This window comes from Augochlora pura, chromosome 10 (assembly GCF_028453695.1).
Source record: "Augochlora pura isolate Apur16 chromosome 10, APUR_v2.2.1, whole genome shotgun sequence".
Lineage (NCBI taxonomy): Eukaryota > Metazoa > Arthropoda > Insecta > Hymenoptera > Halictidae > Augochlora > Augochlora pura.
Window position 1 is genome coordinate 10,215,226 of NC_135781.1, and position 144,179 is coordinate 10,359,404.

The 144,179-nt window shown below is 37.6% G+C and overlaps 10 protein-coding genes, 1 non-coding gene and 1 pseudogene across 16 annotated transcripts; 4 read left to right on the top strand and 8 right to left on the bottom strand.

Moving 5' to 3' along the window:
- Positions 1-30,001: 30,001 nt before the first annotated feature.
- Gkt (tyrosyl-DNA phosphodiesterase glaikit) lies at positions 30,002-33,302 on the top strand. Its single transcript, XM_078192974.1, has 6 exons — positions 30,002-30,198; positions 30,298-30,381; positions 30,461-31,562; positions 31,658-32,200; positions 32,561-32,762; positions 33,037-33,302. The coding sequence occupies exons 1-6, from the start codon at positions 30,171-30,173 to the stop codon at positions 33,160-33,162; spliced, it is 2,085 nt and encodes a 694-aa protein (XP_078049100.1). The 5' UTR covers positions 30,002-30,170; the 3' UTR covers positions 33,163-33,302.
- Positions 33,303-36,434: 3,132 nt separating this feature from the next.
- LOC144476579 (uncharacterized) lies at positions 36,435-37,173 on the bottom strand (annotated as a pseudogene).
- On the top strand, positions 36,925-49,953 carry LOC144476519 (protein THEM6). Of its 2 annotated transcripts, none has more exons than XM_078193591.1 (5): positions 36,925-37,228; positions 38,770-39,574; positions 43,488-43,702; positions 46,066-46,251; positions 46,824-49,953. In XM_078193591.1, exons 2-5 carry the CDS (start codon positions 39,418-39,420, stop codon positions 46,932-46,934), a joined length of 669 nt encoding a protein of 222 aa, XP_078049717.1. In that variant the 5' UTR covers positions 36,925-37,228; positions 38,770-39,417; the 3' UTR covers positions 46,935-49,953. The 2 variants fall into 2 exon arrangements, with proteins under 2 accessions (XP_078049717.1, XP_078049718.1); XM_078193592.1 differs by having other exon boundaries at positions 39,133-39,574.
- Positions 49,954-51,083: 1,130 nt separating this feature from the next.
- On the top strand, positions 51,084-55,032 carry LOC144476522 (protein THEM6). Its single transcript, XM_078193594.1, has 3 exons — positions 51,084-51,569; positions 53,136-53,350; positions 54,155-55,032. Exons 1-3 carry the CDS (start codon positions 51,422-51,424, stop codon positions 54,389-54,391), a joined length of 600 nt encoding a protein of 199 aa, XP_078049720.1. The 5' UTR covers positions 51,084-51,421; the 3' UTR covers positions 54,392-55,032.
- Positions 55,033-55,179: 147 nt separating this feature from the next.
- On the top strand, positions 55,180-85,096 carry Tsp5d (Tetraspanin 5D). Of its 3 annotated transcripts, none has more exons than XM_078193589.1 (5): positions 55,180-56,361; positions 72,121-72,232; positions 79,441-79,632; positions 80,476-80,658; positions 82,066-85,096. In XM_078193589.1, exons 2-5 carry the CDS (start codon positions 72,170-72,172, stop codon positions 82,399-82,401), a joined length of 774 nt encoding a protein of 257 aa, XP_078049715.1. In that variant the 5' UTR covers positions 55,180-56,361; positions 72,121-72,169; the 3' UTR covers positions 82,402-85,096. The 3 variants fall into 3 exon arrangements, with proteins under 3 accessions (XP_078049715.1, XP_078049716.1, XP_078049714.1); XM_078193590.1 differs by lacking the exon at positions 55,180-56,361 and adding an exon at positions 69,798-70,126; XM_078193588.1 differs by lacking the exon at positions 55,180-56,361 and adding an exon at positions 71,811-72,008.
- Positions 85,097-85,148: 52 nt separating this feature from the next.
- On the bottom strand, positions 85,149-89,224 carry LOC144476520 (uncharacterized). The gene is made up of 4 exons (XM_078193593.1): positions 88,930-89,224; positions 88,529-88,740; positions 86,371-86,727; positions 85,149-85,333 (listed from the first exon to the last, which is right to left on the bottom strand). The coding sequence occupies exons 2-4, from the start codon at positions 88,709-88,711 to the stop codon at positions 85,247-85,249; spliced, it is 627 nt and encodes a 208-aa protein (XP_078049719.1). The 5' UTR covers positions 88,712-88,740; positions 88,930-89,224; the 3' UTR covers positions 85,149-85,246.
- A 737-nt stretch (positions 89,225-89,961) lies between these two features.
- LOC144476592 (uncharacterized) lies at positions 89,962-92,905 on the bottom strand. The gene is made up of 4 exons (XM_078193706.1): positions 92,345-92,905; positions 92,164-92,221; positions 90,614-90,861; positions 89,962-90,148 (listed from the first exon to the last, which is right to left on the bottom strand). Exons 1-4 carry the CDS (start codon positions 92,411-92,413, stop codon positions 90,059-90,061), a joined length of 465 nt encoding a protein of 154 aa, XP_078049832.1. The 5' UTR covers positions 92,414-92,905; the 3' UTR covers positions 89,962-90,058.
- Positions 92,906-93,042: 137 nt separating this feature from the next.
- Positions 93,043-100,204, bottom strand: LOC144476591 (uncharacterized). 3 transcript variants are annotated; one of them, XM_078193704.1, is made up of 8 exons: positions 99,908-100,204; positions 99,713-99,771; positions 97,362-97,554; positions 96,482-96,741; positions 95,386-95,448; positions 94,071-94,278; positions 93,765-94,006; positions 93,043-93,244 (listed from the first exon to the last, which is right to left on the bottom strand). In XM_078193704.1, the coding sequence occupies exons 2-8, from the start codon at positions 99,755-99,757 to the stop codon at positions 93,188-93,190; spliced, it is 1,068 nt and encodes a 355-aa protein (XP_078049830.1). In that variant the 5' UTR covers positions 99,758-99,771; positions 99,908-100,204; the 3' UTR covers positions 93,043-93,187. The 3 variants fall into 3 exon arrangements, with proteins under 3 accessions (XP_078049830.1, XP_078049829.1, XP_078049831.1); XM_078193703.1 differs by lacking the exon at positions 99,908-100,204 and having other exon boundaries at positions 99,713-99,891; XM_078193705.1 differs by lacking the exons at positions 95,386-95,448; positions 99,908-100,204 and having other exon boundaries at positions 99,713-99,890.
- A 3,984-nt stretch (positions 100,205-104,188) lies between these two features.
- LOC144475929 (uncharacterized) lies at positions 104,189-108,398 on the bottom strand. Its single transcript, XM_078192362.1, has 5 exons — positions 107,942-108,398; positions 106,787-106,852; positions 106,433-106,519; positions 106,005-106,356; positions 104,189-105,091 (listed from the first exon to the last, which is right to left on the bottom strand). Exons 1-5 carry the CDS (start codon positions 107,996-107,998, stop codon positions 104,763-104,765), a joined length of 891 nt encoding a protein of 296 aa, XP_078048488.1. The 5' UTR covers positions 107,999-108,398; the 3' UTR covers positions 104,189-104,762.
- Positions 108,399-108,538: 140 nt separating this feature from the next.
- Positions 108,539-119,691, bottom strand: LOC144475794 (uncharacterized). The gene is made up of 5 exons (XM_078192063.1): positions 119,558-119,691; positions 117,884-118,091; positions 111,140-111,694; positions 110,124-110,420; positions 108,539-109,810 (listed from the first exon to the last, which is right to left on the bottom strand). Exons 3-5 carry the CDS (start codon positions 111,692-111,694, stop codon positions 109,724-109,726), a joined length of 939 nt encoding a protein of 312 aa, XP_078048189.1. The 5' UTR covers positions 117,884-118,091; positions 119,558-119,691; the 3' UTR covers positions 108,539-109,723.
- Positions 119,692-123,046: 3,355 nt separating this feature from the next.
- On the bottom strand, positions 123,047-133,812 carry LOC144475994 (uncharacterized). The gene is made up of 6 exons (XM_078192485.1): positions 133,674-133,812; positions 131,088-131,210; positions 130,695-131,016; positions 130,130-130,305; positions 124,746-124,883; positions 123,047-123,611 (listed from the first exon to the last, which is right to left on the bottom strand). The coding sequence occupies exons 1-6, from the start codon at positions 133,782-133,784 to the stop codon at positions 123,513-123,515; spliced, it is 969 nt and encodes a 322-aa protein (XP_078048611.1). The 5' UTR covers positions 133,785-133,812; the 3' UTR covers positions 123,047-123,512.
- A 7,513-nt stretch (positions 133,813-141,325) lies between these two features.
- LOC144476639 (5S ribosomal RNA) lies at positions 141,326-141,445 on the bottom strand. Its single transcript, XR_013495057.1, has one exon. It is a non-coding gene; the product is annotated as a 5S ribosomal RNA (ribosomal RNA).
- Positions 141,446-144,179: the final 2,734 nt, after the last annotated feature.

A 144,179-nucleotide genomic window follows, 5' to 3' on the forward strand; every position in this document is an offset into this window, starting at 1 on the left:
AATGAAATTGAATAAAAGTTAAATATTCATTATATTTCCATTCGTATAACTGTATCGATTCTGCGACGGTATAACGGTGTAGCTAGAGAATGATTCGTACAATCAGATGATTCGAAGAACACCGTCGTTTTAAATCTTTCCGTTTTATTAAATAAACCCTTGGCTGGACATTAAAATATCGAAATGTACAAATTGCACGCTTAAATTGCTAGAGAGTTTCCATTTGGTAATATGAAAGATTCATTTCGTTAAAAGCAAACGCAGCAGAATTCCCGATATTTCTTTCGCTTCTAATTAATTATCCTCGTCCGTATACTTTTCTCCGACGTTTCCCCGGCGCCTGTTCATTTATTTCTTTCTCGGAAAGTTTGGCTCAATCCCGAGGTCTGAAAGGTGACATCTTAGAAGAGGATTGGATGATAACAGCGAAAAGTTCATCGACACCGACCACCCCCTCGCGACCAAAACGAGCGATAATTCAATGGCAAGCAATAGCACGCGTTACAACTTTAACGCAACAGATCGCTGGATCGAAATCGTTATACTAAAGTCACCGATCGATCGCGTTTATTTCAATCGATCGTATTCGCCGGCGAATTGTAAATACGTCGATTACAACCACCGTTTAAAAATTCGACATTACAAACACAGAAATCGACAGAGCTATCTCTTGAAACAGGAACTATCTCTAAACACCGCCATTTCACTGAAACTTGCACTTTCACAGTTTGGCTCGCCGAAATAAATAAACCAATTAATTACTTTTTTATTACATGTCAAGAGAGCAACAGTACAAATCGTGTAGAATTAAATCTCAGTGGAAAACAGGCACTCTTCACATGTCCATCAATTTTGTCCTTCTTTGTTCTATTAGTAATTTAGATAGTTTAATCTAACTCATTCAATAATCTATTATTGTTAAATCATTAACTTCTTATTGGTTGGAATTATATAGAAACTCGATGATATTCAGTAATATTCAACAAAGAATATAATAATGTAACGAATTTCGCAGCAAGTTTTTTATAACAATTATCATATTTTCCTATTTCCTTTCTCTAATTATTTACCGTATCGCATATTTCACACAATTTATTTCAATGTGCTTTTCTGTAGAGTTATAAAATTGTGACGTGGGCCCGTTTTCTGCAATGCGCCCGAGTTTGTGGATTCTTTTAATCCGTAAAAAAACCAACAACAAGTGTCTCCGGATTAGCTCAACGTTAACGACAGAACCGTTGAAACTTAGTTGCATGAGGGAACTTCTCTTACGGAACAATCGTATTTTTCGCTGAGCATGTAAATATTAATCCCAAATTAGTTACCACGACTGTTAGGAACGGCACTTTGCGCGCAAAGTAAAACTGCAAGTTGATCCCTCGAAGTTCTTGTAATTAGCTATAGCTTCAACGGGATCACATTTTTCAGAGTAACAATGATGTGCGTTACTTGCACATATATATTTCGATGATGCTAAAAGGCTTAGGGGTTGCAGACAAAAATGATCGATTCTTATAGTTCTCGTTAGCCAGTGAAGCTTCCTGAATCATTATTTAATCGTTTCTTGACAATTGGACACACGAGAAGAGTCTTCGATCTCCATTTTGTATTTGACTGTGTGCGTCACTAGACTGATTTGACCGCGTCAGTTCATAGTGTACACAAAAAACTCGTATTTATTAAAAAGTATAATTTTCTGGTTATTTTAACCGGTGTTGCATTTAGTATCTCCTAATTGAGGTAGCAACTGATTTCCACTATAAGATTCTCGTTCTATTCCTCCCGCGACAAATTAGATCAACGTTGAAACAACAAATGAATACTTAATCTAGAAATAAATGTACAGTCACATGACTTTGAGGTCACACGGCTATACATGTGTACTACTAATCACCGCATAAGTAGACATCGCTCGACGGCATTGCATCGGTACTTTATACTTGAATGTACATCTGATTCGAATCATAGCAGCTTTCCCTAGTTTGACGAGTCGCAATAATTTTCTTCGTGCATTTCCTTAAAGTTGCGTATCTTAACTTTTTCTTAACAATTGTACCAAGAATTGTGCTAGAATACTTATATGCGTTACATAATTTGTAATCGGTGGATTGAGTTTTATTTAGAGCATCATATTTTAGCAAAACATTTTGAAAAGGCGAAAATAATAATTAACAAGTATACAATGTTTCAAATCGTAGTATTCGATTTATTTGTACAGATAAACTGAAAATAATAAACTGTCCAAATGGACTAACAATCGTCAAACTGGTGCGAACATAATGCTATGAATTAGTACCATGATTACATGAAAGTATTTAGTAAGTATCAAGATACACCACGATTAACGAGAGCGATTATTAGAATGTAGAATTGGAGAATAGAATATAAGGCGATCGGTCGATTTAGATGACGCAGTTTATGCTACTGAACCTATGTAAACAAGTTACCAGTGGATGTTTTATTTTATAATAATCGTGTGTGTCTGTAAGTCGACTAACTAGCGGTATGAGTTCATTTTGACAACAATTCGTTACGGTGCAGTATTCCGCGGTCACGTCGGCCTTATATGGAAACTTGCAAAATTTACGATGCAGTTGCAGGGTATTTATTTCAACAGGCGTACATGATATGTACAGCCGCGTACGAATTCGTATTAGTAATATTAAGCTATTACTATATAATATTGATGATATTAAGCTATTATTATATAATATCGATAATATTAATCTACTACTAGGTATTACTGATAATATTAATCTATTATTATATAATACGGATAATATTATTACACTATAAGTAATATCGTGAATTATGAATCCCAGTAATGGCCATAAAGGAGAATAGTAGACTATACGATCCGCTACACAACGTGGATACGTGCATAGCATTCTAGCAATCATTTCCGCGAAGTTCTCGTAAATGTTTATTTTCAATCCTGAGGTTGAAAGATGACATCCTCGAAGGAGACTGGACGTTAACAGTGAAAAGTTTAGCAACACTGAGCTGCCCCTCGCGACCGTAACGAGCGATAATTCAATGGCAGAAAATAGCTCACATTACATCGTTAACGCGACAGATCGCTGGATCGAGATCGTTATAAATCACGGATCCATTTCGTTTGCTCCAATCGAAAATAGTTAATTCGGCGATTAAAACTACCGTTTAAAAATATGGTGTGACAGACATTGAAATAGGCAGAATTATCTCCTAAATATCGAAGTTTTCTCCAAATAACATCCTTTCATGAGAAGTCGTATTTTACACCGAAGCAAATAAATCAATTAATTTCTTCCTCGTTATATGGCAAGAGAGCATCCGTCACATGTGTATCAATTTTGTTCTTCTTTTTAGTTCATTAGTTTTTTTTTAGATAGTTTTATATAATTCGTTCTATAACTTATTACTTTCGAATCATTGACTTGTCGTTGGATGGTATTATATACAAACATTTAGCAACGTTTAACGAAAATTTAATAAGCTGTCATTTGCTTTCTATTTTACATAATATTTAATGCAAATAACGTTTCATACTGCATTTTGTAGTAAAAATCACAATATATTTCAATGTGCTCTTCTGTATAGTTATAAAATTGTGACATGTGCTTGTTTTATGCAGTGCACCTGAGTTTTCGGAATCTTCCGATCCCCATAAAAACCAACGACAAATGTTTCCGACAAAAATCTCTTAACGTTATCGATTGAACCGTCGAAATTTTCTAGCGTTGAGAACTTTTCATACTGAACAATCGCATTTTCCATTCACCAGTTTTATGTCCTAAAATAGTTGCCGCAACTGTTAGGAGCGAAACTTTGTGCGCAAAGTAAAGGTGTAAATTGATCTATCGAGTTTCGTCCGTCTCGAGAAATGTATTATACGATCGGGCTTCGAAGTTCTCGTAATTAGTTGCCCGTTCTACTGGATTGCATCTTTCATACTGGAAAATATCGGGATAGCTGAAAAAAATTGTAGAATCGATTTTTATTGTTCTCGTTAGCCAATGAAGCTTTTTGCGTTTAATTTTATTCGCCATTCGAATGGTTAGACCGTCTTTGTTCTCGGTAAAGAGGTAAAATTCATAGTCATTGAAGAGTATAATTTATGATCTCGCGGTAAATAATTAAGCTAGTATAAACGTATGGACACGTGATTGCAACGTCAAACGGCTATACGTATATTCGGCACATGGTAACCTAAGTAGATATCGCCCGTCGGCATTGCATCTGTACTTTGTACTCGAAGGAGAATGTGATCCGAATCGCATGAGTTTTCCCTAGTCTGACGAATCACAAAAATGATCTTCTTGCACTTCGTTATAATTGTAGGTCTTAATCTTTCCTTAACAGTTTTAGCAGAAATTATAGTATAACATTTGGATATGCTATATAATCCACATTCATTTATGGCATCATATTTTGCTACTTAAAACAGTGTGAAAACAGAGAATTATTATCATTGCTTGCAATAATCTGTTCGCTGAATGTTAGTTTGCAAGCACGCAATGTATTCAAATTATAGCCTTCGATTACTTTCTACGAATAAATTAAGAAATACTGTCTAACGATCGTCAAACTAGTGCGAACAAAATGCAATGTATAAGGACCATGTTTATGAGAAAGTATCTAGTATCAAGATGCACCGACATTAACGAGAGCGATCATTAAAGTGTAGAGTTAGAGAATAACGTATAAGGCGATCAATCGATTCAAATTAAACTCTTTATGCTACTGATCCTATGTATACATCTATACAAGTTACCAATGGATGCTTTTTATTATAGTAATCGTGTGTGTCTATAAATAGTCTAATTAACGTTATTATTTGATTTTTATAACAATGCGTTACAGTGCAGTATTCCGCGGCCACGTTAGCATTTTACGGGAAATTGCGAAATTTACGAGTGACAGGGTTTTATTTAAGCAAGTGTACATGGTGTTTACATCCGCGTGCAGATTAATATTGGTAATAAGCTATTATTACATAATACTGATAATATTAATCTACTACTAAGTATTATTAGTAATATTAATCTGTTATTATATAACACTGATAACATAATCACACGATAAGTAATATCGTTAATTGTAGATCTTGCTAACAGCCATGTGGTATAGTAGTAGACCATTCGATTCGCTACACACCACGAACGCGTAACATAGCAACAATCATTTCCTTCACATTCTCGGAAAGTTTGTATTCAATCCTGAGATTGAAAGATGACATCCTTGAGGGGGACTGGACGATAACAGCGACAAGTTCAGCGATATCGTGCTGCCCCTCGCGACCATAACGAGCGATAATTCTATGACAGGAAATAACTCCCATTTACATCTTTAACACAACGGATCGCTAGATCGAAATCATTATACGTCACCGATCGATCGCGTTTGTTTCGATTAATCATACCCGTTGACAAATACTAAATCTGTCGATTAAAACCACCGTCCACAAATTGGATGTGAGAAACACAGGAATAGACAGAACTACAATGTTTCCTAAATATCAAAACTTTCTCCAAACAGCAACATTTCGTGAAGGTTTGCACTCTCACAGTTTGGTTCACCGAAGTAAATAAACCAATTAATTACTTTTTCATTACATGTCAAGAGAGCAACAGTACAAATCGTGTAGAATTAAAGGCTCACTGGAAAACAGGCACTCTTCACACGTGCATCAATTCTGTTCTTATTTGTTCTATTAGTTTTTTAGATAGTTTAATCTAACTCATTCAATAATTTATTAATGTTGAATCATTAACTTCTTATTGGTTGGAATTCTATAGAAACTCGATGACATTCAGTAATATTCAACAAAGAATATAATTCTGAAACGAATTTCGCAGCAAGTTTTTTATAACAATTATCATATTTTCCTATTTCCTTTCCCTAATTATTTACCGTATCACATATTTCACACAATTTATTTCAATTTGCTTTTCTGTAAAGTTATAAAATTGTGACGTGTGCCCGTTTTCTGCGATGCGCCCGAGTTTGTGGATTCTTTTAATCCGTAAAAAAACCAACAACAAGTGTCTCCGGATTAGTTCAACGTTAACAATTGAACCGTTGAAACTTAGTTGCACGAGGGATCTTCTCATACAGAACAATCGTATTTTCCACTGAGCATGTAAATGTAAATCCCAAATTAGCGACCACGGCTGTTAGATACGACACTTTGCGCTCAAAGTAACACTGTAAGTTAATCCCTCGAAGCTCTCGCAATCAGCTGTATCTTCAACGGGATCACATTTTTCAGAGTAACACTGATGTGCGTTGCTTGCACATGTATGTTGTTAATGCTTGAGGACTTAGGCGAACTCTCGGTAGCCAGTGAAGCTTTCAGAATCGAGGAGCGTCTTTGATCTCCGTTTTGCAGTTGATTTTTCCCGACTTTAGAGTGATTAGACCGCCTCTGTTTTTGCGAACAGAGAAAGCTTATATTTAGTGTAGGGTACCATTTTCTAACAAATCTAGCTGAAGTTACGGTTAGTATCTCTTAATTAAGGAAGCAACTGCTTTTCACTGTGAAGTACTACACTTTTAATTTCCCGTGCGTCATATCAGATTAATATCTAATCGACGTGTAAATAATTAATCTAGACCTAAATGTACAGTCACGTGAATTCGAGGTCACACGGCAATACATATGTACTACTAATCATGGTATAAGTAGACATCGCTCGACGGCATTGTATCTGTACTTTATACTTGAAGGTGCATTTGATCCGAATCGTAGCAGCTTTCCCCAGTTTGACGTGTCACAAAAATTTGCTTTTTGCATTTCGTTAAAGTTATGTATCTTAACCTTTCCTTAACAATTGTTTCAAAAATATAATATAATACTTATGGCAAAAATGTTAGTATAATATTTATGTGTGCTACATAATTTGTAATCGACAGATTGTGTTTCATTTATAGCATCATATTTTAGCAAAATCTTTTGGAAAGAGGAAGTTATTGTCATTGTACGGAATAATATGCGTTCGTTCGCCGAATGTTAATTAACAAGTATAAAATGTTCCATACCATAGTGTTTGATCTATTTGTGCAAATAAATTAAGGATCATCGAACTGGTGCGAATAGAATGCAATGAGTGAGGACCATGGTTACATGAAAGCATTTAGTATCACGATACACCGTGATTAACGAGAGCGATCATTCGAGTTATAAAATAAAATCTAAGGCGATCAATCAATTAAAATGAAGCTATTTCCGCTACTGATCCCGTGTGTACATGTAAACATATTAGCAATCGGTGTTTACTATTCTAGTAATATCGTGTGTGTCTATAAATAGCCTAACCTGGGCAATTATTTCATTTTGAAAACAACTCGTTAAAATGCAGTATTCCCTGGCCACGTTAGTCTCATGCGGGAACTGTGAAATGTCCTCTAAAGAACACTCTACCTAATGTTAAACATTCGTATATATTGATAATATTAACCTATTATTATATAATAGTCATAATACACGTAAGTGATATCGTGAATTGTGGATCAGTCTAATGACTATGTAGCAGACTAGTAGACTATACTGACGTTTGTGCGATTTGTTAGCAACGACCTTGTCGATGGAAGTCGAAGTGAGAACGGTCTCTTCTCTTCGCACAGGTTCCCATAAGGATTCGTGAAATTCGTAGTTAACCGTTACGTATATTATAATATAATATCAATACGATAGTAATGTTAGAATCGTGTTTTAACGGTAGCAGTAAGAGGTTATTTAATCAGCTCATTTAATCGACTTAAGATAGAAAATGTTAGGCAGCCAGCGTGGAAACGGAGAAAACATAAACTGTAATCAAACACCAAATACGTTAATGCTACGACGTCTTGTTGACTGTCCCATGTAATAGCTTAAATATCCCCGTTCGACGTCCTCTTAATTACTCACCCGCGACCCTTCGATCACGGGAACAGTCTCGTTTTGAACAAGTTAGCCGGTTGAGCCGATTCATAGACTTTAATGCGATTGTTTTCGAGAGTTTTCCTAACTCGTAAGGGTAGATTACCATCGCGATGTTGACGACCGCGCACTTCCCGCCTTTCCTTTCATTCGAGCTAATCGAATAGCGGTTTTCGTCGCGTCGCATCAGCGTCCGCAGAAATTAATCGAGCACAAATGCACGTTTGAAATACGCTCGTCGCACCGACGGTATCTCGGAATCGTTTATCGACGCCGTCCTGTTATCTCCATTTGTTTAAATAGAGAACAACCGATATCGGCGTGGATAAAAACTTTCATGGAGATCATCGCGTACCGTATATCGATGCACGAAGCTGCACAAATGCACCTGCTCGAAGAGGTTCGTTTCGTGCTATGGTGGAACGGAATAACTTTTAGTAACGTTCGAGCGTGTTAATAATATTAATGAATGAATTTAAGGCGAGGAGAGAATCGTAAACCATTTGGCACAACACGTAATAGGCGCGAGAAGTCGTTCGAATTAAAGCGAGCTTTATCCACCCATTATTACTTCTGGCACTAAGACAGATTAATTGAAATAGGAGTTAAACTTGTTAAGCTTCGTGCACACCAATGAGAACCGCGTGGGCGCCTGCATAATCTAGCGAAATGCTTCCATGCTAAATCTTAAAAGAACCAACACGATTACATGGAATCCCTGAGCCCTTTCATCGAATAATTTATCCAACATGCCAAGCGTTTATCTCAATCGCGCGCGGTTATAGTCTTTTCAAAGTTGCGGAAAAATAATCAGTTTCTTCGCTTCGTATTTTGCGTGGAACGTGCAAATTTCTCTCCTGGAAGACCTCGTAGAAGAAAACGGGATCAAAAGAAATTTGTTCGACAGGTTTAATGACTTCGAAGAAATTGCAAGAAGCTGCCGCTTGCTTTGCAGATTTAATAGGAACAACGAGCTAATTAGTACCGGGACGAACCTCTGTCGACTATACCTATTACGCACTGCAGAGTTTTATAAGCGGGACGAGAATTGTAACTCATTATTAGGCACGTAAGGATTAATTGTTCGATTTCTTCTTGTCAGTAGATATTAGGCGTGCTCGTCCTTACGGCGATCACGATAACGTGTGTAGATTAGCAATAGTGACTCGGAGTGGCAGGAATGTTTTACTTGGGAAACCTCCTCGTCGAGTCTGAATAACATTTGAGTCGCAGTCATAAACGCTTCGCATCGGGAACCTAATCGCGGAACGAACGGGTTGAAGTATCGTAGTCGCTAGTGATATTGTCGTCGAGAAACGTCGATTTTAGCGAATGTTTTTGCACACCGTTTGCGTTCGTTGAACGTCGTCCGAAGTCGCGTTCCATCAGTGACAACTTGTTGCCAATTGCCAGCCTGAAAAATTATGATTTGACTCTCGGAAATATATTCCCTGAAAAAGGCTCACGATTATCTCCACAATCAATTGTTATTAAATTCATTGTCTATTGCCGCTACATTTTTCCAACGTACTACTAAATGATGGCGGTTCGTTTAAAATGAAAACTTTTTTTTTCACCGCACTACACACAAAAATATTGTAGTCGAATCATTCGGTCCCGGTGTCCGGCTATGATTTCCCCTTGGCGCAATAAAATTTTTTTTCTCTGCCGGCCACCCCTTTCTGTTCGTGCCAGTGAATTTTACACGTCATCGCGATCAAATGCAATTCAATACTGCGTCGAACCGGCTTCAAAAATATTAGAGCCCCTAGCTACTCCACAAATCATTCCCCGGGAGCCAGCGTGCAATTACTTCTCCTGCGCGACTAGCGGTTTAACAATTTACAGTATCGCGTGTCGTTCTAATGCGGTGTCCACTTTTTCCTGCGCTCCGCCGAGCCTGGCGAAAACGGTTCTGCCATTCGATACGCGGCGTGGGCTGTGCGGTTTCACCGTGGATGTTTGTTGAAATCTATGGGCCCAGAATAATTTGGAAATATCGCGTTCGGACCGAGAAAAACACAAACACGATGTTACAGTGGACTGCAGGAAATAGTTGAAATATGGAAAACGAAAGATGCAAGGGAATTTAGACATCCAATCGAAATTTCTACGTTTCAGTCAGAATAAAATCGCAAAATTGAAAATGTCGATTAACCGCCCTTTGTATTTGAAAGAATAATCCAGTGTAAATTGTGTCTTTTTTTTGTTTAACATTCTTTGAGATTTTTTTAACGAAAAAACTGTAACATCTTTTACATTTACATTTATACGGTTTATTTACAATTGTTTCAATACATTAAAAATTGTTTAGTTAAGAAAGTTAAATTTGTTGGCATTGATTACTTTGAAAGGCAGTTGGAAGAAGATCTGAAAGTATAAAACATATAAGATACTTAATTAGAATGAATTTAGTTATAACAATTGCCAGAACATAAAAGTCGATAATTAAAAAAACGGTGATATTTTGAAATGAATCTTTGCTTATTTATTGTATGAATATCATAACCATTATAATTTTGTTAACTTGAAAAATTCAGAATTCAGTTCTGTAGGTGTAATTCAGAATCTCTATTTTTCAAGAAAATTTGAGGAAAAGGTTCACTCTATAATACTCCCTTAAAAAATCGCAAATTTGAGTGCTGTTCAATGTAAATTTTTGTTTACACTGAATTCTAAATAACCCAAACACGAAAACATCTGCAGTCTATTCATAACAAACACTTTACGTTGCCAAGTCGTTACAATAAGATTCTGCAACGCAAGCCGTCTTATGAATGTATATTCTACATTCATAAATAATCTCGGAGCATTTTTACTTAAAAATTCACTTTGAAAATTCTCGGGGAACGATCATAAATTTCGCGCGCTTTGTCGTTCTTGTAAGTGGAGCTACTTCGTCTGAGAGATGGCCCTAATTTTTTTTGATAAACTAGAACAAACGATGGCGGGTGCACGCTTAAGTTTATTTATATACGCTTGACCGAAGATTATATTAATTGTGACAATTTGTTTTGCTATTCGAACAGCACGTAGGTGCTGACAAAATGGAAATTCTGAGAACAATTGGCGCCGTTCCGCGCGCGTTTAATAAAGGAAACAAGTTTGGGATGTTTCAGGCAATAAGTAGTCACTGAAACGTGCTAATACGACTGTTGCTGGAATTGTGTAACAGTATATTAAAACATGGAGAACGCTGACGCGTGTATATCAAAGGAATAGAATAGTAGAGTTGACTATATTTAAAGAAAATTTTAACAAAATGATAAATACAGTAAAGTTTTTTCCAAATGTCTTTCAGCTTGTAAACAAAAATGGATGATTTGGGAAGAGGAGACATGATTATTATTATTTTTGCTGAATGTCAACAACTATAAAAACGAGCCGGAAGGCTCAAATAATCGTCTCTCTTTTTCTTAAATTGTCCATCGTTGTTTCCCAGCTGAGGGAGAATCGGAAAGAATTTACTGTACTCCCGTTTACCTTCCACAGGTGAAATAATCTAACGTTTACTAAAAGCTGATAATTAATGAAATTTTTGTGAGCAGTATTATACGAATCGTTGATCAGTGTGCTTTTCATTTTCTGAACAAGCAAGATGATCGCTGGTGTTCATCGCGGACTGTGGTTTTTATGCATTCGTTGCACACGCAATTATAAGCAGAAGAAAAGTTTGATGGATTTAGTATCGCACGTTCTTCTCGGAAGAAAGCATCTCGACCTACCAATTTACCACCGTTGATTTTGTAATTATTAATCAGTTACGCGCGTTAATCTCGACCGACCGAAACCCCAAGCATCCGTTCCTGTCTTTTTCATTAGAAAAGCAAAGATTACTGTTCAGCCGGCAAGTGGTCAAATATTTTCGTACGGTTATACGAGGAAAGAGTACTTGAAAACGAACTTTCCCACTTTCTACCAGGACTATCTCGCAAACATTGTACGAATACGTTATCAGGGAACCGTTTCGTTTTTACTGACTGCTTGAAATTTGATCACCGGACTGCGGACTTGCTATTGGCTCGCGCTGTTTAATAGAGAACGATGGCCAACGCGAAAATTGATCTTTTCCATTAGAGCTGTCGAAGATGAAACGGAAACTCCATTAAACTTTTGACGGTTTTTTTTCTGTTCCACACATTTGCAGGAACTTCGCACGAATGCGTGAAGTCCGCAGTCTAGTAATAACGATTGCAAGAATATCTTTCCCTACCCTGATTCTCGTTCGAAGCACGATGAAACATCGGTCGAGTTGTCTCTCATCCGGAAGTCATTTCGTACAGAGACTGCGGATCATAGCATTTCCAATTATCAATCTAATTTCTATCACGAAATTATTTAAGGATATCAATTAATAAATGTAGTAAAAGCGTTCATTTTACAAGAATTAATTCGGTGTCTGTTTATTAAATACATTGCGGAACCATTTCAAATTAAATGTATAAAATCATATTAAGAATACAGATAACGTAATTATTTTCTTGCAATCGCATTATGTAGAAATGCAATTTCTTCCGCCTCAGCAACATTTAACTAATCGAAACGATGATTGGAAATTTTAAATATCGAAACATTTGGAAAAGGCAAATTTATTTTCGAAGGAAAGCGAAATGATATCTGCACTTAATAAATTGGTAATTCGTAGCGTTGTGCAAATATGTGCCGTACGTGAATTACTAATTGAACGTTCGATCGGCGGAACACGTACAACTTTTTGCACGACGCATAATATTTTGTTCATTAACTCCTTGGTTCAAAGTTTCTCTCGAGATCGAGATCATCGGAGAAATGAAATCTTAACGCCGGAAACGTGCTATCTTTCGTTTCGGAGAAAACAAATATATAATGATTGACTATTGAACTATATATCTATTAAAATCAGTTTAGAAGCTAATATGACACTATAAGCTAAGAGCTAACAGCATTTCCGTCAGTTTTTAGTCCAACAAATGTGTTGTAATCGGTTCGCGGATGTTTCAGCAAGTACTGATTCCTTTCAACGAAATTCTAAATAAAAAGAACGATTATGTGTTGTTGTGTGCAATGTTCAAGAATAAAATCAGCAGTCCAATCACAATTCTTTGTTTCCTGAATTTCATAAATTTATGATAAAGTTATTCGTCAGAGAAATTTATCGAATGGCGGGGACTTCATTGGGAATCGCAATTCTTCTCGATTCATGTTACTTCCAGTTTATCGAAATCGCCGACGGCACGTAAATATGAGTCCGACGCAAAAACTGTCCTGTATGCTGCGCGAATAATAGCCCGCGTAAAACTTTCATAATGTTTAACAGATTAGATTGTAAACCATTTAAAGCTTCGTTACGAGCCTGCGCGAAGTACGAAAGTATAAATACGAAAGAAAAATAATTGGAAAGAAAGTACCGGGAGAATATATTATCCTTGCACCGAATGAATTCTATGAAGTCTATATACGGATGTTTATAAACGGGCGACGTTTTAATTCCAGTTGAGAGAAATTTTTGATCTCTGTGCGTGTTGAATGGAACAGTATATTCCGCGCGACGTTAGCGCAGTACAAAAAACGCGTTCGATCATCGTTAACATGAAACCAATTTATCCGACGCCAGTTTCGATGGCATCGCGCAGTTGACACACGGTTGTTTACTATAGTTTCTGTTGTTCAAAATGCTGTGAGACTACGATCGGTACTTCTCTCTCGTTGCAGCAGTGCTTAGATCTTAGATGACGTGGAAGCAGTAAAATAAATCCGCCATTTCTGTCTTTATGCAGTCTGTATTTAACGCGGTCGAACAATAATCGTAACAAAGCTTGCACGAAAGAGCCGAAGTTTTCGATAAAAGATTCAATTTTCCGAACTATTGAGAAACGAAAATTCCGCGCACAAATCCACAGTCTACAAGCTGACTTCTATAAATCTGTTGTTCTATTACTTAACTACTTTTCCCAGTATAATAACCACATTATTAACAATTTGACTGTCACGACAAGAGCCTCCAAAATTTCATGAAAGTACATTATTTAACCAAGTTTAAATAGAAAAGTTAAATTGTATGACATCGATTAGGTTCCTTTTTTTTTTTAATTGGAAAGTGGAAATTAGGAGAGATAATAGTCTAGCTTAAAAATTCATTTCGCTGACGTACGTGCGATGCGCGGCAGTCAAAGCGTTAATCTGTTGAAGAGTTAAATACGAGCGAAAAATTAATCTGCGTTGAAGAGTAGAGAAAAATGGCTGGAGCTAACCATTTTCTAGACCCGTTCGAGGCTGATGAATTAAGGAGATTTAATTTCACCTATTCCGATGACACTCCAGAGAACAATGCCGTACACGGTGCCATTCGTTTAACGTTGACGCAGTCGTTGCAAATCGACAGGTTCTGAAATGTTCTTGCAACGCGGGCGAACCGACTAGACACATCGATCTCTCAGCCGCATCGTCGCGTCCAATCATCTTTGATAAAGCGCGGAGACAAATGTCCGCGAAGATCGATGAACGACTGTCCCATTTTCATCGATGCTGACCGAGCAACGTTTACAAAAAAAAAACCGTACCAAGCCTTTTGTTTTCACTAACAAATGGAACCGCTTCCTCGTGGCAACTAGACTCCGATTTTTGGGGAAATATTCACGATTGGGAAACACCTCTCTTTTCGATGTTTCTTTTTTTTTAATTTTTTAATTATTACGATCAGATCGTAGAACTGCTACGGTGAAGATATTAATTGGGGAGGAGGGGGGAACGGCACTGTTAATTTCCAGCATTTGCTTCCAGAATATAAATGCTGGTCAGTTAAACGAACGTTTTCCATTTCCGTATGCCTTGGCATACTTTCTTCGATTTTTTTCGTTAATCGTACTTTCTGTTCGGAACGTTCACTGTCGAAGAAGAATGCAAAATTCAATAACGAGCAGAGTTTACGCAATGGAAAACTGTTTTGGTTCTGCCACGAGATCCGACGGTGTTGCGAATAGTACCAGCGGCGAGCATGCCACACAGCTTTTATCGACTAGACGATCTACTTTCTAATTAATATAAGACTTCTAAATTATGTAACGAAAGGGGGAATGATTAACGCGCAGATACTCTTTACTTCTGAACACATTCTAAATACATTTACTTCTAGAACACACTATCAGCGAATAGAAACTGTCTCGTAATCAATGGTACATTGATCGCCAGTACATTTTGCAAGATAACAAACATGGAAAATTAAAGGGAAAGAATAAAAAAGGAACGCCAAACACTGTGTTTGAATGCGTGCGAGATAGAGAATGAACGAAGTACAGAGAGAGAGAGAGAGAGAGAGAGAGAAAGTGTGAGAGAGAATGATGCACATGTGTGTTAGTGAGTGCGAGATTTTTTTAAGGCAGGACTTAGACATTCCATCGATGAAATGGTGGAAAGGGGAACGAAGGGGAGTATCGACGCAGAGTCGATACGAAAGAACAAAAAAAAATGAAACAAAAAAGAAAAAGAACCATTAACTCTAACTCTATTCTATCTCTATATTCTTCTACCGACTATATTTTTCTAATTGTATTTGTACGTTGAATTGTAAGCTCTAATTGACCAAGCGCTGTTCCGTGCTTGCCGGGGGACAAGACAAAAGGAAACTGAAACCGATAGAAAATGAAAAAGAAGAATAAAGAAGGCGATGATATGTTAACGAGCGAACGAATGCGTAGCGCGTGAACAATTCTCATGAGATACTCGAGACGAAGACGGAAGAAAAAGAAAAACGAGGAGGAAAGAGATAAGCGGAAATTTGGAAGAGAAGGAAGAAGATGGCTCATGTTATTTTTTTGAAGTTGAGATTACGTTGGTCGTTTTTTCTATAAGATATCTAGTCTATTTTTTTTATCGATCCTGATTTACGGACAGTTCTGTGACCGCGCACATACATGTATAGGCTATGTATGCTCATTATTCGAGGGAAATCGCGACGAATAAGGAGAGACAAAGAATTATAAAAATGAAAATTGGAAAAAATAGAGGAGCGTGGAAATTCTGAGGAGAAACCAACAAAAAAAGGAGAGAGAGAGAGAGAGAGCGAGAGAAAGTGGGAGAGAGAGAGAAAGAGAGAGAACGGTCGCTGTATTATATCGATTGCTTAATCAGTCTTATCGTACACTTAACGTTATCGATGTAGTTTTAAATATCTCGTAACCGCGTATGCACAAACTCGAAAGGAAATCAATTAATTAGGTCGTCTCGAGAGTCGGGCGAATACTTTGCTCTCGACGTTACACGCGATTTGTCCGATCCGTTTCTGCGTTTCGCCACTGTACACGGTTTGCTTCTCTACGAGAGCGTCGCTCGGTTTCGTAGCGCTCTTATAGAGAACGGCGAGGTATGCACGTTTCTTTTTTTTTCTATCGCGTCCGAACGATGCGAGTTAACGAAGAGAGCGACGAATGGCCGACGGCTTTCACGGATTTCTTTAGCACGCGCGAGTGCGAAGAACGCGAAAACGTAAAAGTGTAAATAAAGCTTTGATTCTCATTGGATCGGATCCTTGATAATCATCGGACGTTGCATCATCCGCAGTCTTCCGTTGAGCAAACTGCGGGGTTTATGCATATATGACGACACGCGGAAATGTGCCAGGCACCGTGAACCAAAAGTTCGTTTAGTGTTTAACTTAATCTCTCAACAGACTGAACGCATCTGTCTCTGATTTTGTCTTCTGTACAGCAACAGGGGCGGGCAGGATTTTAAACTGAGATTAGATTGTTGCATATCAAAATTCATTCGCGATTTCGATTTCTGAGAACCGCTGTTTTGGCGTGAGTCTATTAGTTAGATATTTGGTATATAAATTAATTCGCGGCCCTCGGTGTTAACCGGTTACGACTTTTATTTAAATTCGGCACTATGACTTTGTAGATTGCAAGTTTCACGTGCTCGCGACAAAAACGAGCGGATCGAATATACAGCAGTGGAGGCATTTAAGGAACTTAGGTATGTAAATATATCGTAGTCATCTGTATAGTCGATACATACTCTAAAAGATAAATGAAATGAAAATCTTACGAATTTGTGACGGCAATGGTCGGATAGAAAGTTAAAGACGTTAGAGGACATGAAAAGTCATCGTTGAGGGGGTTTATTCGACCGATGTATTATACAGTTCTTAATATAAAATTAATCAAAAGCAGGACAAAGGCAAATATACAAGAAACGATAGAAATTGCTAACGAATGGGCCCCCAATTAATTTATACATCGATTGTTTTCTGTAATCAGAGGGAACACGAAATTTGCATAAACATCCGCAGTCTAGCGACGAGCTAGTGAAAGTAAACAACGGCAGCCGTGGTGGGGGAAAGGCGTAATTATAAATGATAATATGAGGAGATTATCAGAGCGCGATCGTACGGAGGGAAGGTCGTGATCTATTTTCAATAGTGGTTCTCAGCAAATGTGTCAACGTTTCTTGCTTGATCTTGTTCGCGCGATTCGTCGTTACCATCGTTACCAGAATTTCGCGATGATAGACTCTGGAAAACTCGCGAACCTGACTCAAACATTTCGCGAGCCATTGACAGCCGCGTGAAGAAAGTTTCTCTACTATAATGCTAAACGTAGTCCGTTCAGATCGGGAAAAGGGGGAAAATGATTTTCGTATTGTTAAACCAGTTTCACCGTAATCTGTTTGAGCGACGCGAGAATGGGGGTTTTGATATAACTGCGAACGTTTACGCGACCTCTCATTCTGGCAGACCAATTTCTAAAATAGAGACTACATCGCTCCGTTGAGGGTTTTTATCAAGTTCGGGGTATATAGCGAACGTTTTAAGGAAACTTCTTCGAAGTTGTTACCATATCGTATTTTCAGTGTTTGTATCTACTATAAATACGTGGAATCCATAGTCTGTTGATAACAATCTATTTCGATAATCCTGCGACTGTGTTAGTAGGAAACACCGACATTACTTTTTTCCAGATGTTTAAGAAAAATTTCGTCGGCGGTGCCGACCAGTAATTCGTTGCGGCTCCGATCAACGACGTCGTCCTTCCCTTTTCTTCTGCGACCGATGAAGAAACAAGCGTTCGATTTCCGAAAGAGAGACAGATCCTGGCGGATTACTCGTCGGTATGACTGACAACTGACGGCGGCTTGAACAAACGACCTTCATTAACCTTCGTCAAGCTGAATCTAGTCGATAAGAGGCTTTTTTTACACGAAGTTTGTCATCGATCATTCTCTAAAAGCACACCCTTGGTCTTTCAGACTTCGACTAATCAACAGATCTTCTAAAATAAACCTAACAAATGATTCGCGCACACCTAACAGCTCATCCAATGAGTCCCTTTATGATGCATAAGACGTTGTTATATATACTATTATTACGATGAAATTTCTCCCGTTTGATTCGACGCATCGCGAAGCCGTCTTCTGCGCAAGTGGATGTTCGAAGTATGCGTCTTTTCCACGATCGACGATCCTGAAAGTTCGCATGTTTAGAATTTCATCGAATGATATATAGCAATAATGAAAAAATGAACAATAAGATTAGAACTCGACGAAGGGAGAAGGGGAGGGAGAAGAGGAAGGAGAATTTGACGATGATAACGATGGAGAAGAAGATGAAGACGAAGATGGAGGAGGAGGAGGAGAAGCAAAAAAAAAAACAGAAAAGCGAAGAAAATGGGGGAAAAAGAGAAAGAGAATCTCATAATGTATTTATCTTGGTCCGATTTGTTTGTAAAAAGATTTTCTATTTTTCTACGCGAAATTCAATGTTCGCACAAAATGTTACGCGTCATACCAGAAAGTTTCAACTGTTACTTGTTGCCGAATCAACTACTTTTCTAAATTCCTCGCCTATTCCTCGTTCGAGGGAAGATATTTTTCAGTTTCGTGAGAGTGTTGAAGAAATAACTTAAGAAGAGAGAGAGGGAGAGAGAGAAAGAGAGAGAGAGAGAGAGAGAACCGTCATCCAGATGATTGACACCTGTTCGAACGGTGCGACGAATAATCAAAACAAAACACAGTAGAAAAACTAAAAAAAAAAGAGAAAGAAAGGAGAGAAAGAGAAAAAGTAGTAGAAGAGATGGAGGAAGAAGAAGAAGAAGAAGAAGGAGAAACGGAAAAAAGCTTTCCATTGCCACTTTAAAAATAAAAGAAAAAGGGAAGAAAATAATTAAATAAAAAGGATTTTAATCTAAAACGCGAGTTCACCGTTCCGGTAGCTGTAGGCAGTCTGGAGATCCGTGATGCACTCGTTACGATTAACATTGCACGAAGGAGAATCATTGCACGCGATAATTCGTCAATTAAGGGGGATGTGGAAAGCAAAGATGGTGCTCGCGTACAGCCGCACCGTAAAACACCAATCGGTTATAACTTACCAATCACGAAAAAAAAAAAGAGAATAAGAGTATAGCTGTAATTATTTGGAAGATTGTCCTCCTCACCAATTTCAACGATCTCGAATGGCGTATCCCTGGGCATCATTCTAAAAATCTGTTTCATCTACTGTCCTGCCACGAGAAGATGGTACAGAGAGGAAGCTTGTTGGGATCTATCCCCCACAACCTGAGATCTCATCTATCCACTATGAACGGACTAAACACAACAGTGGTGTCATCTTTTCGCGGACGAGCAGTACGTGTCACGTTAATTTGTTCGCTATAAATGTGATACATTTTTTACTTACATGATTCACATGAAAGTAGTATAAAAATACACAGTCCAGCAATCGTTTTAAGTCTAACACGTCGACTTAATACCATCCTTTGAACATCTGTTCTTCACAGAGCCAATTTATCGAGTTTCCTCACAATTTATGGAAATTATAAAAAAGGATTAAATGGATCATCGCTGTGATAAACTATAATTCTGCAGTTCGAGTTTCGTTGATTTTATAGAATTTTTCACGATGATCCTTGAACAGCCGACATGTGAAAAATTGGAAATTTTGCCCCGACGACCAACACAAAGATTGGTGGAAGGAATGATGACGACAGACTTCTAAACAATTATTTAAACATTCACCCTACTTAAACGTGAGCGCAGAGATAATATTCCCCGGGTTGTTAGTCCCGTGTGGTGTTTAGTGAAGACAGTACAGCAATTCTTTTATACCGTGTTTATCTGATGTTGTTAAGCCTTAACATTAAAAATCGGCCAAAGGAAATGCACACGACACACATACGCAAACATACGAACACACGAAAACACACGAAACCACACGGTCGCCGCCCACTGGCCGGCGAACCTATTTTATATACACGTGAACGCATAGTAATTAACGACTACAAACACGAACACATGGAACGACCATACACACACACACACACACACACACGTGCGTGCGTACGCTCGCGTACACGCGGCATAGAAGTAACATACACAACAAGCAGGAGAGATACGGAGGAACACGGATACGCAGGAAACAGGGCACACGACACACGCACAAACGTTTCCGTGACTCTATTGGTCTTTCCAAATAGAAGCAAAAGAGAAGAAGAAAGAGACGGGGAAGGGAAACAGAACAGAAAACCAGTTGTTTCTTCGCCGATTACGAATCATTCCACGCGCACCGATTCGAGCCGCGCTAATATTAATCGAGAGAGGTCATCGTCATCGTTCGAGAGTTCAGCGCGGGGAAATGCGGAGAAACAAGCAAGAAAATGAAAAAAAAAAGAAGGAGAAATGAAAGAAAGAGAAAAGAGAAACAATGAAAGGTTACACATACATAATGAACATACATCGATATCTACACGAAGAAAAAAAAAATGTAAATTATTTACATATTATTTACGTACCTATATACATATTCTAAGTGTAAGAAACACGTACACATGTATGCATACCATTCGTACATACATACATACATACATACGTACGTACGTGAACCGCGTGCGTATATAAGTATAAATATGTGTACACATTACATACATATAATATAATGCATATGTTTAGATACGAATATGTATATCATTATATATAATCACGGTATTATATATAATACTATATATATATCACTATCGGAAAAAGGATAAAAACAGATGCAGAAGTAGCGCGTAAGTTGATTATAAACTATTTCAAGGAATCAAATTTGCATGTTACGACGATAAACGGGAATGGGATATTAAGATGGACACGGGATTGCGAGATTACGGGATGGGAATGATAGCGAGTGAGTGACGGAGAGAGAAAGAGTGGGAACGGTGAGAAGAAGAGAGCAACAAGGATGTTAGGAAGTAATAATAGCGAGTTAACAACACTGTAAACGATTAAGGGGTGCGTCAAGGGGGCGCGAATCGACACGCTTGCGGGGCAATTTTTGCGAGAAACGCGGAACGATCGAACAATTTTCTTGGGCGATCACGTCGATGGTGCGCTTCGTTCGCATGCTCGATGTGTCCTGGCGGTCGCGAAACGCAGCCCTCTTGCGCGCGGATTCACGTTTGTTTGGTTTTTATTGTCAGAAGTTTCTATTTTTCCATAATACGATAAGGAACGATAATATTTAATATTAAATATGTGCGTATGTATATGTGTGCAAGTTAATGTACGTAAGAAAAATCGGGTGGAGAGAGAGAGAGAGAGAGGGAGTCGGAGAGAGATTGGGAGAAAAAGAGAACGCGAGAGATAGAGAGAGAGAGAGCGCGCGAATGAGAGAGATTGGGAGATGTGCAGACTTGGATAACAACGGGGATTGAGAATGGAAAACGTTGACGTGAACGGTGAAAGAACGGTGAAAGAACGGTTGAACCGCAGGAAAACGGTGCAAGTGATATCAATATTTATGAATATTATTAATTAGTAACTTTCGATAAGAGGGAAACCAAAGAAATCGAGGGAAAATCAAGAAGCGAATTGATATTTAAAACCGCAAGTCCATGGAATCAATTGTGTGTGAAATTCGTAAGATGCATTGTATGAAAATATTCGATTGAAGATGCACTGACAATGAGAAAGCGGGGATATGAATGCGCTGTCCAAGGGTGAGAATTCCTTTGCGAGATTCTGGGAGAGTCTTCGTACAGAATTCTGTTTGTACAGGACTCGATCACGGCTATGGTACAGTATTCCCTCGATGCATGCTTTTTGACTGAATCGCAAACATGTTTCGAGAAGTGGACACGGTTTGACAATTTTGTACCGTTCGATTCGAGAGGAACGATTTTATCGAACTACCTTTAAACGAGAAATTTGATCTTAATATCGATTTGATTTTTATTTCGATAGGAGACAGGATATCCAAATTTAATAAGGACTCTTGAATAATCTTGCTTGTTAGAGAATGTACTTTATTCAATATATTCAATTGATAATTTACTTTATTCAACTCGAAATGGAGTAGACATTTGATTTTCAACGTCAATTTGATTTTAATTGCGAAACGAGAACAGGCTATTAAAGTTTAATAACGGTTGAGAAGACAGCTTGCTTTCAAGAAAACATAAAATTTCATTTCTACAGAATACATAATGTACTGTTCTTCTATAAACATGCTTCACTTACCTCGGGATGGCACAGAGATTTATTTTTAACGTCGATTTAATTTCAATTACAAAATGTTTAATAACGTTCCATAAAAGAAACTATGTGAAACGAACGTGAACATTATTTCACAAGCATACATCGAGTTACTTATATTTAGTCTTGTTCAACGTTAGTAACACGTTATCAGCAATAACAACATTTCATAAAATCATAATCGATGCGGCAAAACGGGGGAACCGATTCTACTAGGATGTTTAAAGTAACAACTTTTACACAAATATCTATTTCTTAACACCTTAATGAGGAATTCTTACGTTAAAAATTTGTATTTAGTATCGTAAACATTGAAATTCATCATTACAAACGTCCAGAATAATTTGTCGATACTTCGATTACATTTTACATTTATATTTCTTGGACGCAATATGGAGTTATCCGTCGTTAAGGTGCTCGGAAAAACATATGTGGAATATCGAAATTCTAAATTAGTATACGTCGATGATAACTTCGGGACATTTCTGCGAGGAATGTCATAATATAAAAAGGCTACGATAAGGAGGGAACACTGCGACTATAAAGTGAACGTAAAACTCAGAATCTTCGATGATAACATAGAGGAACAACTCTGGGACAGCGCTGTTGAAAGGAACGGAGAGAACGGGCAGAGAAGAAAGCGAGAGAATGAGAGAGAAAGGGAAACAATTTTTTTCTTGTTATGAACTAAGTGTGCCTAGTCAATAGAATATATCTTGTCAATTTTAATATTATATATATTATATATTATATATTATTATACGATTATATTATTTAAACTTGATACCGTAATATAATGTGAAACCTATCGGACATGAAAAAAAATAATGATACGACAATGATTGTGCTGTGTTGTACTACGAAATGTTGGCCTGTGACTATATTTGTAGCTATTATACATACGTACACGCATACAACCAAAAACAAAGAAAAGGAAAAAAATGAAGGAACACCACATACGTACATATATACATGTATACGTGTCTATATATGTAGGTTGTGTAACATTTTGGAAAACAAACCGTAGGGAGTCGAATCGTGAAGTCACAGAAGATACGCATAATTATTAGTCATCCGCGCGTACCCTCTGCAAACGATAATCAAACCGAAACGAAGCCGAATGAGCCGCTCTGTTTCTATTCTTGTCATATGTGAATTTATTTGAATAATTATTGTATCCTTTGCGTTCGCTTCGATCGTTCTGATTCTCGGCAAACGACGATAATTATGCGTCGCGGCGTCGAAAGGAGATGCATACGTGATCACGATCGTGCGGGCTCGTCGCACGTCGGCAACCGACCAATCTTCTTCTATCGCGGTGAACGACGATCATCGATCCACCTATAAAATTCGACGTTGCCTCCGCATCGATTTCGCGACTCGAATCCGTCAGTTTCGCAGATTGCGTCTCACCGCGAATTCGTTCGCGTGCGAGAGACTGCAGGGGGCGGTGGCAGAGCGACAGGGATAGCTTTTCGTCCTTTTCCTTTTCCGAAAAACAAAGGGGCGCCAATGTTTCGGAACGATTAGAGCGAAATTGCGACCGGATGCCCGAGATTCGAAGGATTTCCGACGACGGACCGTCGGTTTCGCTTTGTTTGTTCCCTCCAGGACCCTTCCGATGAGGATTCGCAATTTTTCCAATGTATTTGCGGAACGAAAAGCGCTCCCGAGGACGTGGTGCTTGCCATCAAAATTGGGACACGACGGTGTGGCGAGAGAGCCGTGGAATAACGGGATGGGACAGGTGCGAACGGGAGAGAATGCACGACGTGAGAGAGCCGGAGAGAATCGGGGAGAGAATGGGAGAGAAAGAGTGTGAAACTTTCAGGAAAAAAAGAGAGAGAAAGACGCGCCGAGCGAAATTTATTTTTTCTAACGGAAACTCGTCTCAACTTAAGCAGTACTAACCTCCTCCCTCTACCTTGTTACACGCGAAATTGATACTGTTAACAATTGGCTTATGGACAATGTTGAAGAGACTGTGTGTATGGTTCGGATGTTAAACAAAATGGACGCGTTTCTGTGTGGCTATGCTTGTGCATGCGTGTATGTGCGATTGGGAGGGAGAGAATGCGAGAGGAAAGTCGCAAAAAGGGTATGAAAGATACGAAAGAATCACGGGTCATATCAAGGTTGGTTATGGAGTAAGAGGGCTATTTATTTAGGACGTAACTAAATGGTCTGTTTTAATGTGTCACGGGCTACACGTACTGTACTATAATATCTGATAATAAAGTATTTTGTTTGCTTCAAAATAAATACGATCAATCATTTGTCCAGGAAACCTTCTCCAATCCATCTCGATCCCTTTCTCTATTTCATCGAGGAAAATCAACTCTGCTAACGGTAAGTGGTAAATATCTCTAAGAAACGTTTCTATCGATCCGCAAACTGTGGGTTTTATTATCCACCGCGATATCGTCTATAAAAACGAGTCAGAATCATGATGAATATTTCACACGTAAATAAATCGAAACAAAATTTGATTCTTGTTATCAAAATCTAGAAGCGAAATTAGAGACTGATACATAGAGAAAACAAAAGGAAAATTATGAAGGACAGAGCAGGTCAATGCAGTTGTGAAATAACTCCTAATGCATTAAAATTAATTTGTTTTAGACTAACTCAAAGTAAATACCGCTGTTGCAAAAAATGAAATAAAGCAATTATTTGTTTATATTACGTGACATTTCGCCATGCTCGAGAATACTAAGGAAAGTTCGCTAAACTTTCAGTAATATGAAGTTTTGTGTAATCGAGTTTGTAACAAGTCTATAGCATCCATAATCTACTGACGTGTCTTGCTAGACTACAAAGTAGTAAAATCGACGTATATCGCTCCAAGTACGTACGTGTACATCGTGAACCGTCGAACTATCGACTTTCACAGTTCCTACTTTATTATAAACTATTATAGTTCAACTGTTACAGTGTCATTATAAACATTTGAATTGTAGAAATTCCACTGCCCAGATTATTTTTATCCTTCCAGCAACAACAACTTCGAAAAAGTCTTGTTCAAATAATGATTACATGGGTACTTAACAAAGAACATCGATTCCCTCTTAACTTTTACGCTGTTACATCCTTATTGTAATCGTAAAAAAGGATCGTAAATATAAAAGTTGAATTCACAGCGGAAGCATTCCTTTTAGAACCTATGTATCGCTCCTGCCGAGTACTATAAGCTCTTAAAAGTCTTACACCCTTCTTTTATCACCTGCTGAAATAGATTTCCAGATTTCTATCGTCTCGTTTATCGGTCGAAGCTGTTTTCGTTCCATCGTATTAACCGCGGTGCTAACAAGAGCTACTATCGTAAAAACAACAATATTCTGAAATCCTATCAAATTAGGTTAGAACATATGAAATGTCGGATTTTTAAATGAGTATTAAGAACTTCATATCTTCGTTTGAAAAATTTTTAATCGTAATATGACCTTGCTACAATACACTTATACCAAACAGTTTTTCCTATATAAATACCATTTTCAACAAAGTTCTTATTTTTTTAGTAAATATGCCCGGATTACAAAGGGCATAGCCGATTAAGATAGTCAAAACTGCCCTTAGAGGTTTTTCAATGAGTCATACACCGTTCGATAGCTGACCAATAAAAACTCATCTGTGCAAAATTTTAACCCTGTAACTTGTCCGTGAGGGTAGTTACAGGGTAAATTAGATTTCGCGGTTTTCCGGCATTTTTCCACCTTTAGCGGCTTTCTAAAATTTTGAAAAAAATATGACTTATTTTGGACATCAAGCCGGATGTTATAGAATTTTTTCAGATTTTTCAGTTGCAAGCTGTGATTATCAAAAATGAAAAACCCCCAAAAAATCGGAAAGTTGAAGATTTCTCGAAAACTAAAATCGGTAAAACTTTTATATTAATTCCCTGACAAGATACTATCACGGTTCGTGTACTCAATTTTTCTCAGATTTTTTGCTCGCCTGCAACATTGTCAAAAAAAATGAAAACCCAATGTGTCGATGTTTTTTGCTGTCAGAATGAAGCTACTACTTTTTTAGTTTACCGCGAGTGTGGATTAAGTAATTTCAAACGTTATGGCATCGAAACAAATAATTTTTTAACCTTGAAAATGCGAATTAAGCGAGCAAAAAAGTTGTAACGAGCGGAATATATGCCGAAATGTTTCCGCTCATGGAGAAATCTTCAACTTTCCGATTTTTTGGGGGTTTTTCATTTTTGATAGTCACAGCTTGCAACTGAAAAATCTGAAAAAATCCTATGACATCCGGCTTGATGTCCAAAATAAGCCATATTTTTTTCAAAATTTTAGAAAGCCGCTAAAGGTGGAAAAATGCCGGAAAACCGCGAAATCTAATTTATCCTGTAACTACCCTCACGGACAAGTTAGAGGGTTAAAATTTTGCACAGATGAGTTTTTATTGGTCAGCTATCGAACGGTGTATGACTCATTGAAAAACCTCTAAGGGCAGTTTTCACCATCTTAATCGGCTATGCCCTTTCAATTTCGTTATTAATTGAAGTCTCGAAAATAATATTTACTGGTTTCATATTATACATTTATGTATATATCTTGTGAACCCATGTATGAAAATTTCGGATTAAAGAGAGTTAAATTTCGCCCATTCATTTTTATCGTAAGCACGCGTGTCTAGCGGCATTGTTTTGCCTAGCAGCGACAGATTCGGGGATAAAGATCATATTTCTAACACATTGATGCGTTAAGCACCTTTGACATCGGCACTTTCGCGAGGGAGACGATAGCTGGGCAACTACGTTCGAAGCTTCGTAATCGTGCTTCCCTATCCCAGCCACCCCCTGTCTTCCACTGACTGTCTGTGCCTATGATTCCACCCCCTTGCAAGAGACTCGATCGATGGAGCGTCGTCCGCGGTGACTAACCCGTCGACGGGCTCCCTTGCTCGTCAGGTAATCTACTGACGCGCTCTCATGCACGCGAAACAGACACGCAAACACAAGCAAACACGTCTTTGAACGACGACGATCGCACGGAAGGAGATACAAAAGCATAGATCTGCACGCGAATAAAATTAACCCTTTTGGTACCGACGCGACGGTGCATCGTCGTTCAGAAACGGGTGGGTTGTGCTGATCGAATTTCTTAGTTCTGACAATCTTCAATCAGCTTTTCTTGGTTCGAGCAGTGCTGCATTGTTCTACCGATAATGAACTGACTGAATTATTTTAGATATTTTGCAGGTGATAAAATAATGATAAGACATTGTATGAAAGTAAAATTGACTTTAAAATAACAGTGTTCTTAACATTTTCTGTATTCATGCATTTTTTAAATACTAATAATTCCAATGAAAATGTGAAGAAATGGTATCAGCAATTTAAATAAGAAAATGTAGTTTGATTGACGTCGGTAATAAAAATATTTACCTAACTAAAAAGTTGTCACATATATTAATGAAAATATCATGCGTTAAACTCATTCGGATATCGTGAGAAAGCACGCTCTTCACGTACTAGGTAATTCCAATGATGTCTTTGTCTAGTAAAAGATCGTGAGAAAGTAACACATCGAATGTATCGGTGGTAACATTTTTCTATCTCTGGCCCATTCTAGCCCCAGAGGATTTACCAACCGACTATATTATTTACTCGAAATATATATTTTCCCGCCACTGTACTTCCATGTTTCCGTGAACCACCGCAACAGATTTGCGCAGCAAATTCTTCATATACGGCTTCAAATATTTTCACTTCTCAGAGCACTGGAAAAGCAGAGATTACCGTAGCTTAACACAAACACAGGGCAAGATCATGGAAAATGAGAGGAAAAGAATACTTTTACCGGCTTGAAAATTCTATAACACATTCCCTTGGGAAATCAGGTATACAACTGCCTGAAAAGAATGATGTCGGATCGTTTTCTGACTACGCTAAGTTACTCTCGAATGTGGAATCGGAGCAATGTTTATTGAACTTATAGTTTCACGTTGTAGATATCATTCCGATACCTAACACAAAATAAGTAAATTTAAATTAAGATGATTTGCTGAATATAAAGTAAATGGGCATTAAGTTATGTCAATGTTCCGTAAAAAAAACCTGATATTTCTTATTTATAATTCGCAATGCACTTTTCACGAAGTACGTTCTATAGGTTTTAATTTAAGCCAGCATAAGCTTGAAAATTTCCATAAGAAAGGGCCAAATATATTTTTTAGAATCTTCATTTAAGCGTTTGTTTTATTGTGTACTCGATCATTATTTTTTGATTTTGAGTATGCTATTGTAATTAATCTCACATTTCAATCCACCTGTCACACATTCTTTACGTTTTCATTTAAGCTTCAAGAAGTTTAAAAATGTCCACCGGAAAGTATCGGAATATTATTTTTTATTTGACTAAATTAGGATTTCGAAACTCATTTAAGCCCTAAACAGCGCCAATTGACGTAGTGAGAAAACGTCCAACCTGTTCGTCAAATTTATCACTAGAGTACATGTTTCTTCCTACACAGATAGCGGTACTATCTTATTCTAATTAAATTTTACCATAAATGAGGTATCAGAGTAAACTGGATAGCATATGGTATTCTGCTTTATCGCAGACTTAGGTCACAAACTTGGTATCCGTACGGAAATTGCATACAATAATTTTTAGAGTATGAATCAAGTTGCCAGGGACTGAATTACCGACTGTGCAGAAAATGCTGTGATACGATAGCGTACTCTACTCAAATGAGCGGTCAACTAATGAACTACGTCTAACTATAACAGCGTTCTTTAAGCGTCCAAGCGATTCCTTCATTGCTGGTCGGCGACAACTACAAATTTAAAATCCGTATGGATCCTAAGGACTATAGAAATGTTTTCTTTTATACACTTTTATTAAACAGTGATGTGGCATTCCTTAATTTGTTCAAAAATTCGGCATGTGACAAATAATTATTGCGGACCAAAAGTTGATCAAAGAAGAAATCTCTAATTTCACTCGTCCCGTACCCAAGTAACCGGCACTAGATCCAGTTAAGAGAGGACTTAGGACATCTTACATGCTGAAAACAACAATGAGCGAGAGCCTTCTCAGGAGGACAACCCGTTACATGATAACTTGCCCAATATAGAGATGTGTTCGGACTTATCCAAGAGATTGTACAAATAAGACCGTCACAGCAGCCGTTGTAACTGCGTCGGAGTCAAAAACGAGATGCGAACAGGTGAAGCTAACACAAAACGGTCAACCAGAAACACTCCCGAATCCCAACTCCATGATTAAGTTCAAATGAACGAATAATCAAATAACCGATTGACAAAATGACCGAATGAAGTAAAAATATATATTATATATAACTTCATTGAAATATTTCAATGAAAAATAGTATTAATAGTACCTTAAATTAGAGATATGCAATGGATTTCAGTTATTTGAAAGTTGAAACTTCTTTAGAAATAGAATTTCACGACGCATGCCTCAGATGGCGCGTCAATCGAACGAATGCGCGGATAGAGTGAGATTGCAAGCATGGCAAAGTAAGAAAAGGTAGGTTTCTTATCCATGTGCACACACACATAGAATCTGATGGGTAGTGTTCTGCTTCTCTCTAATGTAACTCGTTCTCTTTCTACAGTACTTGCATGAAGCTGGATGCGCAGTAAAACGGTGGGGATGTATGAGCCAGCTTAGGGAGTACGATAAGTATGTGAGAGTAGAATCCATTGCTGTATTCCGTTCGTTTGTGCGAAAAATTTGTAATTATTAAGTATATGTAATTTGGAAAATCGTGTCTAATTGAGTGTTCGCATTGTGAGAATTTAACGATGGCAGCGACTTCTTACATCAATGATGGTAAGGATAATGATGATGACTGTTTATGGTGGACGTTTGAAGTTTACAGTTGCAATCTAACCTCACAGAATCAATCTAAATTTATGTCTTTCATTCAAGGTTCGGTTAAGAAGAAGTGTCCTTACATGGAAAAATGCTACCGAAAGAATCCAATTCATTTCAACGAAATGTCACATCCTCATTGTGAGTAAACATTTATTCCTCATTCCCTTACATCTATTCCATTATGGTAAGGAAGAAAAAGATCTACTTTTTATTTCAGTGGAGAAGCTTGTCATAAATCAGTTAGAGGGAGAGATAGATGTGCCTGATAATGTAGGTTTCGCATGTTCTGACCGGTCGCTACTAATGGATCAATTAAAAGTATTGCAAATGGTACTCAGAAAGCAAAATAATAGTAGCAAAAATAGCATGCAATCTGTAACAAAAGTTTCCACTAATATAAATAAAAATCAGGAATTAGGTCAAAGTTTAAAAGATAAAGTAGAGCAGCATAAGCAAGAAACAATTAAGAGGAGGGTTAATAAATTAAATCAAATGGATGCAGAAGCAGAGTCACTTTTTGAAGCTTCTAACAGCAGTTGCAGAAGTAGCGTAGATTCTACTAAAGTAAATGTAATGAAAGAGGAATTGAATAAACTTAAACTAGCAGAGGAAAGAATGCAAGGGGAGGAACTTGGGCATGGAAAAAAAAGAGATAATAATGGTTCTCACAGTGGTGATCGTAATGAATACAAGAAATCAAAGTTGAATCCTGATGATGATGTTTTTGAATGTACTCAGACTTCGAAAGGAAGTACAGCTAGTAGCTCTAGTTCTTCTTCAAAGAAGATGTCTCTGATAGATACTTTTCAACAATGTGATACATCAAAGTCCAGAATAGAACTCCGAAACAAAGCTATTAAAATGATGAAACAACAAGGTTTGAAGGTATCTGTAGTTGAGCCAGGAAATTTTGCTTTAAAATATGCTCTTTCAGCACCGTACCATTTATTTTTCTCAAGAGTACAAAATTCAAAAGAGACATATGACCAAAAATGTTCAATAACTTTTCCTGAAATCCTAGACATCAGTTTAGGAGAAATAACTTCTAGTTTACAAATTAATTTCATGGTGGATGTTGGATGGTTATGTCTACAATACCTGTTGGCTGGCCAGCGAACCGACATGTTGATTTTATATGGTGACAGGGTGGATGAGGAGAAAGTGGGCCGGAACATCACCATGATTCCTATCGATATGCCAAGCAAGTTTGGCTGTCATCACACTAAAGTGATGATTTTAAAGTACAAAGATGATGGCATTAGAGTAATAGTATCCACTGCAAACTTGTACTCAGACGACTGGGAGAATAGAACTCAAGGGTCCGTGAGATACTGTTCATAGTGACTTAATGTTTGTTTGTTTCGAAGAAGCAATCTGAAGGGATAAACAATTGGTTCTATTCTGTCTTGATCAGACTTTGGATATCACCGCACCTGCCGCCATTGCCAGAATCTGCAAATCCTGGGGATGGAGAATCACCAACGGATTTTAAGAAGGATCTAGAACGTTATCTAAACACATACAGGCTGTCAGTTCTGGCAGAGTGGATCCTTGCCGTTCGTAGAGCAGATTTCTCATCGGTGAATGTTTTCTTTATAGCCTCCGTCCCTGGGTCTCATAAAAATCGCGAGTCCGACCTATGGGGGCATCGAAAACTAGCATCTGTGCTCTCCAAGCATGCTACTTTGCCTCCCAATGCTCCCGAATGGCCAATTGTGGCCCAGAGCTCCAGCATTGGTAGTCTAGGTCCAAAATATGAAAGTTGGCTCCTGAAGGAGATAGTGCCTTCAATGTCTAGGGAAGCAACAGCAGGTTTAAAGAGTCACCCAAACTTTCACTTCATCTATCCTACAACTAAAAATTATATTGACAGTTTCGACTGCCGTGTTGGGTCCTGTTGCTTGCCTTACAGTCAGCAAACGCATTCTAAACAGTTGTGGTTTGAAGCCTATCTATAGTAAGTGAGCATTCGAGATATATTTCTTTTGTAATGTCGCTCTCATCTTGGGAAACACGCAGAGGCAATTCAAAGCAATTGAAGATTCTTTTGCTTGGATTTAACTGGAGTGTCAAGTTCATCGTGAGTTATCATCGTGATTGGTAAATAGCAAGGTTGTGGGAAAGGGACGCTAAAGAAATATCAGCACGCGGCGTAACAAAATTTTTTGATATTTAAAATTTAAATGTTCTGGGATTAACTGTATGTAACTGATTCTAGAGGATACGTTGTGTTTCTCAATGCGGGGTAACCTTACAGAGGAAATGTTGCATTTAGTATATTTGTTTATGTAACGAGACGTTTGATTGACTTCCTCAGCAAGTGGAAGGCTTCGCGTATGGCCAGAGACAAAGCCATGCCTCACATAAAATCGTACACCAGATTCTCGCCAGATTTCAAGAGAATTTCATGGTTCGTCTTGACCAGCGCTAATTTGAGCAAAGCCGCGTGGGGCACATTCCGAAATAGTCATTACATTATGAGCTACGAGTCTGGTGTTATATTTCTTCCGAAGTTCGTTGTACGTAAGATTTCTGTTAACGGACTGCGGATCTTTGCATTTCTATGGACTTACTCATAAAAATTGCAATTGAAATAGTCAGATTACATTTTTAGGAGTTCTATGATGTAAAATTTCCATTCCTTTTGGAGTTTTTTTGTACTCTGAAAAAATTATTTGACGTTTCTAAACATTTTTCTGTAACAAGGAAAAATTATATAAACACGAAATCTGCAGTCTGAGCTTATTGCACTTCGTTCTCGTAGAGCTGGAAAATAAACGTTAATTGTTTTAGACTGGATCAACGACATTTCCGGTTGAAGAAGAAGAGGGCAATGTACCCGTGTTCCCCATTCCATACGATAGGCCTCTAACAAAGTATGAAACTTCTGATAAGCCATTTGCCATGGATTCTATGTGATTTTCCACCTGTGATTAAATGGATCTTCGGAGCTGTATAAAGTGTATTCAGACTATGTCTATGGAACCTTATTTTGTAACTTATTTTGCAAAGTGTAGCAGAGAATTTTTTAAATAAACGTTTATTGCTTTTGTAGTAAATATCGTTAAGATTTGAATAGAGTAGGACCTCCGCCTTTGTTTTCAAATCCCCATATATAACCTTCCGTATCTGGTTAATCATAAAGAAATGTAGGTCAGTAACGTTCGGACAAAGATTCCTTCAGGCATCTAAAGGCCAAAAGATAGCTATATGTATATGTATCGGATCTAATCGGCTTCGGCATTGACATTTAAATCCTATAAGAATCTTGTACTGAACGAAACTGTCTCGCTTCCGTTCCACGCATGACTCGGTGATACGAAGTAACCTTTAACTCTCTTCCTGAAAGAAACAAAGGTTTTATTCAGCATTTCCGGTACCAAAAGAGACCTCTGTAACAAAGTGTACGAATAATCATCATCGAACGTCAAATAGCAATCAAATAACATCTTAATGTTCTACAATATGAAACATTTCATTTGAAACATCGTCTACTTATAGATGGCACAACGAATCAAATTTTGATTATTGGTCGAACTATGGAATTGTGGAAAGTTTTCAAGTATTACAGAACAAGCAAAAGTTTTATCAAAAACATCCTGACCTATAAATTTGCAAGTGTTCATGAGCAAGAAAATGCATATATCCTAACAAAGGTATAATTAAAATATAAACAATTCTTGATTAGTTGCTTCTTCCAATTTTTAACACATTTCAAAGAATTGGTATTCTTCACGGACGAATGAAATTGTCTTCAAAGAGCTAACACATAAAAGTAATTTTCCAGTCATCCAAATCAGTGCTACGTTCTTTATTTCATTATCGCTGGAAGTTGAATGAAATCTAAAATGTGATAAAATATATAGATTTTTGTGGGTCGAAAGTGGCCCATGTGCGTGCCAGTCTGCTTTGATGGTGCGAAGCTGTAATTCCCGTGACACAGCTTTATTCTTCGTTGGTTCCGTGTCGATTTCGATGGTCGATCACGAACCACGTGTTTTCAATAAAACATCAGCAGGAAAGTGTTTCCTGGGGGTCTTGCTAGTGCATGCCTCGCCTTCGAACAACGTTTAACGAACCTTCCGCTTGTTCCTGTTTACATAGAACAATTATGTACAACACGTTTCAATCATCAAGCGAACTATATCACCACCTATTGTTTATCCTGGCGGCACATTAAAATGTCCTTTATATTTTTTGATCTAGCTCAACAACTCACCATTTTTGTAAAGGTTTTCCAGTACCGAATCTTCATGTGTTTGCACTCGTTTCTTGCGTATAACAATTATATATTGCACAATTCAGCGTCTGCGAGTCGTCTAAATCGTTGGGCAAATCAGATCGCTGTTGTCTGGATGTCCTTGCGTCGAACGAGCAACTGACTAAAATTTCCATTCATCGCAAGGTATCTTTTCGTTTAACGAAGGCAAAAGGAGACGCTCGCGCGGAATGTAAATTTACAGAGAAAACCGCGCCTTCTACAAGCACATAAATCGATTTGACTTCATGTCCAACTATGTACCGCCCAGAGACATTTCGAATTTCTCCTAACGAGGTTCATTAATCGCACTTCCTTCACAAACTCATCCGCTTTCGTGCGTGTTTTCTCGGAAACAGGCCTCTTCGCCACGGTTTACTTATCAATCAAATCTTATCTGAAGCGTTTCCACTTGAAAAGGTTATGCAAAGTACACAGTGCCTTTCCGTTAGCACAACGAGACACGCGTTTCCTTTTTGCGGGAGTTCATTTCTTGCATTTTTTGCACGTCCGTGTCACTGGTAATTGCTGCTAATTTCTAGTTACCCGAACGATAAATAGTCGAAGCTCGTTGGAATTTTTGTGAAATAGCATCTAATTGTTCGTGACTTTTCAGTTTTTCTTTCTAATTTACACCAATCATGACGTAATCGAGGAATACTATCGTTCGGGTGTGTGTAGTAGGATGTTGTTTGCGTCTTTACGTCCCATGGTATTAGCTGCTTTATTAATAAATATCGAAGAAATCGACGTCGAATCTTTTATAAATAATCCACGTGATCTCTCAGTGAATGTAAAAGTGGCTATCCACTGTTTATGGATCAATTAACACGCGCGTAAAGACCGTGGACACACGTGCCCAATTGCGATTCAAAAATATTTTTTCGCACGGTCTTTCGTTTCAAATCGACTTATTATTTTTGATTGGCCCACTCATAATCTATTTTTTTTCAATAATTCTGATAATACTTGTTCGATCCTGTCTATAGTTTATCTTTTTAGTTTTCATGGAGTCAGTTTTGGTAGATTCAGTTTGATGCATTTTCATTAACAAATATTGTACGCCTTACGTATTTTCTGGATGAGGTAGGATGCTTAGGATACATACCATATTTTGAACTTCAATAATGAACTACATATGCACACTGATTAAAACAGAAAGTAATTGCAGCAATGATAATGTGAATCATTAATATTTAGTATTTACAGTGTTATGATTAAATTTAAAATGAAGGGTTTTTATGAAGTTGTAGAATTGTGGAATATTTACAAGTGCGCGATTGTAACGATTAAACTGGTTGAAACTTTATGCGCATACGGCATAAAGTTTTACAAAAATCTTATCTTGAATTCACGGGAATAACCGATAATGATAAGAACAAGTGTAATTAATTTTCTATCGAACATGTTATGTCATGGTACAAAGTATAGTTTAGTATCTTTTTAATGGTATTCTTTTGGTATTCTTTGTAAGCCCGGGGGAACATTAATTGATAAATAAATCATGTAGTATCTTTTTAATGGTTATTTAAACATGTTTCGTAATGCGTTTTGAATTGGAATTAACGTAATAATATTCTTGAATTATCTGAAAATCTGTTTTCTATTTGCGATACGTAGGTCGTGGATTTTATGCAACTTAAAAATTGTTTGCGTTAATTGAATGGCATTTCTTTTTTTAATAATTTTAACGGACTGAAAATAATAAAACACATTTGAATTATTTGAATACGGGAGTTTGAATATTGTCTTTCAGTTAATCTACTCATTTTTTATTCGAAGAAAGTTCTTCGAGGAATGCAGAAAGCTTTAACATCATACTCAATTACTGATAAAATTTACTCCATTATATCAAAGTAAATTATAATAAAATATTGCAGCAAACGCAAAACATTTAGGAGCACAAACGATTCCACTGTTTCATAATCCATACTTAGGAGTTCGGCTTCCAAAGGAAACTAATCAAGTGCCGATAGGAATCATAATACAAGCCACGTGCGCCTAAAATATTCAAATGCTAGAAACTAGATACAATCTCAGGCCACAAATCTGGACCGAGACCACAGAAAATTTCTCCTGGGTGTCCGCGGACATCCGAAGGACGCGCGTGCCAGTCCCCACCAAACTCAACCAGATCTGAAAATGGTCAGATCGAACCTCTCGATCAGCCGCCTACAAACAACAACTACATGTTGCCACCATCATAGGTTCCCGAAGGAATCTGACGTCAACGTTTTCGTCTGCCACTGGTTGGAAGCCGGCTTCATAGTTGGATGCCCTCGGCGCAGATGCGACTTGAGAAAAGGGACGTTCCCGTGACGTTCGAACAGGGTAACGACGAACCCGCGAACTAGTCGATCCGCCAGTTCGTGATATGTCGTCGCCAGGAACGGACAGGCTCCTGAATTTCGTGTGCTTTCATTTTATGCGCGAGTGTGGGTGGGATTTATCGAGCATGTCGCTTTGAAACACACCGCGTTACAAAGTAGTGCAAAGGGGTGCGTGGCATTTGCACCAGCCAGCCATTCCCCGACGTGTGTAGCCATCGATTTTATCAGCTTCAATAGCTTAAAGAGTCCCATCGGGACGATAAGGTTGAAGATAACCGAGTATCGAGTGGCGCACTGCGATCTTGGGAAACCAAGTCGAGACATCGATTTTTGGAATAGCATTGCCAGCGACGTGACAAGACTGGCTATCTGACATCCCGAGTCGAAAGTATCGAAAGTAGGTTTTGTTCGATTCTTGTTGATGCTAAGATGATCGTGGAAGCTTCGCTGTCCATGTGTATTGATAGAAGTTTAACACGTTGACAGCTACCTGACGAGCCCAAAATATTTCAAAATTTCAAAGCAACTTAACCTTATTATTGATGTAATGATTTTCCCTGATAAAAAGTGCAAATAAATGTGCATAATTCTAGATAAACGCTGCATTAACATTCTTGTCTAGTCTATGAAATGGGAAAATCGTGGAAAATTAAAGTTTTCTTTCAAAATTAAATAGAAATGCAATCAGTATTCCAGTCAACCTTCTACGAATCCGACGCCTTGAATCATGCAGTTTTAAAATCGGTGGAGGTAATTTGAATCCAAATGGTTCGCGGTAGGTTTAAGGAAACTAGAATTGGAAAATTAAAGTTAATTGAAACGAGTGTATCTTCAATGCTTCTGCATGCTACAGATCCTAGTGAAATGTAGTTTGAATTGCGACATAAAATTGTTTCTAAAGATCAAAAAGAAATTTTTAGGTGTTTATTATTAGTCGAATGGTGAAATCTTTTTGCAGGAAATGCAAAAGTTTGATAGGAAGTTAGAAGTGGGGGGGTTATATATATGGAACATGGTGACCCTTTATGATGATGAAGGGTTGGCGCATTCAATGACGAGGTAGACCCTTTCATCTTAGATACATACACCACGTTTGTATCATGGTAGTCTGAAAGCGTATACTCCAAAAAGTATTCGAACGAATTTCCCATTTTCAAAAAATTGTCTCTATCTAAGCTATAATAAAAAGTCTTCAAGAACATTGGAAAATTTTTTTCGTGAATAAATCTATTACAGATTTGAAGATTTATGTTTTCCTTTGACAATGAGCCCCCAAAAGTTGATAAATAACTTTTTAAAGTCATTTTGCTGAACTTTTAATAAAGCGAGTTCACAATCAACTTCATAATTATATGACATAGTAAGGGTTTCATACGATCAACTTTTATGGACTCATTGTAAAGAAGCTTTAATCATTGAATCTGTGGTAATTGGGCTCCAAAAAATTATCTAATGTTAAGGTTCAATTTGTTCCATGCTCGGAAAAATCGTATCTTTAATTTTTTATGAGAGTGTATTTAAATAGTCTTTGTAGTTAGACTGCAGATGTCATGCAGTTATTATTACCTCATCATTATTGTTATATATTACTTACAATCTATAAAAGCTACCCAAGTATCGAATGCATTTTTATTTAACTTTTATTTTGAAAAGTTTAATGACATATAAAAAACCAAAATTGTGATAAGGTAGTGGAGGTTACTATGGACTGATCAATTACTGTGCCTTTATTTTGTATTAATAGTTAATTTTAAAGATAAACAAAACAAAACAAGTAAAAATGTAACGTGTCTTGTTCGATAAATATAAAGTTAATTATGTTTGAAAGTAAGGCAGGAGCATAATATTTGGTCACCTCTTGATTACAATTGATCACAATTGGTATCCAATTGATATCCTCTTCTGTTACAATTGCCGTATCTAATCCTTTGTGGACAGTGGGTCTTGGATATATTGACGATTCATCGGTACCTATTTCCATCGTCCCTATTGCTGCCAGCTGGCACCGCGGACTCATCCGCCACGTGACTCTCTAATAACTAAAGTAACTCTCGAAGTTTGCCAATCGCCTCCAGTATCCTCTCGTCGCAGTATTCCTCCGATTTCCGGGTACATATATCGAATCGCGTGTCCCGGCGCCGATTCTCCGGCAACAGACGGATGTCCTGCGATCGTTATCCGTCCGCTATCGAGCGTCCGAGGAGGAGCCCTCCGCGCGCGCAACGTTTCTGAAAAACGCAGCCGCGTCGGTATTCTTCGGCTTTGAGCGCGATCACACGTCGACGGATCCTCACGTTGCAGGTGCTCAGTTCGTTGTTGAACCGCGGCCTTGGTGCACCGGACATGAGCCGAGTGAATCCTCCTGCATGTTGGCAGGTCGTGCACCGGTGGGCCGTCAAGAATCTGTCATGCTAGTCGAGCAGCGCAGCGCTTCATCGGCGAGAACCCAGCCAGAAAACACCGCCAGTACCGACCGCGAATCAATAAAGTGGAGCGTGGCTTCCCGGTGGCGAAATACCAAAGCCTGACCGACAAGCTGCTGCCTGATCCTAAGGGTTGAAAGGGGATAAGAATAGCCCTGCAACCATGGTCACTTGTTGGGTCCTGACCGGCGTCTTCGCGGCCATCGTGATGATCTACGGCCTAATCGAGATACACTACTTCTTCAGGATGTTCTTCACCGTGTTCTTCGCCAGGTTCTGCAAGAAAAGGGTGCACATACTCGACGAGACCACTGTTTATGGTACGTTTATGCTCGACATACGGCACTATGTTCGATTTTGATGGCGCGGTTCGTTCCAGCTGGTCGTGTCTCACTGTTGACGATTTCAACAGTAGCTTTCCTGGCATTGTAATTAGATTGCGGACCTTCGTGCAGTATAAAAATGGACACCATAGATTACAGAAAACAAAAGTGTCTCTTCTTGATCATTTTAATACATTATTTTAATACTAATTATTTCAGCCGGTTTTATCTAAAAGAGTGTTGGCGATTCTAACAAACAATATCTTTCTACGTATGTTCCTGTCGTTTTCTATACACAAATTGCATTCACATGTTAATTAGAGTATCCTGGTACAGTAAACTGATCAACGTTCCTAAATATCTTATGCAAGTTGGATATTTGTCTTGAAAATTCTTGTGTTAATATTTACCTTACTTTACATACAACTGTGTGCTACGAGTGATTGCAAAATGTATCTGCGAAAATATACTTTTCAGTTAAGATTTTATGAAAAACTCTATTAAGTTCCATCCATGCATCCTAAAACTGCAGTGCATCGATGGTAGTAAACATAAATTAAATAGAAGTTTTTTCCTCCTTTTTATATTATTTTAATACGTTGGAGACATTTGTGCAATTCTCTAAATGAGCTACCTGTTTTACGATCGAAATATTCATTTCCATTACGAGTGCAAAAAGTCCGTAGTCAAATTATAATCACATTCAATTTATTCAGTTTCGCTTTTTGTGTTCTGTGCACGTTTTGTAATGTGTCAGATATAAAATTAAAATGAACCACCCGCGTTAGTGTATAGCAATTCTAAAATCGTCTCAGAAACATTCCACGTGAACATTAGTTCAGCATCAGTTGAATAATTGTGAAAGTGTTAGGTGAAAAAGAAGACATGTGTTCTGTATGCAAAGCATGTACGAACGAACTTGCAGCACCGCTCGTCGGAAAGTGTTTCAAACAATATCACTTGATTACAAATCACAACTTATGAACCGCAACAACGATACATATTACTTGATATTACATTATCAAATTAATTGTTACACGACTTTAAAGCATTCCATACAAATTTTTCCTCTTTGAATGTAAGGTGCGATCATCGTTATTAAAAGCTATTAATAACTACTTGCCAATCAAGTTTTCTCTATACATTGTCAACTGGTCGACTTTCAATACCACTTAATTGTTATTCGGCGGCATTGGGACAAATCTTAAATTGTTCAATCACAGTGAAACTGTGAAACTATGACCTTATGTGAAAAGGGTTAAATAAAACTAAACTGGCTGGAACGAAACGGTAAAAGTAGTCTGAAGGGTGAAGGGGAAGACCCGAAGTATGGAAGGTTGAGCTTGGTTCGAGGATGTTTGAGAGATGAATAAGTGTTGACAGTTTCTCCTCGTTGGAGCGGTACGCGTCAACGCAGAATTAACGGAGCTACGTAATCGAATCCGCAACGCGTAAGAACACGAAGATTCCGTGAAAAGGCATCTCATTCTCATATCGGCTGCCACGTAAGCCCGGAATCCTTACAATTTGTCGACTTACCGCGGTCCCGTTCCCGTGGAACCTTGACCTACCACGCGCGAATCAGTTGACCGGCCGGCTGCTCGTGTCGCAAATCCGACCGAGTATTGATTCGGGAACGAACGCGGCGAATTTGTGCGAAACTGGACCAGCCGGGGAACATAAACATGAATCTTGTTCTGTTTGGGCTTCCACGCGTTGTCTTGATTAGACAATGATCCGTTTGGGCAGACTAAAAAACGTAAAAACTCCTTCCGGCAGTCCCTAGCCAGTCCCAGAGGGACAATGAAGGGCTTTGAAACTTTGTTCGTCGGAAACAAGTTTGAGAGTGCAGATGAAGCATGATATGACCACTTGAGGGTTTATAACCTTTTGTCACTAAAGCAGATAATTTTTGCAAAATTAAACGAAGTATTTCGATTGCTAACTGCGGATTTTATGCATTTATGGCAAAAATAAGTAGGTGAATAAACTTGCAAACAGTTGAATGGATTTTAAGAAAACTATCATAATTAGTTTTGATATACTGACATTATTAAAAAGCGAAATTCATTTTTATTTATTAAATTAATAGATTTTAATGAATCAGTTAATATACAATAGAAGCATTTTATTATGTCTTAAATCTTGCGTATAGTAGATATTCTCTCGATACATATCTTAAATCGGAATTGAATGGAAATGGTGAGTTGCTAGAACTCTGGGTAGTGAAGCGAGGATGTTCATTTACATTGCCATACGTGTATCTAGCTTGTTAAGGAAACGACTTTCCAGTTATTAACAACTTACAGTATATTTAAAGTTCTAGCTGGAAATATTGATTACTTGAACGTACGTTCTAAATCGAACTTGCTCAGACACGGTAAATTTATACGGTCTTGATTTTGCAATGCTTCAATATTAAACTATACGATACATGTACATTTTTCCTATAATATTTAGTGCTTGAGCAAATTTTTTAACATAATTTACTATGTTTCGATGCCCATAATTGATCATTGTCAATCTTTTATAGACCTTCTCACCTTTTGAAAATAAGAGCGTGTTAACTTTTTCACCTCAGCATGTAGCTTATTTTACGATGAATTTATGGATTTACAATATCATATTAGTTTTTCCAAGGTCGTCAAAGTCAATGGCAATCATTTAAGCTTTACGGAAACACTTTACAAACGTTATCTTAAACATTATGGTTTAGTTTGCTATATAAATTTTTAGGGAGATAATAAGAGCAATAGAGGGGAGTCGAATGATGCAGTAAAATGTACCTGGCGCGTAAACTCGGTTCGATAACTAACTCGACAAATGAAAACGAAGACTTGAAACAAAATTTGATTTCTTTCATCTTTTCTTTTCAATTATCTCAATGTCAGTGTATTACGAAATTGCATTTGTATCCACCAAAAGTATTTTTAATGTCTCTGAAAAATTTTAATAAAGTCAAACGCTCTAAAATTTTCAACCCCTAGACTGTAATCATTTCGTCTGTAAATTAAGATAATTGTCTAGAAAATGTCAAAAAACAATCATGAAAACGTTTGTACACTATTGGTTTGCCCTGCTTTTGGTATGTTGCAGTAAAGCGAACAAAAACTTAATCTGCAAGTGCTAAGTACTCAGATTGTCAAGTAGAAGAAAAACATCATCGAATCTTTCGTCAGTCCATACGATTAATATCCCATTTTATGAATCGTCTTTGTCACGCCACGTGAATACTACGACGAATGATAATAAATTCTTGAATCGCTTAGTATGCCGGAATATTCTGACGAATGCTGATCTTTTATTTATTAGTCCTTGCGACGAACGAGGAAACAGACGCCTTGCGGCTTCCCGTGGTCTTCTTCCCGTCTGTTTTTCGATTTTACCATACTGTATCGTTCAACCTCCGCAGGTGTTCCATTATCGTTGGTTTTGTTCACGCGTCTTTAATTTCCACCAGAAACAATTCCGAACTCCCTCGTGGATGTTTTCGTGTCGAGAAAATAATTGTTCTAATTCGTTTTAACTTCATGCTGTGAAAACATATTGCGTATTTGTTTTAACTGTTTTTGGTTATTAAGAAATTCTAATTTGTGAATTTGAGATTGCGAAGTGGAAAGTGGGTAGACTTTTTAAAAACTTTAATCTTCGAGGGCTCCTCAGTGATGATGCTCCTGTAACATCATGATTCTGAGATAAAACATGATAAAAGAATTCTTCTGATTTTCTTTAATTTTTGAGAATTATCAATTTACAGCTTCAGGGCCTTAAAATAAGATGGTGATAGTTTATTCCAAAATCTAATTCAAAGCTCCAGTGCTCACGCTAAAAATATGAAAACTTTCATAGTTTATTAATGGCGAATGTTATCTTTGAATGCTGATCGATAACTAATGCTTAATTTCAATAGGTATTTGCGCCACCACCGACGTGGACACGCTCCTTTATCACATGAACAACGCGAGGTACCTTCGGGAGCTGGATTTCGCAAGGGCGGACTTTTATGAAAGGACGAGCCTGTATCGCGAGATCTGCTCGCAGGGGTCGGGAGTTGTACAGGGAGCTGCGACCATTCGGTATCGCCGATTCGTCAAGCCACTCTCCGTCTTCAAAATAACATCCAAGGTATACGGAAGACTATTAAATCCCATAGCTATTGCTTTTAACGACGCTTTGGACTGTGCGTGTCTGTAATATTACTCAAGCGTAATTCTAATCAATGGTTTTCAAGGAAATCTACACTTTTGTAAACAAACTTCAAACTGATTAGTTTTACCCTCAGCAGTAAACCACGGATTTTTATGTATTTATCGTACACGTAAGTTTGAAAAATACAGAGAAAACGCTAAACCTACAGCAATCAACTGGTCAGTTTCTAATTTTACAAATTACTTTATTGCATTATCAAAAAATTACATTATTCGAGCACGTACTATAATAAAAACTGTAAAAAATAACATTACTAATAACTAAGCTAAATAAATTCGAGCTTTTCATTTTCATGAATACATCGTTAATTTTTAAGAATCGGTAGGTTTAGGGTTAGTGAAAATGAATTGCATTGCTATTTTATATTTGCCACAAGGAATCTTTTAATCCTTATCGCTTCTAGCTTAAGCTTGGCAGCATTACTGTCAGTTGGAGTGATAAGGGTTAAATGACAAGATATTTTATCTTTCTTCAAACATCTATAAAATGCATAATAAAAATGAGAAATTACAGAAAAATCCAGTTTATTAATCAGTGATTCATCTTTCAAATTCTATTTTTGATGCTTGGGATAGCTGCTTTTTGTGTAGAAAATAGAAAGAACAATTTACAGTATAATATATGTCCTTGAATTCGAAGAAAACATTTTCGCATTCCTTCCGTATGAGTTGCAAAAACAAAAATTAAAGAAATACGTAGGTGGAACATGCTGTGCCACAGTGTTCAATAATGCTGGCGGGCATCAGTTTGCTTTACGTAGTGTTTACGATGCGATTCTGCAGCGACAAGTTACAATATTGGTTAAATTGTGTAATTGTTAGTCCCGTCTCAATATTCTGCGTCACGCGAGGCTGGACTCTGACCGATTGTTTCGAGAATTCTTCGGGGATTTTTAGTGCACCATTGCCAGGTGATTATCTTCGACTAAGTATACGCGAGAACTATTAACATTTGGTTTCGATAATATCTTCTCAGAACATACATGTAAACTGTAAACGCTTTCCGTTTTCCTATTCTGCATAAGCAGCTTTAGTAGTGGCTTCCATTGACATTCGGACGCTCTTTAAAACAGAGTAACTTGCTTAAGATTGCATCAAATGCGCCGAGTTCTTTTTGAAAAGGTGTTATTAAAGCGTATAAATGGAAAAATATAGCTTTCGTAACTTATTATTTATCTCCGTATAACAAATTTTAATAAAATAAAATGATGTATGGTTAAAAAATCTGAAAATTCTTACGAAGCATCCTTAAATTGTTGTCACAAGCAATCTTTAATATTTTCTTCACAGTTCTCATTAATTGTATCTTCCAAAAAAATGTCTCTTATGTATGTATCCGACTTCGTCAAAAAATTTATTAGTTTTAGACGAATTCTAGTAAGATGATCTCCTGTAGAGAGTGTCTGGATCTTATTGGCAGTCATTGCAGGTGAATGAACAAAGGAAAGCGTCATTTTCGGCTATGCAAACTGGAAGAGTAAATCGACGTCTTTCCTGTCTGGTCGAGCCTTACCGAAGTCGATCCTCGATCAGTCATTATGGTTTCGTATGCATTCGACGGCCGCATGACGCATCGCGTTGGAGGATGTACATATTCTATCCTCCTCGCGATCAATTTCATAGCTGTGTACGCGGAATATAGAATCGAAGCCAATTAAACAGATTGTCATAAAACGAAGAGCCAATTATCCCATTGTTCAGGGTCTCGGTCGACGCGCCTAACTTTACAAAACGAATCATCCGACGACACCTGCACGAGCAGCAATCAGATATGCCATGTGTAGAATGAGTATTTGCAAATTAACGTTCGAGGAAGTATTTTTCAAGCCATACAGAATTTGTATGTACAATATCTTCAAAAAATATTTATCACTATATTTTCGATATTTGAAAAATCGTTCCTACACAATCTATTGTAATTTCGTAAAAATAATCATACATCGATACATCTGAACTTATCTTAAAGCTTGTCTTCTGTTTGGGTTGCTATTGTGGGTGGAAAACTGTAACCATGTTTTTTTTTAAAAAAATGCTGTAAATTAAATTGTTTCTAGAACCGTCACAAATTTTGTTCGTGATTAAATTAAACATGGATTTATAGAACAGAGCTTCCTCCTTAAAACGACATCAAATAATTTGATGTAAGGTTTTTCTCAATGTCTTTATTGCATTGAATGTAAGGTGCACTGCAGACTCAGAATTATTGATTGACACAATGTACTTTATTTACGTCGTATTAAAAATTATTTCACTAAAGATTCTCACGAAATTTGTTTCCAGATTATTTACTGGGATGAGAGGTCGGTGTTCATGGAGCACCGGTTCATCACTCCGAACGATGGGTTCGTGCGCGCCATTGCAATTTGCAGGCAAAGACTGCTGGATTGTAGTGCAGAAGCTGTGATCGGATCCCTGATGGAACGAGGAGTGAAACAGACTGCAGATGTCGAGGCAGGCGTCACCCAGGTAAAATTACACACTTCGATTATTTTCAGACTACAAACTATTAAATTTCACTATTTTTTGCAACCCTCTTTAAATCAGGATCTGCACTATAGATCTTTATCCAAACAAGATTCGACAACACATTCTAACAAATTCTTTCAATTCAATTTGACTCCAAGCACGTGACTGAACATTGTTTAAACATGTTTAAATGTCGATGATTTCCATTCGTGTGGTTATTAGGGTTGACGAATAAAAAATTCTAAAACTTAAAAATCTGATTTTCAAATCAAACTTTTTGAAACATTACGCAACATAACTTTTGATTCAAAGTGATACAGATAAATCAGTGTACGCGTTGCACATAGCACATGACAAAATTTTCCATTATAACAAGTACACTCATCTCATCATATAAATAAAAATTTTTCTGAAACATATTCCTAAATACCAGATAACATGGAATAAATGTTAGATAAACATGTTGGAAGAACCTAGACTCGAAGCGTCCTTAATAAAATAGCGCTCAAAAATCTTTGAATACAGCTAGGACTTTAAGAATTACGTAAACAAATTGGGACACGGTGTTACAGATGCCACACGTGAGACCGGAAATGCCGCCGGAAGTCGCCAAGTGGTTGGAAAGTAACGAGATCTCCTCGGCACTGCTCCGTCAAGCAGCGGCTGTAACCACCAATTGCTGACAAAAGGAGGATGCGCCTTCCAGCACGAATGGCGTCGTTCCCGCTTCCGTCTACGCGACCACGACAGTATAAAAATCGTCGAAACGTGTTCCAAAGATTCTTTCGGGGCGTCGGTCCTTCGAACTGTTCCTCGCTAGACAGCTCCGAACGATCGTGTCCCGATTGGCGACAGGACACGAGCGATCGTTACGCTTCTCAAGCTTTCGCGGATCGTGATCTTTCTCGTCCGCTTCGGTATCGATTATCCGTGTCGCTGCAACACGCGACGCGACACGCATGTATACAAGGTGTGTCAGAAAGTACCTTCCAATCCATGGGAAACAAAAATGCGTAGTTACGATCCTACGGGGTGCGACACTCGACTGAGAAAAACCAGAATGTGTTCGTTCTTCAGAGTTGTGTTTCAGAGACTCGTTGGTATTCGATTATCCTTTTTAGACGCGTGTATATAAGCAGTTTCTTAGAGTCAGAATTGATCTGTGCAAGTCATTGTATAATTGCTCTTTCTAAATGGGTACGAAATTTTTAATGCATTCATCGATGCGGAGTAACGTTTCCTGGGTAAAATTATGTAACTGTTTCTAATGATGTGAACGTATCTGCATTTGATTTTAAACTTTAAACGTATCTGTATTTGAGCTGGAACATTCTTAACAGTGTAACTTGAATATTAAATAGTTTTTTGGGATCTTAACTTTCAAGCGACGAGATGTCATATTGATTCCGTATCAATACTGGTGACTTGACGTCACCACTAACGTTATGCGTCAATCTGGCTAACGACACTCCTAAGTCAATGAAAACGACTGATTGGTACACAAATTGCATTACTCATTACGTTTGAAATCGTACTACTTCGTTATACGAGTTGCATGTTATCAATTGATATAAAAGTAGATAACATTTCAGAATGTTCTTTTTGTACTTAAATTTTATTGAATAATTGCTGCAATGATTTGTAAAAATGTAATTAAAAAATTTCGGAAAACGTGTGCGATGTATCGGTTGAAATAGCACAGGTTTCTTGTAACAATTTAAGAAACTGATTACGATGGAAAAATTATTTATCGTCACACGCGCACTTAAAATGGTATAACTTCGTTTTAAAGAGTTTCTTGAGAACATAATTGACGATGATAATTAGGTGTTCTCATTTAATGCTAGAGTATCGAGGGAATAAATCGACTGAACTATCAAAGGTCACCTTGATTATAACGTACCTATAAATGAATTAATGTATTGAATTAATTCTCGCAGAAATAATTTTACATCTATAATAAATTAAGTCGGATAAAAGAATGAGATAAAATCGAAGCAATTTATTTGCGAGTGTTAAAATGAAACTTTGAGAAACTAAGACTAAATTCAGATAACGTATTTTATGCACTTGTGATAAAAATAAAAAACAGTGCAAATGCGTTAAAAGAATTTCAAAGGTTTTCTAATTTGATCACGTGATTGGAGGTTCTGTCGAACTTTCCTATTCCATGCAATTTCCAATGTGCTGGCGATACTGATCTTTCTAAATAGCTGACGCAGCGGCGAATTTACGAACAATCGGAGTTTTCTCTCGTATCTCTAGTGTCAAGTGCCGCATCTCGTACGCATAGTAAACGAACGAGTACAAAAAGAGAGATAGACGCGACTCTATTTTGCTAGATAACGCGGCAACGTGGATTCCAGCCGCGAGATCGTTTCCGAAGACAAATTTCGGATCGATGTTTCAATAGATTTCGTTATGAAAAACTCTGTATGTATGTATGTACTGTAATTTACAAAAGAGAAAAGGCTGCCGGCGACACCGTGGAACGGTGTACGCGTTACGGTGACTTCAAAGAAGATTCCACCGAGGTCGAGATATCCACTTCAATGGCGCTTTCGAGGCTTGAAGAGAGTCGCCTTTGTTGAATGTTCTTTGTTGAGAATAGTCGCGATTCACGCGACGTTATTTGCATTTTTTTATCATAAGGCGTGACTGGCGTCGGTAAACAATTTTTTCCGAGATGAAGACAAATGGTGATGAGAAAGATGGTGTCGAGTCAAGCGACTCGCCATCGCAGAAAACGACAGAAATGCAACAATTTATTTTAAAAACCGAGCTGATAAATGAGAGAGGACTTTATATTTCTACGATGCACTCGACGTGCCTTCCTGCGATGCGAATCGCGATTTCGTTGCTTAGTTTCCTATCCTCAGTGAGTTTCTCTTCAGCGAGTAGAATTAATACTGTTCGACACGTGCATGGATTTCTGACTTTGAGTGACCGCGTTTTAAATTATCATTTCTGTTAGTCATTTTACGCAAATCTGGAGAGCAAAATGAAATTGTGCAGTAGACATAATTGATTTTTACCGTATTTCACTTTTTTTTTTGCATTTTGTAGACTTGCACATGACATAAATATATAAATATATATTGTTTGTTAACGATGTAATTATTACGAACATCCACTAAGTTAAAAGTGTCTACTGAACACTATAATTTAAGTTTGAACTGGTTCAAAATTGTTATTCAGAAGGCATCATTAAAAATGGGAAAATGCTTTTTTCTATTAAAATGAATTTTCATGAAATCTGCAAATCAGATTTAAAAAAAAAAGCAAAATTGGTTAGCGTGCATAACGTTTATTTCCATAAAGATTATCTCACAGTTGGAAATCTAAATTTGCGTGGAGCCGTGTGATCTGTCGGATCCGAGTCAACATAAATCGTAATCGATCCTCGATGTTCGATAAGGTTTTAATTACCGGCGCCGTTTCAGACAAATCCGTGAAGTGTCCTCCACCAAATTTCTAATTAAATCCGCATCATAGTTTGATCATTATGTAGCTGTGGACTTAGTGAGCCTCAACGGTTCTAGCGTTCTGCACTTTCTACGTATGCGGAGACGTTATTATATTTCTAGATAATAATAATTGTCACTGTGTCAGATAATATACTGTTGATAATCGTGTCATCGACATACCACTGTCCAACCAAACAAATAAATATTCTTCAGATAGGTCAGGAGTTTATCGTTCGGCATGTCTTGTTCTTATTTACCATACGAATTTATTATACCTCACGTGTAATCCGTTTTGCAATTCTATTTCTAGCATGTATAATGAAGATTTTTATTATGTTATTATAAATAGTGATTTCGCCCTGCTGTGATTTCTTGTTTCAACGTAATTATGGTAACTGTTAGGAACTTTATTGATCCTCCGGATAATGGTTCGATATAAATTTTTTAAGGTTTATTAAAAAATCATTTTTCTATTCTTAAAAGTATTCTTTATGAACAGTACCAATATCTAGCAGCAGTAAAGTGCTATTTTTAATCAAATTTCAAATGCCTATTCGCTGACATTTGCAATTTTTTCAATAACGCATTTAAGTTTTACATCTCAATTTAAGAATTTATGTGGGACTAAAGTAAATCAATTTTGTGTTACATTTTACAGTAATGCTGTAAATATTTTTTCACTATTTTATAATAGAGAAATGAAGAACAAGCTTAAGGGCCAATAAAGCGACTAAAAGAAATCATGCATCAAGTTTTCGCGAGTTGTTGTAAAAAGCCAGCTACAATCTTCGATTCTATAGTGGATTCAATATCATAAGAAAAGTTTTTTTTGTAGTATTTTCAAGAGAAAACATGTCTTCAGTGTTTCACCATCAGTATTACGCAAAAGTAGGAGTTTATGAACAGTGATGGAACATCGAAAATTAATACCAGATTGCGAAAGTGAAGGTTTCAAGCATTTAAATAAGTTCAGGGTAAACATTCTACGATTTATATTACAACGTTACGATAGTTTAAATATCATCTATTCTCGAAAAATCAGAAATTTAGTTTTCAAGTATTTTTTAAAGTTACTGGTACAATTTTATGTGCTAGAATTAAACAAACATCCTCAGTTCAATACATTAATTGTTTCGTTAATTATTTGAAAACTACATGAATCAATCTCAATTAAAATAATGTTCATAAAACATATTCATAAATAACAGACAGCTTAAAACAATTTTATAAAACGTTGTCGATAAAAGATGCACATAATGCAATTCCGATAATTTAGTTGAACCTGAAATAAAAGATGCGGCCGGTTCGTTAAATAAAAAAAGTAGGTCTCGGAGAACGATCTGAAAAAGTTCCTATACAAAATTATGTAAGAAAATCCTTGTTTAAGTCCAGTTACTGTTTCCTGTTTCCCGTTTCTCAAAGGTTACTCTGAGTCGAAAAAAGAATTCGTTATACTTATTTAGTGACCTAGTACTTTGACCGCTTCGTATACCAAACGCAACGGGCAGAACACCGTTGGGTAATAGGACCTGGCTGAATGAGAAAACCGGTTACGTGTTCTTCGTACGGTAAGAAGCGGTTTACTGTTCGGTTTATCAACGTGGACTCGCAGTCTTCTGTCGTCTGTAGTCACGTCAACGTCCACTAGTAGCCTGACTCCGAATTCCTCGTTCTGTCCCGACTGTTGAAACCGGTGTAGAAAAATGGTTTGCACTTGTGCCCTGGTGCTTGTGTTTCTCCTATTCGTGTTCTTCGACGTCAATTATTTCCTCAGAATCTTGTTCACCATCGGCTCTGGCAGAATTTTCTCCAAGAAGAGAAAGAGTCTCGCCGAAATTTCAACGACTTATGGTAATTCTGATACTTACGTTATTTCTTGATATGATATCGGCTATTTGGTATTTGATATCTTGAAACTTTTGATGCGATTTTGTTTGTTTGCGTTGATATCGTGTCATTTCGATATGATTTTCGTTTAATAGCGACTGTTATAATTGATTAGAATTTTATGGTCGCTGATATCGTGCCGTTATATATTCTGTCGACTCAGCTGTTATCCCGGATAGAGATTTTGATCGAATTGCGCATGCACCAGTCTGTCACGTGTTGCAGTAGTGCAACTTTGATATTTGCTTACGTTGTTATTTTTAATTTGTTCCGATCCTCGATTTGCATTTCACGAAGAAGGAATAGATTTGTGCGGAATCTTGTACTATTCAGTCCAAGTTATTGTAATTATGATCTCTTCTGCAAAAAATGTTTAGTAAAAACTTTAAAGTGCGTTGTGCTGTATTTATATACTATGATCTTGCGTTTTAAATTGATGTCATGGTAAGCAAAACGAAGTGCTGCACAAGTTATAGATAGATTTAATGATTTTTATTACTGCATTTGTTCTAGACATTTTTTAAAACTTGGATAACACAGGAATTTAAGTGAATTTTTTACTATAAGCTATTGTAAATAAATGCCTACATGCTAAGTGACTCTGCATTATGCTTTTTGTAATATGACTCCGGGTTTCTGATAACACAGTAATGAAAATAACATGTTTTTCTAATTTAATGTGTTGTAATTTGAGTCGTTAATAATCAATTTGATTAATTCATCGTGGTAAGTATTGCAGCAGATATAAAATCAGGCATATACCATTTTCAAATGTTTTGATGTCGTATTGGAAATAAAATTCAATCCCATACAAAGCGAGCCTAATAATGTTCTATAAAATTATAATTAAAAAATCAATGTAATTCAATTGAATAAATTTTATTTACATACGAGTGCTTTCAGGGTTCACTACATACTTTCACACATTAAATCGATGAGTTAATCATTTCCTTTAGTCTTTCGATTACTAATTAAAATTTCTATGTAATTGTATATACCTGATAGTCTAAGATTTACCAAAATGAAAGGAAAATGGTTAGTAAACCGGTTAGCCATTGTGTTATAGAACACGAATATTTCAAAGAACAAACGCTATTAATGGAATTTAATACACGATAGGTTGGCTTATAAATTTTTATATCATAGCATCTACATTGTTTCGAGTCGCAGTTAAAATGGATGATACTGCATTTACTTCCGCGAAAATGTTAATATAGTCTTCTGTCGCAACATACATCCATAACTAAATGTCAATTTACTTATGTCACAAAGTACAATGTCGTAAATGCACATACTTTAATATTGAAATTTTCGGCGACGACTCGCAATCAATACAAGTCGATACTGTATAATCTCGGGTTGCAAAATATTTATTGTGAATAAAATAGTGCACTATCATTATCACTGTAATGAACCACCTGTGAGATAATCAGACATTAATTTCAAAAGACATTTCCTTCGCTGCGCTTGTCATTAATTAATTATACTAGTAATCATACGATCTTTTAATAATTGCGTAATTCTTTGTAGGATTGTGCACCAGTCAAGACATCGATCTAGTTCTGAAACACATGAACAATGCCCGGTTCCTTCGAGAGTTAGACTTCGCGAGGTTTTATTATTGGGACAGCACTGGATTGTATGGAGCGATCTCTAAAAGAGGCGGTGGTGCGGTGCAAGGTGCATCGTTGATGCGGTACAGGCGGCCTCTCTCCATTTTCACACCTTTCAAGGTCACCACGAAGGTACTGTTTGCATCTCGAACATTGAAATTTACTCCGACGTCAATTGATAATACTGCTATAATATTTAAAATCATTCTTCGGATTGGTAACTTTGAATGAATGCTTTCAATGAATTTAATGCTCCATTAAAAACATCTACCTAAAGTAATATTTCCAATGTTGGACAGTATGATCTTTTATTTACCATGTACAGTTCTAGAGAAAATCAATTTTCATGAGAACCTTACATTTTCAGTTTTCTAATATGAGAAAAATGTACCAATTTTTCCAAGCATCCTTTAATAACTAATTAGATTTCTTCTATATTCTAAATAAATTGAAAAATGTCCTGCAAATTCGGTACAGTTTAGATATTTTAGACTCCTTTCAGAGGTTTTTTCGATTTAACTATTATTTATATATTTTTGTGCTAATAATACAATGTTAATTTACACCATTTTATGCAACAAAGTCCGCATAATACTTTAAGTTAAAATTGATTCACCATTATTATTAAAGCGTAACGCCTCTTCAAAGATATACATATAGTACCTTTTTCTCAAATTTAATTGCTTTGGATACCACACGTATAAGATAATTCGTTGATTCTACACGCGAGAATGGAAAACAACCGGCAGATTAATAAAATGCAACAGTAATTTTGTATTCAGCTCGTGAAAACCAATTACAAATGCATATTCCTATATTGTTACAAATTCAAGTGTATGTCGAACAATGTAACTACACTTGACATTCAGCTGTCAAGGTTGATTTGCTAGCGAACGATGCACTAACGGTCGTTTGAAACTGGTTTCACTTTCACAGCTGATCTACTGGGATGACAAGAACATCTACTTGGAACACCAGTTCATCAGCTTGACCGATGGCTTCATCCGCGCTGTCGGCCTCAGTAAACAGGCAACTTTTGGCCTGAAAGTTACTATCGACGAAATATTCCAGGTACTGGAACCTGGCATCGAAAAACCACCAATAACAAAGGAGTTGCAGTTGTGGTTGGACTCTATGGAGGAATCTTCACAAAAACTAAAAAAACGTGACTGACTTTCACTATGCAATATTCAGAAATATTTGATTTTCGGAAACGTGAACTCGAGAAAGTAATATTGACCGTTTGGCGTTTTGTTGTTTGAAATTCATCTGAACGGGAAAAGATTTAGAGAAAAGCAAGTGAACATTGTACTGACGTTTATTTTATTTCCATAAGATGTAGATTCATAAGGCCAGTAAACTAATTCGTATACATAATGGAGTAGTGGCTCATCTACATTTAGGTCGCGCGCGGATATTGTGATCGAATATTTTTAAAACAGTTGTGCACACTTTCCACGTGTCTTGTTGCTCAATCTATTATTTAATTTCTTCATATTGTTTACATTTCTGTTAATGTATTGACAAACGTGTAGAGGCTTTTTTTAACGTATTTGAATATACTTGACTAATCGGAATTGCCTTGTTGGAAATTCACTATATTTTGTATTCATTTTAATGGAAATATATGTACTTATTTTATAAGCCTACAATTGCGTGTGGAGTATATATAAAAAGCGAGAATGTCGTGACTGATTATTAATATTGTTCAAAATGGATCGATTGTTATTATAAAAAGTGTACACAAAAAATCCGTCATACTTCGATATAATCATACAATTCTGGTTGTATAATTAAACTGTTATGTAAACATACCACTTCTACATGCATACATAAGGTAATGCAATTCAAAAACTACAAAACCATCACCCATGTTTCATTGAATAACGAGTACAAGATGGCAAAGTAATCTGATATACATCAATTAACTTCCTTCAATTTATTTTTAAAGTCACACTTTTACAGACTATCTTATCACTTTCGAATAATATTCTTTATGTTAACGATCTTCTTGTACAAATCATATTCTTTTAGAACCCTTTTTCACTATAGAAAGATATGTCAATAAGTCAAATGAATCGAATCAAATGATTTCGATCTACATTTACATCCCCCCAGCAACCAAGTATTATAAATCATTCGAATCTCAGTAAATGAATTATAAAGTAAGGGCATTAGAAATTGGAGATAACGTTTGTTCATCAATTAAATTTTACTTCTAATATAAAAGTATTGCCGATAGTCTGTGAAAGAGACAAATCACATAAGTATGATCCTAGAAGAAGTAAAAAAGAAGACGCTAGAGATTTCAGCCAAATTAAATGTGATTTCAATATCAAAAATTGAATTACTGTTGTAAAAACGTTATTGCTAACAATTCTTCCAAATGCAGTACTATCGATGATATAACTTTGACATATGACCTCAATTTAGGAAATTCAATTTCTGCGTTAACAAAACCTATTCTAAATAAATTCTTGACAAATAAAAATCGCAGAAACAGTTCCTATCAATTCTACAGCTGAGGAATCGAAAGCGAAACGCTTAAAACACCCTGAACAACGGATCCAAGATTTTTGTCTTACAAGAGATTACTGTCAGCGGTGTAAATTGGACCAAACTCACGCAAACACAACACCAGCCGTGGACCATTACGCGGAAAAGTCACGCGTCGGTGATATCGGTTGGCAGTGCACTGGATCATCACCTTATGAATGATTCAATGCGCTGGCCCCCGGGGAAATCCAGGAGACGACAGGAACGATGATGGCCGAGTCATTGTTCGATGAATAAGACAAAAAAATGCAGCGTCTCTACGACGAGCGGCGCGGTGCACAGAATGACAGCAACAGTTTCCCTGATAATCTGTCACGGGGCGTACCCTCGCTCGGATCGCTGGATTTCTACGGACCCCGTCAGATGGCGACTTTCGTTTCGCAGAGTGTGACTGATGGAGAACGGATGTGCAATAGTTCTGCGCGTTCCTCCCGTGCAGTCGATCCGGGCGCTCGAAACCTGTCGCGAACAAGCCTTGCCGACCTTTGACACTCCACTTTCCATGAACTTTCGTGGCCCGACCAGTGTTCAAGAGCTAGCGTCAGCTCCCGGCGACGACCGTCTCCTGGACCACTCACATCCCACCTGTAAGTGACAGTGTTTCAAAAACCGGCTTCCGGTTTGCGCCGCTTCCGCCGCTTTGAATTCTACGCGCACCCCACTTTTAATTTTCTGTTCTCGCGGAACTATTCCGTCACTTCCTCTCATCGACGAAAGGCGAATCTGTTATTAATTTTGTCGCTGTCGCGAATAAATTTGTCCAGATATTTCTAAATTTTCGCAAAATATTTTTTGTCATTTTAATGTAGTAGAAATCAGTTTAAAATAAATAAATAAGCTATGATTGCATGATTGCGTCTGTACTATTTTTGATTTCACAAAGTTTCATTTTTGTTTCTTTCAATTGATAAAGCCTATTTTCCAGATGTTTACGATGATACTAAAGATTTTCTACGGTGATTCTAGTTCATGACTTTTTTGCTTCATACCTAAATTAATTAATGCATAAGAAAGTAGAAATCTGTTAAAGTTTTATAGTCAGCGAGAACGGCAATATATTTTATAGATTCATAGGAAGTGACGGAATTATTTACTAAGGCTTAAAATTAATTTTTTTTCGATGGGGATAGAAAGAGTGATAACTATCATAATCTTGTCATTACGTTTTATCTTTGCATTATGAAATTGATGAAAATTAACAGCATGGATTTCTATTTCTCCTCAATCTGTACATTCAAATGAACCCATCAGGAATTGTGCGTTTCTTCATTTCATTACTTAATTTAGCTTGTGAATATCAGAAATTTTTGCAGAAATATGTGATGACGTTGATCGAAGAAGCAATGCTGATTTTGACAGTGCAATCGTGATGATTTGAAACCACATTCTCCAACCCAATAATTTTAGTCATTTTTGTATTCCTTGATCGAGTGGCCAACTACGGGCCAGAATAGATTCACATTCAGTCATCCAAGGATTAATTAAGTACATAATAATAATGCCTTCCGTCGCGTTTTTAATGAATGTTGCTTGCATCTCGTGTAAAAGTGTCAGCAAAGTGTCGCGTAACAGCCGGCTCGTTTTACGAAATTCCACACACGAGGCATAAATACATAAAGTCGCGGGCCGATTAGCAATCAGCTGTTCGTAATGAGTATCGCGGTTTTTGTTGTTCGATCGACGACACGAGTCTGTAACGTCGGAACGAATACGCGTTTCCTGTAAAGTTGCCGAGTAGTCAATAGGCATCATACGGAGGCGAATTAGCATGTACGATAGCTTTTGTGAAATATATGATGTAGGCAATAATGTAGGAAAATGTATGCAATTACATCAGAAACGTACCTACGCAATGAGATTCGCTATTGTTTGTCGATTCGCTTTTAGCAAATGGATAAACTTGTTGAAATGCCAGGCTTCGTTATTCCACGCTTCAATAGCTGCGGAAAAATGTAACCTAATTGTATCTTGCTACCTTTGGTTCATGCTTTCTCCTTTCCTTTATTACCGGTAAGATTCATTGAAGCACGAAGTATACTCGCTTCCATAAAATATATGTAATTTGCAAGAAAGTTTTGTATAGTTCCTAGTAGCAGAGATATTGATAAACTCTACTCAAGTTGTTAGTTTTATGGTTATTGTCCCTGAGAAAATTTTAAATGGATCAATTTTTTTGCACCTAAATATATGCTTGGGTTAGTTCTACAATAAGTTTTATGTCTTCTTATTTGAGATTTTCTAACACAATGATGTCATTAACTTCCTTGCCACGCCATGCTTGCATTCAAATCTTCCATAAAAGTAATCTAGATTTCTTTAAACAACTCATTGAAACCCATTACATAATTGTTACACACGCTTCAACAAAAGTGTGAGATTGCAATAAACGCTCTTTTTCAACCTTTGCAGCAACTTCCAGTTACTTTGATTGGCAGCATCTAATGATAACTCGAACGGGTCTCTTCTTAATGTCTAAACAAATAGCAGTTATTGGATCTCAGGATTAACGTGTTCTTGAGCAGATATCATTGACTTCTATAACCTATGTTGTCGAGGTCGTTTACAATTTACTTGTTGCAGTAGTGAAGCCTTAACGCAAATATCAAACTCAAAGTTATTTCAAATTTAAATAATTTAATTCATACAATTAAAACTAGAAAGTTAAAATTAAACATATTTCTCTGTAAGCATTCTAAAAAATCTTATTAAAATTGATTTTCATAAATTTGAAAATCAAGTAAAAAATTAGTGACTCAACGTGTTAAATAACTTATATACGAATTTTTATTAATTTATTATTGAAGACATCGCGTCATCTTAATAACTATGTTACCATCCTTGTCACAAACCGTTTGGTCTACTTCCATCATATTTCTTCTAAAACTGACAGCAAACAGCATGTATTACTGGGGCAGTATTTTAACAGTTATTATCGCGAGGCTTCAAATTAATCGAAATGGCTTTTGCAGATTTCTGCTTCTCACATTGCTAAATATACTAATAATTCTATATTGATGGCGTCTCGGCTTGTAAGACGGACGTTCCTTCGTCTCAGCAATCGCGAGACTCGTCTTCTACAATTCACGCAGCAATTTTGTCGCATGCACCGCGGAGACCTCTCGTTAACCTCGACAAAACGCCTCTAAACCGACGGCAGGAGGAATTAATTCGTTGCCAGCTAATAGCCTAAACCGTTACGTCAGCTGTCATAATTCCCTCGTAACAATCCGACCCGAAAACTCGGGAAGCATCGGTGAAATGTTCGAAAGTGGTCTGTGCGCAAAAGGGCCCTAAAACGGTCCACGCATTTGGATCACACAGTTTCGTACGTGGGACCGGTTGCGTAAGGCAATCGAGACCGTGTATTACATAATAATGATTATGAACGAATCTCATAATCAAGCTAATGCAAATTGTTCAACGACACTGGTCTCGTTGCAGCTCCGTTCCCCATGAGAAACAATCCCGGCACCGATCATGGCCAAATTATAGCGCGATCTGGTCTTCTTCGAACTGATCTCCTTATTCTGCTGCTCGAGCGCGGTAATTTTGTCATTGTATCAAGGTGCTATTGATCCTTGATAGTGATCACACTTTATGCTTACTCTAGGAAGCTTAAATAACATGTGAAGGTCTTTGAATGCATAGTTGTGCATATATTTGACTTGATAAAATATTTAAAGTATGAAACATGATTCTGTGTCATCACAGTTGGTACTCATATACGACTTCCTTGCTAAAGTACCTACAGTATGGACCATTATTCTATATAATCACAGTTTGTTAACATATGTGACTTCGTTGATGAAGTATTTACGGTATAGAACATGATTCTATGTAGTCACGTATGTATTACACATATACCTCATTGATAACGTATTTACAGTGAAACTTTCATCGTTTTTACTTTGAAAATGAAATATGGAAAGTGTCGGAAAGAATGAATTTCTAATAATCATCTTAACACTTTCGACAGATATTTACAGTAATGCAGAAAATGTTTACTTCAGTAACGTTGCAATAATTTCAGTGGTCTTTTAAATATCTTTCATAAATGAAAAGTTATCTTGAGTGACACAGTTCACTATCTTTTGGAATGATTGTGTAGTTCGTCAGAAAATAAATGATGTGAATTATCAAACGTTTTATGGTAAATAGTTGAATACCGTCTTATTCTAGATAACAATAACAACGCATTTCCATGTCGATTCCGTGACAATGATAGTACGCAGAACGATGCAGCGATGATCGAATTAGAACAATCTATTAGGTCGACGCAGAAATGCTTACGCTTTAAATTTTAAGCACAAGGCTGTAATAAAAAGAAACATACGTTAATATTATTAAACAATTTTGTATTTCCCTTTAATAAGATCTTGAATTTCTTAGTATGATTTCAAAGTCTCTCTGTTTCTAACCAATTTAACTCAATAAAAGAGTTGAAGCAGCGAAGATTGCCATGAACATTCGTGCTGTAGGTTAAAATGATCATTCTTGATACGAGAAAACCATCTTTCAGCGATTCCTACATTAATCTTTAACTTTGTTACACTGAACCAGAAGAACACGTCGAATACGTTCAATCTTTCCAATTTGACATTATCAAATTTCCATATAAATGAAACTGTTATAATCAAATTAAACAATTTAAGATGAGAAGAAGAAGAAAAATCAATACTAGAATTATGAAATCAGTTAAAACGTTTCAACATGCAATTGTTCTGACAAACTTTGTTATTCAAGTATATATTACATTAAAAATCATGCGGAGTTTAAGTGTCATATTGCTTGGAAAGCATTTTCGTTTTTTAAAACAATTTCGGTTTCTAATAAAAAAAAAACTACGAGCATAAGATTTCAAAGCTACCAGAAAAATATCAGTTGTCTTTTTTACTTTAAACATTCAAGTGTTTTATATTTCCGTGAGCGGCCCAATTAATCGAATCTTGTTACGGTCATAAACCAATAAACATTAATCGCGTTAAAATGACACAACTATAAAATCTTTTATTCGTACACATTACGCATCCACGCAATAGGACGGTCAGCATTTATCAAGAAAGGTCTCGCGAGCGAGTCGTTCTTGGAAATCTGAAAACCACTCAGATGGACGCAAGCGGTAGTAAACAATAGCAATTCAACCGACCGTTATTTTCGACTCTAAACCGCGGAGTGAACTCAATTCGAAAGTGTCGCTGTTTACACGTGTAGTGGCCCCGGCCGTTCGGGAGCAAGTGTTTTAATGATCGTCGATTGGAACAGGTTTCTGGATCAAGGACCGTAATCCTCCCCTCGCTCGGGGATTAGGAACGTTAATTAAATGTCGCAGCGGGCCGCTGCGATAATCCGCGGCGCGATCGCAACGCCGAGGAAATCGATCGTGCGAACCGGCCGAACGCCGATTTCTCTTCCCATGCAGCAGCCTCTTCGGGGAACAATCGTCCGCAGAATTTTTCCACTGATACCGGCCGCTATCTGACGCTTTCTTTCACGCCCGTGGGAAATTCCTTTCTCTCGAAATTGTCGAAACTTACCACCCGAGGCGAGAGAAACCATTTTCTGCTCGCGCAACACTTTGCCGTAGAAAGTACCTATCAGACGCTTGGATATCGATTTTTGTCGGATCGATCGTTTTTCCTACAGCAGTGTTTGCGCGAACAGAATTTGCAATCGCTGGAGAAATTTTGCGAGAAATCCGTGTGATGTAACAGTCTGATGTAGCTTGTTGAAGTCTGCGATTAGGGGCTTCTTATTCCGAAGTTCACCACTCGACTGTAAAGTTCAATTTCTCTAAATGTCTCGAAAAGTTTGGAGATGTTACAAGAATTAAATAATACGGTTATGGCATTTTCGTTTTGTTAATAGGTGATGGAAACAATTTTTATTTTGCACGAAGATCTGCAGTGTATGTATCATGGAAGTTTAAACAAGTGGTGGAAATTTTTAAGTTTGGAAAGATCTCTTATATTACTTATCTGTGAAATGTTGGAAATCATAAGCTGTCTTCTAGATAATAATTTTTTGATTAATTCTTTCAGGACGAATACTGTCAGATAATATATGGTTGTTTCCTTCAACATTTCTATGTAAAATAGGAAATTCCACGCGGAACTGGTCGATAGTGTAAATTCACTCCGTGAATTGGTAGAAATAGTGATACGCTTGTTACCTTCTTAAGTGGCGAGAACGGATATATCCGCTGTTGTGGACAATTGTTTCATTTAGTAAATTTCTTACCTAAAAAAATATAGCAGATGTCAACTATGAATTGCTATATATAGTTTTGAATACGATTGAATATGTACAGTATTCTATGCAAGTATTCTACGGCTTATCAGTTCCATAATCTTGTATATTTTACCTTTCAAGCAATTTACCTTTCGTTCGTTTAGAAACGTGTCAATAAAATAATAAAAACATTAGTGTCAAGATTTATACTAGTTAGGAACTTGCGGAATAATAATGAAGAACAACGTAACTTTATGTGTATCGACAAACGCATACATTTCTCCTTAGTTCATAAAACTTATAAAGTAAAAATAAGATATTGAAAATCCAGAGAGAAACGATTGCCAAGAATCAAGAAATGATTTGGAACTCTCTATGACATATACATCTGAGTGGCTTAGAATCATAGTGGCGTAAGTCACAATCTCTCATTGTAAAAACAAGGAGTACAATTGTTTACTAATTAAATTAATTTTTGCAGTAATTTAGAGTTAAGTTAATTCATAGTAACCTCATAATTTATTTCCCTGTTCTTTACAACATTTTGGCATGTACAGATTACATTTCAGGGCATGAGTAAAAATATTGAAAAATGTGACTTACGCCACTGTGAATCTAAGCTACTGATATGTAGGTCAGCGAGTCTCTTGACAATGAAATAATGAAGGCAGTCGTAAAGAAAATGGTGAGTGAATGGGGAGGCAAAGAAAAATCTGTAGATCGGTCGTAATCCCATAAACGAGAGTCGGATCACGTGCATTGCGACACATGACTCGCGCAGCGCCGATGTGCGTACACGGCCCTTTGTTCGATCCTCGGTCCTATCACGTGGGAGTGCAGTATAAATGCAAGTACACGCGGCCGCATATCGTCTCACGATTAACGAGCGCATTGTAATAAATTAGGAATTATGACGCTGGGCTCCCTCTCTGTCCTCAGATCCTTTTCGCAATTGACGCGCCGCGTTTTCCTACGGCTATCCCCTTGCCACGGACAATTCGATGATTACGCTTCGTGATGGATAATTGCGTTCGAAGGATCCTAAGTTGGCCAAGTTCCACCGGTCATTTTCTTTTACCAATTCATCCTTAAACAACTGAAATCGTCGAAACGATCTCACCTAATCCGAGAATGCCTATTATCTGTCGGAGATTCACGGACACCGGTTACTCTCTCAATCCTGAAACAATAGCGAAGATGATTAACTACAGTTGCGAAATCTGGGTTTAACGTTTATTGACATGTTTACCCACGCTATCGGTTCTCTTATGTATTATGCAACGGTGCATTGTGTGGGCCGCGCTTTAACGAGCGTCTGCAATGTATCTGAAAAAGTCTCTGCGCCGTTTAATTGAGCTTTCTTTGACCGATTGTCTCGAAGTGTTAATTAGCCTTGCTAGCCTCGTTTGCGGTGGAATGAATACCAGGTTTTTGTATTGTGACTGGCAAGATTGCTGGAGAATCTTGTTGCCGTTTCTGTCGGTATTGGCCGTGTAATTAATTAGGTGAAGCAGAAAAATATTTCATTAGCAGACTGCGAGTCTTTGTGCAAAATAAAAATTGTGGAAATGAACTGTAAGGAACGTAAATTAGATGAGAATTAGATTTCTTATTTGGCCGATTCACTTTTCCCATAAATGTATAACGGAACAGCAGCCTATTCGTTGGGTACATCGCCCAGTCGTTTGCGTTATTATCGATTTTATCACGTATTTATAATTGCATGTTCAAGTCTAAACAGATCAAATCAAAGCAGTTGTTTCACTTTTTTTAATTGACAGAACTGAGTTAGTTGCTCGTCAAACAATAAGTCTTCAAATATTAGGTGTACAAATCGTGCAATGAATATGCTTGCATTTGCGATCTGGGAAATCATTCATGCTTAATAAAGGTTGATTTACATTCTATTTAAATATATTAAAATTCACACAATGCGAATATTTCTTAGCAAAATGTGATAATGAATCAATGAAATTTCAAGAAAAATAATGATGAATAGATACGACATTTTAGATTACAAACTTACATTTTTAGACTGAACCTGATAAATAAATTGCAGATCGGTAAGACATTCGCTAAATTAAAAAAAAATAATGATTGAGCATAACGCACAGATTAAATATCTTGTGCAATAATTAGTTAACCGGCTTCCAAAAGAGCACGAAAGCTATAAGCAAACTGCGAAAACTATAGATGAATCGTGAAGATGCAAACCAAATTGCCATTTAACACTTTATCCACCGGAAGCTTATTAATAGAATTTTCAATTATTGTACCGTATTAAGGGGAAGTCTAAAATTAATTTACTGTATGAGAATTTCAACCGAAATGATTAGTTTATGTTACTGAAGATTACTTGTTGGTACACTAATGAAACATAGTACACTACTATAACTATTAAACAATTTGTGGAAATGTTTTTAACTGTAAATCGTGAACTCTAAAAATCATGATATCATCGCCAATAGATAACGTGGTGTTAAATGGATCATGCATCGCACCATGGATCTCCAAGGTGGATCGATAGATTTTCCGACGCGGGTGGCGATAGCCCATCATGGTAATTAGTCGGAAAAGAGGCCCGGCACACGATCAAGTTGAAAACTGTCTTGCCGTTGTGCCGGCCGTCCCTTTCCTCGGTTACGTCACGTGGGAAGTTAGGCGCGTAGGACGCGTTAATGCCGTCGATGGCACGTATTACGAAGTGAGAAAGAGCAATGGAAAAAGAGAGATGGACGGAGACCGCTGGAGGGAGAAAGAGAAAAAGAATCGTGCCGCGTTAACTCTTACGTTTAAGCGACGTCCACACCGTGGCCGCCGCACCGAGGCGACGAGCGGGGAGATCATAGATGATCGTAAATTGTCCGCAATTGGCAGGAAGTCGTGGCAAGGGGGACCGTTTCTACGCCCCCTCGCACTCTCTTCGCCGTTCATTAGCCGCCGCGTTTGCGGTTCCATTTCGCTCGCCTACCGAATTGATTTCAAGTACGATTAACCCTGCTACGCGAATCCCTGGCGAGGATTTTGCGCGGACGCTGGCCACCTGTGCCGGAATCCTGACCGGATCAGCTGATGACACTTCCTCTATCTTTCTCCGTCGAGGATCATCCGCGACTCTCCATTCTTCGTGGCTTTAACAAGGTTTATTCGCGAAAACAAACAGATTTAGGGGATGAATTGCATTTCTTTCTGGCAAAAGATGTTGGTATTTTTTATAAAATAGAAAGATGCAAGTAATGAATTTGGTACTTTGTATAGGTATTTCTCTACCACTTTGGTTAAGTCGCGTGAATTTTTTGAGATTGATTTGTTTGTAAATGCAACTTTTATGTATGATTTAGTATCAGTTGCTATGATGCCTGCCTTCCAGTCGAAAATTGTAATAAGATTATATTCTATGTATGTTGAAGTTTAGTGTTTATGATAATGTGAAACTTGACGATGTGTTTCTTCTCTGAAATCATTTTTTAGTAGGCAAAAGAATTAATTCTTTATTAGCAGTAATAAATTATATGTAATCTGGATTATTTCACGCGGAAAACATTTAATGTCTATGCTGAGCTGGAAATTACTCGATTATCAGGGTTGGTGAGTGAGTTTTTAAATATTTTTAAATTGTCTCCTCAAGACTTCTTATTTATCTGTATTGGTTTTTCTGGGAATAATTTAGTATTAATGATGTTTAGTGTTGTTAGCATTCATATACGTAATGAATGGATTGGAAGATAATTACTGCAAATTTTTATAAATAATGGTAAAAGAATTTCATTGTTGCATTACCGGCAGTGGCCAATAAAGGAATCCTCAATTACAATAGTTTATAGTTCAGCAGTTCAAGTGTTTCTTGCTTCGTAAATTCCAATTAATGTTCGCAATCATTAAAATTGGCTACTATCGACACTTACTGCAATTCCTCGCCAACTTCGCTCTTAATGAGAAACAAAAGGATACGTATAATGATGGCATTACACAGCACTAATCGGCACGTGTCATATACGAATCAGATCTGATAAATGCGTACGAACGGACCGGAAGTAAAAATAGATCGTTTATGAAAAGACAACGAATTCAACAATATATTCCTGGAAGAGAATAAAAGAGAAAACGAAATAACCTATGGAGGCCACAGACAGGTAAACTCGACAAAGTTACTCACGGTAATTCAAGATTTAATTGTCTCGTGAAATCGTGAATTCGGTGCGGTAGTTTCGCGTAAGAAAAGGTTAACAACCTGCTGCAGTTCTCTGACGGTTATTATAGTCGTTGGCTGTATTAATTGATTTATCCGGAGAACAAAAGTTTTCTGTAGTCCACGAGCTCGATTTCGATACGCTGAAAATTGTATTTTGTACTGTGATAAAGCGGATCAATATTATCCAATCCTGATAAAAGATTAATCAACAGTTTAATCGAAATATTCCAGCTGGCTGACTTTGAAAAGTAACCTTAGGTACCACAATTTGTAACAATGAAATAGTAAAACTAGGATTATTAATTTGCTTTACTAACCTTTCTAAAATGTAGAACTGAATGAGGAATGTCGTTTTTGCGTAACGTTTCTGAAAGTGAGTAATTGCGATTATATTCGATGTAATTAACGTCAGCTGGTGCATCACCGCACAACTAAATTTTCATCTTCTAATGCAAAGAATATCTTGTAAAAATACTCGTCTGTTTCGTTTCTATCTTCCAACCTTAACATGGAAGTAATATTAATTTGTGGATTTATTTAATTTGTATACACATTTGAGACCAAGAGATCTCCATATCTGAAAATCGGAATAATTGCATAGAATTCATAGTCTAAGATATATTTGTGCAGAGAAAATCGATTTTGTGGAATATACATCTTAGACCGTAAATTCTATGCAGTTATGAGAAAAATAGCAACATTAATTATAAAACATAAACATAATCGTGGCATAATTTTGACAAAACAGCATCGTCAGAAAAACACAAGGTTATAAAACAATGCCTTACAAGAATATAAAACAATACAATAGGAAAACATAAAAGAGATACAATACAAAAATGTAAAATATATTGTTCTCGATTATTTAAAATAATTAAGAACAAAGATCAAGTTTTATTTAACATGAACAGAACAAATTTTCTATCATCCATTTTAATACTTACACGCATATCCAGAGAATTATACTAATTGAAGGATCAGTCATTTGCCAAAGAATGTAATTCCCACATTTCTAATTTAACCCACGGCTACTGCAAGTGACTGTAATAAATTGTATTCCATAAGTTACACGTGACAGCGTTAAGAATAGCACATCTGGTGGTTTCAGGGAAAACGCGGCGTGTCTTTTAGAATAGTAAAGGTCCGCCATGGCATCCATGGTGCACGGTCACGGTATCGGCAACGAGGATCTCTGTAAACATTGTCGGCATGTTCGGCACACTTTTTTCATGCATTAAACATCGCAGGGCCCGCGCACGTGTAAATAATGGATCTAGAGGCGCGCGCGTCGATCCGCTGAATAAAAGATCCCCGCCGCGATTTTACTCTCGGAGCGCTATAGATCGTTCTCATTAAGGCTCCGGCCACCGTCTTGCAGATCGCACTCGCTGCTACGTCGTGCGAGGATCCAGCGTAATTAGGATCAACGGTTTCACTGAATTGTCAACGCTCCTCTGAGAACTTCTAACAACTATCGTACTCTCTAATCTCGAGAATGGACGATGATTTATCGCGCGTAAACCGAGCCAATTTCTGCGAGTCGTACGTTTTCTTCTGCACAGACATCATCGATAAGGCATTTTTATCCTAATATTTGTTTTAAACGATTGTTTCATAAAAAAAAGGAGAAAGTACGAAGAATATTGAATAAAAAAGGTGTATTAAATACCTTAATAACAGCAAGCAAATAAGACAAGTTATCTCATTCCTGAAAGATTCAAGCCTATACAGTAAACTCTAATATTCCCAACTAAAAGTCGTCACTAATAACCGCAAGTGTAGTTGATGCGACGTAAAATACTAGATAAAAAAAATAGCTTTCTTTTTCTTTTTAATTTTTTATTTCTATATATATCATTTTATATTTCATTTCTAGTGTACACCATATAGCAAAGGGGTTTTTCCTATTGACATTAAAAAACTATTATAGTAATTCTCTTCAGTTACCTCTGAACTTATGAACAAAAAGAGACAATTTGAAAAAAGCAGATACGATTATTCGAGCCTTGTGGTTCGTTTTTATTATTGCCGACTGTCAAGAACTAGAGAAACGAGTCGCAAGGGTTGAATAATCGTATCTCCTCCTTCCAAATTGTTTTCTTTTCTTTACAAGGTGTATTATTATTATTATTTATTTTTATTGCCTTCAAAATATGTATGGTGAGTTCGTACTATCTCTTGTTCATTGTTTCTTTAGAAAATTCTATTTTTTTGTTAGGAATACGGCTGTTGCTCACATAAAAAATCCCAGAAAATAAATTGTTTTTCTAATTTTTTAATTACTCTAATGAAAATCAAGAAAGTTAAGCACGATCAAAAGAATGCGAACCGACCGTCTTCCTTTTTACGAATACGCACATAGAGATCTGTAGCGTAATCAACAGAAGGTCAAATTGCTAGTTGAATGTGTTCGGTGGCGTCACGAGGACGACTGTCTTTGCACAGGTGAGGCTACGTCGTCGAGAGGAAGAAAGGAACGTGACATAATTGTCGCGATCAGTCGACTGTATCAATGAAATTCGACGGGTTGGAAAGCTGTAATTTCTTACGGTTTTGAGATACATAGCTAATCATACAGGAACGACAGTGCACAATATTATCGAAATGATCGAATTGGATTTTTTATGTGTAAAAATATAGGGTGCCGTACTAGCATTCTGTATCCTAATAAGCTTGCAATGGCATAACTAAATATTAATTCTTATCGTTGAAATTGGGGATACTGAATTTTACCCAGTATTAGTTATTTCTTGTACTTATTTATGCTTAACAAACGATATACTAGTTATTTATATTATTTTGTTTATTAGTTATTCTTGTCCATGATTGTTGAATAATGCACATAGTGCCTTCCGCGAACATTGAAATTTATAAAAATGACTTTGGAATCTGTGTCTACGCGAACTTAACTACTTGTTGCATAACAACCAGTCAGACTCGTGATGCAGATTTTAAACAGAATCTCTTAATAGTGTTTGTTACACGTTTCCTTCCTCTTGCGAATATCAAGTCTCTAAAGAATGCAAACAAATGGCTACACTCTCAATACAAATAGAGTAAATAAAAATCAGTTTTACAAACGTTTGCATATTTATGGAAAATAATCATCACCATAAAAATAAAACCGCGCCAATAATTCACCTGTCAAAACTAATTACATAAGGAACAAAAGAAGTTATACGACATCTGTTTAATCCTTTGACCACCGCGTCAACAACCACAAAAATTTCATAAAGTTAGAGAACTTTTTTTAATTATTTATTAAGGAGTTTGTTGCCCTTTTTATACATTAACAATAACAATTAATTAATTATTAGCTAATGGGATCGTTAATAATTAACAACAAGATCCGGAATCGATAACAGCGAAAAGTTCTGAGCTTCGCGCTTCAAGACTTCTACCAAGAGGGTCGAGAGATCGACGCGGAGATCTCGAGTGCCCGACGGATCAATTCCGGAATAAAAATACGCGTGGATCTCTAAGGAGCGGTCAGACACTAGTCGGCCGGCAGTTAAATCTCAATCCTTCCGAGAGGAAAACACGCTGGCAGATTTCCGGCGTCCTTGAGGTTCTCTCTCGTAGGAAAGTGACGATTCCACCACCGTCGGATAGGACCCACGCGATCGCGATCACGATATCGGTATCGCGTATGGGTGAGAGAGGCCCCTCTGTCGGCTCGGGTGTCCCGTTAGGGGACCTAGAAGGCCCAGATGGGGCCGGAGCCAATCGCGTCGACCCGGTTCCGAGCACACCGGAACGGATCCTCGACCGACGAGGATCGCTCGATCGGCCGATCAGTCAACCGGTACGAGCGTTCTCATCATCGAGTTCTCGCTTTCGGAGGTTCGCGTGCCGAACAATCGTGCCTCGTGCTACCGAAACACGACGATTTAGTTACCGGTATGGGAGCCGTCATGCTGAAGAGCTGATCTGTAAGTTTACATAACGAAATCGAACTCTACGTTGTTCTGTGGGAGCGTTGCTAATTGGTTGTCAATGAGGTCTGGATTACCTGGTAGCGCAATTGTGTTTGAAACCGTTCGTGTAATATTTTTCTGTGCTGAGTAGAAAAAGCATGATATAAATTTCTCTTATTTCTCGTCTGCAAATGGTACTAAAATTTTGGAGGTATTTTGGCAATTTCTTAAGGAAGTCAAATTGTGCTGCTTCTGTGAGAAAGATCGAAGAAAAATATTAAAATTGTGTTTCTTTTGCTTCCTTTTTCAACAATTAACATATGCTTGCATATTTTTATGTTTTAACAACAAAGGGCATATTTATGTTGCGTTTATCTCAATTTTGATTCATGAGATGAATGTAACTTAATAGTTCTCCTTTGACAATTGTGAAAAGTATGCTGGTTCCAGAAGCTAACAGGATCTCTTTTTCTGTAATAACTGTAATAAGTATGATAGGCCAATTTCAATAAGAAAGAAGGCGAATACATTTCATGCAGACATACGTTTATGTTAATAAACGTAAATGAACATTAATGAATGCGAATTCACTTTGTGCACTGCAGAGTATCTGGTGCTTCTGCAATTTTAAGATCTTCTAGCTTTGTTAGAAAAATATAGTTTTATGCGATAACTATTTGTACTATGAATAATAACTATTTGTACTCTATTTAACAGTCTATTTTGTGGGTGCTAGCGATTTTCATATATTTTGCTCTTGAATCTGGTGATTCTTTGCATCGATATTACAGCAGGTGTTTCCGTAATTCTTCAATTAGGTACTAAAGCTCACATCTCCGGGTAAAATAAAAATTGTTATTATCAATTGCAAGAAACACATGTTCATTAATTCTTCAGAGGCTTTTCAACTCTCTGTCTGTTCATTTTTGTTACAACCGCATAAAACCGAGTTACTGAGTATATCGAGTAAGAAAAGAGAGGATTTAAAAATATATTTCTAAAAAGTCTTTGTTAATTGCTCATTTTAGTAACAGTTGCATAACATCTACCTATTACTTTATATGATTACTTTATACTTAATAATTTTTAAAATAGAATAACTTGTTTAACAGTGAATGAAATTACTTTTCTGTAGATATTAGAGAGACTAATTTATTATGTAATGTCTAAAATATATTTTTATAATTTTGCTATTACATGAAACGACAGGTGAAGGGAAAACGCGTTTGTTTACTTATTTTTGTTTGTTGAAATTCTGTACAAGAGTTAAAAATTAATCAGTCCCTAACATCTCAACAATTTTAACACATTTAGTCGATTTTTAAAACCGTTATTCTGTCTTGAAAGGTGTCAGAATCTTAATCGGTATATTATGACAGCTTGTAAACGAATTTCGGCATTCTCGGAAGCGATCCACTGCCCTCTGCCACAGCTGTCAACACACGTTAATATTCATCCACGCACCTGGGATCATAGTTATGTTTACCGCGGTCCCGTGAATCGGTAACGAGACAAAGTCAGAATTAAATAATCGCGGACTCCGTTCACTCGAGGCGGAATGCTCGAGCGGAATACGTAATCGTCGCGTGCCCGTCGGTTCCACGCCGCTCTTTATCTACATCTTCTATCTCTCCTTCTTTTCGTCATCTCGCTCTTCTCCACGTTTAGTCGGTGGTCGAGGCGTTTCCTGGTAATTCGGTGCGATACGCAGTTCATGTACGAAAACATCCGCGCGATTTCTTTCGCCTTGACTTTGTCATTGTACCGAAATCAAGATCATTCGACGATCGAACATGCTTGTTAAGGGTTGATGGACCGCCGGAAAAAGTGTCGGGCTTGTGAAATCATTTCGTTGGATTGCATGCAGTTTAATGAGCTGAAGCAACTTGTAGTTAATGTAATACGGTCTATTAAGGTTTTCGTGAAACGCAGAAAGTTGGAATGGAAAGTTGCTTGGTAAGCTGCGTTGCGAAAAGGGAATTATGACATGTCGTGTTTGGTGGTTCCAGGAAACACTGCCAGTCCTTTTGCTGCGAGGAAAGGGCGAAGAAACGAGCCATGGGTCGCACAGGATACACGTGCATCAGGCACGTCTTCTGCTCCCTCAACGTTCTCATTTGGGTATGTGGAATTTCCCATTCTCGCTAACAAGTTTCATTATTCTTTATTAAATTATTTATGCTTGCACGATTACAATTTATTAGAGAACCCTTCCGAGCTTTTAATTACATGATATTATACGAACAATGCATTGAAGATGTTTGAACATCATGATAATCATGGTAACAATGATTCTAACAAAGTTCGACTTTATTCGAATTGTTTCGATTAAATATTATCCGTCGAGATAATTATCCAAATGAGTTATTTTAATTGAATGCTTTATTCAACTGACAAATCATTGAATCATCACAAATAATTATAATTATGTATTCGAACAGTAATGCGAATAATTGTTGACAGTTTGTTTGAGGACGTGTGGCGTAATTTTTAACTGCAAAAATGTTACACAATGAAAATATTATCTGAGATATCGTCAAAACGTGAAGCAATCGAAAATATACAAATGCCTCACATATTCTGAATTTTATTTCGTGTTCACAATAATGTTGCTATCTAATATACGTTCAGTTTATACTCAAATCGTTCAGAAATGTTAATTTTTAGTAAATTGATTAATAGAAATTAATCTTCTTTTGTACTGTAAGCAAGATAATAATATCATAGAAGATTACTTAAATTTTCAATTAGATAAACTAGTACATATTTTGGAATAATTAATTTACACTTGTAAAGAGGTTTTTGCAGTCTTATTAGTATACTTGAGACTCAAAATATTAAGATAAGACTTAATATAAAGACTTAATATAAAAATATAAGACTCAAACACGATCATGTGCTTATACAAAATAAGTCATAGAAACAAACACTCTGATTAAATTTATTTACTAGACCTGCCGTGATAATGAAATATCATTATCGTTGCAAAACAGTGAAGAAAATAAAAGAAATAAAAACACAAGTAGAGAAAAATCAGAATAAGCGGCATAGTGTAAACACGGTTGCTATGCGTAGCTGCGTAAATATGGCGGCTCGGTGTAGCAGCGTAAATATGGCGCATTAGGATTCAGGCAGCGTGGTAAAAAAATACTAAGCTAGGAAATCCGAGAGGATTTCTTAATTAACTCTTTAACGTTTTAGCTGTACGTAGAAGAAACTCGATAATTCCAATTTAATGTTAAATTACAAAATAAAATCATAAAAGATTTTCAATAATCTTTAAAAATTTTGTTAGCTGTTGTTGTTATCTTTGCAATTAATAGATCGAAACAATTGTCAAATAGTTAATTACATAAACAGGGAATAATATAAGAACAACCATAAATATATTTGATGTTTCTCTTACATTTTATTTACACATTTTTAATACATTTGAATAATATATGCAGTGCACACGCTACTAAACTATTGATCTTTAGGCATTTAATGTACATCGACGCATTGATTCAGCGCGTTGCTGCGAAATCGTTTTCAGAAAACTGCCGGTATAAAAGATGTTAAAGTGAACTTCTGCATTGAAATTTTTATGTAACACCTTCGTTACAGCATCTTGCGCGTCTCTAATCAAAATGGGACTATAAAGTGGCCGCATTTCCTGTATGGTTTGCGAACGCGCGATGTTTCCCTAGAACCTGTCGCGATCACCGCTTATGAATAGCTACTTCTGTAAGACCATTAGCCAGTTAGTAGCGTGTTTTTTTCTCGGTCTTAGCACGCGTTCCCGTTAATACCATCATCGTCCATAAAAGCATCTTTCTAACCGGTTAAAAATACACGCTGTATCGCTGACGCCGCGTACGCGGATTGAAAACACGCGTGCTCGGAGGCTCGTGAAACAGTCACGGTCTCGAACAGTGATCGCAGATCGTCGGAACAATCGGGCTGATTTGTTTCGTCCCTGTGTTCTTCTCCCGCCCTCGCCGATCCCAATCCCGCACGGATTGGAGAACGAGAGAAGAAGACGTCGAACGATCAGGGGAGCCCACGCATGCGATTTAAATCGACCAAGCATTGTCATTCCCGGCGCATTCCGGTGCTCTCTTCTCGAATTTATTGTTCCACTTGAAATCGCCCGTCCCCGCCGCGTGCAACGCTTAAATAGGACATTGAACCGTGAGCTATGAGCTATGAAGTTACGGTACCGTCAAAGACGCGCAACTACCTACACGCTTGGTAGTGACTTTTCCTTGTCGCGACATCCAACAAGTACACCTGTCCTCGACGGCTTTCGTTGCGCTGTGATGATATTTACTGGTAGTTGTCTGTTCTTCGAGGACGATGACAAAGTACTGCGACAGGTTCTCTGTGAGCGCAAATTGGCGTTTCATGCTAAAAGACATTTTTTTCCAGATTAATTTCAGTAAAGTAAAAATTATTAAGACTTTGCTTATTTAGATTTTATGCAACATTTATTGCAATATGAGATCGAACAAAGTTCATTGAATCGTTTGAAAGCAACTGCATAATTTCAATGAATCCGAAATAAATAATCAGAAAATGATCATTTAATAATTTTAATTTGCGGTTGCAGGTTTAAAGATACACCAACACATGTTCCTTCTTTTGGTAATTTCAATAAATGGAGAATAATGTAATAGTATTCATAAATAAATGCAATGTGTTTGTAGTTAAGTATTTTACTGTCAGAATATGTATCGAAGTAGATTGTTCTTGCATTGTTAGAGCTTAGACACACAGATACATGCTCCCGTTTGAAGTTATGTAATTATGATGGTTAAGTGGGTAGAAGAATAGCTCTGCCTTTTGCAATGCTGTTTGACCATCCATAGCTGCGAGATGCGTTCTTAGAAAGACTTTGGTTTATCAGATCACTGTTTAATGAAAGGCAGCATGATTCTCATAGAAACATTCCCTAAGATATGTTTGTTGAAATGCATATTTTCAGTATACTCTAAATTGTATGTTCCTGAAAGCCATGTCAGAGTCCAAATTTTCTTGGATTAACATAAATGTTAAATATCAAGTATATACAGTGGAAAGTACAGCATGGAACGAGTGACCTATCGCTGATATTCTCAAGATACTGCACACAGAGTAGTAAACAAGTGAACTAAAACATGGCCTCCCAAAATTCATGCTATATTGTTTTCATTTTAAGTTACGCTTTTAATACAATATAAAGTAGTACTGGAAACCGCAACTATAATTTAATCAATTTTCTAAATTAAATTATCGCTATCATTCATATCACAGTTGAAAGTCTTCCTAAACGAATAAGTCCTACTTTACCATGGGAAGACCTTTCCTTTTCCCACTGTTGATCAATCTAGTCTTCAGAACGTCTGAAACAAATTCTTAAATTCAGAAAAAATATACACTTTAATTCGATTCTATCTATAATCTAGAATTATAATGTGGAAATAGAACCACGATTATAAACCTACTAAACTTCGTCAAAAATCCATACCACACAACGAAATAGATCTTTGTCTTCTACCCTCGAGTCCCAATTCCCCACTTAACGTGGGCTATTTCAGCCGTCAGAAATCAGTCGATCGGTCAAATCTCTTCCGTATAATTTCCCAAATTTCTCACATAGCGCAGCACGCCCTTAATTACACGGTCGACCAGTCGCGACCATGATCGACGGCGTTGAAATTACGCATGCAATTTCACGCGACGCGAGCCGGTCGCTAATCAGAAGCAGCGGACGTGTTCCGCGGCCGTTATCCTGTCGAGATCCTTAACGGTACCCGTTTCACGAGCCCGCGTAAATCGAGCATCGCGTTCGATCAGTTGATCGCGGCTGCCTCATTCAACCCGGCCGATTGTGACCGCCGATAGAACCGGTGCACCGGCGATATTGGGTCGGTCGAGCACCGTGCTTCCAGGTGATTCCGGTGTCGGCGCATTAAATCGGGCTCGGACTAGTTCGACCGGATCGGACAAGCCGTCGTTGTTGCCACAGAGATGCTAATTTACCCGACGTGTCCGCGCTTGTCTAGGGTCAATATTCCGCTTGGCGGCGGCCTCTCTGCGCCCGACTGTTGATTGTCCGTCTTATCTGTCGGTGAATGTCCTGCCCTGGTCTGGAAGTTTCTTGAAGGCATGGTGTACCGATCGCTAACCACCTGCGCACCGGTTACTTCACCTTTCGTCGGCTTTACTAATTAATACTGCTGACTGAACATTTCTTGGCTGATTGTTTGGCACAATTTCTATTGCTAAATGATGCAGGCGAGGTATATGATAACAAATGCTGGATTAGAACTTGGATAGAGAATCATGTATAATTTTGTATAATATTGTTGCAAATGATTGAATATAGGTATTCATTAGTTTATTTAGACGCTGTCAGAAGAATTTGAGGATATTGTCTTATTATTTTCAATTTATTGTAATTATTACAAGAAGATGGACTTTTTCATGTGACTTATATTTTAAATTAACTTAACAAATAATTTAATTAATGCTCAACATTGCAATACAGAAATTAACTTAAACAAATGAATTGTTTTTCTATTAAACTGGTCAAGCAGTCTTTTTAAGACAATACATTCTAAATTAATTAAGTAGATTCTTCCTTTAAAGAAATTCTGTCAATCTGAACAAGTAGTACTGCCCGTTAAATATATTTTATTAAAGTGACTAGATGGTCGTTTCCTTTGAATAAGTATCGTTAGATTGGTCAAATCACTTTTTCCCTTAAATGGGTTCCGCCATGTTGATCGAAGAGCATCTTTCTCTATACTGGCTTTATAGAATTGTTCAAGTAGTGTCTTTTTTAAATACATTTCATTTTATGAAATTGGTTTTGATGTAGTACAATCTTGTTTCATAAATATATTTTATTAAACGAACCAAGTAGTGTCCTCTCACAAAGAATTTTCCATTTTTTCAACAAATATATTACATTGGATTGGATAAATTTTCTTCGGACTGACTAGTTCGTCTTTTCTTCTAAATAAACTTTATTACATGGACCAACCGATCTTTCCTAAAACAACTACAGTAAATTCTTTCCAGCATGTAAACAAAAATCGATAACTTGGAAATTTGTCAACGGTATAAATTAACAAGTATAAACACGAGCCGTAAAACTGGAATAAATGTGCTCCCTTTTCACAAGTTCTTCATTTTGGTTTACAAGTTGAGAAATAAGTGGGAGAATTTATATCACATACACTGAAGTTTGACAACAAATAAGCTAAAAAACAAGACGTACAGAGTACAGCGAAATGTTTACGTGCCGCCTTCTGACCAAGGAAATCCTGTTAGTTCAGAGCAACAAAACATCACGCTCATTGAATAATGCAACGAACGATACCCAAAAGAAATGCTCGACAGTTTCCGCGTGCGGTGAGAATCTCGATTATTCAGCCGCTTCGAGGTGTAATCGCGACGAAAAAGTGGGTCGACAACGTGAGACCACGTAGCCGGGTACTGAAACGTAAAATCGAGTCAACGCGACTCTGTTGCACGTCGATTTTCAATTTGCCAGACGCGAAACTAACTCTGGGGCTCGATTTACACGTTCCCAGAATTTTTTTCTCGCGGTCGCTGGCTATGGTTTCAGGGGAAACTCTCATGATCAATGGGACATAGTGTCTCGGAGCGAACTTGAGACATTGGTGACAGAGAGATTAGAAGGGATATTGACCTTTCCTGGGGATCTGCGGTTTAGCAATTTGCCAGTGGAGCGAGACCGGCGACGCAGATTGAAGCAATCGTTTTGAACCGAGCCAGGAGCTGTTTACGATTTCTACCGATCCTTGATTCTTGGATTCGACCTGATTTCGAGTTAAATCGTCTTTATTGCTAACATCTGAAGTAGCTCCTTTCTTGAGGTATTCATTGCGAACCTTAGAGTTGATTGTAGAAATGAGCGACATTTAATCTGATAAAACATGATTAAATAAGACAGGATACAATTCATTGCAATATTTTTTAGAAATGCGAGTGGAGGAAGGAAATGGTAAAATTGTATTCAGGATTATAATCCTTAATTTCTAAGATCACGTCAGGGTTACTAGTTGCAAATCTTCCATCTTCGACAGGTATCGATGTAATCACGAAGCTTATATTTTCTAATGAAAAGAATAAAAAAGAGAAATAATCCTACAGATCATAGTAACGTAGATTCGCGTAACAATAAATTTTTAAATCTGAGTAATTAATTTAGACGCTTATATATAGCTTATGCGCCAGTCTAAAGTGTCAAACGAGGTCGCAGCTGATCATCGAAAACTGCAACAATAACTGCTTGCAATTTAATTTGCGTACATTTCGTAAGCCACGCGAAGAAAACATATTTGCGGTATACTTCAACCGATTGCGTAGGCAAAAGTCAAAACTGACTTTAAATACAGTCGGTCTCGCCGACCGTCACGCCGAAACGAGCAGCACGGTCGACCAGTTCCAGGCCACGTTCCACAGTTGTGCTTTTTGCCGAAACGCTGACCACAATTCCTAACTTCATATAAACTGAACTCAAATCTGTAATCAAAACTTCAACATTTTTAAACGATGATCTAATTACCAACAAAATAAACATGTTTTTTAAAGAAGTAAACTGCTGTAGAAATTAATAATTTTCTGACTTTCGTTGCAAAAAATGTTTTAAAGTAAAATATGGAAATGGAAATCATGAATTTAATGCTTCGAAACTCGTAGAAATCAAGGTTTTTCACCCGTCTGATCCATATCAGGTGTAACACTTTAAAAATTATGAATTCATGTATTTCGAAAACAGTGTCAGGAGTAATCAGATCAAATTAAATCGAAGAAGTTAAAATTAAAGTAACGAACGCAGATTATAAATAAAATAAAGTAAAATAAAATGCCATTTATCTATTCTAAATAATTTATTTATTACCGTGTTCTCTGTTATTTTCTTTAATATTTTTCTCATTCAATCGCACATCACATAATCAACATTGTGTATATTAATTATTTCTCTAACCTTTCATCGAAATAAGAATAAAATTTTACAGCATATTGAAGGGAGAATTACAGGATTAAATTGAATGTTATTTCGTTTTCTTTTTAAGTGCAGAGCTTATAATTGTCACATGTATTGAAAGAAAAATATGTGTTAAACTAGAATTTTTTAGATGGAATTCCTGATGCACTAAACGTGCCACGAGCTGCAAGGCGTTTGAAGTTATTCAAACTTCATTTTTGATGATCTCTGGTTTGGTAACCTACCAGTACATTTAAAAATTTCAAGCGGAAATTATTACAATTGGAATGAAATGTTATATGTATAACAACAGTACCATATTAGCAGACGTTTTCTTCTGTTGCAGCTATGCGCTTGCGGAATTTTGGGTGCGGGCATCTGGCTCCGACTGGCGTACTCCGGCTACATGACCCTGATGCCGTATTACAGTTTCGCGTCAGCTGACTCTCTACTGTTAGCCGCTGGTACCGTGACCTTCGTGATCGCCTTCTTCGGATGCTGCGGTGCCTGGTTTCAATCTAGATGCATGCTGATCACGGTTCGTAGCGTTGGGTACCCTTCCGTTCTGCGACAGGTTCACCTTCACGCCGGGTTTAGGTTCGCCGGTGTCGATGATAATTGCGATTATTGCACCTGGATTCTCGAGTAATTAAAGAAACGTTGCGCCGCGTTTTCATTGCGAAATAGCTTCTTGGTTGACGATCTTACGAGTTACAAACAATCGAAGATTGAGAAAATCGCAGTTGTGTACGGATTTCAACCGGAGACAAGTAATTTGTACGTCTTTCAGTGATTGCAGCCTGACTATCCGTTTTTCAATTTCGATAAAATTTTCAGTCGACGAAACGCATTTTTTAAATTTTCGTTCCTAGCTCAGACAAAATAGTTAAAAAATGAGAGACTCGAAACAATAGCAAAATTAATAAAATGTATTTTAGTCATGGTACAGTAAATTAGTTTCTTTAACATCTCCAAAAATTTAAATCATTTGATCGAGTTTTAAAAATGATATTCCATTTTAGAAGGTGTTCGAACACTTTTTGTCAGGGATCGTAGTTTCTTTTGTGAGAAAATCTGTAATTATATAAACATATCTTTCTTTGTTCGGGTCGATGTTCACTTGATATAAACTATTCTAAGATTGTTGCGGATTGCGTTATTGAATTATTGGAATTAATTGTCGTGCATGCTTACTATCTCGACGTTGTTGGACGTCATCTGCAATTGGTTTTCTAATAATGGTTCTTGATCTTGAGGATCTAGATAGACTTGTACGATCCTGGATTTTAGAGAAATACTGTGCCTGCAATAAGTAACTGCAAAGTTGCCCAAACAGAAATATTGTTCATGACCGATCTTTTCTCCTTTAACTCTGCTCTAGTATTTCGGATTGGTGATGCTGATGTTCCTGGCTGAGTTCATGCTGGGTACTCTAGCCTTCACCTTCAGGGCTCACCTGGCCCATAACTTGAAGCAAGAGCTGCTCTTCGGGATCGAGAAGCACTACAACCACACTAAGGAGCCGGGATCCATCCCATATGTTTGGGACCGCATACAGACAGAGGTAATGAAAAGTTTAATACCAAAACCTTTAAAGTTGAACATCGAACGTAAAAGTTTGAAATATCGCATCAGTTTGATGTAACAGATAATACTGTATCTACGGTACAATACTGTAATACAATAATACTGTATCTAATAACACTGTATTCCATGGTGAGAGCGAAGATTAACGGTTCGACTTCTCTTACTCTATACTTTTGTGCAATTTGCATGCCTTGATTTCAAGGATTCTGTCAGCCACCTAGTTAAAAGGTGCCTATTAAGCGAACTGCAACAGAGTATCGATTGGATGCAAAAATACATAGACAGTTTGACGACAGTATTGCGTTACATACTGAATAATGTAGTAGTCATGATTGGGAATGGCGTTAAACAAAAGCACACGCGACGATAAATTACAAATACGTAACCGGCATTAAATCGAGATGCTTGCGTAATTTGAGGAACTGTGCATTCACTCGATTACCGGCTGCACAAGTGCGTTTAATCTGGCGAACGACATTCTGCAACGTGAATCAATCCACAAGCGTCATTCATTGCTTTCTGGAGGTCTGTTTCCATTATTTCCATGCTGAATGACTCGAGACGATATTTAATTGCATTCTCAAATTCAAATATGAACTTTTATATTTAATAAAAAAATTTGATTGTATGCATTAGTTTTGTAAGATAAAACTAAATATCGTTTTGCTATCATTTAAAAGTCTGCTCTTCTAGCTAAATAAAATAAAATATTGCTTGAATTGAAACTTGACATATCCCAATAATTGATTACAACGAAGAAGCAGAATGAAACATTCAAATGTTAACGGTGTAATACAATGAATACAATAATGAAAATATGTAACAGTTGAACAAATCCAAATCAAAGTTGTCATTGCATTTACGTTGACAAAAATATTTTCTATAACCAGTAAGGTGTGCTTATTACGCAAAAATCTTTTATTCTTTTACGAAATAGTTCTGATGCTAACAACAATTTTTATTCATCTGCAGACATTAAGAACTTGTTCATAAGACTTTTGACATTTTTATTCTCTGTAGCTCGTTGCAACGTTAATCAATTTCGATGAAATATTCGATTTATTTTTCACTGAAACTTTCACTACTCTCTTTGCTTTATTCTACACTATATATTTCATTGTTGTCTTTCATTATATTTTTCACATTACTCACCAATTATCGTTTCTTTCAAAATTAATCAAGTTTTAAGAAAATAATAGCGAAAATGACTTAGTGTAATTGTAATGCAATATGTTCAGGGTAAAATCCCTTCTAAATGGTTAAGTTGTCAATTTTAATTGACTTGCTGTGGAAATGATTAAAAATCGTGGTTGGTGGGACTACGATGCAATCAAAGTCAGAAAGTCAACATGAAAGGTACCTAACTTTCCAACATCTCTTCCAGTTCCAGTGCTGCGGCGTGCAGGATTACACGGACTGGTTCCAGATCGACGCGTGGCCAAAGGAGAATCGTGTCCCCGACTCCTGTTGCATGCAGCCGAAACGATACTGCGGCCGCGCAGATCCCAAGGGTCTGAACAAGGAGCTTTGGCACAAGAAAGGCTGCGTGTCCGCTATTCAAATGTGGCTGGTGACCAGGCTCCACGTGGTCGGCACCGTTGGTTTGGTAGTCGCGTTCCTTCAGCTGTTCGGCCAGGTGGCCAGCATGATCCTCTTCTGCACAGTTAGGCACAAGAGGTCTTCCCACACGTACAAGAGCTACGACACTACGAACACCTAGAATTTTCGATGGATCTTAGACGAAACCGGCGTCTAAGGTCCATTCGGATAGGCTATTCGGAACGATCACGATCTTCTTCTTCGCCGTTCGAAGAAGGTTCTGATCGTACCATCATCGCGAGATCTAGACCCTTGTAAAGTCTCTCCGTTTCCTTGATGAGATTCTTCTTCGGTTGGAGGATCGGGTTGTCCTTTAGGCAGGGCTGTTTGTTCGGAAGTTTTGGGCATGAAAGTCCGTCGAGATTTTTAAAACTGTTTTTTGAATAATCGTACCTTAAAGGTGAGATAGGAAAAACTATCTTTGATATCCGCATTACCCTTGTGGTCCTCCAGGAAGAAGCAACCTGCTGTATTTAAGATTGATTAGGAATTAAGAACATCCATAGAGGACATTACAATTACTTTTCTTCTCTGAATGTCCTGTATGATTCTCTAGGACATAACAAACGATAGAACTCAAGATTGGTCGGGAACTAAGAACTTTTATAGAGATCGTTAGATCTATTTTTCTTGGATGTCTGTCTGTTGTGATATTTTAGGATGGATCAAAGAATTGGATAATAGATTGGATAGGAATTAAGGAAGCCTGTAGCAGTCGTCCAAACTATTTTGTATGTTTCGTATGTCTCCCTTGTGATACTTGAGAGAATGAAAGAACAAATTGAATACAAGATTAGATAGAACATAGTAAAATCTGTAGAGCTTCTTAGAACTATTTCCGACGCTCGTTGCCTTATTGTAGTTATCCTGACCAATGAAAAGTATTGAATGTAAGATTGTCTAAAAGCCATGACGATCTATACGAATCATTAGTATTATCTCTATTGCACGTTTGTCCAAGAATTAGCAAATCGTATAGAGTTCATTTCGTTCATCCAATAGCGAAGAGAAGTTTGAATATAATGCAAAAAAAGTATCTAGATTCTTCGAAGATTTTGCGATCTGAGAAATCCAACGAGGCTGTCTAACTGTAGTTATTATTTACGGTTGTCTGTCTCAGTCAGAACGAATCAGAGAGTTGCTCGAAGGAGTGTAGGTTCTGCAAGAATTGCCCTTCTTAGAAATGACCAACTTTCGAGAAAACGAAGATCCTTGTCTCTCCCTTATTAGAGTCCAAGACAAGAGTACCATCTTTCATAAAAATTGTAGAACCCAAGGAGATCGAAGAAAACGTTTGAACCGATGTCTGTCTACGAATGGGAGTATGTCTGTGTAGAAGTGTCTGAAAAGACCCGAGCGCGACCCTGCCGTTAGGGACATTCGATTGAACAACCGGTGAACAAGACGATCGTTGTTTCGGTCCCCGACGCAGTAGACCCTGGCAATGCGGGCTATCAACCAGGAAGCGAGTTGAAATGATCGACGAGTGCAGCTCGAGCGATACGCGAGCCGGCCCATTAGTCCGACGGCTCGTTAGCTTTGATAAATGATGATTCCTCCTTGGCTGCTCGAGAAACACTGACTCCTTGGAATAGTAATTCATCGCGGTGACCTTACTCTTCAGAGAAAAAGGGATGCAAGGCGGAAGCGAATAAAAAAAAACGCTATTGAAATTGTTCTCGTATCGTAGGATGCGGTCTTTTATGTTATCATTGCATGTTTTATTTACTGCGTTACGTTATCAGGACTGCGAACGTTTCTGCGAATTTCTAAGAAATTCGTCAATACTTGTACGGCCTTCAGGATAAAGAGTCATCCGTTGTCTATTTCTTGGTACTGTGCAATCCTTGTTTTCTACCTTTACATATGTTGCAGGACACGATTCTTAATTGAATACAGTCTCGAATTATACAGTTCATTATTCAAGATCGTGTTACAGAAAATGTCATACGAATGAGATTATTTTGATTCTCAAAGAATAATCTTTCTCGGAATGGTTAAAAAGAGAACTTTGGAAACAATGCGAGTAACTGTTAAAATGAAAACTTTAAGAATGGTGCAACTGAGACATCGTATTATTCGAAGGCTCGTACAATTTTTGATCCCTTGCAAAGTTTCGTGTTATTCAAGGTATCGCAGTATTCAGGTTTGTTAATATTCAAGCCATTTAAAAGAACTGATAATCGAGATAGAATTCGCCGATTTAACGTGCGAGATGATCTCGCGTATTGCCTTGTTTCTAGAAAGCGTACAAGAGTTAAAAGTTCAGCGACAAATTCTTCTCTTCACGAAATACTTTGCCATTCGCAACAACATTCGCAGTCTTTCTATCAAGCACTGTGTATACCAAAATTGCTTTCCGACCGGCCCGGCGTGCAACGTTCATTTTTCTAGCGAGTGTTCCCGATTCGTTGGTACGTCTGGCCGTGCAAGCGTGAAGTATGTTTATCGAGCAAGTATGTCTATCGTTTTAGGATCGAGTCGACGCAACCGTGGAACCCACAGTCGTCGAGAATGTCATTCGCCTAGCTTTAAAAAAACCACGGACGCGTCGATCGTTTTCTAGCGTATTTATTTGATCCCTGTACACCATCGTACCGTAGTTGATAATTTAGCAGCACGTGTCGCCTATTGTAATATTTTCTCTAATGAAAACCGCGATACCGAGCACCGTTCGTTAGAAGCTGCCGACTATTAAAGCGAACATAGTCGCGACGAGGAACAGGTTTACGGAGTCGTCGATGTTGCAAAAATGACGCAAAGCTCGTGACGTTGTACGTATATCGATCGAATAATAAATAATATATTTATGCGACTGTTGCGAAGTTTTCATTCACCAATTGCGTAAGAATTCTTCAGGTGTGGATAGAATGCATTGAACTAGTTTTATGGAAAACAAACAATTTATTAAAAAAGAAAAGAAAACAAAGAAATTATAACAATTTGTTTGATTTGGGTGTTGAGCATCATTCGAGCCCTATTAAACGAGCTCCGACGTGGTTCAGTGCTTCCGTTATACTTAGAGAAGTCTTCCTGACAGCCGTTTTAGGTAACTGAGAAGAAGAGATTTAAGAGATTAATTTAAAGCGATTTTAATTAACTCTTAGTGAATTATGTGCTATCGTAAAGTAATTTCCACGGTTTTAAAATTTTTTGAACGTATCGGTAAAACAGAAATTGGTCTTAACATTTAACACTAACGTATTCATTAGGCACTCCTTTTAGGCACGTTAGTGGTTTTATAGACCTTAATGAAACGTGTGAAAACTTTTATTAATTGTGAGACAGTTGATAGTAACCTGATATTATTTAGAAACTGAGTCCACTGAACCTGAGGCCTGCCACACAATGGAGCTAAATTAAAAAGTTGCGTCAAAGTCAAAGAACTTTTTATGGAAATGAGAAAAAGCGATGTCGGTATTTTCTACATAAAATAAGGAGAAGTAGAGAGAATGTAGTATAAACATTTTTTATCCTTGACAATTTATGTTAGACTTAAAATATTCCAACAAGATTGCGATTTATCCACAGTATTATGCATTTTTAGACTTTTTCTGTTGACATGCTACTTTAGGGTATCGAAAAAGAATGAGAAAACCACGATTTGGTTAATTGTTTCACTTAAACCGACTTATTTCCAAAATCCTGAAATGGTAGATAAAGTTTGTAACCAGATTTGAAGTCAGCATGTGCAAAATTTGTGGAAAATGATGTATAACATGTCACAAAAGACGGAATAAATCAAGAATTGGAATACTTCAATTTTAACGGAAATTTTCAGTGTTAAAAAATGTTTATACTACATTCTTTTTACTTTTCCCTTTGATTCATAAATTTTTCATTTAGCCCCACTGTGCGCTGCCCGAGCGTTAATTTACAACATATTCTGAGATAATTTGTTAATTTGTTTTATATCTACTTGTTCTTGAAAGAACAAGTCGAGTTGCAAAATTTTTAAATAAATTAATATGTACTACGTTATAAAAATGAAAACATTAGCGAATAACTAGATTGACGTTGAAAATAGTCATGCTCGTGTCAACGCGATAATTGAAGATTTAATTGCAGAAAAAGTGAAGGAAATACTCACCTCAATTATAGAGTTCACAAAGTTGCTAAACCCTTCTAAGCCGCTGACTAGTGCCCTGCCGATTCCGATAAACTTGTCGCCGTTATTGCCATACTTCTCGTGTTCCTTGATATTATCGATCAACGGCCTGGGTCTGAAGATGGCTTCCAACATTCCCATGAACGGTTTGGTGAGTGGTCTTTCGAGAATACCTTGTCCACCGTCAGTATACAAGCTCACGGTGTCTGGCGAGTTCGATTTATCCTCGGCCACCGGAGGATTGGTAATCGAGTTCAGAGATCTTCGAGTTTCGTTCGAGGCGATCGACTTGGGAGCGAGTATAGCCGTCAACTGATTTTGCGACTCGCTGGCTAATGTCTGATTGGACAACAGAGATGCTAGATTTCGTTATAATTCGGGAATCGTTTGGCAATGTTATAAATCTGATTATTTTACACATTGTTAGAACTAAGATTCATTCGCAGCACGTTTGTTTTTTTAGACACAAATTATTAGTTATTAAATAGAGACGGTAATGTTAAATGAAAATATACAAAAACATAAGATTCTTAAAGGGTTTCTACGATTCCTTGTTCACTCCAGGGGATTTTAAGTTCCTTGGATGGGATTTCACTGAAAAACTAATGGATCTTGTGAAGAACTTTCTTGTGGAGGATACGGAGTTTCTAGTGGGCTCTGTGATTCGTTTTACTTTCATTAAATTCATGAATTTACGCAAGAAGTTCTGTCGTTACTAGAAGAATTTGGGATTTGTTTAGTTAGGCCTTCAACTTTAGGCTGTCCGAAGTTCTTCGAAGGCCCGCAAGACGACGCTGCAAAATTTTTGACGAAGCTGTGTGTTACAATGTTGCGTTAGCATCACAATTATGTAGATATTTCGATCGTTTCAGGTGAACGGCCGTGCCGGCACATTTGATTTTCGAGCGACAGGTGAACCGAGCCCAACGTTAATATGCAACAGGTTTAATCTTTCTCAGCGTTGCCACATGCACTGGTAAAAAAGAACAGCCTTGTAACAGATTATTGCGAAACACAGCCGGGGGTATGTTCAACGCGTCCTATGGACTTTTGATTTATTTCCATAATTAGTCGGTCGAAGGAGAAAGAAGTATTAGATATAAAAAAAAAAAGTGTGTCGGTTTAGTGCGCCAATTACCTCCGCCCGATCGAATATGATGTTTCTCGCCAACGTGAGTGAATTGACAAACCTTCCCGCGCCGATTCGTATCGCGTCGGCTGCACGACCTAACCACTCCTACAAAAACCGAAATGTAATTCTCACGCGTGTCAATTTCGTTCTGTATCCAATGTTTCCGATGGTCCTCTTCCTACACATTTCATTCTCTTCGATTCAATTTGTTTACAGCTTTTAAACTTGGATTCCTAAGGAAACTCGAGAATTTCTGCTACCAAATATGATCACTAGACTGCGGATTTTATGCATTTGTAAGAAGAACGAGTGGACGGAATACGAATCTTAGAGGAATTTCAAAATATAGTAGAACCTCGATGATCCGGACCCTTAGCGTTTGAATCCTCAATTATTTAAAGACGTTTCACACATCTGAACAACTAAATCCGAGGCGCCTGATATGCAAAACGACATTACAGTACAAGTCAACGACGTTCAAGTCTGGCATTGTAACTGAATAAACTATTTTTTTATCCGATGTCTCACGTTGCTCTGCTTAATTTAAATAATTGAGGTTCTAGTGCATTGTTATACTATTCCCGATCTATGAAAATGATTAACAGTAGAACTACCGACCCCTAAACGCAACTAATGTATATTGCTTTATAACGATGGCAAGATCGGATTTATTTAAACTTCATGTGATTCTTATTATAATACGTTTTTCAATAAAGAAGTGTATTTAAAAGTACACTTATTTCTCTTAGGAGTAAATAAAAATAAAATACTCTTATAAATGTGAAAGAAAAATTCAGAAACCGGTCTTTTCTAACTGGTAGTTCCAGTTCGGTAGTTCTAGTGTTAAAAGAAAAAAAAAAACCTTTTCCTCATTTTGTTAATTTCGCTTTGGTGCATTTTGCTTTGATCTTTGTTTCTTGCAACGGAGTGAACAATGCATATTATTTTTCACAGAAAGGATCCACAATCTAGCAATCATCTGTTACACAGATGTCGAAAGTCACTCACTCGTCCTTGATCCAGTTGCGACGCTGTCTTCGGAGGACTACTCGTGGTCGATGTTACGTCACGGGTGTTCAACGAAAATTTGGTAGGTTGCCTCGCGGGTGATCCGATCGATAGATCGAAGCAGCAGAGCAAGACGAGCGCGCTTATCCTTAAAATGTACCCCACTTTCCCTGTGTTCTTCATTTTATCGATCTCCGTGTTCGAACTCCTTGCTATCGATTAAAATTTAGACATTCTTTGTAAACCATTGTTCTGTTACCAGTCATAATTTCTTTTAAATCGTGACGATCTCAATTGTAACATTTGCGCATGTGCTTGTGGAGGAAGATCGAATGATTTCTCCACCGTAATTGTCACTATTCCATTTTTAAACGATGCGTTCGCAAAGTACGTTGACTCACCTTTTTTTTTTTGAATGGTTTTATCACAGCACTGACAGTGTGCAAATGAAAATGCGAAGATGCTCAACGTTTCACAGTCAATTCACGACTAACAGATTTCATTCTGCCTCGCTACAATCTCGCCAAGCGAACTTACGACACGCTGTTACTTTCTCTTTCGATTTACTTCTCGATGTTAGTAATACTACGCACGAGACCGGCGAGACTCGCTTCGATAGTTACGTGCTTCCTCGGAAGTCCGTTCGCGGTCGCAAATGTCAGGAATTATTAGGAAACAGTTCCGCGAATTTGCCGGTAAAAGAAAATGTTAGTTTTGAAAAAATCGCTTCAGAGAAACGACCAAAACGCACGACTTTTCACTTTCAAGTTGTCGCGCCGGTTCCACCTATCGCTACGTGTGACCAGTTCGGTGCTGACGGTCATTAATTTGTTTCTCGACGTTATCGTACCGTTGCATCATCAGTGTGCGAATATTTCAAGCATTTTTTCAGTGGTATAACCAATGATTTCACGATTTCGAGTAACATCGTGCGCTGGACTTGAATCTATACAAGGATATGAAAATAGGCACGAACGGTTGTAAAGGTTTATGCAATTTGTTATAGATTCCTCGCGATATACGTGGGCTAGTAATTTGATTAACTTTCGTGAGCGCACGTGTTCCAGCACATGCCGTGCATGCGTAAAGGCCCCCCGGTCTAATGATTGCGACGGACTGAAGAATTTTATAGAAATTTACTTTCCCAAAGACGTTTAAGTCGAATGACAAATGTTTGAATCAGTGATAGACAAAACGAAACTGTGGCAAAAGTAATTTCGCAATTAATGATAAGTAATAATAACCACACACGATTAGAATGTAGTGCATTCCCTTATCTTCTGTTCTCATCTGTATAGTTCATAATTAATTTGTCCAAAGTGCTTGTACAATTTTTACTTGTTACCGTGTAAAAAAAAAGATTGAAACGCTAAATTATTTACCGCGGCATCGGGAATGGAGAATTTTAGTGATGAAATGTGAGAAAATGGATCTAGAAGAACGAAAAACGTTTTTAGACTATCTTTATTCATTTTATACAATTGTTATTTGCGTTCAATTGATTGCATTATTAAGCGTTCGTATCACATATTATATTACAAATTTAACTCCAGCAATCAGCGCTCTGTTAGTAATCGTGAAAATATAGGTGACTAAGTTATAAATTGTTTGTAACAACGCCTGAAACAAGATAGAGATATCACTTAAAATATTAGCAACAAGTAGATTGTGAATTTTTATGCAAAACAAATTATTTGCAACAATTCCAAGGTTTTCATGCTTCTTTAAATTCTAATCTCTCTATCGTCTTTTTCTTCGGCTCAAATGTATTACATCTGTGTAACAAAGTGCTATTCGAAACATACAAATATCGAATCAACAATGAATTCACCAATTTTAGAAAAATTGATTTTATCTTGATGTATAAAGTAAAAGTATAAAGGAACTTGATTATAAAGAAGGGCCATAAACAGGGCCACACTCTGGCTAAACGTGAAATTTGATTAAGAATCGTGTCACTCTAAAAATACATTGATTGTGAGCTGCAGTGTGTTCTATTGTACTTATTCATTTTGTGTCCAAATTCCACAGTCTAGCAATGGGAACAGTATCTATACGTTTTGATAATGTGAATATTATACTTACAAGTATAGAAGATGGGATCAGGAAGCTGATCATGTATCGTATCCATGAAATTACTGTCATAGTTACGCTCTCCAACTCGTTTACGTTACTCACAATAGGCTGGACGATTGACCACACCATTCTGCCGATAGGATTGTTAGTCAAGGCAGTTAATAAATCTGCACCGCCATTGATGCCACTCACCCCCAGAGCCTTCGCGACTACCTTTATTATACGGTCAATTAGTACAGTCAATGCCAATGGTTCACCTAAGATCCATGGAAAACTACAGTTAACGTCAGATCGAATTAATTGAATCGTCTATTTGGAAAATGACTTAAGTCCGTTTCGATTATAATTAAGATATTTAAGGAATGCGTTACAAACAAACAAAAAATAAAAAATGTCAACAACAACAACAAAAAATGGCTCAATTGTTCTCACGATGAGTCATAAAGTCTAGACAGTTGCTACAAATTCCTGAATTAATTATATAAAAAATTGCTGGTTTACAAAATACCATAAATTACTTCAGAAGAGGTTACCACCTTTGTTTTAGAAAACTGTATATACCTGAGCTAGGCTTTCCAGTTACTCTTTTTTATAAAAGAACGGAAATTATAAATGTCACTTTCTAAGTTCATTTCTCGTTCGCGTGACTTTCAATGCACTTACATTGAATAAGGTTTTATAATTGTTTTTAACTTGTCTTTAAAATATATAGGATGTTCTTATGGATGAATAATTACACATATATTCTTGGATAACTGCAACTTGATCTATATTGTATATTTAATATAACACTCTGCACAAAAAGTAAGGTGAATTTGGTTATAAAATGTAAATTCTTTTTTTATTTTTTTTTTCCTAGGTTGATAGCACTCTCTATAACATTTGCCAAGCGTCTGTTTGTCAAAAGGTTTAATTATCTCCGAGTTACACGTGTTTTTGTAAACAACCAAATGTCACGACGATAATGTACCATGTCATATTGCATTGGTTCTTCGCGACATTTTTGCCAAAAACTCGACTCATATCTTTCCGCAACCACCGTATTCGCCTGATTTGGCTCCGTGCGACTTCTGGCTATTCAGCAAACTCAAAAGGCCAATGCGAGGACGCCGTTTTGACACGATTGAGGAGATAAAAACCGAATCGAAGAAGGTCTTGAAGGCTATACCGGAAAAAGACTATTCAGACTGTTTCGAGGACTGGGAAAAGCGTTGGCCAAAGTGCGTTTTATCGGACGGGGATTACTTTGAAGGGGATGAAATTTATTTGTAAGAATAAATAAAGAATTTACATTTTATAAACAAATTCACCTTACTTTTTGTTCACAGTAGTATATAACATTTAATTATGATATACATTTAATATTTAATTTACCAGAAAACATTCGGATGAATTTATTTAGTACCATCAGCAGTACTAGCTTTAATCTTAGTTAACAGATTGCAGCTGTCAATGTAGATTCATATCGGAACAACGATGCATGATTTGAATGATTCGAAAAAATCCTATCCAAAATTTAAATGCATAAAAATCCACGCTCTCGTAACTATGCTACAAACCCGTTTGAGTAGATGTATTTGAGGGTGTCGTGGTCTGCGGGGAATTCTCTGAATCCTCCTAAAACGATCAAAACGAATCACCAACTTTTGGAAGCTCTGTTATCCAGCGGATCAATATTATCACGGTTCACTTGAGAAATGTCCGCGGTTTCTTGTAATTGCCAGCCGAATGGATACTTACTGCCGAACCGTTTGGTATGGCCAGAGCCACTGCACAACAACCCAACAGCAAAAGTATTGCGAGCTTCATTTTGACGCTTGCAGCGTAAACAATTGCCGACCACTAACCAGCGCTAACCACTCACCTCCCGATACCACCCGTTTCTGTATTTCGCAAGCTTGTTTTCTGTTTATATAGGTGAACAAACGTTGACAGCGATATTCCATTCATAATTATGAAGATTATAGTAGGTTGGTTTACTAGAGACCATTTACATATGTTCGCCGCCGCCACTCCATGACTATTCCTGAATAACTATTATTACTGCTATAACTTGTATATACGTCACCGATATGTGTCACGTTGCGCAAACGCTTACGAGCTTCGACACCTGCGTGGGGGTGTAAATGTAATTTGCTGATAAGGGTGAATTGATCGGTTTGATAATTTCACTTCCTATTGCGTCAGGTTGTGGACGATTAGCATCGAAAGTCATTCGACGAAAGTCGAAGATGGCAGGCTTTTCTAATCATTCCATTTGAATTTACGACGGCACATTGTTTAGTGCGGTATATACGGTCGGTTGGATAACGCTTTGATTAACGGCGGAAGCATATGCGAATATGAAAAATAGTTCAACTGAAACGATAGATAATTGTACACCGACGAAATCTCTACTCGTTTTAAAGCTTGGAGACTACACTTCAACACTTTGACGATATATTTAAAGTCGGACGATTTATTGACATACCTAAAAAAAAGTATACAAAACTTGATCTAGAATTACTAACTTCCATTACCACAAAGCCATGCGGAATTCGCACGTGAAACGCAAAAAGTTTCAAGTTCAAACGCTATTGGCGGTCATCCGGAGTTGTTGTTTAGTAATCGGTTGACTGCATTTAACGTCGATACTGGTATCTGGAAAAACGTAATAACGACGGTAATTATTGCACAGTAATAACTTCGAATAGCGCTACGTTAAAATGTAACTTTTCGAGTGTGACAATTCGTCACACGCACTTTCACTTTTATTTTTCAAAAAGTGATGAAAGAAACGCTGATTTAGCCTTTTGAAATTGTTCGTCGTTTGACTGCAACCTTTGTACATCCGCAGCTTATACAATTATGGTTTTGGTGTAATGTAAAATTTGTCAAAATTCTATCGCACTGAAACGTTTCGTTTTTTTTTACGAATGACTAAGCTAGATTACTTTGTAGTTTTTAAAGACTTCGTAAGTTCAAAATTATTCTATAAAATTATTCTATTCTATAAACTATCTATGAAAATCTATATCTAAATCTATATTAATGATAATTCAATGATAACATCTTGTACGGCTATCGAATTAATTAATTCTAGTTGTCCTAATTCTATTACAAGAATCTGCGTCTGAACAAAGGTTCGTAGTCTCTTTGTAAAATTATCTGGGAAATTTACATTAAAAATGTCATCGTAGTTTCCATTATTCCCATTTTGGTCTTTCCCTTTCTGCCTTTCTTCCAAAGGGTTGTTTATAAAACCTTGAGCGTGTCTACGGGAAATGCTTGCAGAATGCCCATCAGCGGAGTCATGAACGACCTCAACCGGGACGCTAGTGTAGATAACTTGTTTCCTAGGTCCCCATAGCCTTTTCCTGTGGAGTCGTTTCGGATGTAGAACTGTCACTTCCTTGGTTAGAACTGGGAAAGGAGCATTAAATTAGAAACTGAGAATTTTCTTTCCGAGAGTAATTGGTTGTCTTACTAGTTGGAACAACGTCGTTGAATTGGCCTGGTAGGGGAGGTACTCTAGAAACTGGCTCGATGGACACGGTTCTGCCGATTGCCTTCACCTTATTTAGCTGAGAGACTGCAGGGGCAGATGGAGCTGGTGGTGGTGCTGGAGCTGTATCTGTTTGCGCAGTTGCAGATCCAATGACGGGTGCTGCATCTGATGTATTTGTCTTTCCTACCTGACAATCATATTCATAGATTATTTATTGTCATCCAACTGTTAGTTTTTAAATTGAATCTAATTTCCAATTTCCAATCAGATAGTAGAATTGTTATACAGTAAGTTCTCTCCAATCGTTTCTCAGCTCGTAAACACGAGTATTCATTGCTGTTTACATGCTGACGGATAAGTGGTTGGAATTTACTGTAATTGCAAATACATTTTTTTTCAAAAAAGTAAAGCTAAATTATATTTAAAGTATAATTTCTGATATGCTATGCATGTATTACGAGTATTTTTTTTTCAAGGTGCATGATTCAATCTAGACACAGGTCAAACATAGAGTATTCGTTGCGATTTACAGGAGTGATTAGTGTCTTTACAAAAGAATTGCATTTGTTTGAATGCATTTTTCATTTGTTTGTATTATGAGCTATTCGTATGTTTGTAAACACGTGTGTGTGTGTTGAAAATGCTGACGCGAGTCGAAAGTGTACTGTTGTTGGCATTGGTTCTGTAACTACGGTTCGTGTTGCATATTTCTAGCATATTTTACAGTGCAATATATTGATTAGAATGTATAGTGTGAGATGAGCATCAGATATAGACGTGTACAAAATGAAACTTTATAAATAGATGAACAATAAAAAAAAAAACAGCACAACTTTGTGTTACCAAAATATATTTCTTTTCGAGAACGTGTTAATTTCGATTTTCGGATATTTACTCCTTTCTTAAATTACAATAAAATACAAGCGAAGCGTGTTAGTTACTTCACATAATTATAATAAATAAATCGTATTATATTCTGTTGTATTCAACTATTATATTCTACAGTATCGTTGACAATTCTTTTTATTGAGGTATTTCGCTTAAATATAAATAAACTGCGGATCTAATGCAAAATAAAAATTGTATGATTTGAGAAACGGATATTTAAATAAAAATCAACCCTTCTTTAAATAATCTCAAAGAGTCAAACGAAAGAATGAAAATATAAAATAAATGCACAAAATCCGCAGTCTGTGATAGATAGATCGCAGTGTGATATAATTTTGATATTCAGCCTCCTAAATCATGTTTGACAATCGTCCAGCTTGACGTCACGAATTCGTCATTTTCTTACCACCTTGACAGCCGGTACTTCCTTCTCCGACGACGAATCTGTCTTTCCAGTCAGCTCACGAGACTGTCAAAAAAGTTTAACCTTGAATTTCACGCTGGCATGCTTCCGGTTACAATCGTTCCTTACGGTATATTCGATCGAGACGAATCATGCGGGTAAACAAGACGAAGCCGAGATAATAATTTGCTTACTGCGATACAGGATTTTTTGCTATTGTTTATAGGAGAAGTCTGCCCTTGGAGTCATGCGACAGCTTCACAACCAGACACGCTCTACATAGTCAATCGCAAACATGCATTCAAGCGGGGGCATGCAAATTGTTTTGTTACAGTTGCAAAGGATATTTTTGTTCAAAATTATTGCTACTACAAAAGTCTATCAAACAACCTTAGTAAATCGTAGTAAAATGTAGCGCATTTGGCATCACGTAACCAAAGTTATTATGGGGTAAATTACTCATCCCCCGTCTGAAGTGTTTCAATGTGTAATGCATACACTTAACTAGTTGCGCTAATTCTTAAAGATAGCGACATACAAATGTATTTGGAATATGAAGCGCGCAGATAAACTACTAAAACGTTTATAATTATACGTGACTTGAAGATTAAACGAATTCTAATTTTACGGCGAACAATTTATTTTCGGCTTGGCTATTGTATGTTATCTACATCAAGAAATTATATTTGTAGAATACACGTGAATTTGTTCAGAACGTTTTGCTGCCTTTGCAGGTACAAATTCTTTCAACTTAAGCCCAACAGAAATCTTGTCAAGAATTTTATGTTCTAAGTTGTTTCATTCATTTTCAGATGTTCGATTTCAAACAATTGCAGTTACCTAGCATCTCAATAGAAACGAAAGATTTGAAAGCGTTATTCGGTATAGAATTATAACAACTCTACCTTAAAGAAGCAAAGCTAAATTGTTGTCACTGCATACTGGCTCTGTCGAAACTGTTATTTTTGTAGAAAATATTTTTACTGTCTGTCAATTGTTCTGTTTCAGGTAACCATGTTATGTGGCGCACCCTGTACAAAGTTGTTATTAACATGCAGGTGGTTAAGTGTTGTCACGCAGAATTCTATTGATTTTCGACCTGTTGGTGCGACGGAGCCTTCTTTCGCGAGATAATTTGTATGTTCGTTCGACCTCTGTTCGGGTTATTGTATACGGGGCCGGTAGTTCCTGTGTTCGTTGTCGATTCTGCGTTTACGGGTTCGGAACCCATCGATGCACCTGCATAAAGACCACCTTTAACCGGTGGTTCTGATCCATCTCCTCCTACTGCGCCACCCAATCCGGCAGCAGCCATCGGCCCTCCTTCGCTGAATCTCGCTCTTGCGTACAAACCACCCCCTAGACAATTTTTTCACGTTAAAATCATCGCCATTTGATTCTTAGCGTTCTGAAATTCTCTAAACACTCTGCTCGCGCTTCTTCAGCTGATTCCGCCCTCAACTAACGTCATTACGCTGTATTTGAGTAATTAAATGTAAATAGTTTGCATCGAATTGTATTAAAACTGCAATTTTGCGAAACACGAAAGCATATGTCAGTAGGTTAGAATTATAGCGGCGTAAGTCACATTTTCCTTATTGAGAAACAAGGAGTGTTACTAACATATGTATTGCTTACTGACCAAATTTATTATTAAGATAACTTATAGTCATTTTATAATTGACTTTACTTGTTACAGATTACGATATATAAGTCAGATTTTTGAAAACGCCACTGCTATTCTACTAACGTTTTCATTGTGTAGACATAAGAAACAAGTTAATTAAAAGTGTTGATACTAAAGATATTTTCTTGATCCTCGTAACGTATAAAACAGAGAAATTGTGGAAAATATGCGAATACTTTCTTTATTCGTCGCGAGAGAAGATGCGCTAAGCTACTTTTATCGTTGTTCTAAATGTTCATGTAATTGTTTCGGTTACTGAGCACACGGTTGGGGAATTATACATGGTACTAACTGGCAGTTGGATTATTGCCATCCAAGGATCCACCCAATCCAGCAGCCGCGTTAGCTCCCCACGGCGTTCCTGCGCTGGCGTGAAGTCCACCCCCTGCTTGCGATCCACCCAGGAGACCACCTAATCCCGCTTGGGCGTGGAATCCGGCGAAATTCACCCTGATCCCGCCATCGGTGAATTGAATCAATGGTGGCTGAGGTAGCAGTCGAAATTCAATGAATCAGTGGAAGTGAATTTAATGATCTACCAGTTTGGTGCGTCTTGGTATTGATAGTATCCAGCATTTGGAGGTAAGATTTTTGGTTTCCAAACATTGCACATTTACGTTTGGAAATGTCGATGAGAAAAGTAGCTCATCTTAGTGGAAAGCTGAACAGGAATTTCTTAAGATAGCACAATTTTTGAGAAAGAAGATGGATCGGTGAAGAACTATATAAAAAGCTATATAAGCTATATAAGCTATATAAGCTATATAAAAATGAGTTGCAAGGGAGAGTTGTGAGTCAAAGTTGCAAAACTATGTTGCAGTATGATATTTTGATGTCGCAGCTATATTTCGATATTTTAAATAAAACCGGAAAACAGTTATTGGACAGAAGACCCATTTACATGACTTATTTTATAGAAATCGATGGAAAGTGAAAGTCGTGGATCGAAAGATGTTCCTCGATTAAAATAAAGTAATAGTGATCTTAATCTTATCATTATTACAGCTTCCTGGAATAAAATCACAAAGACCTGTTTTCCAAAAACAAATAACTTAGCAACTTAGCAGTTTTGTGATTTTTCAATAGACACATGAGCAAAATGTTAACTTCAAGAACGAAGCAATGATTAATATAAACACTTGGTTATTAGCACAGGAAAAAAAAGCAAGCGAAGACGTAAAATGGCGGCACTCTCGGCGAAAGATTAAAACAACCGTCTGATAATTCTGCTAAACCATTAACCACGTAATGTATGTTTGTCTTCTTTCAACGAACGATCACTGTGGCGATGAAAACAGCGCGTAAAGTTAATTGTTGGCTAGGTGATAAACATAACGATCAGGATCGACGAGCCAGACGCTTCCGCAATCCTTTCTCCAGCCGCGTTTCCAGATTATCTAACGCTGCTCGTACAAACTTTTCCTTTCGGCTGTTTCCTCGCGAACCAGTTTATACGTTCGCTCTGTTTGTCGCTGTATTGATACGGCCGTGAGAATATTCAACACTTGTATAATTTTATGTCTACGATGCGAGACGATTAGGCATTCGGAGCAGTTCGAGAAAACTCGCGTTTCATCTAGACTAGAATAATCACGTCTCACGCTTTTTCGAAATTCAGGTCACAATTTTTCGTGTTTCCGATCCTAGATTTACAAATATTTATAATCTCCCAGCCTATTATTATTACAACAATTTTACTATTCTAATTTGAATGATTAATGAGAGAATCTGTGTTTGCACATTGCAAATATTTGCAATTTTGCACAGCAAGGAAAGTTTGCTTGGTAAATTTCGTATTTTTTAGATCTGGCAATTTAGGCAGATTGTTTATTTTTTTTATTTAAGTTAATGATCTTCTTCTCAGATTTTCTGAACAATTAAATTGCGTACTTGTCCGGAGTGGCCAAATATGCCGAAATATTCTAAATATAGCTATTACCCGAATCAATCAATCAATCTTTTTCGCGTCATTGTAGCCCGAAGCGATGCGCAAAATTTGCAAACTGCTGTTTCATGATTCGACACAAATGGAGAACGGTGAACCTTTGCACTGTAAATTATGTCTTCTCTATTTTTGTCATTCCGCTCTTAAAAACATTTATACCGAAGTAGACAGCCTTAAATAAGTCGTCTTCATTTCTTCTATTTACTTTGACGATGCCTAAATAGTATATAGCTTCGGCACAGTAATTATATAAAGTACCTATTTAACTTCAACAAGCCTTCCATCATTTACCCCACCACTCTCCCCAATTACTTTAAGCATCTTCAGTTTCTAACAAATTTCCTTTTAATAATTTTAAAAGAACATATTCGTAAAAGTAATATAATTCTAGATGTCTCCTCGACTAGCAATTGAAATATAAAAATTGATTATGAAATTTAGCTGCCTATTGTTGTAATTAAAACAAGCAACTAACAATAAATAAATCGCCAATGGTATTAACATTGTCTACTGCACACAAGAAAGATTTTTAGAAGAAGAAACACAAGAAAGATACCATAAGAAAATCCTAAGTAGGATCACGAGATTAAAAGATTTGATAGCGGTGTTAACAAAGAAAAGAATAAAACTCTTACGATTCGCTACTAAATTAAAACAGTTCTAGGTCATCGTGGGGTTGAATCATGTACTGTACTCACCGAGGTCGAGGCCTGATGATCACCGACAGCGTTGTTTTGCGGCATCCCGCTGGCAATAGCTGCCAAACAAAGACCGAAAACCGTGACTACCTTTCCGCGCAGCATCTTTCTGTCAACTGAGTAGCGCCGCCGACTACGGACCGAAGCTATCTCTGGCGTTTTAGTAAAAAGGCCTCGAAGGCATCTTGTACTCACCGGCCGGGAAGGGAGAAGGTCTGACTAACCAGGGGAGTTAACACACGGCAGAATAGCACTGTGCAGCTTACGTTTACTCAACGTTCACTATCGATGCACGTACAGCGAGCGCAAAACTATCTATCTGTCGGATTATACAGTAATCTCATGCAGAAGAACGTCGTACTGTGATTACGGAGTTCAAGGACGAACTGCGCTGCACGCTGACAAATTATACCGTGAGGCGTCCGTTTCCTTTATCAGCTTTCCCAGTAAACTGACCTGCCGGATGCAACGGCTGTAGGTCGAGTGCGGTTGCATTGATCGGATGAACCGTGTTATAGTTGCACGAGGCTTCTCAATAAACCGCGCGTGGTTGGGAAAAAAATTAATACTGTTGACAACTGCAGGACAGTCCTATGCAAAAGTTTGGGTCTAAACAGTTTTAATCGTCGTAAGAGACACATAAGAAGTTTTATACGTCGGTTGGTTTCTTTTCATTCAGTTAGTTTTCATTCAAGTTAATGCAACTCGAAACGCTTCGTTTCAGAAAAATTGTCGGCGTTTGAAATGTTCAGGTTCTGTAAAAAGGAATTGCGTAACGATGAATCCTGACTCACAATGTAGCCGTGCGAGAATTAAGTTCACCGTCAACTGTAAATTGATTTGTAGAAACGAATAGATATAAAATTTTTTAGGTCTTATAAGATACCGTTCCAATTTTTGTACATCAGTCAGTGTCTGCTTTGTACATTGTCATCGAAGTCTCTAGAATTATAGCCTTTCCTGGCCGAATATAGGATAGATTTGACGACTGAAGCTTCCTTTTTGTAGTGACCACTTAAAACTTGTTAGACGATTTGTCTTCTGGCCGAAGAATTTTGTGACCGATTGTACACACGTCAATTAATACATAATTATCTTGACGTGAAGTCGTTATCTTCGTCTAATTTTTCCACAACCTCCGTATGAATTTTCCATATTGAACTTGTGATCCACACATTCGGTGCACATGTGAATTCATCAAAATTTGTGGTAGATACGAATTTATAGAATTTAATGCCGAATGAAATCATTCTACAGCAGTTTATTTTTTTTACAACAATAAGTGTAGTCCATTAAGTGAATGTTCTTTATCATAAAGGATTTACGAAGATAATAAATTTTGAAGTGATCGTGAATAATGCAAATTATATACAATACAAATTCCAGTCACACTCACAAGTTCTTGAGAAGTTCGTGGTTTTGGGTTATTTCAGGAAAGTCAAGCAGTCAAATGCTGTGTAAGAAAATTCAGCTGGTTCGTTACAAACGCGGTTTCATCGCGGAAGAACCGCGAATTCCGCAGAAACTGTTTACCCCTTTGTATTCCTTCAGATTCTGGTCACATCGTGCCCATAAAAATTCCGACGTGGACAAAATTCTGTTCTCAATAAAATGGCCGCCGCTGGGAGAATTCTTTGACCTGGCGAAATGAATCATTTGATTACTTTTGAGCCTTTGGAACGTGTTATTTAATCGTGATTCAGGCCGCAGACCGACAACATGACGATGCGATGACCACTTTTTACCAGCAGTCGTGTGATTATAATTGCTAATTTACAGAGAACCGTCAAAAGAAACTGGATAAGAAGTCCAATGAAACATCACACTTCTTCGTTCTATATTAATCACGTTCTTGACAGTAAACAAAGTTCAAATGATATTTATTCAACCTTCATTTCATTTAGAATTTCATAAAATACGATTATCCGTCTCACAAAGCATAGAATCAAAATTTATCATTATACGAGGTCTGTGAAAAACAACAACGTTATTTCTTAGTAAATTCTTTAATTAAATAATTCAGCTTTTTCAAGATAATTATTTAATTAATTAGCTCTTTGTGTTAGGACGAGTATACCAATCAAAAACAGCTAACTGGTTAAAATTTCCAAGCTTCTACAAAATACGGTAAAGAGACTCAAGAATTCTGTACTTTCGTAGAAAAAGCATTGACATTAAGTCGTAACTTACGAGGAAGTCAACGCGTGAAACAAACACGTGATTCAGCGTCCAGAAACAATGCACAATAGACGCGACGTTCGTAATGGTGAATTGGCACGATAACATCGCTGCTACAAAGCCTAAATCTTTTCGAGTTCTGAGAAATCGATCGCAACAAAATCATAGCAAAAAACGTATAGCAGGAAACGATTAGTTTTTTCTTCCAAGTGACGTGATGAAATGAAAAAAAAACCGTAGAAAATTAAACACGCGCAATATTCCGGGATCAAAGGTGAATTAAATATTTTTATACATTATAGAAGTCAGGCTAACAATCTCCTTTCATTTCGTTTCAGTCGAAATAGCAGGTGTCCAATTGCTTCGGCCTAGCATGTGGCCCGAAATGGTACCGTTAATCCGAGGATTCCTCTTTCCGGTTCGATAACATAGCAACCGCGCCATTACCATAAAGATCGTCGAACTCTCTAACAGTTTTATAAACAACCAATCAAACGGTGGCCGACTTTTCGACGAAGAAGCCGATTCGAACGCGTTCTCAGGTTTTTCTCGAAGCCACCGCTCACGAACATGATTCATTCAAAATAACCTTGCGCGCTACATTTTACATGCGAAACATTACGATAACCTGGATAATTTGTCTCTTAATTACCTTCTCGGTGGAAATCGGTGTACTCGTAATATCGCAACAAAGAGCAAAAAATATAACGCGACGATTTCCTGGAGAACGTATTATTATTCGCGATGAGAGGTACGCGCTACTTTGTCGTTTAATTGGTTCTGAGACGGAAACGAGAAGTTGGGCTTTCTGGCTCATTTATTATTTGTGTCGAAGATGTAGCAGTCTTCATATTTTTTAGCAAGTTTTTTTAAAAATTGTACGTTTCAGATCTTGCTGCATTTGTTCATTTGTTAATTAGCTACAAGAGAATTCTGATTTGGTGGCAAACATTGGTAATATTTCTATATTGTTTGAATCTCAAGAGATCTTGAAAACAACGAAATCAATTTTTGCTTCGTTTCAATTTTGAAAAATTTGTTCATACGAATTCGCGATCTAATCATGAGTAGTAAACAAAAACTAAAAGAGACAGGTATGAATTGAAAGAGATATGAACTAGACACACAGTTCTTTTATTCATAACTCTAATTATTTCTGCCTTAAATTGCACTTTTGTCATAAATGCACAGTCTGTTTATAAACATAACATACACAATCCGCCTCAATACATTTTTTTTATTTTGTTCAAGGTATGATCTTGACAATCGGCATAATAAATCGAAAAATGAATTAGTATTAAATAGATGGATGATGTGTCCACGGGTTGTTCAACTGTTTTCGATGGGGTGTTAATAACTGAATTTCCACCGGCGCACATTTGAATATTAAAAATAGGATGTTTACTGAAACGGATGTGCGGACGAACTGGCATATTGATTACATGTTTACGAGTCGCGTTATCTGTTGTGAGGTAGCCGCGCGCAATTATTCAAAGATCGTTGTTGAAACAAGTTTTTGCGGGTTATGGTGACTCAGAACCATGCTATCTTAGTTCCCATCGGTGTCCATAGTCTATTTATTACCGCAACACAACGATTTCTCCTGTATAACCACATTTAGTTGCAGTTGCGGGCTTCGGACGTTTACTTCCTCCAGAAACAATGACCACGTTTTATCGATTGTGTAACGCAATTCACTCTGAAGGATCGGTTAATTTGTATCGATTGTCGCTTGAATTCTGTATACAGGATGACCCAGCAATCGTAGTTCGTAACTTACCTCTTCTTCTTACAACACTCGAAAATTAAGAATGCAATTGCCGCCTTGGCTACTTTGTCTTTAATCTTGCAATGAGACAGTTGTTTTTTGAACTGCGAAATATTAAGCTAGGATTTTTTTAAAAATTCTGTAATTTACAGAATCGATTTTAATTCTGCAATTATTTTGCTATACGGAAGTTAAAATTATTGTGTGGAAAATTTTGTAATAGGCACGAAAAGCGTGCAACGCCAGAGGGAAAATTGTCAGATCATAGTGCATGTGTCTACTTAACACGCATGCTAATAATAGAAATCCTACGTTGTCTGACTATGGTTTACTATTTCCACTTCTTACAATCGCATGTTTAGGATGAGATAGTTTCTTTTTTATTTTCTGTATTTAAAACAATTCATTCGTAGCGCGTTGTTGATGCACGTTCTATTTAATGGTAGCTGGTGTCATGTCTCTGCATGACTCACTCTTTTTACTCACACCAACCGTAACGTAAATATACAAAATGTTTTCATCTACCGATTCAATATAGTACACGTATAGTACAAGTATAGTACATGTGCTGTTGAATGAAAAACTGCATTTATGTTCGAACAAAGCACGTGTATTCTATTTGTTTCTATTACAAATGTAAAAATATAAAATCTTTTTCGTAATTTCTTGAACGAGAACCATAAGAAAAATCTAAAAATTTAAAAAGACACTGCAGAATGAACATTTACAAACGCGCCTCTCGGATGCCTATCTTTACCACTTCCAGTCGTACCTTGGAAGTCGTACAGCGAAATTATTCTCATTCGACATTTTGTTTCCTAGATCTATTAACGAGTCTGTCCATTACTTACACTCTCCGTTCCTAACCAATAACGTAAACGTTCTGACGAACTATATCTGACGTCTGTATTCTCGGAAAGAAAACAATTACTAATTTTATCGCACACCTTTGTCCTCCTCATTAAAAACATTCCTCTATTCTAATTCTACCCTGGAGCATCCTGCGCAAAACTCTTAATACTGCTTTTAAATCATATACAATCGTCTGCAATCTCTTAAAAGGCACAGTTGTTTAAAATCAAGTTTTTACACCAACTATCCATCTCACGACTGAAAAGATATTCTGCTACTTTTCGGTGCAATTTTATTTTGAATCGGACTGTCTTCCTCATACTGCAATCCGTTTGTTGCGGTGTTCGATGCGATTTTGTTGTATTTGTTGTTCTCGTAGTTGAAGATGATTGGCTTCTTATCTTTGGGTGCAATCTTGTTTTGAATAGTCGTGATGGTACTGGTGGGTCTCGATCCATAGTAAGTTCCAAATCCAGCAGTGATTCCGTGCCAAGTGTATGCCGTATCTTCTTCTATATTTTCGTGGACCTCGTACGTGTGCTGACCATTGTTTGTCCCGCTGCCGGGGCTTCCGTGGTTGCCTGGAAAATAGTTACTTGTTATTTCCATGTAGGAGATAACCGCAAGGCTTCGCTTTTCTCGTAAATTCCGAGAGAATGACAAAGGAATTAAAAATTCTAAGGCATTGACTTTGTGAAACATTGCTCGACTTGCCATCCTTCGATAAACCGCTGTACTATGGATCGTGGTGGTAGATCGTGTGCATTCTTTGTATGTAAATCAAGCTGACTCGATGCGTGGAAAATTACAACAATCTATTCCTGCGTTAACGATGAAATTCTTATGTTGTTTCTAGATTTTCTTGGACACGGTCCAGATATAAATTCTTCAACGTTTGCTTAATGTTTCTATTTTACAATGACGAAGCATAGAGCGTGTTTATTCGATACTCGTGTGCATGGAATTTGTTGTAAATCGGTTGCACAATTTTTCTGGGGTCAGTCATCACGATCTTCTACACGATTCTAGTGTCAGAATCAAAAAATGAATTATGCTCGATCTTTACCCTCTATCAAGCGAACGAGATTTTGATTTATGACAGAACAAAGTGCTGCTTACACTATTGGTAATTATCCACGGAGAAAGCGTAACAGAATGCTGCGTTTACAAATTGCAATGTGTGCAGAGGCTTATCTCAGTGGAATAATTTATTTCGTCTCAATAATAAATAAAATGCTAACGAAAGTTTTACTAAATCGTGAAACGTTGTGCAAACATAGAGATAAGAAATATAAAATTGTGGATAAGCGACAAGTGCTATTAATTTCTACAGTTTGCATCTCGAGTTTGAAAATTCCAATTGTGCAAATACTCGATCTAATTATTACAAATGGAATCTGCAACTATTAAAACTTTTTTATCCTTTACACGATTTCTCCGCTTTGGATATTTCGCGCGTGACAGAGTATGTAGGCAGATAGGTGGGATATTTACCATGATTTCCATTACCACCATGACCACCATGCCCACCAAGACCCATGTGCCCTCCATGACCACCGTGACCACCATAACTACCGAATAAACCATGATTACCAACCAGAAGGTTCGACAGTGCATTCAATCCGAATGGATCTTTATTGTGAAACTTGATGGTCCTTTTAGTTTGCTGTTGTTGAAGACGCTGTTGTTGCATCTGCTCCCTCTGCTGTCTCTGTCGTTCCCTCTGCGCTGCCAATCTGTCCCTCCTCTCCTGCCTTATCCGTTGATATTCTTCAGCATTCTGAGCTCTTTGTCCTGCTGTCGATTTCACAAGATTTCCGACAGCTTCGAGAGTCGATATTGGAATCTAGACAAGTAATTTAACAAAATTAGTATCGTGTTTGCTAACTTCATCGAATGAAGTCACAACAAATCATTAATACCTGTAAGACATTGTCAATCGTCTTTGAGTTCTCTGGACTGAACGATTGCGCCGCTGCTGCGGTTTGCCTAATCGCTGTGATCGGGATCTAAGCAATGAAACACAATTTGAATTATTATACTGGAAATCAAGACTATCAGTACATTCATTTTTGCGAACAATAGAGTACTGAAAAGGCATAAAGTATGTGTAAACATTTTTAGAATAAAATATTAACGAACTTGTTTTATGTCTCACTGTTTAATGAATAATGAAAGTTCGTCGTTCAAAATGAAAATTTCAGTGTTTTGTCGGTATTGTAATTTGATTGTTTAATATCCAATGAAATCGTTGGTGTAATTTATGGAATACTTACATTGAAAATATTATCAATAACTTGTCCACCGTCCGAGTCACTCTGGCGCTTTACCCTCATGGTCATCTGCAACAGAACGTATTTGAATTAATATTCAAATCGTGTTTATAAGTCGGTCAAATGATCGCGTTTGTTAAAACGCGCGAGACCATCTTCGCGTAGAACGAGGTCGCGATAAATTCGACCCACGCGATTCAGTAAACCTGGTACATATTATGAATTCGGTGACTCAAGTCGAGACGTTCGTTTACGACGATGCGTACGATCGTTGTCGAACAAGTTTACCCGCTGCTTTCACTTTTCTACATACATATAAAGAGCGTCAAACTATTTTCTGCGTGCCCCATTAGCGGAAAGGTCAGCGCGCCTTCTTACTTCGCGTCATTGCTTCTTTTAAACTGTTTACATTGTTATCCCGCGGCAACATTAGCAATTTTTTGTAGCAACTAATATTTACATATGTCTTTTTATGATCGCCGAATTATTTAAAACTTATTTATATGCAAGAATATCGTTTGTTCAATTTTATATCGTCAGTCACCGAGACTGACGCGGTTCAAACGGAAAGTACATTGTCATTCACCGGTGACTGACATGACAGCTAACTCGTTAAGGGGTCGTGCTTAGTTAACAATATGAAAAGTGTGATGTTTATGAATTTTTGTTAGAAAACTGATAGTATTTTTCCTAACATGAGTAGCTAGATTAGAAGTACATAAAATGTATCTCTTGTAGCAATTTTTTCGTTGCAGGATCTTAAGAAATACTTAAATGCCATCCTTTTTTTCGGATAAAGGAGTGAACATAAAACAGACTGCCATTAAAAAATTTGCTGAAATTCGTATTGAAAAAAATTGCCGTAAGTTGTACAAACTATAAGCAGGTTGATCGTACAGAAAAATATTTCATGAATCTTTTTGGAAACAATTTATAGAAGTCACATTCTATCTGGATATAAACTAAAATTAAATTCTGAGACCCCATCAAATTTGTATTAGTTCTATTAATTAAACATTTCTCTGTTTTCCCAAATTATGATGTCTATTCGTAGTACATGAAACAAAATTACAATTCTATAATACACGCAAAAATTTCTTTCCGTAAACAATCACAATTTTCAGACATAAAGCAACATAAAATATTGAAAGTTCTTACCCCCTCACAGGCAACAAGGCAAACAGCGGCAACGATGATGAACGTTCTCCCGATCATGTTCGATTCTCTTTGACGATCCAAGCACGCTGTAACGAGCGATCTTCGTGATCGGCCAACTGCACGGTGAATCGACGATCCGTGGATCTATAAGGGTGGTTGCAAGATCCCACGCCGGGCATCGACCAATCAGATCCCCGCGAATCTCCTTTTGACCACTGGTCCTTTCTATTTCACGTAATCTTCGTACGCACGAACTCGCTGCCCCTACTATGTCTTTCCTCACTGACACGTGTTCGTGTCACTCTTTACACCTAGACTACGTGGGTGGACACAGTGTCCCGCTGCACGCAGGTGGGCGTGGAAAAAAATGCGATCGCGAAGAGCGGCGCATCCGATCAATTTTTATCGGTGCATCGATAGGTGGTCGTTTCAATGAATCAAACTCCTCTACTGTCCATTAAAAATTTAAATAGCACTGTAGCCTCGGATGAACCTGAATTACATTAAACACTAAGCAATCAGACTTCGCAATTGTAATCCTTTTATTTTATTTCTTCTAACACAGAAGAGTAATTACATTCTTCTGAGAAATCAGATTGAATTATTAACAACGTTTAAGAGAAAATGGAGCAAAAAGTATATTGCAATTTTTATATGCAATATAATTGCTAGATTGTAAACTTTGTGCAAACAATTTTTTTCAATGCATATAACTTATTTTAATAATATTGATGAGAAGACAATACTATATTGACGTTATTACACTTTAGTAATATCTATACTGTAACGGTAAGATCTTAATAAAAGTGCACCTAATTAGCTTACTTAATCTACATTTCCATCACAAACGCAGAAAATTTGCATTCTAGCTCAGAAGCAAACCGTCGTTTAGTCTCACTGTCTTCAAATTAGCCTAAAAAATTCTAAATCCGCATGAACTTTCGAAGCGACACACATCGCTGCTGCACTTTTTCAATGCATCGACAACCGGCCATATTGCAAAATTGCAGTAATTTACGTCATTAAATCCCGGCACACAAAGCAAGCTAAAAAGGTCTCCATCGTTCCAACAAAATAAAGAAAGAAATTGCGCGCGCTATAATTGAGTCCAATCTGAAAGCAAATGAGCTCGGCTCGATGCAGCTCGCCAGATGCATTCCCGGGCGCTCATCAAAGCCTAGAAAGCGGCGATCGGTGACACGATTCAGATCACGGCACTCACCAGAAATGACACTGGCTCGATGAAAGTTCAAAATTAGTACACTCGATCCGGCATGCTGTCCTGCGTCCTCCGAGGATCCATGGGACTCGCGGGGATCGCAGCCGGTGATCCACATATAAAGACCCGAGTCCGGGGATCCCACGCCGACGGTCGACCAATTGAAACCAGCAACAAGGTGCTTTCTACTTACCGCAATCGGTCTTCTCCGATTCGCGTCTGATCCCAGTCCGTCCTTTTTCACGCTGATTATTCTCGCCCGCAGGTGTTGCCAGCATGTGGGTCGACTTCGGGGCTAAGTTACATAAATATCGGACGATGATCTTCGCCGGTGACGTAACTCGGGCGTACCTCTGGCTTTTCTGTGTTTTGCAACGACCTATTTCGGTGGCCTTCGGTCGCCGAGCTGCCGGTTGTCTGGCAAGTCGGTGTCCCGTGTGTCGATCGTGGTAACTTTAATTCGAATTGTACATTTTCAGATATCTATAAGTAACGGAATCGATGGCAGAGACTCAGTCTTTAGCCGCACGATGGAAAAAATGTCCACAGAATTTTCAGGTGTCTCAGAATGCGTTGGGGTTGTCCCGCAAGTAGATGCCAACTTGCTTGCCTAAGTCCTTTTGGAACTCTTGAACGTTGCTCTCCGATTGCTGGAAAGAGGACGATCTTGGAGTCGTTGAAATGCTATTAATGGTGGGTCGATACTTGAAGAATTGATTCGAGGACATGACGATATTAATTTCTCTTTGGTGCGATTTTAGTAGGTCTTAGGAAAAATAGTTTTTTCGCAGGGGCCTGAAATTTTTCTCCCAACATGGCTGATATAAATGTAAGAAGATAATTTTTCCTAATCCACCAACGAAGTAAATAGATTTTAGGAAAATGACAACGATAGATCTTTCAAAATTATTATAGGGTTCAAATGGTCTGTGTCTCACAGCTTGAAAAGAATAATTGTCTTACGTTCAACGCGTCGCTCCATTCGATATTGAACAGTTTTACCAAACCCAGGACGTTTCGCCTGATTAAGCTTTGCAGACTACTCCTGGTCAGCACAAAGTTCTCCTCCGTGGTGGTAGTAGGTGCCATGGTTGTTACATCTGTCGCATTTGCGGAGCTTGCGTTCTTTGGAGATGTAGAGGCAGCAGTAGCTGTCAAAGAGCCTCTGGGTACAGAACTCTGAGTGGCCGAGTCTGGCGCTATGCTGTTGTTGATTATGTTGCTGATCTGTTGGATGGCTGACTTTGTGTCGTTGAAGGTCTAGGACAATTAGAACATTGGTGAGTTATTAATAAATCTAAACTGGGGTATTAAGAAATACTCTTGTGCTTTAACCTCTTTTGCTGAATAATTAATTAACGCTTGCGACGAATCCTTCGTGGACAATTATTATTTACAAGATTACTAGTGTGTATTGAAGATCGTTATTAATAATCTCACACAACACGATGCAAGGTGACATTTGTTGCATAACTAGCTAGTTTCACTGTTTATTTTTTAGTTATTAGCTAAAGACAACGTGTACAGTGCGTTATTCCAGCAAAAGTGGTCAATGTTAATCGTTTGCCCTCGGGTAGTGACCCTGAGGCAGCACTAAATATTGCTGCACTGTGTTGAAAAGATTTTTTACATTATTAAATTCGTCTGTATGTCCGATAGACGCTAAAAATTGCTGCACTGTGTTCAAAAGATTTTTTGCACCATTAAATTCATCTGCACCCAATATATTATCATATCATAGAAGTTTTATACAAACATACACGTTCAATTTCCAATGTGTCTAATAAAAACAATCGTACCAAATGGAAATACTGTAGGTTGAAACAAAAGTCTATATTTTGGTTAAAATAGTCTCGAGTGCAAAGAGTTAAGTTTCAATTTTAACTGTAGGACGATAGAAAGATGCTATTCTTTGTAACTGACTACGTTTTATGCCATTCAATAGAGACTAAACGTTTCCTTAAAATTAGTTTGCTTACTTCGAAGGTGACTCTAGCGAGTGTCCAAAAGAATCCCGGCCTTTGCTTGCGTATCTCTCTAGCAACCCTCTTCGTCTCCTGAGACATTATCTTCTCGGTCAATGTATTATCGATATCTTTTTCACTAGAATCCTCCGACAGCAATCGATCAAGGATTTTCATATTCTCTGCTATCTCATCCTCCCTCGAACTAAATTTTGAATTTTCAATTTCTTTCTTCTCCTCATTTCTCACTATGATATTTTGATAATCGTAGTATCCTTCTCCTGGCTGATATCTTGTTTCGGGTATTTTCGCAGGATATCTTGAATCTCCGATAGGAAATTGATTCGGATCAACTTGGGAAACGTATTCAGCTGTGTACGATGGCGGCTTTTGAATACTTGGTGCACCATATTGATTGGAAAATACTTCTACCGACTGCAATCTAGGATCTATAGGCCGATGAGCCGCATAATTCGGCCAGAGGATTTGCTGAGGGTCGCTTCGAAGGGGGCTAACGAAGAATAGGAGGAATAAGCCGGTTGGCAATGAAAAGATCGACGTTGCCTTCATCTGTAAAGAAATCTGATTGATGAATCACAGAAACCGGGTAGGTGACCAATACGTTTTTAGCTCCAGCAAAAGTGAAACGAAATTACTGATTTACATATATAGACACATGTATAAAGATCACTAAACATAACAGTATTATTACGCAGTGTCTGACATCGTAGCATTTTCTAAAAAACACTGTCTTAGTTCCAGTCAAGTTATGAATTCCTTCCCTCTCCTTTCGTTTCCATTACGTCAACGAAAAGGGTAGACATCGACGACGGAAAGCAATTCCACTAATAATTATCACATAACAATCGCGTAACAGTTTAAGAAAGATACTTGCTTTAGAAATCCCAGTTCAGACCTGTCCAAACGGTGCATTCGACACATTCGGAACAGGATAACACACCGTGCAAGGAGCTCGAATAGCAGTGAGAACCAGAAAATACATGGAAACGGGTGCCGTTTACCACCCGCTCGATAAGGAAACAGTCGAGCACACGTCTCTTCTTTTCATATTCCCATCACGTCGATAACCGGCGTGTGCAACCACCGACGGCCCGCCAGGAAAATGAGAAAAACGCGACTAACGAGACGATTTGTATTCCTCGGTCGACCCTGTACGATTTAAATGGTACTGATCGTTTAGCCAATAGCCGTTCTGCATATGGAACGCGGAAAACCCTGCACACGTCGTCACACCCACGGAATCATGCTCCGTGAATCACGCATGCATCGCGGAACCGCGCGAACATTATAACAAACCCACTGGCACTGAATTTCAGAAACACCATTTGCCCGTGGAACTCCGTTGCGCTTTCTCTCCTTGCTCTTTTCCTACACTTATGGTAATATCGATCTACATAAGCTGGGCTGCTATTTCGTTGACGATTGCGTTGGAATTGTAGTAAATAATGCGGTTCCAAACAGCACCAAACTTTGCGAGGGTCGAAGCGTGACTGTCAGAGCACTGTCGATTTTTGATTTTTCAGGTGACACTGGCTGGACAGTTTGCCTTGTGCTCCATTTTCACCTGCATACGACCTCGGGATTATGCGTGATGGGAATTTGGTAGCGGTTTGTGTCGACCGTGGCGAAATCGGTGATCGGCGACGATTTTAGGGCCTGGTGCGACGATTGCTGCATGAAAATTACGCTGGGTTCGGAATTTTGATTTCTGCATTTCTTGCTGATAGTAATTCAGCTGATGTACAGTGGCAAACACATATAAGCGTACAATCAGTAAAATTAAATATTATTGATTGTGCATTTATAAATGAAGCAACTATGCAAAAATTAGTTATACTTTCTACACGTTTACAATATACATAGTAAAGTGTCAAAATGTTATTTCTTAATATACTATGATTAAAATGTTTCTTGCATTTTTATACGTAGATCTCAAATTTTCTGCGGACTTATGCGAAAGTACATGTTGAAATTTTTGTATTTCTCAAGTTTATATAGGTGAAGATTGTAACACATTAATATTTTGTATGTAGATCCCTATCTTTAATAACAGCAGCACATATTCGTCGCATGTATTCGGTAAGTTTTGCACATCTACCAGCTGGTAGCAAATTCTATGCATCTTTTGTAGTAATAAATAACTCTTCAATATTTTTTGGTCTTCGTTCTTTCATACGTTTGTTAACATTAATCCACAGCATCTCTATTGGAATGAGGTCGAGAGATTGTGCCAGTTACTTCATTACATGGATATTGTTATCACTCAAAACTGTTTTGACCACTTTTGCAGACCGTATCAGACTATCCGCTTTATAGCCGTTCGAGTCGGGTCCTAAGAGTTTGTAATACACAAGTATCCGAAAATTTTGCGTACCAGATATCAAAGTTGGGATATGTAGAGCTTTGGACGAGTCGGCAAGTTACCGACACTTCGTTTCTTACTATACCTGATTACAAACCTAAAACTACCCTAAAAGTGCCCTAAAAGTGCCCTAAATGTATCTTAAAAGTACCCTAAAAGTATCCTAAAAGTACTCTAAAACTGCCTTAAACGTTCCCTACATCTAATCTAAAACTAATCTAAAACTATCCTAAGGCTACTCTGAAAGTGTCCTACAACTACTTGAAAACTGTCATTAAACTGCTCTAAAACTACCTTAGAAGTGCCCTAAAGCTACCCTTTCAGCCAAACTTATGCGACGAAATTGTATAACGTTTGACAGGATCGAGATAGAGCGAGCATTGCAAAATATAAGAAAAATGAGAAGAATTAATAACGGATATGTTTTAACAAAAAAAACAATTCTCGAATATGATTCGTTAAGTTAAAGATCCTTAACTTTTTTGTTCTTTTTTTCTATCTTGGTATTTCTTCTTTACTCTAGAAATAAAGACAGAAATAAAGATACTGTTATTGTTTTACCTACGTCTCCGTTGAATTAATCTGGATCATCTTTCACCCAATTTTCTATTGATATAAAAGTGGTAATTTTGCCTTCGATGTATCGGTTACAATCCACAATTCTCTAATGGATGAATAGTGATTCGGTATGGTCAAATTTGGATCTGCGGTTGGAAGATTAATTCTACCAAAATCTTTCACGACTTTATGACAAAATCGAACGATCGCGGCTCATTTATAGTTCGACTTGCATTGCTACTGTATACGTTCGCAGCTTTCTGATCTGGCAATTAGGACCACAGAAATGAGTTGCACAACAGACTGTCATCGCGTAACACTGCCAAGTGAAGTGAAATCAGAACTGCCCCGAGAACTGATACGCACGGCAATTGCCCGGCGTCGATCTTATGAAACGTCCCTGGTACAGAAATACGCGGCCATCGGAGCAGATCGTCGATGCACTTTCCAAGTGCAACGAACGTTGCCCTTCCGCGTGTATTGTCGGCACAATCGAGAGATTATTGCGCCCTCGAGCTCCGGCTACGAATTCGAAAGCTGGATCAAACGGTTTCAACGAACGTAGATGCAAGACCAGATTGCACGGACAATGGAGATACAGCGGAGGCAATAATCTGTTGTTTGTACGGTGCTTCTAATTCGAAACTTTCTACGGAAGTGTCGCGTGTGTTTCCATTAACCGATCACGTGAGAGGAACAATTCGCTGAGGCTTGCGTTGCGGCTGCAGCATGACGATTATATAGTCTATTCTTGAATTCATCGACTCTGCGAATTGACTTTTCGAGAATTTGATTTCTTCCGGATGGAAAAGCGATTTAATTAGCCTCTGAGCTGCGTTTCATTGATTGCCACTGGCCTGTTAATTGCACGAGTTTTAGACTGTTTGACAGTCTTTTCTTATCATTATAATCGAATCCTTCTTCTTCTCATTACCTCTGCAGTGCAGAGAGTATAATTAAAACTCTTGTATTAATCATTAGATTGTGAAACTCTATGGAAAGTAAAAATTGTCTGCATCTAATAATAATTTTAACAAAGAAAAGTTACTGCATCAATATCTTCAGTTTCATTTATCCTGTTCACTATTTTATATTCTCTGTTTCATCCATTTTTGTTATAATTACATCGAATCTGCTCTCTAATTATTATTTTAGCCTTCAAAATATTATATTATCGCTGGAACAAATTTCTCCGTAGATAAATTTCCTTCAAAAGAAGAATCGATTTTCTCTACAAGAACTTTTTGTCAACATTTACGGCTTCCAGGTGCAAATCCTATCCATCTACAAAATTCGATGTCACTAATTCATCGATTACAGCAACTAAAATATTTCGAAAAAAAACGACTGTTCTTTGTCGAGGTGAATTACAAAATTCTTCTCCTAAATCGTACAGTGCTTCGAAGGTCGACGCGGCGCGCACAAATGAATGTTAATTACATGGACCATTTTTCGGTAACGGCACTAAACGGCACTGGCTTTCGCGGCGGTTTTTCGGCGGTAATTATGAAACCTCGTTACGGGAACTCGGTCAATCGACAGACCGGTCGCAAACGTGTTGCCCGGAGTTAAGCAGAGTCGGTACTTAGCCACGTTCCCGTGAAAAGCAACACCACGTGGACGACTATACAGCCATCTTTCACTTTCACTCTTGGCCGCGGCCACGTGCTTCCTCGAACGTAAACGCCACTTCGCGCTACCTCGTTTTAATCACGATCTGCTTCCTTGAACCGGCTTTTTAATAAAAATTTTACAAGATCGTGACGCGTTTTGCGTGTCGTTTCCAAACGATTTTTTATTGTCTGTTTTCAGCCGTGTACAATAGCAATTAATTTTGTAGACATTTAGAAAAAAAGAAGAAAATTACTGAAGTCATTAAGATGAAATTATACACGAAAACGTAATTTTATTGATCAACTGAATAAGATTAAATAACAATAATTTATATTTTATATTATTAATAAACTACACTGCAAAATGTAGTCCGTTATTGTATCTCAGATTAATACTTCAAGTAAATCCCACGTTTCGTGGTGCTAAAATTTTTCAAAGAATAAAGTACTTTTCTCAGAGGTTACACATTTGTTGTAGAGATACCACGCTCTATTTCCTAAACAAGCGTTTCGTTAATTTCGTAAAGAAGCAAGCGCGGCGCATGCAACATTAGAAAGACGAACATGCTTGTTGGTCGAGCAGAGATTTCACTATTGCGAAGAAGTCAAATATTTGAAGAGACGATTGTCGTGCGCTCCCTCAAATTGCTCTTTAGGGACGACCTTCTTTGTCGCGCAACATCGATCGGAATTGAGCACAAAGCGATAAAAAACAAGTCACACAATTTTCAGGCATATGATTCATTTCAAATTCCACGGCGTCCATTTAAAATCGTTTACGTTCGGGATAGACGTTTACGAATGGATGTTGCGCAACGCCGGGCGTCCACCTGTTGCGGGTCAGTGATTCTCATCGCGTGTAAAGTCAGCCGAAATTAGAATAATGTTTGTTTTTTTCGACCCGTTAATAGTGTTTGTGTTTTATCGTTCTATAGTGTTCGAATTTTATTGATTAGTACTCCTCAATATTGATTAGAGTTTCTGCCAAAAAGAATGAAAATAGTAACGAAGTTTCTGCACTCATTTACTAAGAATATTTCAGATCACTTAATATATACTAAATAATTAAACATTTTAAAATAATAAAATAATTAAACATTTCAAAATAATAAAATAATTAAACATTTCGAAAAAATTAAATAATTAAACATTTTTAATTATAATAGAAATACAAAAGTGTGACAATATAAAAAAAACTTTATGAAGAGACAAGTAAATGCAAATAATACTGGATTTGATTAATCGATTCATTCAAATCATTCGCGAATGGTTATTTAATAAACAGCCCAAATAAGAGTGAAACATTTTAATAAATTCATTTTAATGAAAACATTTTAATAAAATTGACCGAGCTGTGTGACATGAACTTCTGGTTCAATGGAAGGCGTATAAATAGTATCGATATATCGTCCACACGTGTAGGAAAGAGGTGAAATGCGATCAAGTATCAAGGACGCTCCGATCAAATCCGATGCATTTGCAATTACAATTGCACCGGTCGCTACGCTGCGCATAGAAATCAGTCGAGGGGAAGAACTGAAACAGTTCTCAAAATTGTAGACGATGCCATCGGTATTTGGGAATACTGATTCAAATTTTTAAAAACAATTATTCACTAGACTGTAAATAATTTTAGTGATTTAAAATTTAAAAACTCTCAAAACTGATTAAACTATAGCAAAAGTAATGTTTTGAAAACTTCATTTTTGAAGGTTCTGGTTGAAAATGTTTGACATAATCTTGACATTAATGAAATACTTTTCAATTAGCTTCAATATTCGAAATGTTTAGCTTTCGTTAGCTTAAACATTTTCTTTCTGTTTCACATATTTAAAATTTCTATAAAAAGCCAAAATTCTACGAAAGAACTTTAAATAGAAACGATCGAGACTTGCGACTATTGTAACGATGTTAAAAATATATTAGAAAAATGGTACAATGTTATTCTACGAAAAAAGTACCACTGATTCATTTAGTGGTTACTCGAAACGACAGTAGAAAGGAAATTAAGCCTGCCTGGATATTCACCTTTCAGGTGTATCGACCTCAACGGAACGGCATTCAAGAAATTCTTACTCTTGATAAGGAGAAGCCATCATCACTGTTTTCGTCGCCAATACAACTAAATGCCGTAAACCCGTAGGAATAACACTACACTATACTTTCGGACTGATAACGGCGCGACTCATTTTACAAGGTACTCACTTTTGCTTGTTCTCCGCAAACACTCGTTGCGCAGTCCTCGTTCACTTGTAGTACGAAACCTTATGCAATTTCTTCCTATTACTCTGTGCCGGGGAAGCGAATCTCGTCCGGAGAGCTACTGGAATTGCTAGGCAATCTCCGTCAAATTGTCTTCGTTTTATGACGACCTGCCAGATTCTTGAACCTCCAAAAACTTCGAAAATCTGAACTGCAATCAAGTCGAACGATTTCTTATCACACACTAGTATCTTAAACATCAATTTTGTAAATTTTATAATGAAAAAAAAAATTGCTGTGCAATCTACAAGAACAGTCCTAAAATTCTGACACTTTGTCTGCAATCAAATGAAACAATTTCTTATGATTGTTAAACAATTATACAACTATATTTGCTAACGATTATTGATGTTGTTCAAAATTAAAATACCCAGGATTTCTTTTTTTCGAAATAGTAAAATAATATCTTAAATTGAGAAGTATTAACGACTGTACTTTTACTATTTTTAATCAATTTCAAAATCACGTATAGAGGATTATTTATCAGAGTCTCGAACAAGGAGGCAATTGGTTTTTCCTTTAACCCATGGACCTCGAAACACGAACTGCCGGCGAACAAGTAAACGCAGTCTCGCGAAGGTGCATAAGAGAAAAAAAAAGGCAAACTCGAAGGATGTAATTTACGTTGTCACTCATACGGTAATAAAGCCGTGCGTTTTTTCTAGCGATCAATAAACCGCACGGAATCTATTCGTAGATCCTTCTGCGCCAGATACCAGTTTCAGAAAATCCCGAAACCCGCGCAACGAATCCACGAAATTTCGGTGGCCGATTGTATAATGAAACATGCTAAGTTGTTACATAAGCGACCCGTAACAGATTATGAAACGGTCACCAGTGGTCCTTCGGCCGCTACGAAAATTTTGGACTTCGGCTAGCGATCCTTGAGCTACATCCAGTCGGACGAACGAAAAATTAATTAGAATTTACATTGATTCTGGCGAGTCTGCTCTCATATTCAATTACGAGATAGTGAGCAAATTGTGATTGTGAGGCCGTCAAAAGTTTATCGGTTTAAAAATGAGTAATTAGTAATTATTCAATGATAAAGGATTGGTTGCGGCTGTCACTGAGTCATCGAATTCCGGCGAACTCGCGTGCACTCTAACTAGGTCTTATCGGCTCTTGTCTGAAGCATTACAATACTGACAATTATCTTTTTTTTTTCACCGTTAAGAGACATGGCCATTGTGATAACCTGCTGAAAAATCGATGCAAAAGAATTCAGTGGAAAAGAATAGAACACAAAGGTTGAATTTTTCTATCAATGACCTAGCCTAACCTTTTATATCTTAAAAATGTTTAATGTTGAAAATTTTATTTACTACTTTCTGCATAAAATGCACACTTAAACGTCACTAATTAGACAAATGATTCGGCAACCTCGTAACGACCGCAAAACAATTCCCCGTTGAACATTTTGTTCAAAAATCACTCGTATCTTGCAATTAACATATTCAGAGCGTAACTAGAACGTTGTATTCCACTCTCCATGGGTTCTACTTTAAGTATACAATGCAAACACCGTCCCCTTCCAATTAGATAAATGATGCAACGATCTTGTGACGAGTTCAGAAAAATGCAATGTTGAAAATTAGATTCAAAATTTACTCGTACCTCGTGTTGAACCGCTTCAAATTCACGACAACGATGGCGGGGATCGCTTTCTGTAGGTTCTACCTTGCGGACCAGCCTCTGCACCGCATCGGACGATACACGCGTGTGGGACAAACCAGCGAGAACAAGTGCATCTTGCCGGGCGGCGGGACCGACACTAACGAGATGAGTTTCTCCGCCTCCCAATGCCTCGTATCAGCCTCGAAGGTCGTCCGTTTTTTTTTTACGAAAGACCTTGCGCACCGTGGACACCAAACAAATTTACGAAACATCGGTTTACCAACGCCCCTACCCCTAAGGATCTCGTTTATGGCCTCTGTGAATCACCGTCCGCTGGAAAATCCATGGGGTGACGTCGATACCTCTCCTCGCTTTGTGAAAGATTTACGTGGAAAATTGGGCAATCGTTATGGGGCACAAAAGTGGAACAAGGTGTTATCTTCGTGTTTGCTGCGTGTCAATTTCTTTATCCGTTTTTTAAAACTCGTTGCACGGAAGTCTATTTTTATAGACATTTTATGATGGTGCGTGGGTCTTGTGCCATCGCTACATAAATAAATAAAAGGAATATGGAATAATGAAAAACAGAAACCTTGACTGTTATAATTATTGTGAAAAAAATCGTTGCATAACAATCATTATCGTAATTTAGTGCTTTCAGTTAGAAATAATAATTATATGTATAGTATATAACTATAGGAACCAATATAAAAAAAATCGTCGTTTCAGATTAATTAAGAATTTCCATTGCAATTAAAAAATAATAATGTATAATATGTAAATATTAATCGAAAGTTTACACAGAGTGCTGCAGAACATAGTGTAAAAATAACTCTGCGATTAAAGAGGACAAAATGGATATAATTAGAGAGGCAGTTTACTACAACCGTGTAAGACGTAAGAAATGCGGCGCCTGATGAATGACAAACCGCAGACAGCTTTGTAAAGCAGGAAGCAGTTCCCCAGGCGATTCTGAATCCTTCCAAAGCTTGATGCAACGGGCCCACGTGCACAAAACAGTTGCGAAACCCGCTGATTTATGTGACGTTTTTCAAAAAAACGAGCTACCTCGTCTCGATTAGAACCATAAAAATCAATAACAAAGGTGTACAACACTTTGCCCCGTGGTGAGAAGAAACTGATGATCTGCCAGGAAAGTGGGACACGCTTTTATTCATAATTACCGCGATTCATCCGATGTATTGATGTCACATCGCATATAGAACTAGGTCAGCCGCATTGTTGTCCCCTCGTCAATAGTTTCGCGACGTCCGACACAACATCCGACGATTGCATAATCCTCGTATTTGCATTTCTATCACTACCGAGTGGTGCAAAGTTCATCGGATTTTTGCACCTAGATCCCGAAGAAGGTCGCGATGCGCCAATATAGTCGACAGCTTTTTTGCGTCCTTCTCGAAACGTCGTCAACCCCTAATTGAGCAACCGCGCGCGGACCCGCGACCTCTCTTCTATGACACTGCAAATCGCGGACTTTCTAAATCGTTTAGGGTAAAAAAAAATAATAGACCGAGATGGGATCAGTGGGTATGAAAATGATCGACGTTGACGTTGATAGTCGAGCGAATTGGCAGGAGTTGGTTGAAATATCGATCGAAATGACTGGTTTTTAATTGCTACCTCCACTTTTTTGCAGGCCACTGCAACATGGTTGGAACCAGTTGAACAAGAAATTATTGTTGGATTGTGGAAGTTCGTGTTAAGTTTTTATTCTATGCGTAATAAACAGGTTCACCTATTAATATCTTATTTTTATATATTTCTTTCAATCAATTTTGACACAAATAGATAGGTTCTGTAGAATATTTATTGTTTCTGCAGTACAAAGTTAGAACTTTCGTAAAATAATTGGTGAAAGTAAGAATTCGCACAAAACTCGACAGTCCGTCGATTGCGGTAGATTGACACGCGCCGATTTAAGAACTGTCTCCTAAAGGTTTGTTGAATCTCGAGAAATCTTTTGCGGCTTTTCAAGTGTTCTTTGTCAGTCAGTTGATTCGCTTATCTATCTTATTTATCTCCGAAATGTCTCCGAAACTTCGACTGCAATGGGAACCTGAAATTCGCGTTGCGACACCCGAGGCGACAAATTTATGCACGCGGACTTTATGCAAGAACGATTGCGTAATCGTGACGTTTCCTCGAGGTATAAATAATACAGAAACTATGCTGCAGGAAGTTCACATCGATGCTTGATCGCGTTCCTCTCCCATTCCGCGTTTTTCCTTTTCATCGAATGTTCAAATATTCCTTTCACCGGACACGGAAGTCTGTTGAGGATCGATTAAGAGCGATTTCCTCAAGACTTGCTATTACACGTGCAAATTAATAATCATTGTCGAGTGTTTTGTGAAAGCCATCCCATCAATTTTGCAGCATGAAAATTGTAAAGAACGTTATAGCGCTAGTAATCATCTGGAATACTACAAAACGACAATACGTAAATTAAACGCGTTTAGTAGAAGTTACGGTGAAGTACGACTATAACTAATGCAATTAGCAAGCTAACATGAAAACTAATGTAGAAATCATAGCCAATTCATACTATTAACGATACTAGAAACACTTTTCTAGGCCAAATTAGACTGATATTTCCCAATGAACGCGCGATTTAGGTGCGAGTTGAGGTCCGGTTGTTTTTTCCTTAATTAACTAAGAGGCAAAAAGATTAATGCAAACGAGGATAAAGGATCATTATCGACAGGATTAAAAAAAAATTACGTTCACTTTATTCTACAGTCCGTTTTGAAAGTTCGTCCGGAAAAACGCTGTCGCTAATCGCTGGAGCGACAAAAAGTCACTACACGCAGCACCGTATGGTAATTGCTAGACAGGTCCGACGATTACGGAACATTGAGCAAGCCGGACCTGTGAAACAATCAGCTGTCAAAGAAGCTGTCAAAGTAGCTGTCAAAGAAGCTGTCGAAGAGGCTGCGTCGGGATGCAGCCTTGCTCAATCGGTCTGTATCACAATGTTACGCTTCCGTAAAACTCCGCAACCCATAAACCAGGCGTACCCATCTAGAAAGTGCTCACCTTGCGAACACAATTGCTCCTTAACGAGACAAATTGCACCGTTCGGTTTTTACGAGACAATAAAAACTACAAGGTGTGTGCGATGCTCGCATCGGAAAAATATTAACGCATTTGGCGGACGCCAGTGGCAGTTTCTATACGGTAACAAGCACGTGCAAGTTCTTCCTGGATTTATCCGGGACGCTTATCTAATGTTTTATTATCCGCTATTATACAAAATGTTGCAGGTAATCGTTGCCGGCACGCGACCGCTGAACTATAGTTCTGGCAAGCGCGTATTTTTATGGCAGCGCTATCGAGGAACGGAACAATAGTTCAGACGGCTCAAGTGAATGGAGGAGCCCGTAAGAAGATGCTCGACTGTCACTGTTGTTTACAATTAACAATGTAAATTAACAATTGGTTTAATCGACATCCAGCCAAATTAGTTGCTCAAATTTCAGTACGATTTTAAATTTTAAAAATTCAATTTGCTGAAGTCTAAAATGTTCATGTATCATACATTGAAGTTTCCTGAATATCTTTGTAAAATTTCATCAGACGTGGAACTCTAATGACCGCAACAGTGTCCATTGTTATTCGTTTTTCACATTGTTATCTGCCGTACGCTATAATACAATTACCCTTAATACGAGAAACAGCACGAAGGTTTCTCGAACTAAATTATTTGCATAAAAAACATTGTTCTACAACAAACTTCTGAATAAATATCGCTACCTTGGATCTATCATTTTACAATGCTGTCTATTAGTTAATACGTGTCTAAAGTGTCTATGTTCACGGATCTTTGGAACATTTTCTACGATCCTGATTGATTCCAGTACGATCGGAGTCCATTTGGTAATCCCTGAATGATTCGTTGAGCTATTTTCCATGTCGGATCGTCGAGCAGCTTCTTTTAATGTGCGTTGTCGGATGGAAGACCCTTGATAGCGAACACCCCTCGGAAAACTGGCTTGAAGAGTTCTAGAACTGTCTGTGTTCGGCGGGCTGAGTTCTGAAAATCATGAAGAAATATCGGTCTTCGATGCTGAATCGGGTTTACGCTACGCTAGCTCGGTAAATCATCTGTAAAAATGCGGCACGCGACGTTGCAAATTTAATTGGCCGTTCAGGGTACGTGCTAAATAACACGAACGCCTTATCGCGCAGAAATTGCTAGTCGAACCATTTTACTTTCCATAGGATCATTCATGGAGTGTGAATGAAATATTAAACGAATTTTTATTGTCACATTGTTTTCTTTGTCCTTGACGTTCCTGTGCCCTCGATATTAACTAACATTTTTATAAATAGTAGAACAGCCTTGTAATTATATCTTGAAAATTGATATTTGCAAAGGATAATTTATCTGGCACGATGTTAAATTGAAAGACTGTTTAAACTAAGTACGATTTTGAAATATCTCTTTGATTGTATATTTTTGCATATTATTATACGCGAGTACTGCAATTATTTGAGTGGGTTAGGATCATGACGTAAGTCACATTTTTGACTTATGTTTTAAAATGCAATATATGCTTATCAAAATATTAACAAATGAAATAAATTATAAGAGTACTATAAATTAACTTAACTTTAAATTAGCTCTAAATAAACTCCTTGTTTATGACAATAAGGCTAATAAGGTAAAATTAACCCACACATTTATCTCTATTTTCACGATGAATGGAATGTACCAAAGGTTTCTTCGAATGCGCTAAAGTTACATCGATACTGAGGAAAATTTCAGTTATCCCTTACTTGAAAAAACGGCTAGCTGGTTCGGCAGTCGCCTCGTTAAATATTAATGCGCCACTTACAAATGACACAGTGCACCTGTCGGGACGGTGTCAGTTGATTAGCATGCACAGAAACGCCCGAAGTTTTGCAACGGCGTCGAGTGAAGGGTAACATGTTTCTACCGATAAATCGATCTATTATAAAAACGGAAAAAACTCGTCAACTGATTCTCAGGCAAAGCGTCACAGAAACCTCTCTACCCGATCGATGATCTATCGTGCCTTGAGTAAGAAATCGTTTTATTTTAACACGAATGATATCTAAAATCGCAGCGAAACCGATCGAAGTCTCCGAGTAGCACGATTCGCGGAGTAGCATGATCGATTTCACTTCGACATTTTCAACTTACAAGTATCAGGCTGTTCAGGATCTTGCTGAAATTCGTGACTAGGGTGAATCCGCTGCCGAACGCTGTCGATGGAACGTCCAGGGACACTCGCTTCCTGTCGAATTCGGGAATATTCTCCGTGGTGCTAACGATCTTTTCCTGAACAAACAGAAAAACGATGATATATCGCCTTTCACAGCGGCTTATCGCGGTGCTCGCGGAGACCGATCTCGATTTTTCACCTCGATCGCAGACCCGTTCTAGATAGAGCCGACCGAGATCCCGGCAGTGTAGCCTACGTATTGACGCAACGACATTTTTATGTGTCTACGACCTCGCCGTCTTTGATAACTCAGCTAATACTGTGTGTCTCGTAAATTCTAGAAAGGTTCTATTTCAAACGACATGCGAAATCTCGACCGTTGAGAATTGTTGGATTCAACACTGTGACTGACACCCCTAATATTGTAGGGATCTGCAAAGTAATGTAAGAGTAATTTATCTCATAAAACATAACTTGTCAATTTTAATTTAATCAAGTAAAATACTTCAATTTTACGATATTATTTACGTTGTTCATGTTTCATATTAAGAAGCTTGAAATAGTATATTAACTTGATGTCGTTCCAACTGCAGTAAAGAGTTTTAGTAGTATGCAAATTGTTTAAATCAACTGTAATGAACAGGTGTTAAAGAAAACTGTGTTTCTTCGTTTAATAATTTGAATGGCTCAGGAATAGTACAACGATGATGTGGTAATGACTAGAATGTTCTTTATACAGAATAAAACTGGTCGAAGGGACCTGTAAGAAATACATATCAAAGAAAAATGTGTTTTTAATCATTTTAGTAGATCGATAATTATATATCAACTTTCAAATTCTTTAGAATTTTCCATTGTTTTATATTACACTTACGATTTTTCTTGTAAATGCATAAAATCTTTAGACTGCTTCTGAATCATGTTCGAAGCGTCAATTCAACGAAATGATTAAAATGAACAAAATGAAAAAGGTTTAGATAAAACGGGGATACCTTTTAACACTATAAAGCTAGTATAATGTATTTCTTTATGGCTTCTAATTCTCAATAATGAGGTCTTGCAAATTGTTTAAAATAGCAACGATTCAGTTCGAAAGAATTGGTAGGACACACAGTAGAGGATGTAAAAGAAGCAAATGTCACAACGATCGATTTTACACTCTCGATTTAGTGGAAAACAATGTGAGAAAGTTGACATAAAATTCATCTTAATTCATTTTTTCAAGGTAAAAAAGTTGATATATTTTTCCGATTTGGATATCGTTTCCTCCTCGTCTCGGGAATCAATCATAGTTCTATAGCAATTCATGGTTTCTTTAATCGATTTGATCCTTAAGATGAGTAGAAAGCGACGCATTCGAGACAAATTTCCAACATTTTAACTTTAAAAAGCTCAGTCAAGATGAATTTTGCGGCACCTTTTTTACACTATTCTTCACTAAATCGAGAATGTAGTATCGATTTAGCATAGTCGAGACATTTATTTTTTTTACACCCTATAGATTAGCTTATAAATCATTTTCTTGCAGTCTTGCTTAACTACTGTAGGCAAAAACAGCATAGGAAGGTTCATTGAACCCAGAGTTTTATAATTGTTAAATTATTCCATTCTGATACGGCCTATCTTTTCTTAATTAATATCTATCGATAATTATTTCACAGAACTTTTTCCAAAAGATCGGCTTTCGGATTAGATAACGATTTCTTGCGAAGTTTTTTACTGTCAGCGACAGTTACGAATCAACATAATGTTTCGAAAGTAACATCGTCTAATTAGCCACCACATCAATTGCCTTCACCATAGGAATGTACACAAAAAAAGGGTAAAAAGAATTTTTTTTTAACCCTAAGTAGAACATTGTGTCATTTGTGTATGACCGGATATGCGAGAACGTATTAATCGTTAGATTATGTACTTTTATGCAAAACGTCGTTTTTCTCACATAATTTACAAAGACTGAAGTGACACAAAAATATATGTCTCGCATTATCAATTCTAATATTTAAAAATTGAATTGCTAATTGCGTTAAACATTCATTAGATTGTTTATAATTACGTTTAACATAAAATCATAAATATTTTCAATTCATTAATTATTTACGAATGTTATGACATTCTATAAAGAAATGAAATTTCGATTTTTTATTCGAAGTCAACTCGCATAAATCGCATTGAATTCACTAAATAACATATACCAAATAACGTATATTACAACAGAAATGATAAATCTTGTTTGAAAAAATCAATCGTTAATCGAGAAAACTAAATTTGTCTCCACTATCTTTCTAATTTCATGAAGCTAAACAAAGATCGTCAAGCTCATATCATAGACACTAACCATGCCAATTAATAAGCTCCCAAACACTGAATCGTAAAAGCCCCATAGATTACACAGGATCGTACAGGATTTAAGAAAGGAGAGAAAGGATTGAAGCAACGCCCGCAAGGAGTACACAGCTGGTACATAGAAAAACATGATCATGCGTTTATTTGACAAACAACATCATCACCATCGTGGTCATCCATAATCATCCTTATCGTCGTCGTTAATACTTAGAACTTGTATAGTATATAGATACTGTATTTACATCGATGACACAGCGTCGAAGTCTCCAAGCGAGAATAAAATCGTAAACTCGTTCGTCGACTATTTCCTAATCCTATTTACAGTTTTGCGCATCGTTGGATCGTCGATTGCCAGCCCTGAAGAGACGAGAGTCAGAAAGTGATAAACAAAAGGAGGGAGGAGGAGTGCGTGGATGATGGCAATCGACGCTATTGCGGCAAGCAACAGACAATCGTCGATTTAGGCTTGCCACAGAGGGTGGGAGAAGATAGTGTCCTGGCAATTTATCGGCCGAGCTAGAAAGAAAAATCCATGTCGTTTGAAAATCCAAAGTTTGCAGTCGCTGCTGGGAAGCTGACTAATGTGCGTTTGGTGCGTTTGCTTTTGATGCGTTTGCTTTTGATGTATTTGCTTTTGATGTGTTTGCTATTGATGCTTTTTGCGCTTTGATGTGATTGCATTTTGATGCGTTTGCGATTGATGTGATTGAGCGATCCTCTGTCAAGCGGTGCTGCTCGGTGGCCCTTTTGGACGTGTCCGAAGTCCAAGGTCCAACAGTCGCGCCCCATTAAGCCGTATAAAACGCCGGTGCCGGTGGAGCGTATTCGTACTGTTTATGTGTACATAATACTGACTTTAATGGACGGCTCTAGGTCGGTTAGAAACGACACTTGGGCGAGGATCAAACGGATCCTCGCCTAAGGTTCTCGGCCATGCTGTTCTACAGAGATTAGTTGTGAAACAAAGAATCTATATTCTGGGTTATCGACGAATCGAGAAACACGGCCGAGATGCTTTGGTTCTATGAGTTAGGATACGTTTGCGTTCGGTTCACGATCAAAGTTACGAGAAAGTAGAAGTGCCAAAATTGTTCATATTCAGACTGTTATAGCTTCGTTAGAAGAATGTTATAGGGATAAATATAAATCCATTTTAAAACCTGACTTTTTTATATTAGAGGTCCATCGTTCATTTTTTGATGAGAACTTTTTCTATGATATAGCAGCTAGGAACTCGGAACATGTTTTACATATAAAATGGTACGTCTTGAAATATCTATAGTCGCAATGAAAAATTTATTTCGTTAATGACACTACCATGGATTTCAAGATTAATCAGTTTAATCAATTTTTAATCAATTTAGAGCAGGAAGTGTATCGACTACATTTTAGAAAGAATCAAAGATTAAATCTCGTCTCGATATTTGAATCTATGGCGGTGTGAATAATATTTTCGAGATATTTGATTTTACGATGTTTTAGAAAAAATATGTATTCAGATTTTCAAAGAAATTTAATCGCCGCCTGTGAACGTATAAGACGCTTCAAACTTGAAAATGAGTCCAGATTCATTGTTGTTCGATTATTTTTTTAAATAAAGCTATGACAGCTTGAATTACGACAACTTTTCGAAAATCAAAATTGATCACTTTACTGTACAGTTAGATCTATACCCTCTAGTTTCTATGAAGTCAGAATTAAAAAATTACCAAACCTGTAAAAAAAGAATCTAAATCGTGCCTGAACATATACAAACATATCTATTTGTATTTTTAAGTGATTCCAAAAATCAAAGTACTAGTTTATATTCAACTGATTTTTGCACTTCTATGCATAATGTCTGGACTTGAATGGACTAGCATCGTGTTTCGAACGTAAACATCCTGTGAGGTGGTAGCCACGGCGCAACGAAATGACATTAATTACGGATGCATTGGGCAACGCGAGCGCCGTGTTAAAGGAGGCCATGCTGCCGTTTTCTCGGTCTTATCTTCAACACAAACGGAATGCGGTTACTGCATGCAATCCGTTGCATGCACAAGACAGTCCGCACTAGATCGATACAAGAAACGTTCAGAGAAATTACAATATCGTTTTGTTTAACGGAGACGTGCTTCAAACTGCAATCAATAGTTGTCCATTGAAACGTCCAAGGCTAACGAACCAGTTAATAAATTAAAAAAAAAGAAAGAGGAAGATTGATCGTAGGAAAACTAGGTCCAGGATGATTTATGTGTCCGCAACCATTGTCACATATTGAAATGTTTGTTTTCGTGCGATGCCTGTGATCAATGGAACTTAAGGATGCACGCGAGAGTAATTAATATGTTTAAACACTTTGAGTGTCGCAAATTACCTTTCCGAACTAAAATATAAATTCTTGCAGATATTTTCATGTCACTAAAAGAGTTACTTTGATGCAATTTCATGCGTAGTTCGCTTCACAGTCAAAGTGTTAATCTTGACGTTGAATAGGTTGAAACATTAACATCAGAAGTACCAAATTAATTTATAGTTCTATGAACACGACAAGACTGCTTTAGTTGCAATGTTATTATTATACCGTTGATCTCTACGCACTTGTAGCATGTATGAATTTCTAGAATAGAAGAATTTGATTTTATCTTTACCACAAAGACTTTCCTAATGACTGACAGTCATTTTTCTTTTCATTTAACTTTCATTAGGATCTGTACAAACATGTAAATTTGTATCAAGATTCACAAAATAACGATTACAATGCTGAATGCTTTTATAAAAAGTCGGTAAAGTAAGAAATAATTTCAACGACCGCAAAGTAAGGATAAGCGAATCATGTGAATCAATTGGACGCTTCTAGTGTTAATGACCTAAACAACGTCTCGGAGAGCCATCCTTAGTATTTTTAGGGCAAGTCACCACCGGAAGAAGAGCATTCACGGAAAATTAGATCTCAAGCAATGATATCGACCAGACCGACAGAGAAACATGAGCAGAGAAAAGAGAAACAATTTAAACAAACTTAATGTGATCCTACCCCTCCGCCTATATTCGCAAACCCTCCGAGGTTTATTCCAGCGCCGATGTCTTTCACGTCCGGTTCAGGGGCGTGTCCTCCACTGGAACTTTGGCTCAGGGAGGACAAACTGCTGAGTTTCGAGGTGAGGATGCTTCCTAGGAGGCCAGGTGAATGATTTACTCCGTGGCTAACGTCTGTAACTCGTAAATTCCACGGAGATGATGCTTCGTCCAGTTTAAGTCCACTTAAGAACGAAGTCTCGACATATTTGGTTCATTTAACTATTACATCCATTAGGATGTAACAGTACCACCCGATCTACTATAGTTTCTGAATTACTAGTGTCCAATTAAAGGTTTCAGAAAATATATGCTCCAGCTATCATTTCCAGATTTAAGAAGCTTAATAACTATATACTAGAGTTCATAAAATTTTTAGTCACACTTTAATTATGACAGTCAGTGAACCTTTTCAATTTCCAACTGTTTAAAAAAATAGAAAGCTAGAACCTGTCCAAGAACTTCTGATCCCAAAATGTCCCCGCTAGAATTACTGAAATTCGTCATTTGATTATCAACTGTACCTGGACCAGCATGCAACAATCCCCCGGCTTTCCCAGCGGTTCCAGCTGCGACGCCGCTGGCAATCGCGCCTAAAGGCTCTAGTTTCGAGGCAAAAGCTCCTGCCAATCCTGTTTTAGCGCTCGTGAGGAACGTGGTCGCACTGTTAACCACCGGGCCGATACTTCCGCTGGCGGCCTGAATTTTCGAGGCTATCAATTCGCTGAGGAACTTGCTGGTAGCAGAATGATGAGGATCGATACCAAAGGCAGCGTTCTTCGCCTTGTTCGATTCATCTAAAACCGCCAGCGCCTTGGTCTTCGAGTCGATGAACGTATCTAGCTTCTGAAAACCAGAACCTCGAGGTGAGGATTGATCCCGCGTGAATTAGGTGGCGCGATTAGAGTGTATCTTACGCCGAAGACGAAATTCAGGATCCCGTTCGAGATTCCCAGTTTCACGGCTCCGATCTTCCTTTTGTCCCTGTCGGTTCTTCCCTCGTCTGCCGCCTGGTCTCCCTCAGATTCCACGATGTACACCTGGCAGGTGGTTCAATTAAAATAAGATAGACACGGTGCCGATGCTGGATTTTGCTCCGGCGGCGGGAAGATCGTACTCGGGATATTAAGTAACCGGAGAAAGGAGAGAAAGGGTGAGATAGAGAAACAGTGTGTCGGGTCGCGACGACTTCCGCGATTATTCCGAATCGTTCAGTCGGTATTGCCGCCGTTAGAAATACGTGGAAGTGGTCGTCATTGAACTAGGAGAAAATGAGAAATAATGATCGGCGCGCGAGGAAGCAGCCTGCGGCCGAGTCGGAGACGATATTGTTTGACCGTCGAAGTGTTTCGCGAATAATTGAAGAAAGGAGGAAAGAGGCGCAATTGAATGTGATAATTAAAAGAAATAAAGATGCAAGAAGGTAGTGAGATGGTGCTCTTAACATGGAGGAAGAGCTCGAAGTGGAGTCAGTATTATAGATGGTCGGTATGTTTGATGGAGAATCAATTAGAGCTGTATTTAATGAGAAATAAATGGAGAAATTGATGCAGAAGTCGACGACGATGGGACGAATTAAAAAAATAATGGGAGAGAAAGATAGATAAACAGAAAGAAATGAAGAAACAAAAAAGTAAGGAAACAGGAAAATGGAAATAAGAATTTTGGGAAAATAAAGAGACTAAGATCTAGAGACTAGAAAATTTGAGAACTAAAGACAGTTTCAAAGAATTAGATAATTAAGAAACTAGATGATGAATACTGAAACAGAGAGGTAAAAGAATAGAGTGTTACAGACATAGAATACTAAAGATATGGAGAACTGAACAGATGAGCCACTACAGAGATAGAGTACGAGAAAGATAGAGAGCTAATGGAATACTAAAAAGATGCAGAATTAACAAAACAGAAAAATGGGAAAATAGAATACTCGATTATCTGTGAACTAGAAAAATAAAGTATCAAAGAACTATAGAGCCACAGTACAATACAACTATAAAACTTTAGAACTAGAATTCTAAAGAACTAAAAAAAAACTTGAATGCTACAGAAATAGAGAGATCAAAGCCTGAAAAATTAGAGTCCTACCGAAATATACAACTATAGAATCATAGAACCATGGATTTATGGGATTTTAGAATTCGAAACTTGGAAAACTAGAGCTTTAGTGAACTAGAGATCCAAAGGGTTTAATGTGATGATCGAAAATCAAATGGTCTAGAAAATTGAGAAAACATTTGCACAGATAGAGCAAGAAGGAAAGTCCAAAGTTCTACATGTGTCCACGTGCAGAATTTCAGTTACGCGCTTGTGCCCGGCTCCAATCGCGTCCATGAAGTTACAAACTTCAACCACTTTCTCTCTCCGGTCGTTCCTCGCAGTCTCGATTCTCTCTTACCGTTCGACATCGACTCGTCTTTACCCGTCATCGGCGCTAATTCAAAACCGTGGTCGAACAGAAGCAACATCGTCGACTGATTTAGACGCGTTCTGACCGCTTCCCTCTTCGTCGTTGTACCGGTAATATAATAAAACTTTACTATGACGCTTTCACTTTCGCTATTCCCGACACGTTCTGTTTGTGAGTTCCATTTCGATTCCGTCGACGCTCGCCGTTTTCTTTACACGTAACGATTACCGCGCGACGTAACCGACGATTTTAATGAATTATTTTTTCTGTTTCTGCTACGCTGCGCCGTTAATGTTCACAGACATTGCAGGCATTCACTGTTCACACTCTATACGATATACCGACTGTGCTGTCCTGTAAATAATAGTTTTGTGAATGATAATTCCGAAGATCTCGGATAACAATTGCAACTCAATGATTTAGAGAAAAATCTCTTATGTCTGTTATATTCAGTGTTATGTCGACCGTCATCCAGCCACAAGCCATAGAGTTAATTATACACACAAACAAAAGAAATCTGCTCTTTCCCGTCAAAGAGGTTAGACATTTACGAGCTGTGCCTTGCTTCTTGCACAACTGTCACTTCGCACGCAGTTTCTACACGATCTTTCGCATTCCATAATGTTTATTTACTACAGATTTCACAACCGATCATATGTTGTTAGTAACAATCCACGGAAGTCAAGGAACCCAAATCTGAAACAACCTTGATCTTCCTCGAATATAAACAACTTTAGGAACAAAACGACAAGAAACATGAATGACATATAGTGGACAATTCACATTACAACAGAACGTGTTACAAAGGACAACAACCCTTCAACCAAGAACGTAGTGAAGATTTCAGGGCAATAGAGCGAATACTTTGGCCCTGTCGAAAAGGTCCGATTGATCGCTAAGCTAAGAAACGCGCGTCGGACGGTTTCACAAATGCGAGACATCCGAAGAATCCATCGCCGGCGAAATTACGTCACAGAAGCTTCTAAACTCGATTACACTTTCGATTTCGCCGGCCGCTTTCTACGGAACCCCAAGGTTGTCGGAGTCCAGATATCTACGATTAATCACGATGGTTCTCGTGATCGATCCTTACCTCGTTTAGGGGGCTGAGGTCCTCGTTCTCCGCTTCCCTCTTGACGACGGGACTGGCGACGGCGATCGCGGCCACCAACGCGAGGCCGAACAGCACGCAACTGATCCTCATTTTGTCTCCTCCTCTTCCGCTTTCTGCGATTCAGTTTGTTTGCTCTGGGGAAATCAACGTATCGTTGAGCAAGCGGTACCATTCATCCCCCCCTCTCTACTTCGCCGGTGCAAATACAAAGACGCGCACGCGAGAAATGCCGAACCGAAATGTCAAGTGAAAGGATGGCCGATGGGGATTAATGAAAATTCGTGTTTGAACAACATGTGCGGCTTTGTGCCGGGGCCCGACGACGATCGCGACACCGCCAATCCACGGTTATGCTATCCTTCCAATGCCGCGAAAGTAAAAGTCGGCGCTCGATTCGGAACCATCCGAACGACCTGGCGGAACGAATCCGGTAATCGGTAAAACAGCTGATTCTAACGAGCATCGGTCCCAGAAAGGTTCGTAAAACCTGCGGAATCTCGCGTGAAGATTCTATTTTAGTTCTAGGTTGGATATTCATAGTGTTGTATAGATTAGCTTAAAGTTACAAGTTAGAGCTAAGAGCTTCAAGATGATAGTGACACGAGATCTGGTGGAGACAACCTCTGATAGAATGTAGAGACTAGTCCTTAGGCAATGTTTGGGTTAATCTAAAGTAGAGTGGATTGTTTTGTTTAGCCACGTGTTGTCTTCGTATTAAAATTCACCCATTCTCTTTCAAATAGTGCGAATACTGCGTTTCTTTGCGGGTTTGTTGTATGTTGTTGTTTGTTGTTATAACTTCAGGTTGTGAATGTGAGAAGGTTGTTTCAATCGAAGTGTTAAAGGTAAATGGGAAATGTTATCAATGTCAGCTTTTCTATGATTTAATACTGAGACTGTCAATATTGTTTATGTGCACAGAGTATGTATTCGTAGATCGTCGTAGATAGTCGAGTTAATAATCACAACAATGATATAAAATCGAAGAAATTTATTTCATGAAGCAAGAACTGAAAACTTAATGTTTCTGATATTGATTAGCCTGGCAAACTGGAAATCGTAGACTTCTAATTCTTCTGTTTTATTTCGCACACTTTTCAACCTTTAACTTAAGCGTAAAAAAATCAAGTAATTAAAGAACATTCACATTCTTAGTGTTATACTATAACTATTAATCACATGTGACGTACGGAACAGTGAACGTGTTAAATAGACTAAATCAGTTATTTCACTTTCATAGTACCTGAACAAGTTAAATAAATCAAATGACCTAGTTTACGTTTCAAAGTTCGTTTCGTAAGTGAAGAATTGAGTGCTAAAAACGTGCGAATCTATGGTCGACATTGAACCTTGTTGAAAATCTGGTATCAGTTAACTTTCAGAGTGTGAAACTGTCAAAGAATCAATTGCACACGACGTCTAACTTATTCAATTTATCAAAGTTCACTTCGCAGCAGCACTTGTGAATGAAGAACGCGAAATAAACAATGTATGAAGCCGTCATTGTACAATAGCGTCAGATTTCAGTGAATTGTCAGACTGTCGAACTGTCAAAGACCGTAATACACGGGACAGAGGATGCGTTATATTGTTTAAACTTCACTTTGCAGTACCACTAAAGTAAAAATTATTAAACCGTGCTTCACCGATCGCGTTTTACCGGACAATATTATCAGAAATCAGCGAGTTCGATTCGAATTATGAACTGTCAAAGAGCCTAATGCACACGACAATGACCGTGTAAAATAAATCAAAGTTCACTGCGCAGGTTCACTTCAGAATAAAGATTTGAAAACACGCGATTCTTTTACCGAGCGTAGGATGTTCACCGATGGCGTTTGGCGGTGCGAAAGCGTCGGGGAACGGTGTGCCGTCGAACTGTCAGAGTGTCAGAGATCAGCCACGTGGTGCCGGCAAGAAAAAAGGATGCCAGAGGTGTCGGTCCGATGGTGTGCGAGCGATCAACTTACGGGCGAGAGCGTGAGCGGCGAGTGCGTGAGAGATGTGTGCCTGACGGAGCGCGAGCCTCGTTTGAGGACCACGGTGAAGGAGATCCCGATGTATTTAGCGAGCCGAAGGGGAACGAAGGCGAGCATGTGTGCCCCTTCGAGAATCGAGAATCGAGCTTCGAGAATCGCGGCGGCCGGCCTCGCCTGCCCCGGGTGGGGCACGGGTTCGATTTCCTCCGCGAATCCCGCGCAGCCTTGTTCCCTCGGCTCTCGAAATCGCTAGATCGGATCCCGAGTCCGCGTGGCAGGGATCCAAGCGAACAGATTCGCGATATTATGCAATGGTGACGCTTCAGGGGAAGATCGCGGAGATGCGACCACCTTGGGAGAGGCGTTTCAAAACCTCCGTTATTCTCTACCAGGAGCAAATCTTCACGCCCATCGTAGGCGCTGGTGGGGCAAACGGTGAAACGAAAGTGACACTGATAGTAGATACATCGAAGCATTTGGAATGGCGAAGGTGTTCGACAGTTGTCTGGTTCACTGCCTCCTGAATATTTTAATCAAGCTATGTAGGTTTAGCTGCGTGGGAGTCCGGAGATGGAGATTGTATGCTGGATTTACAGCTCATCTTACGGGATTTAGAACTATATCTATAGTCGATTCTTTTTTGTAAGTCTTTTGCATTTGTGAAGACAGTCCCACTTGTATATGATGAATCTAGGTGGCGTCTTAAGCCATGCTTAATACCGTCCCATAAGCTCGACTATGAATGTGGCCAGTGGCTTATCTAGATCGTGAGGGTCTTGATGAACATTCGTGTACTTTATATTTGTCCTTATTTTTTGGCTTGTTTTACATTCTTGTCAAACTGTGAACTGAAAGTATGAAGTGTAATAACTACTTTGTTACTATACATCATAGAATATTTTTAATGTTAATATAAGCCTTCAAGGCTTGAGAGTTCTACTCAGTTAGAGGATATTTGTCATTTTTTTGTTCAAAGACTGTACTCTTTTATTTATTAAATGATATCAAATTTGAAACGGTTCACTTTGATCTTCTGAACGTTTTGTCTTATAATCTATTAGTGAGGTCATACAGTTTTAAGAAAAAATGCTGAAAAATCCCTTTCTTCAGTCTCTCAACTAAGTACAAAATACTTAAATGTCTAATTCATGCTAGTGTTCCTTTATATTTCATAATTCGTCGTAGAATCATCCTGTGACATAAGCACACATTTTCCTACTAGTCTTAAGAATGCAACTGGACATAATTAATTGCAATCTTTATAGAAAGTGACCATTTAAAAGCTGCAGTACCTTGTCATTGCAAGTACCATTTTGGAATAAAAAAAAATACATTTTTGATATGTCACAGTGAAATCCAGGAAGCAAATCCTTGTCTTGTACAAGGAAGCGAATCCCTAGTCTTATACAAGGTAGTGTAAGTGTGATTCTTTCATTCAAAAGATTAACAAGTTTTCTATCACTTAATAATTTTAGTTTTCGTTTAATCCATTTACTATTTTAAAATTATAACCACCCAAGGTATCAACCTAAAAATGTCCAATATCAATGTAAAGCGAGCAAGTTTACATCAATTCAAGTTTATAAAATTAATTATATTAATTTTACAAGTTTATAAAATTAATTATATTAATTTTACAAACTTAAAGTAATACTAACAATTAATTTAATCAGGTTTAATCAAATTTTTGTTTAACATTTTGACTACTAGGTCAATAAACTCAAAATGGCGGAAATTAAAGCATATAATTTAGTAAAATTGAAAACAGAAAGTTAAGTTGTATGGCCTCAATTACTTTTTCACCGTTCTTACCTTTCGTGGATCTGAATAGGATTAAGAAGGTAGTTCCTAAGTGTTAACCTTTTGCGATTGTATGTATACTCTCGACCAATTGATAAACTTTGTTTTATTTTCTTAATCTTGTATATTATGTGTCACTGTCCGTTTAACGAAAATAATTCCGCGTAGCATGGCATCTATGTATAAACTAAGTAATATCATATTTTTCGACCACCATCTTTACTCCCTGCAGGATTGCGAATTATCCCGAAACCAATTTGCAAAGAAAAATTTCTAATGGATCGAAACGAGAATTGAAAATCGATTAATAAAGAAGAAAGTACTATGACTTCTGAACGGAAGAAAGTGACTGATCCACCCCGTGCGAATTCGAAGAATTTATAAATACCGATCACCTTTGATCTCCGTCCATCTATATCCGGCAGACTACGTGTCCTATTCTCACGGGAGAGCTCTGAAACTAATAAGGAAAGTCCGCGAACCAGTGATTATATAATTGCTTATTCGTAAGCATCGCCCACCTTGTGCACTTACGAAAACGGCAGGGACCGTACGAATGCGTGCAGCGTCGCCAGGGGGTTCGGTTTTCGGCTATCAGCCGGCCGTTACGATCGCGACTATCGTTGCAAAACCATAAGCTGGGTGACCGTCGAGGTGCAGCCAGCCGCTTTCTCATGGCGTTATCTCACATGTGTCCGAACCATCGTAACGTCGCGTCGATTACGCAACGGCCAGTTTCTCCAAATTGGACCACGCCGGTGTTTCTCGCTTTACATATCGGTCCTGCGATGGTTCGTTAACAGAGACGCGACGAAACCGTGCCGTCGAGCGTGCCGTCGCGATCTAATTACCCTAATTAAAGAGGCGACGAGCATCGCAACGAGCCACGACATTGCTCCGGAGAGGCTCGGGACGCCGTGCCGTTCCTGCAATTAACCGCGATTACTCTTAACGATGCGCATTAACGCTGCGATCGGCCCGTGAAACAGTGCAATTTTCGGATTTCCTGCCTTGTAATCGTCGATCAGTAAGGCGACCGTTGTCGGAAGCTGTTCTTAATGGACCAGCATGGAAGAACAAATATTTGCTTTCGCATCCGATGATGCTGGAGAAAGTAACCTAATTGGTAAGCTAATCAAATTTCATGCAAATATTTGTCATTTTTCACAGGCATGGATCGATCGCGTTTGGTTTGCAGTCCATAATTAATTTGCCAGTGAGAGGTGAAATGTTTCAGAGACAGCAGATGCGTGGACAAAAAATGTTACAGAGAGTAATACGTAAGTGTTCTTCGCATTTATGGCTGCGCGAAAAACATATTAAGAAGGTAATAAATTGTTCTATAGGTGACTTATATAATTATATAAACGCGCAACGGCGGAAAATAAATTACATGGGATCCAGTTGATAAAAGATTAACTGGACACGGTACATTATTTATATCCACGCGTACCTTCAAACGTTTTGCTAATATTCAGGAGGAAATACTGGAAAGTTCAAGATACCATCGCGAAAACACGGTCGCGAACGAATATAATACTTTCTTTAACTGAAGATCGCTGTAAGTACTTCACTGTCAGCAAAATCGCGTCGAGAAATGCGATTTGCCACAGATTCGCGATGGCTCGCAGATTCCAATGTTAAACCGCAATTACATGGTATGAGCCAACTTTTTCTCAACTATTGAAATGTTTCGTTTCCGTCTGAAGTCGCTCAACTATTTTTACGCGGCGCGCGATTATAGTCTGAAACAGGATTCGCCGGTAATTATCGCTGCTCGCTTGTAGCGACCTGCCAAGCTAATCGGGACGAACCGTACTTTCACCTTGACCATAATCTTGAAAGTAGCATGAATTTTCCGATCAGCTTGGATTCACAAAGCGTGAGACGATGTATGCATACGCGTAGTGAACGACAGACGTTGGCGATATTATGGGGAACTTTGTCAATTAGAAACTCGCTCAAAACGTAAATCAAGAAATTCAAGCGAAGTAAATTACTATGATCTGGAATAATTTCAATACAAAATACAGGAGACCTACTTTGATGCATCGAGTGCAATTTTTATTCTACACACTTGATACTTGATAATAAATTTGTATTTTTTAGTTAGAATATTGTTTGTGAACATTAAGAAACAATTGGTATTGTCCATATTGTTTGACACGTGCATAAAAATCAATAATGCAATAATATTAATTATACTAAAAATGCATTACTGTGTATCGATACAAAAGAAAAGAAATAATCCAATATATCATGATTGTATTTAAAGTAATGCATGCTATGCACGTTAAACCCTTTTTTGAACAACTTAGATATCTAGTAAAAAAAATTAGCTTGTTATTCTATTGGAATTGGTATTACTACTAATTTGTTCTAGTACCAACGAAGAGCGCGAGGATTTGAAATAGTGATTCCATTTTGATCCGGGGCATTGGTGTTAATCATTGCTTCAGTATCGTTATTGCGTTAAAAAGGTATGCCGCAATAATTTTATCACGTCATCGAGGCCGATTATGCGTTTTTCAATTGCGCCGGTTGGAAAGTTAATTGCCGATTGCGATGGTCTAGATCGCAGGTGGTCGCTGGATGCTCTACGTGCACACAAAGTCTTAATCGCATTATGCTTGTTGTCCCTATTGTCGTCACATTGCACAATGGTCACAATTCGTTTACCAGGTTCGAGATTTGAATGCGTCGCTTTGCCGAGTAAACCCTTAGGGAGGAATTACGAAAACCTCGATCGCAAGGTTCGCTTAACTCATCTGCGTCTCATTTTCCCAAAGAAACAATCCTTTTCTCAAACCACAGATCTACAACAGTGTTTTTTCAATGATTTCGAATATTACCGAGAAGAGTACTAAAACTTAGGCAAAGTGCACCGGGTTTTTCGGTTGGAGCATGGAACATAACCTTGCACAATTGGTGTACGTTATTTTTAGTGATAGTTATTATTAATACGCGTCACGTATCGAGGAAGAGGTCAATCTTATGGGAACACGTTACGAAAGTGTCTACTCTCCATGTACAAGAACGATGTTTGTTTTTTACGTGAACAGCCTCGGTTTAGAATAAATACATCGCACGTTTGCGCAACGAGAAAATGATAGATAATTTTTTAAATTACGTTTTTATAAGACTCGGCCGCGGGACGATTTACATAGATCTGCTGAACGAGATTAAAATAAGTAAAGTATAAATGAACATCATACTCTTTTATCATCGGACTAGAAATTAATAAGCGATATTATGAAATGTAATTGCATATTGTGTCTTTTTAAATGATGTGGGGAAATGTTGTTCATTATATGAAAATTTGGTCATTGTGACTGTATGATTCAATTTTAAATAGAATTCATGATCGTTGATATATAATTACTGCTTAATATTGCACGTGATAGAAAATGTTAATCGAGGTCTAATTTAAGACTTAAAATTATCTAGGTATGCAATTGGATATATAATTGGTCCGGAGAAATTGCTCTTAACATTTATGTATGGATGATGCAATCATTTGTTCATATTTGGAGATTAAGGGTTTATTGATTTATGTACAGTACCAAGTTTGCTTTGTGATATGCAAGCAAAAGATTGTAGTAGTCGATTTCAAATTACAATTATACAATATATTTTACTTTTCCTGTTTTTGTTTCACTCAACAATTAACTCTGATTTTACAAAACATTTAGTACTTGTTAACACGATATCAATATACCACTGTGGAAAAGGAATAACTTTCAGAGGAACATTATTCTAAAATTAAAAAATTGCATGGACGGTATCAGAATCCATTGATCAATGTTCATTAATTATCATATGCAGAGAGAGAAAAACTAAAAAAGGAAATTATGTCAACAACACGCGGTGTTCCCAGGCGGTCACCCATCCAAGTACTAACCGCGCCCACCGCTGCTTGACTTCGGTGATCGGACGAGAACCGGTACTTTACAACGAGGTTTGGTCGTTGACGAAATAGTGGTAACGCAAAAGGGAATAAAAGGGTCACATCTTTAATTATATAATCAATATTAAATGACAATTTAAACATTAATACGCAGATAAATACTTCCACAATTTGTTTCATATAAAGAAAAGCATAAAACGGAATGCAATTTCTTATTTATCTGACAGGAAATAATAATTTCTGCAAGCAGTATTCATAAAAATATTTACTGAATAGGTTGCATACATATTAAAATGTGCAGGAAAATAGAAATTGTGATTTCTCTCACAGTTTAAAAAAATAATGTACGTACGCATAAGATGAGAGAGTTAAATAATACTTTGTTTTGTTAAATAAAATATGTTGTACGTTAATTATCAACTTCAATTATAATTTTTGTAAACAAAACAGCATTTCGCAATAAAAATTCAAGATCAAGGGATGATCTTGTACATCAGTAGAAATGATCCACAGTGATCAGACATACTTAACCAGCCCCATTCAACGATCTGCCTACAAAATTAACGCTTCGATTGAAATGTTTAAAGCATAGACAGACTTATCGCAATCGTCGGGCATTTCAAAGCTTACTATTTCTTAATTTTATGGCCTAGAATCAATCCAACCGCCTCTATTGCACTGTTTCGTCAGCAATGTAGAATTTTCCCGATCCAATCTTTCCGTTAACAGGCAGCATGTTAATTCGCCGGGTTTGTCACCGAATTAAGCAACAGCTACCAGATAATCAGTATCACGAAAGTGCGAACACTTTTTAGAAAGGAGGTAGTGTGTCGCCACTGGCTAACCACAGTCTCATTAACTAGAAATACGGGACAATGGGTCGGTTAGGGACGAAACTCAACGAGCACTGCCAATCATTCACAGACGCAAATTGTCGTCGAAGAATCAAGAAAACCACGGTCGTTGCTGGGTCTAGCCTATAGTTGGTAGCCGGCTCTGTAAGTAGTACAGCTATTATGTGGTCGGACGGCCGTTCTTCTCTGATCGTCGTGTGGTGCCACACCACGACCGGATGCGTAAACGTGCAAGGTATTTTCGTTGCGGATCGACGCCGGGTAACTTTCGAACTCGCAGGAAGGAGAGAGTGACAGTGGAAAGGTTGTACAGTGGTGGATAGAGACAAAGTCGAAAAGTAAGACTAAAAAATGAAGGAAAAGAGAGAAGGGATAAAAACGAGGGAAGCTGGAAAATATCGAAAAGAGATAAAAATTGTGAAAGAGGAAGGATGTAAGGATTTGGAAAAGTGGGAAAGATGGATGACACGAATTAGATTAACAGAAATTCAGTACATTAATCAGATTATAAAGTAGAATAAAATCCAAATAAAAGTAGAAAAGAAGTCGAGATGGACTAAATATATGTAGTAAATATGTAGAGTGAAATAAAGAAACAGTAAAAATCAAGGAAAGAGAAAAAAACTAGATCAACCGAATAGAAAACACAGCGAAAGGGAGATACAATATAAATAAAAAACATTGGACATGAGTCAAAACAAATTGCGTGAGTTAAACTATAACTTGGAATAGAGAACCAGTACAATAAAAAATACTGCGCTAAAAATAGAATAAAATAGGGAATCGATAGAAAAAAACAATGGAATGTAAACTAGATGAGCCAGATTAAAGATGGAACGAGAATAAGAAATATTAAATTGAAAAAGAAAAGAAGGACTAAATCAAAGGAATGTAAAGTTACAAATACAAAATTAGAGATAAACAGATGAGTAAGATTAAAAAGCTGAGTGAAATAGAAAAAGAAAGAGGAAGACTGTGAAATAAAAAGAGAAATGGACAGATTTCAAAAAAAGACGCTAACAAATAGAAAGTGTAAAGTAGACAGACAGAGTGAAATTAAGACAGTAAGAATCAGACAGAGAATATTGATTGAAAATAAAAATGAAATCAGAAAGTAAAAACATGAGAACAAAAAAGTCTGAAAAATAGTAAGACAATTGAAAAACGATAGATGAATCAGCAAAACCGTAAATCGAAGTTAAAAAGTAGAAAAATGAGGTCGAGAAAATAGAAAGACAGAAATTAGCAAATGGGCACACCGGAAAAGTGGAGAGAGTAGGTGCGGGACAGAAAAATAAAAGAGAAAGAAAAATAGAATCTTAAAGAGGGCGCGAGAAGAAGAGAAAAATTAAGAAAAGGAATGCCTGTGAAATAGGACACAAAAACGAGAAAAATGAATTAAAAGAGACTAAAATAGGGAAAGTGAATGAAAAATAAAAAAGTTGAATTGAAGATCGGACTGAAGATTAAACGAAAAATGATAGAAAAATTGACATTCCAAATACTATAAGCGACAAGAAGGTGGAATATTGATAAAGAAATAGCCGGAGAAAAAAGGGGAAAAGTATAAAAAGAAGAGTAGTGAAAATGGTGATGTTGAAAAAGTCAACAGAGAGTAAAAACAGGAGAATAAAAAATTAAGTGAATAGCGTAGAAAGAAATCAGGAAACTAAAGAGAGAAAGAGAGCGGAAAAAGGAAAGGAAGAGTGAGAGCTGGGGAAAGAAAGGCATACAGTGCTAGGAAGCTAAAAAGAGCCCGCCGACCGTCACAGTCGAGAATTCGAGAGGGGAAAAGTACCTACCGACCGACAGGACTTCAGCCGGTCCGTTATCGCCGGTCCAAAAAATCGAGTTCATCGGAGAAGCCGGAAGTCTCGGGCTTATGTAAAGCCATGTGGGGATATCGTATTGGCCAGCAGGAAAGCCGATAGCCTTCCGTTCGCGG

Coding starts and splice junctions, on each gene's coding strand:
- Gkt (XM_078192974.1), top strand. CDS start 30,171: ATGGCAGCGACTTCTTACATCAATGATG. Junction 30,199..30,297: donor GACTTCTTACATCAATGATG/GTAAGGATAATG, acceptor CTTTCATTCAAG/GTTCGGTTAAGAAGAAGTGT. Junction 30,382..30,460: donor CGAAATGTCACATCCTCATT/GTGAGTAAACAT, acceptor TTTTTATTTCAG/TGGAGAAGCTTGTCATAAAT.
- LOC144476519 (XM_078193591.1), top strand. CDS start 39,418: ATGGTCACTTGTTGGGTCCTGACCGGCGTCTTCGCGGCCATCGTGATG. Junction 43,703..46,065: donor TCTTCAAAATAACATCCAAG/GTATACGGAAGA, acceptor ATTTGTTTCCAG/ATTATTTACTGGGATGAGAG. Junction 46,252..46,823: donor TCGAGGCAGGCGTCACCCAG/GTAAAATTACAC, acceptor ACGGTGTTACAG/ATGCCACACGTGAGACCGGA.
- LOC144476522 (XM_078193594.1), top strand. CDS start 51,422: ATGGTTTGCACTTGTGCCCTGGTGCTTGTGTTTCTCCTATTCGTGTTC. Junction 51,570..53,135: donor CGAAATTTCAACGACTTATG/GTAATTCTGATA, acceptor AATTCTTTGTAG/GATTGTGCACCAGTCAAGAC. Junction 53,351..54,154: donor CTTTCAAGGTCACCACGAAG/GTACTGTTTGCA, acceptor TCACTTTCACAG/CTGATCTACTGGGATGACAA.
- Tsp5d (XM_078193588.1), top strand. Junction 72,233..79,440: donor CCCTCAACGTTCTCATTTGG/GTATGTGGAATT, acceptor CTTCTGTTGCAG/CTATGCGCTTGCGGAATTTT. Junction 79,633..80,475: donor CTAGATGCATGCTGATCACG/GTTCGTAGCGTT, acceptor ACTCTGCTCTAG/TATTTCGGATTGGTGATGCT.
- LOC144476520 (XM_078193593.1), bottom strand. CDS start 88,711: ATGAAGAACACAGGGAAAGTGGGGTACATTTTAAGGATAAGCGCGCTC. Junction 86,728..88,528: donor CGCAACTGGATCAAGGACGA/GTGAGTGACTTT, acceptor TTGTCCAATCAG/ACATTAGCCAGCGAGTCGCA. Junction 85,334..86,370: donor TTGTGAACTCTATAATTGAG/GTGAGTATTTCC, acceptor TCTTCTTCTCAG/TTACCTAAAACGGCTGTCAG.
- LOC144476592 (XM_078193706.1), bottom strand. CDS start 92,413: ATGAAGCTCGCAATACTTTTGCTGTTGGGTTGTTGTGCAGTGGCTCTG. Junction 92,222..92,344: donor CCATACCAAACGGTTCGGCA/GTAAGTATCCAT, acceptor TGATCGTTTTAG/GAGGATTCAGAGAATTCCCC. Junction 90,149..90,613: donor TGATCCCATCTTCTATACTT/GTAAGTATAATA, acceptor ATCTTGTTTCAG/GCGTTGTTACAAACAATTTA.
- LOC144476591 (XM_078193703.1), bottom strand. CDS start 99,817: ATGCTGCGCGGAAAGGTAGTCACGGTTTTCGGTCTTTGTTTGGCAGCT. Junction 96,742..97,361: donor TGGCAATAATCCAACTGCCA/GTTAGTACCATG, acceptor AAAATTGTCTAG/GGGGTGGTTTGTACGCAAGA. Junction 93,245..93,764: donor ACTACGATGACATTTTTAAT/GTAAATTTCCCA, acceptor ACGTTTTTCCAG/ATACCAGTATCGACGTTAAA.
- LOC144475929 (XM_078192362.1), bottom strand. CDS start 107,998: ATGATCGGGAGAACGTTCATCATCGTTGCCGCTGTTTGCCTTGTTGCC. Junction 106,853..107,941: donor GCCTTGTTGCCTGTGAGGGG/GTAAGAACTTTC, acceptor GTTCTGTTGCAG/ATGACCATGAGGGTAAAGCG. Junction 106,520..106,786: donor TTATTGATAATATTTTCAAT/GTAAGTATTCCA, acceptor TTCATTGCTTAG/ATCCCGATCACAGCGATTAG.
- LOC144475794 (XM_078192063.1), bottom strand. CDS start 111,694: ATGAAGGCAACGTCGATCTTTTCATTGCCAACCGGCTTATTCCTCCTA. Junction 110,421..111,139: donor TCGCTAGAGTCACCTTCGAA/GTAAGCAAACTA, acceptor TAATTGTCCTAG/ACCTTCAACGACACAAAGTC. Junction 109,811..110,123: donor AATGGAGCGACGCGTTGAAC/GTAAGACAATTA, acceptor TCCTCTTTCCAG/CAATCGGAGAGCAACGTTCA.
- LOC144475994 (XM_078192485.1), bottom strand. CDS start 133,784: ATGAGGATCAGTTGCGTGCTGTTCGGCCTCGCGTTGGTGGCCGCGATC. Junction 131,211..133,673: donor ACCTCAGCCCCCTAAACGAG/GTAAGGATCGAT, acceptor ACCACCTGCCAG/GTGTACATCGTGGAATCTGA. Junction 124,884..130,129: donor TTGCGAATATAGGCGGAGGG/GTAGGATCACAT, acceptor CTGTTTGTTCAG/GAAAAGATCGTTAGCACCAC.